We start from the raw sequence: 144,179 nt of genomic DNA on the forward strand, positions 1-144,179 counted from the left end.
TCCTTAGATATTGTTATTACTGGCTTAGTTAGAGAACAATAAACTTATATTCATAAACCCAGATTTATCTTGCCTAATGCATGTGAGTCATTAGAATGGTTTATATCTAGAAAGATTTTCATTGAGAATTTTAAAAGCCACATAAGTTATTTGCTGTTATAATTATAATTAAATCCTCTTTAAATTGGGAAATGTTATAAAATAAAAATAAAATCTTACAGTAGAATATGTGCTATTTGCATTTCAAGCCTTCAGGAAAGCCACGGAGGTATCACTTTGCTCATTTTGTGCAATTATATGACAGCTATATATGAAATCATATGTACAGATATATGGAATTCTACGGACAGGTAACAAAAGTCAAAGGTGGTCCCAAACCCAAAAGAAAAGCTGTATCTTTTGCCAAAAACCAATCTTGAGACCACTTAGGTGCACTTTTCAAGTACAGTAGAAAATTCTTCTTTGATGGCCTCTAAAAATGGTGTTGTCTCATGTATTGTTGGGTTAAACCTAAATGAGGGGTGAGGAAGGTGGATGGGTAGAGAAGAAGAAAGATTAAAGACACTTCCTTTTAATCCAAAAGAAGTGCATCATTTTGGCAGTTACCAGGTGGAGCTGAAATTCAGTACAGTTGATAAAAGTCACAATATAGTTCAGTTCAGTCACTCAGTTGTGTCCCACTCTTTGCCACACCATGGACTGTAGCATGCCAGGCTTCCCTATCCATCACCAACTACCGGGGCTTACTCAAACTCAAGTCCATTGAGGCAGTGATGACATCCAACCATCTCATCCTCTGTTGTCCCCTTCTCCTCCGGCCTTCAATCTTTCCTAGGCTCAGGGTCTTTTCTAGTGAGTCAGTTCTTCATATCAGGTGGCCAAAGTATTGGAGTTGCAGCTTCAGCATCAGTCCTTCCAACGAACATTCAGGACTGATTTCCTTTAGGAATAACTGATTGGATCTTCTTGCAGTTCTAAGAGACTCTCAAGAGTCTTTTCCAACGCCACAGTTCAAAAGCAACAATTCTTTGGCACTCAGCTTTCTTTATAGTCCAATTCTCACATCTACACATGACTACTGGAAAAACCATAGCTTTGACTAGGTGGACCTTTGTCGGCAAAGCAATGTCTCTGCTTTTTATTATGCTGTCTAGGTTGGTCATAGATTTTCTTCCAAGGACCAACTGTCTTTTAATTTCGTGGCTGCAGTCACCATCTGCAGTGATTTTGGAGCCCGCCAAAATAAAGTTTCTGTTTCCACTGCTTCCCCATCTATTTGCCAAGAAGTGATGGGACCAGATGCCATGATCTTAGTTTTCTGAATGTTGAGTTTTAAGCCAACTTTTTCACTCTCCTCTTTCAATTTCATAAAGAGGCTCTTTTCTTTGCTTTCTGCCACAAGGGTGTTGTCATCTGTATATCTGAGGTTATTGATATTTCTCCTGGCAATCTTGATTCCAGCTTGTGCTTCATCCAGCCCAGGGTTTCTCATGATGTACTCTGCTTATAAGTTAAATAAGCAGGGTGACAGTATACAGCCTTCACGTGATCCTTTTCCTATTTGGAAAAGTCTGTTGTTCCATGTCCAGTTCTAACTGTTGCTTCCTGACCTGCATACAGATTTCTCAGGAGATGGGTGAGGTGCTCTGGTATTCCCATCTCTTGAAGAATTTTCCACAGTTTGTTGTGATCCACACATACAAAGGCTTTGGCATAGTCAATGCAGAAATAGATGTTTTTCTGGAACTCTCTCATTCTTCAATGATCCAACAGATGTTGGCAATTTGATCTCTGGTTCCTCTGTCTTTTCTAAATCTAGCTTGAACATCTGGAAATTCATAGTTCACTTACTGCTGAAGCCTGGCTTGGAAAATTTTGAGCATTACTTTGCTAGTGCGTGAGATGAGTGCAATTGTGTGGTAGCTTGAACATTCTTTGGCATTTCCTTGGATTGGAATGAAAAATGACCTTTTCCAGTCCTGTGGCCAATGCTTCATTTTCCAAATTTGTTGGCACATCGAGTGCAGCACTTTCACAGCATCATCTTTTAGGATTTGAAATAGCTCAACTGGAACTCCATCAACTCCACTAGCTTTGTTTGTAGTGATGTTTCCTAAGTCCCACTTGACTTCCCATTCCAGGATGTCTGGCTCTAGGTGAATGATCACACCATCATGATTATCTGGGTCATGAAGATCTTTTTTATATAGTTCTTCTGTATATTCTTGCCACCTGTTCTTAATATCTTCTGTTTCTGTTAGGTTCATACCATTTATGTCCTTTATTGTGCCCATTTTTGCATGAAATATTCCCTTGGTATCTATAATTTTCTTAAAGAGATCTTTGCATTAATCACTGAGGAAGGCTTTCTTATCTCTCCTTGCTATTCTTTGGAACTCTGCATTCAGATGGATATATCTTTCCTTTTCCCCTTTTCGTTTAGCTTCTCCACTTTTCTCAGCTATTTGTAAGACTTCGTTAGACAGCCATTTTGCCTTTTTGTATTTCTTTTCTTGGGGATGGTCTTGATCACTGCTTCCCATACAATGTCAGAAACCTCCATCATATTTCTTCAGGCACTCTGTCTATGAGATCTAATCCTTTGAATCTATTTCTCACTTCCACTGTAAAATCATAAGGGAATTGATTTGGTGATAGCTGTATGGTCTAGTGGTTTTCCCTTCTTTCTTCAATTTAAGTCTGAATTTGGCAATAAGGAGTTCATGATCAGAGCCACAGTCAACTCCACGTCTTATTTTTACTGACTGTATAGAGCTTTTCTATCTTTGGCTGCAAAGAATATAATCAATCTTATTTCAGTATTGACCATCTGATGATGTCCATGTGTAGAGTCTTCTCTTTTTTTGTTGGGAGAGGGTGTTTGCTATGACCCATGTGTTGTCTTTGCCAACAGCAATAACCACATGGACAACAAATGGAATATAATCTTGAATAAAGTTTTATTAAAAATATAGACTAGAGAGTCCCATGTTCTGAAATGCACTTAATATTGAAATGGAGAAGGACCCTAGGGTCCTCAGTGTGCCTTTTATCTGTAGAAAAGCTTTAGCCAAGAAAAGCTTAATCATGTAAGTAAGAAAATCCAGAAACAAAGGAAAACAGTCAAACAAGATGAAAAATTAATAGTTAAGTCACTAAGCAAAATCAAGGACCTTTAGTGTCTGCTGAAGAGCTATACATAGTATTCTGATCTCTATCCCTTGAGTTGTCTTATAAAGACCGAAACTCCCACCAGGTGGAAGCAGTTAACTATGTGATGACCAGATTGTAGCCATGACATAAGCAGCCACAATTCTGAGAACTGACCTCAAAGAAATGGGAACAAATTGACTCTGGAACTGAAGATTAACGGTACTTGAAACAATCAAGACGACACTGATCAGGCTCCTGCAGGACTAATTTCAAGAAGACTGTCAGAGCTGACTCTGATAGGCAGTTATCAGTGTTGTTTCTGCATCTAGCCCCCTTCCTACATCTACAAAAGCTCTTGCCCGGTGGAGTCGGCCTTTGGACAGGATTTCACCCTCCAAGTTCCTCCCCTTTGCTAGCTCCCAAAATAAAGCAAACTTTCTTCTGCACCACCTTACCTTTATATTGGCTTTTACACAGTGGGCACCCAGACCCTCACTTCCAACAATATGGCCAATCTTATTTTTGAAATTGTGTTTATTTCAATAAGACTGAGTATGTTTTTCACAAACATCTGTATATTAGCTTAATTATTGAAACAAAGGAAATTTTGCCAGTACATCTTTTATCTTCTAACTGACCAGCTATTAACTTACTGTTTTTTTAAATAAATAATATGTAAAATACTTTGCCCATAAGCAATTATTTTAATTTAGGAAACTGTGTGCTTTTATATGTAGCTTAAGTTAAATAACATATTTGAATGATTTTGTGAGCTTCAGATGAGTTACTTAATTACAATGGTAACATTGTCCAAAAGCTTTAGCAGAGAAATATCAATTCCTATGATATATTTATTATTTATTGGAAAATTTTTCCAACTATTATGAATTTCATCAATAAAATCACATTCAACAAAATTTATAGAATGTGAACTGTTTGTCAAACATGAGCCTAAGAACCAGTGACATAAAGAAGTGTAATCAATAGTACAGCTTTCCAGGGGCTCAGTGGTAAAGAATTATCCTGCCAATGCAGGAGACAAAGAGATGCAGGCTTGATCCCTGGGTTCGGAATATCTCCTGAAGGAGGAATTGGCAATCCACTCCAGTATTCTTGCCTGAAGAATTCCATGGACAAAGGAGCCTGTGTGCTGCAGAGGGTCACAAAGAGCTGGACATGACTGAGTGGCCGAGCACACATGCACATAATCAACAGTTAAAAATTAACACCGATGACTAAGTAGCAATTATTTGACACTCTTAAGTCACTTGATAGTACATTTTATGATACTTTCTTTTCTCAACCAGCTTAGAACTACAGATTGAAAATAAAGTGCATCTGCAAGCAAGATTCCGGAGAAGGCAATGGCACCCCACTCCAGTACCCTCGCATGGAAAATCCCATGGACAGAGGAGCCTGGAAGGCTGCAGCACATGGGATCGTGAAGAGTCGGACACGACTGAGCAACTTCACTTTCACTTTTCACTTTCATGCATTGGAGAAGGAAAGGGCAATCCACTCCAGTGTTCTTGCCTGGAGAATCCCAGGGATGGGGCAGCCTGGTGGGCTGCTGTCTATGGGGTCACACAGAGTCGGACACGATTGAAGTGCCTTAGCAGCAGCAGCAGCAGCAAGCAAGATTCAGTTAACTACTTTTCAGTATAGTATTTAAATAAAATTAGTTTCTGTTCTTTTATGTTTAGTGCTGATTATTAATCATCATGGTTTGGCTATACAATATACACAAAACAAGATTTCTTCAAATGAAAATATATATACATGAACATGCATTTCATGTTCTAGTTATCAAAAGCCATAAAAATTATATAATCTCCATCAGTTTATTCATTTGTAGCACAGGTTTTGCATCTTTGTGATGAGAAAAGCAACCAAGTTGAGTCCTATTTTTTCAGAAAAATCTTTCCACCTGATAGGAAAGAAATAAAATATTCAGGTTTGAAAATAAAAAGGGATAAAATTTGTCAAGAATAGGAAATGGAAAAATTGTCATAATGAAAGAGAAAATTATGAACAAAAGGTCAGAGACAAACTAACAAGATAGCATGATAGATACTAGTGAGTGGTCAGGAGTCACTGGGCAGTGACAAAAATACCCTGTAGCTGTGTTTCCAATATAGTAGCCACTAGTTGGCATCTTGCTATTGAGAAACTGAAATTTGGCTAGGACCATTGAATAGCTAATTTTTCGTTCATTTTTATTATTTGCTTATCAATATGAAAGTGCTCTATTCAGTTATGAGGAAAGTTTTATGTATTCAAAATGTTCTCTTAGGGCTTCCCTGGTGGCTCAATGGTAAAAGAATTCTCTTGCCAATGCAGGAGACACAGGTTCGATCCCTGATCAGGGAGGATCTCCCCTGTGGCACAGCAACTGAGCCTGTATGCCACAACTATTGAGCCTGTGCTCTGGAGCCTGGGAGCCACAGCGACGAAAGCCCACGTGCCCCAGAGCCCGTGCTCCGCAACAGGAGAAGCCACCGCAAGGGAAGCCCGTGCACCGCAAGTGCAGAGGAGAGCCTACTCCCTGCCACTAGAGGAAAACCCGCATGGCCACAAAGGCCGACACAGCCAAAAATGAATACATAAAATAAATTTTTTAGAAAAGTGTTACCGTAGTCATTCAGTATTTCCTCCTCCCATCATTTTTGTTATATCTATTACATAGACATTACGGGGGGACAGGCTATCAAAGTGCCATAGCAGAACTATCTTATCACTTACAAATACATATATATACCATTAAACCTTGCACAACAATTTGAACTTCAAGGATCTACTTATAGTCAGAGTTTTTTGAATAATACATACTACAGTTGGCTGTCCCACTAATGAATAACTGCAGATAGAGAGGGACCATGTAAGGAAGGGCCAAGTATAAATTACACACAGATTTTCAACTGTGAGGACGATGGGCCCTCCCTTCCCCTGAATAATTTAAGGGGTCAACTGTATCACCCTACGTATATCTCCATTGGGTGTCGTCTAAGACATCTGTGTTTACATCTGTGCCTCAGGTATTGGCTCAATAATCAATGCTGTGTTGCCCCAAACTCCTTCCAAGCTGCCCTTGGAGGCTGTTTCCTTCCAGTGATTTCTGTGACATTGGTAGCAGCACAGCACACTTTCTGAAGTTTTAGGGCTACCCTGGGTTGTCGGAAATTCTGCAGAACTGCCTGTGGTCATTTGTTACTTAGACATATTACACAAATGTTTTTCTTTATTCCTGTAAATCTGGGTATCTCTGTCTGTCACACAACTGGATTCAAATCTTGGCTTCACACTTACTAGCTATGTGGCTTTGGTAGATGATCTAACCTTTCTGTATCTGAGTTTATGCATCTTTATAAGAGAATAACACCACTACCTATATCATAGACTGGTTTTGAGAGTTTAAAATTACTTATAAAACTTTTAGAGTTGTCTTATACACTGAAACTCTCAACAATTGTCAAATCTCACATCTTGTTCTCAGGATTCTAAGTTACATGGAGTAAAAAGTTATTTTTGACTGTTTGAGATTGTAGGTTACGTTTTGTTTGTTTGTATTCATTGCTTGTTTGTTTCATCCCACCATAGAAAGTATTGCTTTAAAGATTCATCTATGGAACATAGGATAAAAATTAATTCTGCCTATGATTACTTAATGTCAAAATGAATGTCATCACCTACTCTCTGTCATACACATCAGCAACCATCCTCCAAACAGACATAAAATTGAAGCTATATGGACAAGATTTAATGTCCTTCAGCTTCCAGTGGAGAAAATCTCTGCTGCTCTATTATCTGCTTTATCTCGTGTGGTAGTCACCATAGGTTACCTGACTCAATCTCTATTTCTAGCCCTTTCTCCCTTGTCTGACTTCATTATAGAGGATGTAAAAGCTAACAATCTAAATCACTAGCTTTCTTTTCAGCCAAAGAATAAGCCACGTGACATACCACAGGACAAAGAGATGTATAAGGAAGTCTCCTGGCTCAGTTTCTTTCCCTGTCTTCATTTTTCCCCTTTGGGAAGAAAACAACTGGAAGGATTCAGGATCAAGCAACCATTCTATGACCATAAAGAAAAAGCTTTTTGATTTCTCAGGCAATTTATTTATAATGAGAAGTGAGGAATAAATAGGAAGAAACTTTCAGAAGAAACAGCATATGCAATAGAAACGGGGCAGAAGAAGTCATATGCTAGAAATAAAAACTCTCTATCCTCCAAATTAAAAAAAAAAAAAAGATTGTTCTCAGGCCATTCTTCCAAGCTGTGAATTATTAACCACAATTGTGTATGTATATGTGTGTGGTAAATCACTTCAGTCACATCTGACTCTTTATGACCCTATGGACTGTAGCCAACCAGACTTCTCTGTCCCAGGATTCTTCAGGCAAGAATTCTGGAGTAGGTTGCCGTTCACTCTTCCAGGGGATCTTCTCAACCCAGAGATTGAACCTGTGCCTCTCTCCTATCCTGCATTGGCAGGTGGGTTTTTTACCACTAGCACCATCTGGGAAGCCCACTAACCACAAGAACTGACTTTAAATGCATCCTAATCCAGCTGTGGTCATGCCTTTGTTTCAGAAACAATGCCTCTGAACGCCAACCAATTAGTAACAGGGACACTATTCTGAAAGCCAATCAGCAACAGTCTCTTTCTAAAGCTTACTTCAGTCTCTTTCTAAAGCTGCTTCAGAAAGTCAGTCAGGGGCAGCCACATTTGGACAGCATATGTCCATGGGTGACAGCCAATCCCTAAACAATTATGCTTCTGAAAGGTCAACACTTCCAGAACTCCTTCTTTCCTAAAAATTTATAAAATTAGCATTTTCTTAAGAAGTACTGTGCTTTGAAATTGCAACTCCCCCTTGCTTGGCAAGGAATTAACTATGCTTTTTTTGAGGTGGTTGTTTCACATATTAAGTGGTTTCTTGTTTTGATAGTAAGTATAAGGTAAGAGAGAGTTCCCAGAGGAACAAATGGAAGATAAAACTTGAAGAATCATTAAGAGACAGACAATAGAGATACTTCTTGGTCAACTTTTATAACTTTTAGCATTGTACCAAGATTAATGAAGAGCTGTTGAAGGATTGCCAGTTGGTATGGAGGGGACTATTATTATAAAACTCACATTTATAAAGTATTATCTCAGCATGAGTAAATATGGAATTGAATACACTAAGCAGAGATACTTCCACAGATACATTAGTAACCATTTAGGAAAGAAAAATTGCAGCTTGAATTAGTCAGATATTAGAGATGATCAAAAAGTGTTATCAGATTTGAGAGTTAGTTACAAATTAAAATCAAAAGAACTTGCAAATAGATTAAAGAAAAGATATAGGGAGATGGAGGTGTTGTGGCTGAATCATTGTTTTAGGACTTTTTGCTACTAAATGGAGGTTGGGATTGATAGAAAAGATTCAGATTGGAAGTAGGAAAAGAATACCAATAAATATATTCTGGATATAATGAGCTTGAGAAATCTATGAGAAGATTTCAAGGAGCCATCACAGAATATGTGAGTCTGGAACTCAGAAAATAGATCTAAGCTGAGAAGACAAATGCAGAGTCATGTACTTATGGAACTCCATATATTTCTGGCTTCGAAGAAGATGCATTTATAAGGAGTGAGAAGAAAATACAGAAGGGACAGCCAGGAGGAGGAGGAGAGCCCAGAGAGTTTGGTGTCACACAAGTCAAAGAGTCTCTCAAGAAGAAGGGAACAGTCAACAACGTTGAATGCAGCTGAGAGATCACATAAATGAAATCTGAAAAAATGGTCCAAAGAATTAGTGATCTGAAGGTCACTGGTGACCTTAGCAAGAGCCATTTTGTTAGAATGATAGGAAAAGGAACAAGATTGGAATTAAAGTGAGAAGTTAGAGTTGAGGAAATGGAAATGAAGAACCACAAGGATAGCCAATCACTTTAATACATTTTTCAGGGGAAGAACAAGGATTAGGTAGGGAGACACCTGGAAAGGGAAAAAGAAGAGGTGTTTTTGGGGGAGGGAGAGGTTGGGATAAGTTTTGTTGTTTTTGTTTTTTTTTTTTATGAGAAACCCCCAGGATATAAGATCCATCCCACTTCATTTTCAGTAAACTATGCATTCTATTAAAGTTACATAGTAGTATATTCTCATAGGAATGATATCATTTACAAATATATATATAGATTCCAACTTAAACTGAGGCAGTTCACCTCCAATTAAAATTATTACCAAAAAAGAAGCTAATTTAACTTTTTGCATCTTGAAGTGAAGTGCAAGTGAAAGTCACTCAGTTGTGTCCGACTCTTTGCAGCCCCATGGACTTCTCCAGGCCAGAATACTGGAGAGGGTAGCCTTTCCTTTCTCCAGGGGATCTTCCCAACCCAGAGATCGAACCCAGGTCTCCCGCATTGCAGGCGGATTATTTACCAACTGAGTTATCAGAGCATCTTAGTGTATTTTAAAGTTTTCTTAGCCTAGGGTTGTTGACTTCTAGTTCATAGTGATGTTTCATACTTTAATAAAGTTTTGCTTTTACTTTCTGCTAACTCTTAGAGTTTCCATTAACAATTATATAGAAAAAAGGTATCTGGATCAGGGGGCAGCTACATTTAATCACATAGATTAGCATGGGGTGACCAAAAAGAAATTGTAAAGTGAACTTAAAACAGACAGACTTGCTATTTTGCTTTTTAAAAATTTCCTCTTGACAGCATTGTTCATTGGTCATATTGCTATTTTGTGGAAATGTAAGCTAAAGTAAATAATTGCTTTTGAGACAGAATACAACTCTACCACAGTTCAAAGACTGGCTTATAATAACACCAGAAATCTGCAAGCTAGTAGATACTGAAAATAGATTCAATAAATATATAAAATTAAAACCTTAAGAGAGAACAAAGATCGATGTTCACTTGCATAACTAATAGGGAAGAAAAGGCTACCAAAAGTTTAGGCACAAAATAGTGTTCATCATCACATTCTGGTGACCACAGAAATGCTTCCCCAAGGTAATGAATAGAGGATTCAAAAATTCAGCTGACTGAACAAGGTCAGTTCTCCTTAGTTAGTTCTCTCAATAGTTCAATGAGAGGTCATCACAATGTGTGCCTTTTGAATACTTTGCCAAGGAACATCTGAGGTTCTTCTTTGAGTAAACAAGTATTTCAACACGAGGAAAACTGCAAAAGCCCCTTATCCTACTGGCTTTGATGCAGAGAGGTAAACAAGATCAACAGAGTGCCAGAAATACAGGGGAAAAAAAGGACTTTAGAACATTCTCCATCCTTTCAGTCCCGTCAGAATTTAAAGAGGAGACTGTGTCACACCACTGAACCTTCCCAATTGTCTGCCTGCCACTCGTGCTGCATCTCAGGAGCCCATGAGCAGGACCCTTTAAACTGGGAAATAAGTGCAGAAAGCCAGCTGGCTATCTGCTCCAGTTTCAGACGCAGTGCAAGTGTGCCCGACTCCACACAGAAGCATGAATCCCTCAACTCTGCTACCAAAATGTACTGCTTTCTCATTTTCTAAGTTAATTAATGATGAAACCAATATCTAACATTTACTATGTGCTACCAATTGGGCTGCTTCCTTTGTAAATATTATCTCATTCATTCTTCTAAATAAATTACAAGGTTGATAATGATATATTTCCTATTAAGAGACTGAACCACAAAGTAATTAAGTACTTTTTAAAGTTCACAACAGACAGAAATATGAACGATCAGGAATCTAAACTCAATGAGTTTAAACTACAAATTTACAAGAATTTGTTAGATGTGTTTATAGATGAAATTAATATCATAACTTTTATCTTACAGCAATGTTTCCTTTCCATATCGGAATTATATTGAATACTTTTACCTTTAAGTTTGATACTTAAAATTTAATCCCATTAATGTTATTACATATTTATTCTAATCTTTCTAAATTTGGTTTTGATGACTTTATATTCTGTTTTTTTTTATTTTATGAATAAAAGTATATATTTAATCTGCATTTTATTTCACATTTTGTACTTCTGGCATGCTTTTTCACTTTAATTTTTATTTAAAATGTTTGTTATATTTTATACTTCCCTTTAATATTCAAAATAACTTCTATGATTGTGTTTCTTCCAATATAGCAGATTAAATGTCTTAAAAGACCTCTTTATAACAACAAGAATAAAATGGAGTAAACATCTTTTAAAAGCAGTGCTAAATTGATACAAAAATGAGGAAAATCCCTTGGGGATAAAAATTAAGAGGAAATGGAAACCAGAGTATGAAACTGAAATTCTAACCATGTGTTTCCCAGGGGTGCCTGCTGATTCCCAACAGCAATGGGATTGAACATTAAAAAGTCCAAGATCCAAAAGACAAAGCCTTGGGCCTATTTAAAGTCCGTAACCAGAATGTAGATTCCCACACAAAGTCAGGACCCTCAGATAAAGCAAAGGATAGAAAAACTACTTTTATTTTGTTTGTGAGGACTTCAGAATAAACTTGAAGTCATCACAATTCCTACAGGCCCTACATTTTCTTGTCACCCTTACCTCGCCCACCAGTGCTCCCTCATGTATGTTCACTGTCCAGACTGGCCTCTTCACTTGTGTTGATGCCATTTTAGTAAGTGTGTTGGCTAACATTTCTACTTGGAACTTTCTTCTCTTGGATATCCACACCCTTCACTTCTTCACATCTCAGCTGCTGCTGCTAAGTCGCTTCAGTCGTGTCCGACTCTGTGCGACCCCATAGACGGCAGCCCACCAGGCTTCTCCGTCCCTGGGATTCTCCAGGCAAGAACACTGGAGTGGGTTGCCATTTCCTTCTCCAATGCATGAAAGTGAAAAGCGAAAGTGAAGTCGCTCAGTCGTGTCCGACTCTAGCGACCCCATGGACTGCAGCCCACCAGACTCCGCCGTCCATGGGATTTTCCAGGCAAAAGTACTGGAGTGGGGTGCCATTGAATCTTGCTCAAATGTCACCTTCTTAATGATACTTTCCATGACAACTCTTTTTAAAACAATAACCAACTTTCAACTGCAGCACTACCAATATTCTACACCATACTTCATGTTTTACTGTACATTTTCCATAAAAAATACTTCTTGCCTCCAATGGACTTATTTTTAACTATTGTTTGTTGACTGCCTTGTCCAACTATGCTTCATATGGGCAAATATTCAACCCCGTGGACTGTAGCCAGCCAGACTGTATCCATGGGATTTCCCAGGCACAAATGCTGAAGTGGGTTGTCATTTCCTTCTCCAGGAGCTCTTCCTGACCCAGGGATAGAACCCAGGTCTCAAGAACTGCAGGCAGATTCTCTACCATCTGAGCTACCAGGGTACATGCACTAACATTTGTCCCACTGTGCTTCATGTGGACAAATATCCTGGGCTTTTTCTGTTTTTTGTTTTCTTTTATTATTATTATTGTTAAAATATCACTAGTGCCTAAAAGTACCTGGTATTGTAGACAGATTTGTTGAATGAATACTCTCAAGTAAAGATCAGACAAATTTGAAAAAGAACCAACTTGCCTTTTCAGGACCTGAAAATACAATGAGTAAAATTATAATCTTGGCAAGTGAAATAGCAGATTTTATAAACCCACATCTCTTTAAGTCTCCCACATTGGCAGGCAGATTCTTTATTGCTAGCACTGCCTGGAAAGCAGTAAACTAAAATGGTACTTAGAAGTAAACACATTGCCTTAAATGCTTATATTAGGGGGAGAAAAAAAGAAACATGAATAATGTATCCAACTTAAATTCAAAAAATGCAACCACATTGATCTACATGATCTACAAGATCTTCTTCTACAGTAGAAGAAGGAAAGACATGATAAAGACATAAGCAGAAATTACAGAAACAAATGGAGGAAAAAATTTAATATAAGGCAATAATAAAATGAAAACTTTTTCTTTACATAAATTAATAAGATACACAAAATTTTGCCAGTTTGAGTAAAATTAATAAATTAAATAAATAAATGAGATAATGGCCCTCCCCAAGCTGAAATATTATGAAAGACTAAGCAGTTATTTTAAAATAATTAAAATATTAATAGTTTTACATCAAAACATTTAAAAACAGAGAACGTAATGTCTTAGATAATAACGTTTAAAAATTCTCAACAGGTATGCAAAAGATGATCAACTACTACTGGAGAAAATCATGCTTCCTCCCCTTTCCCAGAAGTCTATTATAGGAAGGAAAAGATTTAAGTCACTGGAGGAGGGGCAATATTGTATCTTCTGTCAAAGTCTGTATCTGCATTTTGTGTAAACATAGGGAAATGTTCCCACTCTCAAGCACCAAGCAAAGATCCAACGCTCCTACAAAAGGGTAAAACTAAAACTGTGTCACCAGAGGAGGGGCAGGAAACCTCTTGGGCTTAGGATCCTGACATTATAAATATATCACCAAGCAGAGACCTGCTTGTGAAAGGGCAGAAATCTGTCTCACCCAAGATTCCCATATATCACAGACCATACATGGTGTGGTAACCCGGAGGAATAAAGGAAATACAGAAATTCCGAAAAAGCCTAGGTACACAGGCACTGCCTCAGATAGAGACTGGACAAGATAAACTGAGAAGGCCTCCTCCCCCAGCCAGGATTCTAGGAACCAGTGAGAAGGGAGATCCTTCAGCGACGTGGTCAGTCTTGGGGGACTAGAGAAAACAGAGGCTTGAGAGAAGGAACACTGAGAGAATCCTCTGGCACCTAAGGACCCTCGCTAAATATAAGGTAGCAGAAATCCACCGTTTAACTAAACAAGGAAGCCACTAGGCTAAGTTAACTCTAATGCCAAAACATCTTACCTGAGCAAACCAAATTCTAAATCCATAAATGCCTCAAAGTTATTAAACTAAAAACTTAAGGACAACTAATCCCAAATAGCCAACTTGGCTTTCATCTACAGTCAATCAATAATATCACTGCTTTGCTTCAGCCTTTTTCATATCAAAGTCTCTTTGGAGCTCCTGTAAGTGGTACGCTCACTACCTCTGACTTGGCACTACCTGATTTTAATAGATTTTTCCTCAAAGAAACTCTTAAATTTTTTAAATGGTTCAGTTCATCTTTTAACACTACCACTGAAGGAATTTGAAGCCTGTGGTGAACTCTGGGTAAAAACAGCAACAAACTCAAACAATCCCAACTACTGATTGAAATGAATTAAGTCACACAGAACCTAAAACAAGCTTATCCATATCAAATCACATTTAGTTACATCTCCACAGTAATTCTACATATAATGCAAACGTAAAATTTGTAAAGTCAAAAAATAATGACCCATTTTCTAGTGACAAAGCAATCACCAAAAGTAGACTCACCAATGACACAGATGTTCGAATTATTAGACAAGGACATTAAAATAACTATTACTACAAAATTGTATGTTATAAATATATGTTAACATAATAACTTTTCCAAAACTGAAAAAAGAAGCAATCAAAATAATAACAATAATTAAAATTGAAAATGCATTTTAGTAGGAAAGATAAACCGCATGCATGAATGTATGATAAGCTTCAGCACAGTTGAAAACTATAAAATAAAGTGGAAATGCTAGAAATTTTTAAACTTCATCTAAATTTATCTAACTCAGAGATAATGAATCCCTTTGGCAGATTTATGAGAAAAGTGATCACAGTTAAATGAATACACATTGCTGCATGAAGATGCAACAATGGAAATTAACCAAAATAAAAAACAGGTGAAAGAGAGAGAAATAGACCTGAAGAACTCTGAGACAAAAACAAATGATCTGACGTATAAGAAAGTAGAGTTCCAGGAGAATGCTATGCTATGCTAAGTCACTTCAGTCGTGTCCGACTCTGTGTGACCCCATAGACGGCAGCCCACCAGGCTTCTCCATATAGAGAGAAAAATAAGCCAGAATAAAAGTTTGAAAAAATAACAACTACGAATTTTCCAAAATTAATAGAATACATCAATGATATAAAAACCTCAGAGAACCCAAAATGTAGAATAAACACACACACACACACACACACACACACCCATAATCAAATCAAAGATCATGAGGAAATCTTAAAAGAAGCCAGAAAAGAAAAAATGTAACACAAATATGAATAAACATAAAATCTAAGAATCCTTGTCAGAAACCATGCAAGTCAGAAGATAATAGAGTGATATTTAAAAGTGTTTAAAGAAAACAAAAATAATGTTTATTTCCAATTAGGAAAAACATCTTTAAAAATTATGGTAAGATAAAATATTTTTGACAAGTAAAATCTGAGAGAATCCATTGCAAGTAGATTTGTAATACAAAAAATAAATGAAAGATTTCTAGGCAAAAGAATGATGATACCATTTGAAATAGTTGAATAAACACAAATGAATAACACTGTAAATGACTTAAAAGAATTAGTTTCTGATCTTTATCAGTTTAAAATACTTTGCTATGTGCAGATAAACTGCTAACCATTCATTATGGGGTTTATAATATATTTAGAAGGAAAATGCATGGCAAATTGATCCATTGATCAACTGATCAATGATTGAATGAAGGAAACACAACTATATTCATACCATATATAACATAGAATAACATAGACAAAGACAATACAATAAAAAACATAACATAGTGCAATTTAAAAAAAGAAAAGAATAGGCATAGAAATTTGAAAGGGAGAAATAGAACTATCTTTATTTAAAGATGATATACTACCTATAGAAAAAAAGAAAGGTGATAGGAAACAAGGCGAATACACAAAAAGCAAAAGCATATCTATATACCAGTTATGATCAGTTTGTAACTTAAATTTTAAAGTGCCATTTACAGTAATGTCAAATATCTGAAATAGTTAAGGATAACAAAATACATGCAAAATTTTTACACCAAAAACTGAAAAATCTTGATGAGAGAAATTAAAGAAGATTTAAGGAGATGAAGAGAGATACTATATTCATGGGTTGGAAGACATGTTTACATGTGAATTCTAAGTATATCTATGGATTCAAAGGGGTATGAATCAAAATCCTGTGTAACTGTTTTTGAAGAAATACTTAAAATAGGTAAAATAATTCTGAAAGGGGGCAAATTTTGAGCACACACACTAGTTGATCTCAAAACTAGGCACAAAGTTACAACACTCAAGAAAATGCTATAGATTATATACATTAATCAATAGGAAAAAAAGTTTCCAAGTAGACCAACATGTGTATAGTCAATTGATTTTGACAAAGATATCAAAATAATTCAATGGAGGAAGTGCAGTCTTTCCAAACAAGCTGTGCTGAGCAATTAGACCACCATGCAAAAAGAAAAAGAAAATAAACATCAATTTTATCTTTACCATGTAAAAAACTACTTGAAATGGATCATATACTTTACTCATGAATGATAAAAGAAATATTTTCATAAGTTGAACTTGATAAAATTTGAAACTTCTAATCCTTGAAAGACCACTGTTAAGAAAATGCAAGCATAGGACACTTAATAGGAAAAAAAGTTTCAAAACATGTATCTACCTATTAAATAACTTTGATCTAAAATATATAAACATTTACCACAATAAGAAGTAAACAAACAACACAATTTTTAAAACAGGTAAAATATCTCAGCAGATATTTCACTAAAGAAAACAATGTTAACAGTTGATAACATATGAAAAGATACTTAAAACGATTTTACTCATTAAGAAAATGCCCATTGAAACCACAATGATAGCACTACACAGCTTCTAAAATGGCTTAAAAAACAAACAAAAAACAGGTGATACAAAGAGTTTACAAAGATGCATTACAACTGGAACATGCATACATTTCTGGCAGGAATGCAAAATGTTGTAACACATTGAAGAAGAGTTTGGCAATGCCTTCTAAAGTTAAATATAGGCTCTTCTTTCCTAGCCCCACCCCCTCCCCCATCTGCCATGTTTTCAGGCCTGGTCAGCCTTGGTCTATCCCCGTAAGGAAATGGCCGGGGAGTTTCAGGAAACCCAGGCGCCTTTGCCTCAGCGGAGCTCGGGCTGACGAGGCAGGGCAGCGGGTTAAACCGGAGCAGTTCCGCACGGGGTGGGGAGGCCATGACGTCCGTCAGTAACTGGCTGGCTGGCGTGAATGTCATGCTGGTGATGGCCTACGGGAGCCTGGTGTTTGTACTGCTATTTATTTTTGTGAAGAGGCAAAACATGCGCTTTGCAATGAAATCCCAAAGGGGACCTCATGTCCCTGTGGGACACAATGCCCCCAACGACTTAAAAGAGGAGATTGATACCCAACTGTCCAAGGTTCAGGATATCATGTATGAACCTCAGCTTCTCGAAGATGATGATGCAAGACTGCTACAGCTGGAAACCCAGGGAAATCAAAATTGCTACAACTAACTATACAGGATGAAAGCTCTGGATGCTATCCGTGCCTCTGAGATCCCATTTCATGCCGAAGGCCAGCATCCCCATTCCTTAATGGGCAAGAATTTCCGCTCCTACCTGCTAGATCTTGGAAACATTAGTACTCCTTTCAAGGGTATGCACAAGGCCCTCACTGATACCCTGCTGGATGGCTATGAGACAGCCCGCTATGGGACAGGGGTCTTTGGCCTGATTGAGTACCTGCGCTATCAGGAGGCCCTGAGTGAGCTGGCCACAGTGGTTAAAGCATGAAGTGGGAGCTCTCAGCGACAACACCAGTCAGCAGCCAAAGACCTAACCCAGTCTCCTGAAGTCTCCCCAACAACCATCCAGGTGACATACCTCCCCTCCAGTCAGAAGAGTAAACATGCCAAGCACTTCCTCGAACTGAAGAGCTTTAAGGACAACTATAACACACTGGAGAGTACGCTGTGATAGAGCTGAAGGTCTCTCACTGTTGATGGAGCCAGACAGACTACAGTGTGCTTGCCGGGTGGCCCTCACTCAGGTCATCTGGTTCAGCCCAGCTCTGGATCAGCTGAAGCCCTGGTTGTATTCAGAGCTCTTAAGATTTCGTGCCTAGAGGATCATTCTCCCACACTCTCTTATGGCCAGTTTCAGAACATCAGTTAAGACTTTATTGTCCCTTGGTATCACTTTTCTCTGGAGTTGAATTAGATGTTTTTCTTAATATTTCAGTCAAAGCTTCCTTAAAAATCCTCACTTGGTTTTTTGATCATGGTTCATCTGTCCTTTTCCAGACTATAAATTATCCCAAGTGAAAAAAAATAATAATAATAAAGTTAAATATAAGATCTCTCAATCTAAGTCCTAGATATTTACCAAGAAAGCTAAAAACGCAGGTCCATGCAAAAACTTCTACACAAATGCTTATAGTAGATTTACTAATAATAGTCAAAATCTATAGAGAAGCCAAACATCCATCAACAGGTAAAAATACAGATAAATAGCCCATGGCACATCCATGCAGTAAGATTCTCAGCAATGAGATAAATGAACAATACACAAAACCAAACTACTGATTATGCAACAATATGGGTCAATCTTAAAAACAGTTTTGTGATAGATGCCAGATACAAAAATCTAATTACTATGCGATTCTACTTGTGTGACATTTTATAAAAGTCAAACCTACTACATAGGGGTTGAAATCAGATAAGTGGTTTCCATGAGAAAAACAATAGAATGGGAAAGACTAGAGATCTTTTCTCTAGTCTTTAGACTAGAAAATTAGAGATACCAAAGGAAAGACTAGAGATCTTTTCTCTAGTCTTGAGACTAGAAAATTAGAGATACCAAGGGAACATTTCACACAAAGATGGGCAGACTAAAGGACAGAAATGGTATGGACCTAACAGAAGCAGAAGATATTAAGAAGAGGTGGCAGGACTACACAGAAGAACTATATAAAAAAGATCTTTGTGACCCAGACAATCACAATGGTGTAATCACTCACCTAGCGCCAGACATCCTGGATTGTGAAGTCAAGTGGGCCTTGGGAAGCATCACTATGAACAAAGCTAGTGGAGGTGACAGAGTTCCAGTTGAATTATTTCAAATCCTAAAAGATTATGCTGTGAAAGTGCTGCACTCAATATCCCACGAAATTTGGAAAACTCAGCAGTGCCCACAGGACTGGAAAAGGTCAATTTTCATTCCAATCCCAAAGAAAGGCAATGCCAAAGAATGCTCAATCTACTGCACAATTGCACTCATCTCACACACTAGAAAAGTAATGCTCAAAATTTTCCAAGTAAGGCTTCAACAGTACGTGAACCATGAACTTCCAGGTGTTCAAGCTAGATTTAAAAAAGGCAGAGGAACCAGAGATCAAATTGCCAACATCCCTTGGATCATCAAAAAAGCAAGACAGTTCCAGAGAAACATCTTTTCTGCTTTATTGATTAACCCAAAGCCTTTGACTGAGTGGATCACAACATACTGTGGAAAATTCTTCAAGAGATGGGAATACCAGACCACCTGAATTGCCTCCTGAGAAATCTGTATGCAGGTCAAGACACAACAGTTAGAACTGGACATGGAACAACAGACTGGTTTCAAATCAGGAAAGGAGTACATCAAGGTTGTATATCATCACCCTACTTATTTAATTTATATACAGTGTACATCATGAGAAACGCTGGGCTGGATGAAGCACAAATTGGAATCAAGATTGCGGGAAAAATATCAATAACCTCAGATATGCAGATGACAACACCTTTATGGCAGAAAGCAAAGAAGAAATAAAGAGCCTCTTGATGAAAGTGAAAGTGGAGAGTGAAAAAGTTGGCTTAAAACTCAACATTCAGAAAACTAATATCATGGCATCTGGGCCCATCACTTCATGGCAAATGGATGGGGAAACAATGGAAACAGTGAGAGACTTTATTTTGGGGGGTCCAAAATCACTGCAGATGGTGACTGCAGCCATGAAATTAAAAGATGCTTCCTCCTTGGAAGAAAAGCTATGACCAACCTAGACAGCAAATTAAAAAGCAGAGACATTACTTTGCCAACAAAGGTCCATCTAGTGAAAGATATGGTTTTTTGAGTAGTCATGTATGGATGTGAAAGTTGGACTATAAAGAAAGCTGAGTGCAGAAGAATTGATGCTTTTGAACTGCGGTGTTGGAGAAGACTCTTGAGAGTCCCTTGGCTTGCAATGAGATACAACCTGTCCATCCTAAAGGAAATCAGTCCTGAATATTCATTGGAAGGACTGATGCTGAAGCTGAAACTCTAATACTTTGGCCACCTGATGTGAAAAACTGACTCACTAGAAAAGACCTTGATGGGGGGAAAGATTGAAGGTAGGAGGAGAAGGAGATGACAGAGCATGAGATGGTTGGATGGCATCACCGACTCCATGGGCATGGGTTTGAGTAGGCTCTGGGAGTTGGTGATGGACAGGGTAGCCTGGCATGCTGAAGTCCATGGGGTCGCAAAGAGCTGGACATGACTGAGGGACTGAACTGAACTGATATGCTGGAGCTGAAGGAGTCACTCAACTTTGCCTGTTTTTGAACTTTATATGAATGCAGTCATATAGCACATCTCTTTTTTGGTCTGGCTTCTTTTTGTCAGTATTACACTTGTGATCTTCATCTGTATTTTTGTATAGCGATATCATTTGCTCATTCTCATTTTTGTAGAATTCTATGCATAACTATGTCCTGATTTACTTTTCAAATTACTGCTAGTGTCACATTTGTATTTTAGAATCACAACACATTGCCTAGTTGGCTGTTTTTAATTAGATACTTAAAATTCTTATTTTAAAATTCTTATTTAAGTCTTAGTTAAGCCCTACAAAATCAAAATGGGATTTTCCTTACCAAGTCACCTCCTAAACAAACATTAAAACTAAGCATGCATCTATACTTTGTATTGACTTTTTAATTGAAAAATCCTTTTTCTCATGTGTTCAGTTTGGGTTTACACCCCAAATATTATCACCTCTGATTCACCACTACCTATCCACTCCCAAGTATCCCCCCACCAATGGAATTTCTTTTTTCTTAATGGAGTTTCTAATTTAGAGCTGAAGATACCAGCATCCTTTCGTTTATAAGTCAATAATTTCCAAACACCTGTCTCTTAGATATGATAGTCTTGGCCCTTTCCCCAGACATCATCAAGATACACCCTGAAAGAAAACGAAAAGGGAGTGTTAGCCCTCCTTTCACACACAATTTAGCTGGTAAGTGATTCTGCCTCAAACAATGACCCCAGTAAAGCAGAGTACCTGAGATATAAGGCAAAACCTGTGATTGCATTACCTTCAATTACTGAAGTAGATGGAGTCATAGGTATGTGAGTTAATTTTAAATGAAGAAGTTCTGGCAGGAGTGTTTCTAAGTCTCAGAAACCTGCACACATCAAGGTAATAAGGTTAGGTTTAAACTTGATTGAGTATTGAGTTTTGCATTTTATTGTTGCAGTGAAAATCATGCCATGAATACTCCATTTATGACTCCATATAAGGATGTTCCTAATTAATCTGTTATTCAAAAGCCACCAGTATTATATTAGTAACTGCATTATTTCATGACATTGACTAAAGCCCAGAAGCAGGTTCCTATGGCCTAATTAATTTTTTTAAAGCCTTTTACTCAGTGGGATGCTGCCTACCTGGATCTTTGAATGAAAGGATATTAATGAAGCTGCAATGCAGATGATTATATTGAAAGTGATGAAGAATTTATTAGGAAGACAGCCATCATGGGCTGTGTAGTATATGAGGCATAAAACTGCTAAAAGTAATGACAGAATGTGGTTTAGGCAAGTAATGGGCAGCAGAACTACAAAAGGAGAGCTTGGAGATATATTATTTAGCAATAAAGTTCCCATAAAAATTGAAATATGAGGTGGAAAGATTAACATGGTCATACAAGTCATCTTTAATGTTCATAGCCAGTTCTGGCTTTTAGAAAAGAGTAAACTAAATTTATGCCTGTGACAACATGTAAGTCAAAACCCTTATTTATACATTTCATGCAAATGACTGCAGACCTTTGGTTTGCCATTACCAAAGTAATGTTTAGTAGCATTTAAATTTATTACATTAATGTCGGATCAGGAGCTGTATTTCTACCTGTCAAAAGATGAATGTGTGTAAGTCATGTCATCAATAAATAGACTGCAAGTCACAGACCCCTGCACTGCTAGTTCCAAATCCATGAACGCAACTTTTATATTTTGTTTTTCCACTTTAAACTGAATATAGATGTGTTCTTGTTTATGTCATAATGATATTCTAGCATTATCAACACAAACCTTTGCTCCTCTGGCATGTTTGCTTCCACACAGGGGCACAGAGTACTCCAATTAAGAGCAAGGACTTTTGATGGAAATAGACCTAAATGAAAACCCTGATAGCCAATTACCAGATGGGTGACCTTAGTCAAATGATTTTATGACTCTGGTCTCATTTTTCTCATCTATAAGAGGGATATAATGATACCAATCTTGTGGAATTATTATAATAATTCAATAAAGTATGTAAAGTGTATCTAGCCTATGGTAACTGACTCAATTATTATCATCATAATTATCATTATCAATACATTCTGGGTGCTTCCATAATAGATAGTGGCATCAAAAGTCTTGGAGGAGAGGCAAAGCACACCGTATTCTTCAGATATTCTCATCTCAACTTTACTTCTTAAGTTAAAGGTCTGAAGGTTAATTTGTATCTAATGAAGTATGTAATTAAATTGACAGCCATTTGGATTTCACACAAATTTCTTATGAAAATTCTTGTCTTTTATGATTTCTTAGACGTAGGTATAAAATTGGGGCTCTAGAATAAAACCAAATGGAATTTTAAGGGGAAAAAATAATAAATATTTACAAAACATTTTATTCTGAATCTGAAGCCTTTTCTATTTAATGTCTATCACGTTAGAGAATGGCAATAAGATTTCCATTTGAAATACAGTAGTAATAGAGGCCTTAATAAGAAAACACCACCTGAATAAAGGCCTGATAAAAGTGAATATATAAGCCATATGAAATTCAGAGGAAAGATTTTAGGTAAAGGGAATAGCCAATTAAACTCCTATAAAATGGAAACAGGAGCAGAGTAAAGGAGGGCATGATCAGTGGGAGTAAGTAGTTCATTATCAGTCAGTTCAGTTCAGTCGCTCAGTCGTGTCCGACTCTTTGCGACCCCATGAATCGCAGCACGCCAGGCCTCCCTGTCCATCACCAACTCCCGGAGTTCACCCAGACTCACGTCCATGGAGTCAGTGATGCCATCCAGCCATCTCATCCTCTGTCGTCCCCTTCTCCTCCTGCCCCCAATCCCCAGCATCAGAGTCTTTTCCAATGAGTCAACTCTTTGCATGATAGTTGTAGGCAATAAAGTGTGCACCGTCAACAGAAAGTCTTAAACCAACAATGAAACTGATTATTTTTTTTTATCACCATGTGCTAACAAGTGTAAACAATATCAGTGACCAAAAAAACTGCTCCCTAAAAAAACAAAAAACAAAAGCATATTTATTGCTCTAATATCTAAATAACTGCCGTGGTTTCTATTGAACTCAATGGATTGCTGCCACTAGCCCATGTTTGAAAAGATACCAAGAAAGAACAGCACAAGTTAAGAATGTCTGGATCAGACTGAATGCGAACAGGAGCTGTAGATGGCTGGGTCTAGCATGGCTGGAATATGTCAGGCTTTGCAAGCTCTGTTTGGACTTGAGCTTTTCCTCTACGAGATGGAAAGCCACTGTATGAAAGCAGAGGATTTTCAAGATTTTATTCATGTTTTCAACATACTGACTGCAGATTAAAAAGAGACTTCAGGCAGATAACATTATAATTATGGAAGAGAAAACTAAACTAGATGGTTATTGTTCTTACTACCTACTATTTATCCCACTGGTGAAGGATGAATCCCATACTCTAAATAATACAAATGGTTGAAGATACGACATTCAACCCTGGACCGATGAGATTGACAGCAGTTTACTAGTCAAACATATAATCTGGTAGAGCAGACCCCACACACCATACATGGTTACATGAGACCTACCCTTGGGAATAGAGTGAATCAGCAGGGGCTGTAGGAGGCAGACTTTACAGTACCAAGAGTGACGTGTGCCCCCCACCATTCACATCTTGAGGATGTGATTGGTTTGTCTGAATAATTTTGCAAGCTAGCAGAGGAGCAAAATATATTAGGTTCAGATCCAGAAGGTGTACAGCTGGTCTGATTAATAGGGGAACTACCTGGGTGTGGTGTCTTCTCCACTGTCTTTGGGGCATACTAGCAAAAGCCTTTGGGGTCCCTGTGAGACTCAAAGATGTCAAGTAATACAGTGATAGCTTGGGACAGAAGTATAAGTGGTGAAATTAGTTAGAAAAAAATTGATGCTATATTTTGGAGGTAAAACCAGTAAAAATTGTGGAGGAATTGAATGTGGAGTGTGAAAGAGTCAAATATGACACAAAGGTGTTTGACTCTAGCAAATGAAAATATAGTTTCAATTACTGAGAAGAAAAACTATAGGAGTAGCAGCTTATGGTATTATATTTCCATACAATTGGATACTGTATAAATGTAAAAACATAAACTTTTTATATGTGTGTGTGCATGCTAAGTCGCTTCAGTCGTGTCTGACTCTTTGCAACCCCGTGAACTGTAGTCCACCAGGCTCCTCTGTCTATGGAATTATCTAGGCAAGAATACCAGAGTGGGTTGCCATGCCCTCTTTTAGGGGATCTTCCTGCCCAGGGATCAAACTTGAGTCTCCTACAGTTCCTGCATTGCAGGCAGATTCTTTACCACTAGGCCACCTGTGAATCCCAAACTTTTTATATACTTACAAGGAAATATCTCAAAATATAGCAAGTGAAAACGCAAAGTATATGGTACCTAATAAAGTATTTAGGATTTGTGTTTAAAAGGGGAGATAAAAATAGATACTTGCATTGGCATATATGCACATTTTAAAATTTTAAATAAAGTCTGCAGGAAGTAAAAAACAAGTAAAACAAGAGTTACCTGTTAGAGGGATAGAATAGAAGTTAATTGGGCAGTGACTGGGAGCAAAAGAGAAATATATTCACTATAGTTTAAAATGTCTGATGTGTGTACAATGTGAATGCAAAAAGAAATAGGCAGAAATTCTGTTTTAAAAATATGTATAGCTGACAGGTCCTGATACAGTTTCTCCATATGTATACTACTGTCTCTTGAAGACATAGTAATAAAATAAAAAGAAGAAAGTAAGAAGATGGAGGAGGAGAATAAGAAAAGCAATAATAATAATCATTATAGCAATAATTACAACAAAACAATAACATAGTAAAACAAGTTTAATCATAACCTCCAATAACCATTTATTGTCACAGATATTTATTTTTGAGTGATATCCTGTACTAGTCCTATGCCACATATATTATTTTCCTGTGTGATCACTAAAGTCACTGCTCAATTAACTTAATGGTCAGTAAATGATTAAAAAGATTTCTTTAAATATCCCAACTTTTGCCAAAGGTCTCTATGTGTATGGGATGTGCCTTTACCTCTTAGTCAGACACTTTCTAACTCCACCTTAGACTTCACTTGTGTTTTGGAAACACTTCCAGGTCAGTTAAAAGGAGAGCCTCTGGGGCCTTTCCCAGGCATGTACTCAGCCTTTGAGTGCACAGCCTGATGCATGATCTTCTAATATTCCAGAAATAAGCTGAGGTTTTTCAAGGCCTCTAGCTGTTAGGTGACTGTTGACCAAAACCACCCACTTTGGCCAGAGCCATTTGCCTGTGTTGTCGCACAACAGGAGGTCCCCATAAGGAACATGGTGCTACCACTGAAAACTAACTTGGACAATTCCGCAGGGGCCAAAAGAGAGAGGAGATAACCAACCTTGATTCCAGATTAATTCATGCTAGGATCCATGCTGGTTGGGATTCCTGTGCCACCAGGAATGACCTTGAGTTAGACTCCAGGCCAAGCATGATAATTAGCCAGAGACAACCAAAAACTAACCAACTACCATAAAAGCTGAGACTGAACCACAAGGCAGAGCACTCTCCTGGATTCTCTTACCCTGCTGCTGTCTACCCGGGTATCCCTTTCCAATAAAGTCCCTTATTTTGTCAGCATGTGTGCTTCCTTGGACAAGTTATTTCCATATATTAGGCAAGATCCCATTCAGGTTCTGGAAGGGATTCCTCCTTCCAGTAACATATTGACATCTTTTTCTCCAGTTTTTCTTATAAGTTTGTTGGTAAACTTATTAGTCCCAGCCCATAATGTTACTTCAGATAGATTAAAATTAAACAACCATCACTAATTTTCCTTGAAAATTGCCTTGTGGATTGACTGCACATTCAAGGTAAAGACTCTGTCAGATTAAATCAAGACAAGAGAACAGGTTTTCAGAGACCTGCCAGATAAATCAGATATAATAATCCATGTGTGGGGAGATTTTTGGATACTTCAAACTGATTCTGCCCCCTCCAGTTGCTGTTAGATTGGTGGCTTTCACAGCTATATTGTTGTGAGGCTGTTCTGCTAAGACTATGATAGAGTTAAGGGAAGGCAAATGGAGTTAAAACAAGTTAAAACCCTACAAGTCTTGCTGTTCGTATTAAGATTCAACCATTTTTCTTGAATAATAACTTCCTAGATTGTTGCAAAACATTGGTTAACTTTCAGAATTCTGAAAATACTAATTTTGATCATTTTTGCCAGTGTTCTCATTACTTCTGTAAGGAGTAGATATTTGGACGTCCTTATTCTGTCATTCCAGAAGTCAAGTGCTACCTGCTTTATTTTTTAAAAGCAGTTATCTGGGAGGTGGGTCATAGAGGATCCTGCTGTGATGTATGTCAGAGAGTGTTTTGCCTATGTTCTCCTCTACTTTTATCGTTTCTGGTCTTACGTTTAGATCTTTAATCCCCAGAATATTGGAAATAAAAGCAAAAATAAACAAATGGGACCTAATAAAACTTAAAAGCTTCTGCACAACAAAAGAAACTATAAGCAAGGTGAAAAGACAGCCTTCAGAATGGGAGAAAATAATAGCAAATGAAGCAACTGACAAACAACTAATCTCAAAAATATACAAGCAACTCTTACAGGTCAATTCCAGAAAAATAAATGACCCAACCAAAAAATGGGCCAAAGAACTAAATAGACAGTTCTCCAAAGAAGACATACAGATGGCTAACAAACACATGAAAAGATGCTCAACATCACTCATTATCAGAGAAATGCAAATCAAATAGAACTGCCTTATGACCCAGCAATCCCACTGCTGGGCATACACACTGAGGAAACCAGAAGGGAAAGAGACACATGCACCCCAATGTTCATCGCAGCACTGTTTATAATAGCCAGGACATGGAAGCAACCTAGATGTCCATCAGCAGATGAATGGATAAGAAAGCTGTGGTACATATACACAATGGAGTATTACTCAGCCACTAAAAAGAATACATTTGAATCAGTTCTAATGAGGTGGATGAAACTGGAGCCTGTTATACAGAGTGAAGTAAGCCAGAAAGAAAAACACCAATACAGTATACTAACGCATATATATGGAATTTAGAAAGATAGTAACAATAACCCGGTGTACGAGACAGCAAAGAGACACTGATGTATAGATCAGTCTTATGGACTCTGTGGGAGAGGGAGAGGGTGGGGAGATTTGGGAGACTGGCATTGAAACATGTATAATATTATGTATGAAACGAGTCGCCAGTCCAGGTTCGATGCACGATACTGGATGCAGGAGGGTTCAGGATGGGGAACACATGTATACCTGTGGCGGATTCATTTCGATACATTTCACGCCAGTCAGAATGGCTGCGATCCAATAGTCTACAAGCAATAAATGCTGGAGAGGGTGTGGAGAAAAGGGAACCCTCTTACACTGTTGGTGGGAATGCAAACTAGTACAGCCACTATGGAGAACAGTGTGGAGATTCCTTAAAAAACTAGAAATAGAACTGCCTTATGATCCAGCAATCCCACTGCTGGGCATACACACTGAGGAAACCAGAAGGGAAAGAGACATGTGTACCCCAATGTTCATCGCAGCACTGTTTATAATAGCCAGGACATGGAAGCAACCTAGATGCCCATCAGCAAATGAATGGATAAAGAAAGCTGTGGTACATATACACAATGGAGTATTACTCAGCCATTAAAAAGAATACATTTGAATCAGTTCTAATGAGGTGGATGAAACTGGAGCCTATTATACAGAGTGAAGTAAACCAGAAAGGAAAACACCAATACAGTATACTAATGCATATATATGGAATTTAGAAAGATGGTAACAATAACCCTGTATACGAGACAGCAAAAGAGACACTGATGTATAGAACAGTCTTTTGGACTCTGTGGGAGAGGGAGAGGGTGGGATGATTTGGGAGAATGGCATTGAAACATGTATAATATCATATATGAAACGAGTCACCAGTCCAGGTTCGATGCACGATACTGGATGCTTGGGGCTGGTGCGCTGGGACGACCCAGAGGGATGGTATGGGGAGGGAGGAGGGTTCAGGATGGGGAACACATGTATACCTGTGGTAGATTCATTTTAATATATGGCAAAACCAATACAATATTGTAAAGTTAAAAAAAATTTTTTTAAATCTTTCACAAAAAAAAAAAGAATGCATTGTGCAACATAGTAAATATAGCCTATATTTTTAAAAACTGTAAATGGGGTGTAACTTTACAAATTGAATAAAGAATTAAGAAGTAAAAAAAATAATAATAAATAAAAGCAGTTATCTGTTCAGTGGGCTTCCTGAATGGCTCAGTGGTAAAGAAAACTCGCTTGAAACGCAGGAGATGCAAGAGACATAAATCAGATCTCTGGGTTGGGAAGATGCCCTAGAGGAGGAAACGGCAACCCACTCCAAGATTCCTGCCTGGGAAATACCATGGACAGAGTAGTTTGGCTGGCTACGGTTCATAGGGTTGCAGAGTTGACAGAGCACATCAGGTGTTTTTTCAAGTGAAGTGAAATTACTGATTATTTGTTTTTGTCAATATCAAATTCCAGTTAGAATTTAAGCTATAGGAAAACGGGCACTGTCTTGTTTATTCTACTGTTGTTAATTGTGAAATATCTGAGATTTTGTCCTATCTGCTATTTAACAAGTTAACCTGCCACAGTTTTGTGGAGGGTTACAGAAGACACATATTCCTGGTTCAAAGACACTGGACTCTGTTACTCACTGCGTGGAAAGAAGCGTTAAGTTCATGTTCATATCAATTCCATTTGCCTCTCAAATTCCACAGGAACAATGCAGTGTGGGCTAAGTAGATGATGTATATATGGTAAATTTGCATCTCAGATGAGGAACTTCAAGACTAATTTAAGTCTTCTACAATAGGATGCCAGCAAATCTGCCCTTTGCCCCAGACAGAAACTTTACTTTGATTATACAACAAACCTTCCTTCTGTTCTGGAGGGAAGCACTATCTATCTTCCAAGGCTATTTGATAAATAAACATTCTTGAAGAGATAATCCAAAACAAAATCTCTCAGTGCCTCCAATGGTAAGACATGCAGAAACACAAGACTCATGGAGAATTATCTTCCAATATCATCCCAGGTCTAAATTAGTATCTAACATTACAGACATATAATAAAGTGCTGAATAAAACTTTCACAAATTTCTACTTTGATCAGTAGTATATTCTATTTCCACAGGTACATATATATAAATCCATATATATTAATCACTGAAATCTTGTATATAAGGCCAGTTTTGAATAAGAACTGCCTTAGTTTGGGCTACTATAACAAAGTTCCATAGATTGAGTGCTTCATAAAAAACAGAAATTTATTTCTTACAGCTCTGGAGGCTGGAAGCCCAACACAAGTACCAGCATAATAAGATTCCTGATGAGAACCCTTCTCCAGTTTGCAGACAGCCAACTTCCCTCTGTGCACTCACAAGGCAAAAAGATATTTAGCTAGCTCTCTGACCTTTTCTTAGTTCACTTCAGTTCAGTCACTAAGTCGTGTCCAACTCTTTGTGACCCCATGGACTGCAGCATGCCAGGCCTCCCTGTCCATCACCAACTCCCGAAGTTTACTCAAATTCATGTCCATGGAGTCAGTGATGCCATCCAGCCATCTCATCCTCTGTTGTCCCCTTCTCCTCCTGCCTTCAATCTTTCCCAGCATCAGGGTCTTTTCTAATGAGTCAGCTCTTCACATCAGGTGGCCAAAGTATTGAAGGTTCAGCTTCAGCATCAGTCCTTTCAATGAATATTCCGGACTGATTTCCTTTAGGATGGACTGGCTGGATCTCCTTGCAGTCCAAGGGACTCTCAAGAGTCTTCTCCAACACCACAGTTCAAAAGTATCAATTCTTCGGCTCTCAGCTTTCTTTATAGTCCAACTTTCACATCCATACATGACTACCGGAAAAACAGCTTTGACTAGATGGACCTTTGTTGGCAAAGTAATGTCTCTGCCTTTTAATTTGCTGTCTAGGTTGGTCATAGCTTTTCTTCCAAGGAGCAAGCGTCTTTTAATTTCATGGCTGCAGTCACCATCTGCAGTGATTTGGAGCCAAGAAAATAAAATCAGCCACTGTTTCCACTGTTTCCCCATTTGTTTGCCATGAAGTGATGGGACCAGATGCCATGATCTTAGTTTTCTGAATGTTGAGTTTCAAGCCAACTTTTTCACTCTCCTCTTTCACTTTCATCAAGAGACTCTTTATTTCTTCCTTGCTTTCTGCCACAAGGGTGTTGTCATCTGAATATCTGAGGTTATTTATATTTCTCCCACAATCTTGATTCCAGCTTGTGCTTCATCCAGCCCAGCGTTTCTTATGATGTACTCTGTATATAAATTAAGTAAGTAGGGTGACAACACACAGCCTTGACATACTCCTTTCCTGATTTGAAACCAGTCTGTTGTTTCACATCCCGTTCTAACTGTTGATTCTTGACCTGCATACAGAGTTCTCAGGAAGCAGATCAGGTGGTCTGATAATCCCATCTCTTGAAGAATTTTCAACAGTTTGTTGTGATCCACACAGTCAAAGGTTTTGGCTTAATCAATAAAGCAGTAATAGATGTTTTTCTGCAACTCTCTTGCTTTTTCAATGATACAACGGATGTTGGCAATTTGATCTCTGGTTCCTCTGCCTTTTCTAAATCTAGCTTGAACATCTGGAAGTTCCTGGTTCACGTACTGTTGAAGCCTGGCTTGGAAAATTTTGAGCATTACTTTGCTAGTGTGAGATTAGTGCAATTGTGCAGTAGTTTGAGCATTCTTTGACATTGCCTTTCTTTGGGATTGGATTGCAAACTGACCTTTTCCAGTCCTGTGGGCACTGCTGAGTTTTCCAAGTTTGTTGGCATATTGAATGCAGCACTTTCACAGCATCATCTTTTAGGATTTGAAATAGCTCAACTGGAATTCCATCACCTCTACTAGTTTTGTTCATAGTGATGCTTCCCTAAGGCCCACTTAGGAAGTCTGGCTCTAGGTGTGTGATCACACCATCGTGATTATCTGGGTCATGAAGACCCTTTCTGTATAGTTCTTCTGGGTATTCTTTCCACCTCTTCTTAATATTTCTGCTTCTGTTAGGTCCATACCATTTCTGTCCTTTATTGAGCCAATCTTTGCATGAAATGTTCCCTTGGTATCTCTAATTTTCTTGACAAGATCTCTAGTCTTTCCCATTCTATTGTTTTCCTCTATTTCTTTGCACTGATCACTGAAGAAGGCTTTCTCATCTCTTCTTGCTATTCTTTGAAACTCTGCATTCACATGGGTATATCTTTCCTTTTCTCCTTTTTCTTTAGCTTCTCTTCTTTTCACAGTTGGTTGTAAGTCCTCCTCAGACAACCATTTTGTCTTTTTGCATTTCTTTTTCTTGGGATGGTCTTGATCCTTGCCTCCTGTACAATGTCACAAACTTCCAACCATAGTTCTTCAGGCACTCTGTCTATCAGATGTAATCCCTTAAATCTATTTCTGACTTCCACTATATAATCATAAGGGTTTTGATTTAGGTCATACCTGAATGGCCTAGTGGTTTTCACTACTTTCTTAAATTTAAGTCTGAATTTGGCAATAAGGGGTTCATGATCTGAGACACAGTCAGCTCCCAGTCTTGTTTTGCTGACTGTATAGAGCTTCTCCATTTTTGGCTGCAAAGATTTTAGTATTGACCATCTGGTGATGCCCATGTTTCTTATAAGGGCACTAATTCCATTCATAAGGGCTCCATCCCTGTGATCTAATTACCCCTCCCAAAAACCCCACCTCCATATACATTGAGGATTAGATTTCAGCATATGAATTTGGTTGGGTGGGGACATAAGCATTCAGTGTATAACAAAGGTCTAAGAATAAATATTTGCAGTTTTTTATTATTTTGGCTATAACAGAAAAGCAAATGTAAATTTGCAGATTTCTGTTGGCTTCTTCATTTGTAAACAGAATTGAGAAATTTACCTGTTGACCTCTTGAAGGAGTTCAGTCTTCTCTCCTATTCCTTTCTAGCCTTATTCTGTAAAGGAAGAACTGCTATGTTTAATCACAAGAATATTTATTTAAATCATACAGCTAAGGTCTTTGTATGCCTGTCTTTTGAAGATCCCAACTCCTAGAAAAGTAATGAAGGAAGGAAGCCTGGAATACACATTTTTGTGGGCAAATAGGTAAATATAAAAAACAACTTACTTGCTGCCTCTTTCTCTCTTTCTCTCTCTCTCTGTTTCTCTTTGTCTTCATTGCATCTCTATCTCTCCCTGTCTCATTTCCCCTACCCACATATACACATATACATAAAAATGCACATACTACTCCTTCATTGTGCTTTTCTCATGTTTAGCCCACATATCAGTCCAGTCACATTTACTGGCATTCTTTCCTGGGACTTTGAGCCAAGCTCCTACATTAAGTGTAAAATCTCCCTTGGCCTTGCTTTGTCCTTTGAAAGGAATAGCTAATTAAGAACAGAATCTGATTTTTAGAAACTTCAGTTCTGTGCAATACCCAGCATTCAGTAGATTTTTAAAATATAACAACTACAGAAGAGATTGCATTTCATTCTGCAGCAGTGATTTTTTTCTTGTCCCTCATGATTTTTTAAACAAATAGAAAATGCTGTAAAATTTATCTGCATAATTTAATCACATACCAAGCATAGCAGTGTCCTTTTTCTGTCTACATAGTTTTATCTTTGAGAATATTGTACCATTTTCAGTTACAAATTACTTTGTATATCTGTATTATACTGCCTTTCCTGGGTATGTGTAAAATTCACACAATTTCAGTTGATGTCTATTTTGTTCTATCATTGAAATGGATTCATTTTGTGATATTCTGAGAAATATACTTAATTTGTGAATCATTTATATGTCTCTAGTACAGTTAGCTGTTCTGATGCTTAAATAGTTTGTCTCACTTAGTACTTTTTTATCATAAATGTTTAAATTACTTTAACTCTTATTGGGATTGCTTTTTTTTCTGTTCTGAATGGATTTCCCTGCTCAGTATTGCACTCCAGGCCAGTTCTAATCTCATTGCTATTATTTCTTCACAATTGCACAATTTCCATATTTAACATAAGCCATTTATCCATCACATATATTCATATGTTTATAGTTAATTTTAAATTAGCTACTTCTTGTCTTAAAAGAGATAATTACTTTCAGTACTCAAGTTGTCAAAATAATCATTGCATTATATGACAATATTTCTAATATTTCATAGTTGTATTCTTCCTGCCTTTGACCTTTTGTCCAACCATAAATACACTTCAAACTCCTTAACCAAATCTTAAATTATAAGAAACTGTTAATGATAAAATAAATAATTAAAAACAAAGGGGGAAAAAAAGAGATTTTGCACTGACTTTTCTCTTGTGGAATTTTTTTTTTCTGTTCTTCTAAAGAAAATTAGAATATTCTAACTACTCATGCTTGCCTTTACTTAGAAAATCATTTTTTGCACATAATAGAGGAATAGTATCTATTCTTTGCTTTTTGCTAAGATCAAGAATAGTATGGGGGCTTCCCAAGTAGCACAGTGGTAAAGATTCCACCTGCCAATGCAGAAGGCAAAAAGAGATGCAGATTCAATTCCTGGGTCAGGAAGATCCCCTGGAGTAGGCAATGGCAACCTTCTCCAGTATTCTTGTCTGAAAAATTCCAGGGTCAGAGGGGCCTGGTTATCATATAGAATTTATGGGATCGCTTCTTGGCCTATGTAGATCGCTACACTTGATCTAGTAGGCTACAGCCCATGGGATCACAAAGAGTTGGAAAGAATTGAGCAACTGAGCACATACACAGAGGAGTTGCTGTTGCTATTCAGTTACTCAGTCGTGTACAACTCTTTGCGACCCCATGGACTGCAGCACACCAGACTTCCCTATCTTTCATTACCTCCCAGAGTTTGCTCAAACTCATATCCATTGTCAGTGATGCCATTCAACCATCTCATCCTCTGTTCACACAGAGGAATAATATTCGGTAATTCTCAATATAATTTCTGATTTCATTAATAATAACCCAATACCACCACAGTCAAAATATTGATAGACCTCAAAAACTTTAACTGTAATATTAAATAATTATAAATAATACAGTAATAATTAATAACAGGCCTTGAAAGTATTAAAGAGAAAATTGCTTTATTAGCCAAACCAGGTGTTGTGCTGCATGTACTTTATAACATTTTCAGTAATTTCCCGTAAATTCTACACTTGATCTTAGCCAAAAGGCCAAGAAGCGATCCCATAAATTCTATATGGTAATTATTTCCATTTTTCAGGTGAAGAAATTGAGACTCAGACTATGACAGTTGTGGTAGCTAAACCAAAAATTAAACCCAAGTCTTTCAATTTCCAGAGCATATGCTCTTTCAATACACCATGCCACAAATTTCAGTCTCAATATGGGCCAAAGTCAAAAGAACACTTGAACAATTGTTTTTTGATGTCAAAGTGTGTTTTGATTGTGTGTGTGTGTGTGTGTTTAAAGTACATAGGCAGTTTTCCTTTTCTGTTCAACCGCAGTTGTCTTTTTCACTTTTAAAAGTTGGCAAAGATAGCAGAGGTGGGAAACACTGGGAAGTGGACATTGTTTTAAAGTTTCCTCAAATAAAAGCATTATTTGTAGCTTGTGGATAGTGTTTTTGGTGACAGACACTGTGCTTTTTTAATATGCATGGAGTGCTGCTTTTTCTTTGTCTTACCTTCTTTTGCATTTCATCCATGCTTAAAAGTAGGATAAAGTGGGCACGGCCCACTCCCATGACTCTTTCCACCTTTACCCAAACCAGTAGATGCTGCAATTTCTTTTCAAAATATGTTATCAGGTGAGAGATACAGTTTAACTTTCCAGATCAAAAGCATGCTAAAAAGAGGCAATCTTCGGGGTGTTTCTACTGAGCATCCAAATCCTTGGAGTTTTTTGCCACATGCTTTGTGTCTTTCTCCACATTTCCTTGCATTTCAAATTTTCTTCCTAGATCTTTTATAGTTTGTAATCTGTCCCAGGAGCAGATTTAAATGACAGGTCTCATGGAATATTTTTTTTTAAGATCTAAAGAGGAAAAGAAGGAATACTTTCCAAAGGAAAAAGCTATTTACTTGGAAAGAGAAATTCTCCAATGGACATGTCCACCATGAGTCAGTCCACTTTTTACTATACTTTCAGCTCCACTGGGTAGGCTTACCAGCCACCTTAAGTGGTGAAGGGAGATTTCGGGAAAAAGCAAAGGAGCAGAGGAGGATGATCTTAAGTTAGAGAAGAAAAAGAAAAAACTTCATGAAAGCAGTGTGGCCTTCCTGTTAAGTATGCAGAGACCCTAACCCAGTAGACATAATACAGATATTAACAATGGGGACCTTAGGTGGAGCAGCCCTCAGGCACCAAAGACTCTAGTAGGCAAAATACTCAAAAAGAAGAGAACCTTTTCTTTTGAGAAAAGAAATCTTCTTTTAAAAATGCACTCTCCCCAGAATAAAATATGATTGAAAATGTGATGATCTGATTAAGCCTCTAAGTGTGGTAGAAGTACGTGAAGTTTCCTAAAATGCCGAGTTTATTCTCATGCCCATCCAAGGTGAATCTAGCAGAGGAAAAGTGGTCCTGGTTATAGTCACTTCATTAGTTATATTCAGAATGTAAAAAGAACCCAAGTCCCTCCACAATCCTGAGACTATCTGTAGATAAAATAAATTGAAGCAAAATGCCAACAGTTTTTAGAAAGTCCAGGGAAATAAAGTTTGACATCAGATTTTCCAACTATAATTAAAAGTATAATTTTAGAGTAAGTAAAATGAGTCAAAACTATGGTCTCGAAATTTTAGAATGTTCCTAAATTCTTGAAATGATTTGTCTTAGAATGCCAAGAAAAGTCCTTTCTCAGAATACAAATGCTAAAATGGAAATGTGGAATTGTTGTTAAAAACACTCATATATTAATAAGGCACATGATAATATGAATTTTAAAGTGTTCAAATAAACCTTAAGATCTTTCATTATACATATGCATGCTGCTGCTACTGCTGCTAAGTCGCTTCAGTCGTGTCCAACTCTGTGTGACCCCATAGACAGCAGCCCACCAGGCTTCCCCGTCCCTGGGATTCTCCAGGTAAGAACACTGGAGTGGGTTGCCATTTCCTTCTCCAATGCATGAAAGTGAAAAGTGTCCGACTCTTAGCGACCCCATGGACTGCAGCCTACCAGGCTCCTCCGTCCATGGGATTTTCCAGGCAAGAGCACTGGAGTGGGGTGCCGTTGCCTTCTCCAATACATATGCATAGTCCCCTTTATAACAAGAGCATTTTGCAGATGATTTCCTATTGTTGTGAAAACAGTGTATTTCAGAGATATGCCTTGAAGTTGTTAGTTGTGACATTACTTCCAAGAGAGGAAGATCATAGTACTTCTCCCAGAAACTGTCTTCCATTCCTCCGGGTCTGTTTTATAAGGAAAAAAGCTTAAAGAAAATGTCTACTATCAGAACCATTGTTTGGCTGACTTTTTTCACATCTTCCTGATAAAATTCACAAAGTCATGAATATCACAAGCATCATTATGCTTCTGTTCAAGGTGTAATCTCTGACTTACAATCATTGTGTGTGCATGCTCGCTCAGTCACGTCCAATTCTGTGAAACCCCATGGACTATAGTTCTCCAGGCTTCTCTGTCCATGTGACTTTTCCAGGAAAGAATGCTGGAGTGGGTTGTTATTTCCTCCTCCAAGGTATCTTCCCAAATCAGGGGTAGAACCTACATCTCCTGCGTCTCCTACAATGGCAGGCAGATTCTTTACTACTGAGCCACTGGGGAAGCCATCACTGTTTAGGTTCTATATACTCCAATGTACATAAAAGTCTGCATTAGTCTGGTTGGGCTGTTATAGTGAAATACAATAGCCTGAACATTTATTTTCTCACAGTTCTGGGGGATGAAGTCCAAGGTCAAGCTATCGTCAGGATTGGTTTCTGGTGAGAATAGTCTTCCTGGCTTGCTGATGGCAGTCTTCTTGCCACATCTTCACATGGTCTTTCCTCTGTGAGCAGAGGGAGAAAGATCTCTGGAATTCATTCCTCTCTTTATAAGGATACCATCAGTGCCTGTTGGAGTATTACCCCACCCTTATGATTTCATCTAACTTCAATTACCTCCCTAAAAGACTTACCTTCTATCCCCTACAGTAAAATTAAGGGTTAGGGCTTCAACATACAATTTTGGAAGGTGGGGCACGAGTCAGTTTATAGCCACATCTTAAGACAGTTTTCTCTGATTTTCAGTCTCTCATTAATACTGTCCCCTTTGTCTAGGAATTATTCTAATTTCGTGGTTAAATTTTTTCATATTCTTGCATTATATTCTCCGTTTGCTCTCTTTACTTCTTACCTGGCATTTCTTGGAAGTGAAGTCACTTTTCCTTGAGTTGTATTGATTACTCTCCCTCCAATAACACAGCATCTTCTCCCATGACTCTCCTGAAATGGTTCCATTTTTATTGATGAAAGTTTAGTCATCAAATCAGATGGTTTCTTTTCAGTTCCCATAGGCTTTTCCTTTTTGGAAACAACTGACTCCATTAAATGGTGCTTCCTTTAAAACTACTTTCCTTGATATCTTAGAGCAAGTTTATGATTTCTATTGGCATACCACCTAGCTTCTTTTTGATCATTCTTTTTTTTTCCACTTGTTTCTCTACTCATTCCTTGACTCTAGATAGTACATAAAGGTAGTCTTTTCCTCATCTCCTAAATACTCTCTCTCACTCCAGCAGCTTCGTTTGCCATTTAACATGTTATCTGTTTTTTCAACTGCCAGGCACCTTCCTCACGTTCCCAGCATCTTTCGCTCTTTCTCTTGTCATTTCAGCCTTCACTGTGCTCTTTGAGCTCTCACAAGAAATCTATTTCACACAGGATTCTCAGGGGAAAATACTAGTAAGTTATTTCTCTGCTAAATAAGTGCTTAGAGATCACATAGTCCTGAACCATCTTGCAGCCACGTCATCTGGAGTATGTGGCCTTCAATGTCACCATAGCAGAGTACCAAACAAAAGGGACACTGACTCCCAAGGATCTAAGCTCAGAAGTGATACACTTTATTCTGCTAATTTGGCACTGGCCACAACTATTCAAAGAACAACAGTCTAACTACAAAGAAGGATGAAAAAATGTAGATAAGCACATAGAATAGTTGATAAACCCTATCTCGAGGTGACACCATCTTTCACCAAACTCTTATTTCACAGAGAAAACACTGACCATAAAGCAAAATACCCCTAACTTTTTCTCTTTATGTACAAGGATAATTCTTATGCATAGTTTATAAATACCTATTTTCACTTCCTCAGTGTCTTCCACTTATTTCCCCATCTCATCGGTATCATTAAGATTTTCCTCTTTAGCAACTTTATTTTGGCATAAGAATATCTGAAAGCTGCCACCCCTCCCCATTAAATAAGTGCTCTTTCTTGATGCCTAATAACCCTGTAGCTACCTTTTCTCTCTCCCTAATTTCACCATGCAATTTATCAAAAGTTGTCTTTATTCTCATGGTATATATTTTCTTAACTTTATGTACCTGGTGACTCGTGCAATTTGGCCATTTTCTTCTTACTTATCTCCATGGAGCTGCATTCACCAGTATTTGTTCGTGATTAAATTGAATGAATATTGTTTGGTCTTTATGTCAACTTTCTGCAATATTTGATTTTGTTAATCAAACCTGTCATCTCGAAAAAATCATTCACTTTAACCATAGCAGTGTCTTAATCTGCTTCTTTTTCCCTCCTGTCTCTGGACTACATTATCTCTCTACTGGGCACTCTCACTTTGGCCTTTACCAAGAGATATGTGTTTTTCAAAAGCTCTCCTCTGCCCTTAATAGATGGTCTAATCTGCTCTTGTGATTCCAGCCACCATCTATATCACAAATCTTGATCTAAACCTTACATATCTCTTTCCTGAGTCCCTAACACACCTGCATGCTTACTGAAAATCTCTGCCCAAATATACCATGAATACTTATGTGATATTACTGAAGATTAATTTTACCTTTGAAATTGACTTCTTCTATTCATCTCTGTATATCATTTATACCACTACTATTTGTACAGTTGTCCAAGTGGGAGACTGGGGAGACATTGAAGACTCTCAGCACTATATAATCATTGCTCGCTCTCACAGTCAATCAGTAACCAAGTACTGTCTAACCTAAACTCCTAGTATCTCTCAATATTGTCCAATTTGACAACCTTATTATGACTACTTGGTTATGTCTCTACATTTCCTCTTATTTATGGAACATAAACAGTTCTGTCTAGTCGAAGGTATGGTTTTCTCAGTAGTCATGTATGGATGTGAAAGCTGGACTATAAAGAAGGCTGAATTAATGAATTGATGCTTTTGAACTGTTGTGTTGGAGAAGGCAATGGCACCCTACTCCAGTACTCTTGCCTGGAAAATCCCATGGATGGAGGAACCTGGTGGGCTGCAGTCCATGGGGTCGCTAAGGGTCGGACACGACTGAGCGACTTCACTTTCACTTTTCACTTTCATGTATTGGAGAAGGAAATGGCAACTCACTCCAGTGTTCTTGCCTGGAGAATCCCAGGGACGGGAGAGCCTGGTGGGCTGCCGTCTATGGGGTCGCACAGAGTTGGACACGACTGAAGCGACTTAGCAGCAATAAAAGCAGTTGGAGATTCTTGAGAGTCCCTTGGACTGCAAGGAGATCAAACCAGTCAATTCTAAAGGAAATCAATCCTGAATATTCATTGAAGAACTAATGCTGAAGCTGAAGCTCTGATACTTTGGCTACCTCATGAGAAGAACTGACACCTTGGAAAAGACCCTGATGCTGGGAAAGATTGAAGGCAGGAGGAGAAGGGGACAACAGAGGATGAGATGGTTAGATGGCATCACCAACTCAGGGACATGAGTTTGAGCAAGCTCCAGGAGATGGTGAAGGACAGGGAAGCGTGGAGTGCTGCAGTCCATGGGGTCACAAAGAGTCGGACAAGACTGAACTACTGAACATACACATAAACAGTTTCTTAACTGAAAGTTATGCCCAATCTTTTAACAGAATAAATATTCATTGAATATTTACAACACTGGTCAGTGAGGACATTGTTCACATGGAATTTACTATGTAGTAGGAAAAATAAACTGTAAAATATCACTATACTTATCATAGGTAACTGGACATTCAGGCTTTATAAGGACTTATAGAAAGGGAATTTAATCTCTAATGGAATTCATAAAAACCAGAGGTTCAATTTTTATTTTGAACTTTAAATGATGCGAGTGCATTACCCAAGTATTGAATGGTTAAAGAATGGTACAATTGATGGTATAAACTGGAAAAAGTTTAGGCACAAGAGAAGACATTTAAAAAAATGAAACTATTGAGTAGCTGAAAATTTATAGAAAGAGATGCTAAGTAAGGATAGAGGCACCAGATAAGGATGGGATTAGTCAGGAGCACAGAGCTTGCTTTTTCCCAAAATTAAAGAGAAACTATCAAAGAGCTCTAAGCAGTGTAATGAAATTCAAGTTGCAGTGTGGAGAATAAATAAGAGGAGAAAGTGAACTGGGATGTTATATCTGAGTAAGAAATGTAAAGGGTAAGACAATGGACATAGAGAAGAATGGGCTATATATGTACAGCTTTCCTTCTCCTGTTCTTCGCAGGTATGATAGCGAACATGTCTTCCAATGCAGAAAACAGAAGAGATGTGAGTTGAATCCCTGGGTTGGGAAGATCTCCTGGAGGAGGGCATGACAAACCACTCCAGTATTCTCACCTGGAGAATCTCATGGACAGAGGAGACTGGCAACGGGCTATGGTCCATAGGGTCACAAAGAATCAGATGTGACTGAAGCGACTTAGCACATAAATATCGTATAAATATGATAAGTCTTGGAACTGTTCCAATCAGAGTTCAGGGAGGGGAGAAGAGTAAAGAATAACTCAGTTTCTTGCTTGGTCAGTTGAGGTTAAAACTGCAATAAAAAAGAATCAGCTTTGTGTTGTTGTTCAGTCTCCCAGTTGTGTCCAACTTTTTGTGACTCCATGGACTGCATCATGCCAGGCCTTCTGTCCCTCCACATCTCCAGAAGGTTTCCCAAGTTCATGTCCATTGCATCGGTGATGCCATCCAGCCTTCCCATCCTTTAATGCCCTCTTCTCCTTCTGCCCTCAATCTTTCCCAGCATCAGGGACTTTTCCAATGAGTCAGCCGTTTGCATCAGATGACCAAAATACTGGAGTTTCAGCTTCAGCATCAGTCCTTCCAATGAGTATTCAGGGTTGATATCGCATAAAATTGACTGGTTTGATCTCATTGCTGTCCAAGGGACTCTCAGAAGTCTTCTCCAGCACCATAGTTTGAAGGCATCAATTCTTTAGCACTCCATCTTCTTTACAGTCCAGTTCTCACAATTGTACTTGACTGCTGGGAAGACCATAGCCTTGACTATACAGACCTTTGTCGGCAGGATAATGTCTCTGCTTTTCAACACACTGTCTAGGTTTGTCATCACTTTCCTGCCAAGTAGCAATTGTCTTCTAATTTCATGGCTTCAGTCACCATCCACAGTGATTTTAGAGCCCAAGAAGAGGAAATCTGTCACTACTTCCACATTTTCCCCTTTCTATTTGCCATGAAGTAATGGCGCCAGATGCCATGATCTTAGTTTTTTTAATATTTAGTTTTAAGCCAGCTCTTTCACTCTCCTCTTCCACTCTCATCAAGAGGCTCTTTAGTTCCTCTTCACTTTCTGCTATTAGAGTAGCATCATTCTCATATCTGGGGTTGTTGTTTCTCCTCCCTATCTTGATTCCAGCTTGTAATTCATCCAGTCCTATTTCTCATGATGTGCTCAGCATATAGATTAAACAAATGGGGTGACAGAAGATAGCCCTGTCGTACTTCTTTCTCAGTCTTGAACTAATCAGTTTTCCATACAGAATTCTAACTGTTGCTTCTTGACCCACATACAGGTTTCTCAGGAGATAGGTAAGACAGTCTGGTTAGTCCCATCTCTTTAAGAGCTTTCCGTAGTTTATTATGATCCACACAGTCAAAGGCTTTGGCACAGTTGATGAAACAGAGGTAGATGTTTTTCTGGAATCCCCTAGCTTTATCTATGACCCAGCGACTGTTGGCAATTTGATCTCAGTTCTACTTCTTTTTCTAAACCAAGCTTGGACATCTGGAAGTTCTTGTTTCACATAATGCTGAAGCCTAGCATGCAAGATTTTAAGCATCGCCTTACTTGCATGGGAGATGAGTGCCATTGTCCAGTGGTTAGGATATTCTTTGGTACTACCCTTATTGGGAATTGGGATGAGGACCTTTTCCAGTCCTGTGGCCACTGCTGGGTCTTCCAGATTTGCTGACATATTGAATGCAATACCTTGATGGTATCATCCTGTAGGGTTTTTAAAAGTTCTACTGGAATTCTGTCCCGCCCACTAGGTTTATTAACAGCAGTACTTCCTAAGACCCACTTGACTTTCCTTTCCAGAATGTCTGGTTCTGGGTGGCTGACCACACCATCATAGTAATCTTGTTCATTGAAATCTTTTTTGTACAGTTCTTCTGTGTATTATTTCCCTCTCTTCTTGATCTCTTCAGTGTCTACTAGGTTTCTACTGTCTCTTAGCACACATACGTATTTATAGTATAATTATGATAAGTCTTGAGGACTGTTCCAATCAGAGTTCAGGGAAGGGAGAAGAGTAAAGAATGACTCACAGGTTCTTGCTTGGTTAACTGGGGTTAAAACTGTTCACAACAAAAAAGAATCAGCTTAAGTCATTTAATTATTTTAAGTATATTCTGCATCCTATAAAAATAAGTTTGAAAGATTAAGAAAATTGTGTCTCCTTAGGTTTTGCATATCTTTTGTTATATCATGTAAATTCCCTTCTTTTTTTGTATAAAAGCAGCATCAACATATATACACTATCTTGTGTAAAATGGATAGTTGGTGAGATGTGGCTGTATAACACGCGGAGCCCAGCCTGTTGTTCTGTGATGACCTAGAGAGCTGGAACGGGAGAAAAGGAGGGAGGCTCAAGATGGAGGTGATATATGTATAATTATGGCTGATTCATATCGTTGTATGGCAGAAAGCAAAACAACATTGTAAAAATTAAAAAACAAAAAAGTTTTTAAAGAAAGGTTATGAAAAAACAAGAAAGAAGTGAGAGAAAATAAGATCTTATGAAAAATTGTGAATAATCTTTATCTGTTTTTGTGCTTATTACAAATTCCCATTGTTTATCTTTTTATATGTTGATACATATTCTGAAATATCTTCTCATTCCAGCTGAGTCAACCTGTGAGGATTAAGTTTCACTAATAACTCAGACAAGCCTAAAATTGGTTCATCTACAGGAATGACCACCATATTAGAGCATTCATTTTTAGTCTCAAACTTAGAGAAAACGTCCTAGTTATGTCCATTATATCAAAATATCAGTGACGCTTTAAAATGCATCATATGGAGTTTGAATACTTGAAGTACCTGCTCATATTCTTTAAGGCACTTTAAATAGGAAAAATAAATAGAAGAAAAGTTAAGACAAAACTTCCCCAGGATAAAATGGATCACATATTTTTACCATATGCCTTTACTTAGGAAAAACACATGTTAAAGAATTTTAACAGTATCCAACTTTGGAAACAAAATGCAAAAATTTTTACCAGTAAATCCATGCTCAGTACAGCTCCCTTTTAGTATTTTTTTCAAGCCTTACACAACAATCTCTATTTTTAAAATATTTATAAATAACCCATTTTGTAAGAAAATACCTATCTTTTGTCATAAGAAATATGACACTTTATATTTTTATTCCTACCTTTCATATGTTATTTTCTACCATTTGATAATTTGTATCCTATGTTCCATGGCAACCAACTCCAGTATTCTTGCCTGAAGAATCCCACGCACAGAGGAACCTGGCGGGCCATGGTCCCTGGGGTCACAAAGTCAGACACACATCCTATGTTCTTGGGCTTCCCAAGTGGAGCTAGTGATAAACAGCCTGCCTGCCAATTCAGGAGACATAAATTACGCAGGTTCAACCCTTGGGTGAAGAAGATCCCTGGGAGAAGGAAATGGCAACTCACTCCAGTGTTCTTGCCTGGGAAATCCCATGGACTGAAGAGCCTGACTGGCATTCAGTCCATGGAATCACAAGAGTCAGACATAACTTAGCAACTTAATAACAAGCCCCATGCTCTAGTCAAAGAAAACTCATCCACAATCCTTTAAATATGCTGTGTTTGTTCATTTGTCCAGGATGTTCCTTCTGCCTGGTATGTCTCTGACCTTCTCTCTACCTGAATAATTCCTCCACACATTCAAAACCTAATTCCAAGACCTCCTCATTCCTGACATTCTTGTCAATATCTCCAAGCAGGGTTATTTACTCCAAGTTCTGTTTTACTTTTTTTATGATCTACTTATTTAATAGCCTTTTCCTGTTCAATTTTAATGAGTTGTTTATGAATCTGTCACATTCTTTTTTGAGTTCCTCTGGACTTTATTTTTTCTTTTATTTCTGGCCCATAAACACAGTGCCTGCTCCATTATAGGTGCTCAACAAGCGTTGGCTGAGTGAATAGATACCTTTTAGCTCCAATATTTTATGAAATTTCATTTAAAACAACATCAAATTACCCTTTGTTTCCTACTTAATTTCTAGCATTATACAGTACTGCTGCTGCTGCTAAGTCGCTTCAGTCGTGTCCGACTCTGCACGACCTCATAGATGGCAGCCCACCAGGCTCCCCCATCCCTGGGATTCTCCAGGCAAGAACACTGAAGTGGGTTGCCATTTCCTTCTCCAACTCATAAAAGTGAAAAGTGAAAGTGAAGTCGCTCAGTCGTGTCCGACTCCTCGCGACCCCATGGACTGCAGCCTACCAGGCTCCTCCGTCCATGGGATACAGTACTAGAAACTCCAAAACATTATCAGTGGCATACAGAATCCATGTTCTCACTAGACTTCATGCACGTAGTCGACTCCCTTATAACTTTATCTAGCATACAACTGCCAGACATGTTTAAAAAAAAAAAAAGGAAAGAAAAATAAGATGTATCAACTCCTCACCTATTGAAAAACTTCCAGGTTTCCATTCCTAATGTATCAGGTTTAATCTTTTCTACTTATTTTTCAAATACCCTCTTTTTTAATCTGTTCAGAATCACCTTTCCACCTTTGGCCTTTATTTTAATTGCATTCATAGTTATCTGCATTTACCCATAGAACCTAAGCATATTTCAGTTTCTTATGCTAGTTTTCCCCTCTTAGAAGTCAAAGAGGCAAGGAATATTGTGATAAAAATATTTTTAAAAATAGAAAGATGTTAGGACTTGTTTCTGTTGGTCTGGGGAAATTACTACCTGAATTGAAATAATTCTGGCAACTGAAGGGCTCAGACCAGTCAGCTTTGTTTACTTCAGACTCAAATCAATGTATTGTCTTTATCTGAGTACTAGTTACATTTAGAGAAAAATCCCATAAATACAGTGAATGAGCAAGGCCACTATCTGAGACGTGTCTGAGTCTTTAGTATAGCACCTAGGGGAATGGTGAGCATTGGTCAATATTTCCTGATTGATGACTCAATAGCTCTGGTTAAGCCTCATCATTAGAAGTCAAGACTTTTTAACAAGCTTCTCAGAGTTTTCATCTCAAAGAAGAAACTAAAGAAAACCAGATTGCAGGAATGTCAAACTGTAAAATGTTCTGGTTGTCAAATTTAAACTGGGAGATCCTGTGCAATGAGAGGCCGGCTGGTGCCAATTTCACATTTTGTTCTCTGGTTTCTGGGTGAAGCTGCTCTGCCAGGGAACTGACAGGTCGAGAGCACTCCAGCTTCCACAGACACACCAGAACATTCTATGTTCATACTGTTCCTGCCTTACCTAGGGGAAGGACTATATTCACAATGAAAAGAGTTATGATTAATCACCAGTAGAGATTCTTTTGCTTTCTGGATGCCCATGTTAGAACCTGGCTGAGTCATCCCCTAACATAGATCATGGAGCAAAATGAGAACACTGTCACCTAATATGACCAAAGATTAAGGGTGTTGGGCCCAACTGACCCCAGGAGACACCTCTAATTCAGTCTGTGATCAAGGAGCTTTACAGCACATAAGAGATTCAAAAAGCATATTAATCCACCTCCAGTAATACTGCCAATTTAAAAGAATGATTAACCTTCTCTCCCACTTGATTCAACCTGGCATATATATTACATCACTCCAAATGCTAGCAGACTCTATGCTTACAGCTCCCATTATGTAGCATAGCACTCAGTGTCCATGAAAACTTTCTTTAAGAATTACTTTTGAGACCTTAAACATTTCACATGGGAAAGGAAAAAAAGAAAGAAGGTACAAGTAAAGGGAACTAGGAAAAAATAAGAAAATACCCCCAAGTAGAAGCATGTTGATTCCAAAAGGAATTTAAAGGTGATTTAAATGATACTAGATGAGCATCTGCTCTGTTCCTGCTTTAAATAAAGCATCCTGTTCTATTCAGTAGGTGCTGTACTTATTTATTATCTAGTGTCTGTTAAAAAACCTCTTGAAGAGATATATTTATTATGAGCACCTCGCTGGATGCACAACACAAGCCGGTCGGAGTCATGGGTGTGACGGACGCTGCAAAGGTTCTTGAATTCATCTCTTACTTCTGGTCTCTGAGACTCAGTCAGGCTTCTCCTCCATGTAGTGTTCATAAAACTCAATGGACACAGAACACTAGGGACACAGAAGGTACTCAAGAGTGTAGGTGCTTATCAAGCGGGTATTTACTTTGTGTTGTTCAGTCGCTCAGTTGTGTCTGACTCTTTTGTGACCCCATTGACTGTAGCCAGCCAGGATCCTCTGTCCATGGGAGTTCCCAGGTAAGAATACTGGAGTGGGTTGCCATTTTCTTCTCCAGGGAATCTTTCCAACTCAGGAATGGAATTCACATCTCTTTATGTCTCCTGCATTGGCAAGTGGATTCTTTACCATTGTACTACCCTGGAAGCCCAGATATTTACTGCTAGTATGCAAGTATCTTCTGTTAGGAAAACAAATATATTTTATTTGCAATGACACTTGCTTGTAAATTCTGTACTTCTAAAGAAGAATATTTGGTGAACAAGTTATGTTTGCCTCCCTGTGTTACTTTTATTGACAATGCTAATGTAGGGGTTCTTCTATCTCAAGCAGTTCCCTCTGTGTGATTTGCATTTCAGACCTTCCTAAAAGTATGTTTTCATTCTCTTCCCTTCCACCCCCTCCCTATTCTACTTAAGATGCTGTGATCCTCTGTTAAAATGCAAAGAACCCTGGAAAAAGAAGAAGCAAGAAGTTTGTCATTGCCAGCTCTGGTATGAATGTATCAGAGGCTAAATTATAACTAATGAAGCCAGAACTGGAATCCATATCTGTCTGACTTCAGAAATCAGAAATGTAGTGGCTACAATCTGATGAATTAGAACTCAGATCAAAGCCTAGAGTGGAAAAGAATCTTCTGATGGAAAGGGGAAAGTAAACAAAAGGCAGCATTTAATTGTGTAATAATTAGTAAGTGAATGATGATGGTGTTTTTACAGAACAGAAGATAAGATAGTGTTCAAATAAAACAGTTTAAAAGTGAAAGTCGCTCAGTCATGTCTGACTCTTTGCGACCGCATGGACTATAGCCCACCAGGCTCCTCTGTCCATGGAATTCTCCAGACCAGCATACTGGAGTGGGTAGCTGTTCCCTTCTCCAGTGATTCTTCCCAACCCAGGGGTTGAGCCCAGGTGTCTCACTTTGCAGGTGGATTCTCTACTAAAACTCTGAGCCACCAGCTCAAAGTGACACGGAAACATAATTCAATCCACTTGAGCTACAACCCATCCTAAACCACACCATGACATACTGATTTGCATTACACGGACATTAGAAGATCTGGTTTGAATGGAGTTTTATTTCAAGGACTGAAGTTTCCCCAAAGAAGGGGTGAGCTCTTATCTCAAGAAATATCAACTGATCAAGAAGCCAGGGATAGTGGTGTTAATTGATCTAAGTACAGGGATTTGTTTGGCAAAAGAGAAGCACCAATCAGAAAGAGAAGTGACCAAAAATTATTTAATAAAGCAGCTTCAGAAGTAGATTTTTAAATCTGATTTTAGATTAATTAATTGCTAGAAAAATCTTATTGTTTATTCAGAGGAAATTTGTGCAAGGCTCTGAAACCAAGAGGTTTTTATCACAAATGATAAGGTCACTAGACACTTATTCAAGAGTTAGTACTTCCTCAAATGGCTACCATGTAGTCACTTCTGACTAATACACTACCAAGAAGTAACAATGTATCTTTAGGAAACTGGTATGAAGGAAAAACATCTTACAATGAAAATTTTTGCAGGTGATTCTTTGATCTCATAGTGTGTTAATTTCTCAAAGTTGGGACTGGATCCTACCTCTAAGAAATGCTCCTTGAAACATTACATTGAAAATCTCCTCTTTTATTGCTTACTGTAAACACTGTATATGTTATTAGAATGCCAATAAAAAGCATGGTCCATGAAATTATTTTTCTAGTCGTGAAATTGTGGAGAATAAAACTGGCATTTGTATTGTATTTCTGCAAAGAGAGGAAGTTCTTTTCCACAAAGACTTCCCTCAATGTTAACTCTGGAAAGAAGTATTTGTAGTTGTCTCCCCACTCCAGTACTCTTGCCTGGAAAATCCCATGGACAGAAGAGACTGGTAGGCTGCAGTCTATGGGGTCGCTGAGGGTCAGACACGACTGGGTGACTTAACTTTTACTTTTCACTTTCACGCACTGGAGAAGGAAATGGCAACCCACTCCAGTGTTCTTGCCTGGAGAATCCCAGGGACGGGGGAGCCTGGTGGGCCGCCGTCTATGGGGTCGCCCAGAGTCGGACACGACTGACGCGACTCAGCAGCAGCAGCAGCAACACTGTCCTTTAACAAGCTCAGCTAATGGGCTTCTAAACAGCAGCAATTTATAAATAACTTTACATTTCATACATTTCTTCCAGTCAGATGAAAAGCTAAGGTATGTGAACCTTAATTTTATGGTTTGGGCAGATATAGAGTTAGATTACTCCCTGTCAGAGCAGAAATCAACCTCTTATAGGGAATAAGTGCTAATTAAGAAAAACAAAGTATTACATTAAACAGATCTGGTTCTTTTCTGTGCACTTTGGGTGCATAAGCTCTAACCACCGTCTCCAGAGTGACCCTCAGTGTTCCCTAATGATGCCAATGTGGGGTTCTGTCCAATTAGTGTGCTACTGAGGAAGTCAGAATGGTGAAGCTTTCCACCAAGGAGATGGGCTAGGGAGGCAAATGCAATCAGAGAATATTATCTCTTTCGTGTGTCTATTACAAAACAGTATCCTCTCATGAGGCTTCTATCCCTTCTTGTTTTTTATGCATATTAAGTTTGTATGTGTAAGTTTTTCAGGGCTACTCTAATGGCTCAGAGGTAAAGAGTCCACCTGTAATGCAAGAGATGAGGGAGCAGATGAAGAACTGCCAGAGAAGGAAATGGCTACCCATTTCAGTATTCTTGCCTGGAAAATCCCATGGACAGAGAAAGTCAGACACAGGTTAGTGACTAAATAACAACAACAACAAATTTTACAAGTGTCTAATAAGAGAAAACTGAAAATGCCCCCAGAAAAAATAAAACTGCTTCAACAGAGAAAGGTCTCTGTTTTCCAGGTGAAGGGATACAGAGTTAATACCAGGGAATATCCATCTGCTGAAATACCTGAAACATAGATGCTTCCAAAATTTACTTGTGGTCCCACTGATCAGCAATAAGTAATTTTAATTATTATTTCTTAAGATTGTAGTAGATAAAAATGTCTCAGGAGTATGCTAAACAGCTTTAACACTTGATTACATTTGGTGTACCGTTTTCCTCCTCCCAGATGGTGCTATTGGTAAAGAGCCCTTTTGCCAGTGCAGGAGATGTAAGAGATACAGGTTCCATCCCCAGGTCAGGAAGATCCCCTGGAGGACGGCATAGCAACCCACTCCAGTATTCTTACCTGGAGAATCCCATGGACTGAGGAGCGTGGTGGGCTACAGTTCATGGTGTTGCAAAGACTGAAGTGACAGAAGTGACTTACCATGTGCTCACATTCTCCCAGGCTCCAACCAACAGTAGCAGTAACAGATATCCAGATCTTAAGAGGATAGAACTATAATGGCACACTGAATATGGAAAGGAAGAACCAGCAATGGTTACTATATATATATATATATTCATAAAGCAAATCAGCATCTAAGGAATAGGCTTCCCCCAAAATAAGTGGACAACAAATACTTGCTCCTCTTAGTGAACTCTAGAAACAGCTTTGAAGTTTTCAGTAACCACTACTTCTGAAGCAACCAATAATTTCATAATTATTAGTTTACTTAGATTAATTTATATTAGAATTTATTTAACGCAGTTGCTCACAAATTTTATGCAACTTTGTAGTGTTCTGTATCTATTTAAATGACATGCTTTCCTAAGTTCAATATCAGTGTTTTTATATTGTGCAAACTAAGAAATTACTGGGGGATATCTGGTAAGCTTGACAGGAAACCCGAGATGTCAGCAGTTTGCTGGTTAGGATTTCAAGTGGCTCACACCATTAACCTTCACCAGGAACAATATTGGTGGACAGAGCCCCAGGGAATGCCCATCCATCACATTCACCCAGGAAATGTGAGTGAGACTCAAAGGGCAGTGGGACAGGGACCTCCATGCTCAGATTCCACTACCAAGAAATGGCCTCAGTCAGGCCTTGTCACAGAAGAAAATAACCCTGCAGGAATCAGATGGAATTCTATTTTCAGTTTTAGAGGAGGGAGGATACTATTAATATTTAAACGTTGATGAAGTGTGATTCTTAACACCTCTTTGTCACTGGGTTTATATATAGGATTTCACTGGGTAAGCGATTCAACAGATTTTACAGAGGAAATGTTTTTCAATGGCATTTTTGTGGCACAGTAGATAGAAGTAAGGTCAACATTTCTTTTGAAAAAATAAACTAAAAATTTTCTAGAAAGCCATTATTCATTCTAAAAATATGCTGAGTCAAAGGAACATGAAAATTGAAGGGATAGAAAAAGAGGGCTAGGCTTCCCCAATGCTCAACTGGAAATTTCTTCTGGTGTCAGAACATGGCTGTGTAGCAACTTTAATCCCGGTGGATTTTGAAAAAATACAAGGATCTTCAGATTTTAGTAGCCCCTGATTACTGCCTTTGCTCCCATGCTAAATCCCCTCCTCCACACACTTTTTTTTTAACAATTTGCCCTCAGGAGTATTTTCCTTTGCATAATTATTGCAGCAGTTTGTTAGTCTATTGGCCGCCAATGCAAATGTTCCCATTTCCTCACCCTGTGTAGGTCCCTTCCACATTGACCTGGGCTTGGTCGTGTGACTTGCTTTAACCCAGTGGCATTTCAAGTGCTGAAACTTGAATAGTACTTGTGCATTAGGGTTTGTCCTCTCGGAACTCTGCCGTGTTAGGAAGCCTGTCTAGTCTAGTGAAGACACCTGGCCCAGCCCACAGCCAGCACAAAATGGCCAGACATATGAAAAAAAAACAGCCTCAGTCAAGTAGCCAGATGACAACAGCCTCAGTAGTCACCTCAGATCAGGTCCCAACCCAATCTGCTGAGTCCCAAGTTTTGTGGAGATAAAATACCTACTGTTTGAAACCACCAAGTTTAGGAGTGGTTCATCACACAGGAATGAGTGAAGTCACTCAGTCATATCTGACTCTTTGCGACCCCATGGACTGTAGCCTACCAGGCTCCTCCCTCCATGGGATTCTCCAGGCAAGAGTACTGGAATGGGTTGCCATTTCTTTAGATACAGCTATCTTCACTGTTAGATTATCTTCCCATTTTATATCATGTGCATGCGTGATCAGTTGCTCAATCGTGTCCAACTCTTTGCAACCCCATGGACTGTAGCCCGCCAGGCTCCTCTGTCCATGGGATTCTCCAGGTGAGAATACTGGAGTGGGTGGCCATTTCCTTCTACAGGGGATCTTCCTGACTCAGGGATTGGTAGGTGGATTCTTTACCATTGAGCCACCTGGGAGTCCCCATTTTTATACCATATTCCCCTTCCAATAAATGTTCCTTTATTCAAGATTCTAGAAAAGAAATAACAACTGAAAAGGCTGATATAGCCTTAACATTTAAGTCTTATAAACTTTTAAAATATATTAATAAAATCAATATTTATTTTTTTTGGTGTCAAAATTATTTTCTTCAGTCAGCTTAAAAATTAATGCAGAATTGTAGTAAATTTATAAATTTGGAAGCTCTAAAAATATGTTACTCCTTGGATTCAGTCCTGGTGTACTTTATGTGGCATTCACCTTTGCAAAATGATTCCAGGATATTTTTTCAATATTCATTTTAAAACTTTGGCCTAAAGACATTTTTACCTGAAAAAAATAATACATAATTCCACTTTAAGCTAATAAGCCACAGTTTCCTTATTTTCTAAATTCCCTATCTGTAATGAAGACTATGTCTAGAGTACAAGACTGTCATAACTAGGAGGAAGCTAGTACAGAAGGGCATTGCCCAATTTTATCAATACATTACAGTGGGGAGGCATGGACACCTTGAAGACTGGAAAGGAGACTGATGCAATGTAATGATTATTGTAAGGATGAGGATAATGGTTTCTATCATTTTATTTTAAATATGAATGGCAGAATATTCTGGGGAAATGATGCTGGCTACAGAAAAGATTTTTATCTCTGAATATCCCACCCCTCCCATAAATAGGCACAACCCCATCAAAGAAAAGAAAAATAAGCATCTATGATAGCAAGATCAAAAATCTACAGATAACATCTACAACAAGGTGTCCATGTGAACTGCCACATACAACCAGCGAGGAACAAATCAACAGAAAAAGACATACATGTATGTATCACAAAGTGTGGGAGAAAGTCGAGGGGAGAAAAGGTGACTTTATCTTTCAGGAGAGCCAGAGAGTCCTGTGATTCAAGAACTCAAAAATGTAAAGACACAGAACAGCAGCAGAAGCTTTGAAACTGGAAGTGAACACTGCAGGTGCCACTTTTCAAGAGAGAGCAAGCACTTCGAAATATCTGAGAGTGCCTGGCACTCTGGGATCAAAGAAACATTGACACCTATCAAACCAAAAAACCCCTTCCAGAACCAATCCCCATACTCAGCAAGGACAGGAAAGAGGAGGCCTGGATAAAAGGGAATAGGAGGGCAGAGGAAGAAGATTTTAGAAATTATTAGGGTTGCTTTTTAAACTATGTCATGAAAACAATAGAAGATACTGAACCCTGGAGTTTTAAAGCTAAAAATTACATTCTGGCAGCACAAACCGTTCAGAGAAGAATCTCTCTTTAGTTCTTTGTACGGAGGTGAAAAAAACAAAAAGATCCTTCAAAAATGGCAATGGTATCTGAATTCCTCAAGCAGGCCTGGTTTATTGAAAATGAAGAGCAGGAATACATTAAAACGGTGAAAGGATCCAAAGGTGGTCCTGGGTCAGCAGTGAGCCCCTATCCTACGTTCAATCCATCCTCGGATGTTGAGGCCTTGCACAAAGCAACCACAGTTAAAGGTGTGGATGAAGCAACCATCATTGAAATTCTGACTAAGAGAAACAATGCACAGCGTCAGCAGATCAAAGCGGCCTATCTGCAGGAGAAAGGAAAGCCCCTGGATGAAGTTCTGAAGAAAGCCCTCCTCGGTCACCTTGAGGAAGTTGTTTTGGCTCTATTGAAAACTCCAGCCCAGTTTGATGCCGAAGAGCTCCGTGCTGCCATGAAGGGCCTTGGGACTGATGAAGAAACTCTGAATGAAATTCTGGCATCAAGAGCTAACAGAGAAATCAGAGAAATTAACAGAGTCTATAGAGAAGAACTGAAGAGAGATCTGGCTAAAGACATTGCCTCAGACACATCTGGAGATTATGAGAAGGCTTTGCTTTCTCTTGCTAAGGGTGACCGATCTGAGGAGCTTGCTGTAAATGATGACTTGGCTGATTCAGATGCCAGGGCCTTATATGAAGCAGGAGAAAGAAGAAAAGGGACAGATGTGAATGTGTTCACTACCATTCTTACCACCAGGAGCTATCCCCATCTTCGCAGAGTGTTTCAGAAATATTCCAAGTATAGTAAGCATGACATGAACAAAGTTCTGGACCTGGAGTTGAAAGGTGACATCAAGAAATGCCTCACAGTTATTGTGAAGTGTGCTACAAACCAGCCAATGTTCTTTGCTGAGAAGTTCCATCAGGCCATGAAGGGTGTTGGAACTCGTCATAAGACACTGATCAGGATTATGGTTTCCCACTCTGAAATTGACATGAATGACATCAAAGCATGCTATCAGAAGTTGTATGGCATCTCTCTCTGTCAAGCCATCCTGGATGAAACCAAAGGAGATTATGAAAAAATCCTGGTGGCTCTCTGTGGAAGAGACTAAACATTCCTTTGATGATCTCAAGCTTTTTGATCAGAAGACTTTTTAATCATCTTTTCATTCCATATCATAGATTTAAATAGTAAAGTTTCTTCAATAGAAATATAGTCTAGTAACTTCTTCCTGAAAAATAGCCTATAAATCATTTTTTGTATTACAACTCTTTATAGATACAAAAATTTTTTTTAAATATAGTTATTCCAAACTATAAAACCCTACAAAGAGGTTGTTCTAGTAATAATGCCTAAGAAAAATATTTACCTTGCAGAAAATAAAATGATTTTACAGGAAAAAAAAAATTACATTCTGATCTATGTCTCCTTCCTAAGGTGGAAACATTTAATTGAGAAATAAGCAACCAAAGAGTATTCCATTCATTTCCCATAGAAAATTAGTAAGGAAAAAAAAGAAAAAATGAGAAGAAAGTTCCAGCAAATCCTGAAAGCATGGCAAAAATACGTGTCCACAGAACAAATAAAATCTTCTGCTTGATATTTCGGGAAAAAAAAGAAATTTTAAGAAGGATAGAGACTGTGTTTTTATTTAAAAAAAAACATAAAAGACAGTTAGAAAAACTAAGAAATGAAGTGGTTGGAAAATAGGAAGATTTGAAAAGGTGAAAGAATTCAGTGAGTAAATTCTTAAAAAAAAAAAAAAAAAAAAAAAGCCCTGACTTGAAAGAAGGTTAAACTAAAGAAGGAACACAAGTTTGAATAAACATAGTGAATAATGTCTCCTTGGAGAAATGCTGATTTCAAGTCCAGCAGGGGGAATGAACATGATGTTCCTGTTATATCTTGTCATACAAGAGAGCTGGGAAGATTATCAAAGACTACGTGGATGTGTCGGAAGGACTCAAGAGCCAACTTGAACAGGATCCATGAACCTAAGAGGGGACAATATGTGCATTGATATTTATAACAACCTCAGTGAGAACAACAAAGAAAAAAAATGCCTAATTGGTCCTCCTTGGAAGCTTCTCTGGACTCAATCTCTCTCTCTCTCTTTTTCCTTTTTTTCATAAAACTTCTTCATAAAATAAAAGAATTTATTCTGTCTTTCCTAATTAAACTGTAACTCAGGGAAACCAAATAGTTGATGAAATAATGTTCTATCTAGTAAATGAATACTAATAATCTAATTAGTAGAATATCACCAATGGGTACTGTAATAAGTTAATGCATCTATGCATTGGTCATTAATGGTTGCAACATCACAGTAAGACAAACACTTTTTAATTCCTTTTGGAATTAATCAATTTTTTTTTTTTTGGAATTAATCAATATTATCTACAAAGTAAAATTCCCAAAAAATCAAACCTGAATTTGGACAATGCTCTAAATCTACCTACCAACTGTGAGTAAATCGCATGGGCCAAAAGAGCATCATGAATACATAAGCATGAAGGGGATGCAACCGGCATAAGCCACACAGTTGGAAATCTTACTGGATTAATGCTTCGAATTCAATGACAAGTGCTTGAAAGAAATATGAGCAAACCGAGTTCTTTTAAAGCTATAGTTGGGCTTACTTGGTGACTCATTGGTAAAGAATCTGCCTGCTAATGCAGGAGAGCAGGAGACACCTGTTTGAGCCCTGGGTCAGAAAGATCCACTGGAGGAGGGAATGGCAACTCACTCCCATATTCTTGCCTGGAGAATTCCATGGTCAGAGGAGCCTGGCAAACTAAGAGTCAGACACAACCGAGGGACTAACACTTTCACTTTCGGGTTATTATAGATGTAATTATATATGTAGAGCACAAACTCCTTTAAGAGCAGTGACTAGTGTCATCAACATCAAATTGACCCCAATATCAGTGCGTTCAAAATGTGTGGTGCCTAGAATATGTTTGACAGTAAAAAGTTATACACAACTCTATTCTAACTAAATAATAATTTGAAAGTGTTAGTCGTTCAGTCGGGTCCAATTCTTTGCAACCCCCAGCCAGGCTTCTCTATCCATGGGATTCTCTAGGCAAGTGTACTGGAGTGGGTTGCCCTTCCCTCCTCCAGGGGTCTTCCTGACCCAGGGATTGAACCTGGGTCCACCAATTGCAGGCAAGTTTTTCACTGTCTGAGCCACCAGGGAAGCCCCCAGATAATAATAATATTACTACTAATAATAATAATATGAAATAGAGTATAAATGGGAGAATAAAGATGTCACTGGAAATCCCAGACTACAAAATAAATTATCTCAAAGCCACTGGCCAGTCAATTGACCGCATAGTTGCTTGTGAATTGTTCACCATTTAAATGCATAATTGAGAGAAGTGTTAAAATAAATTGTATCAAAACACACAATTTTTATACCCATAATTTTTGAGATAAACTACTTTTTGGGGCTCCAAAAACACTGCAGATGGTGATTGTAGCCATAAAATTAAAAGACACTTATCCTTGGAAGGAAAGTTATGACCAACCTAGATAGCATATTCAAAAGCAGAGACATTACTTTGCCAACAAAGGTCTGTCTAGTCAAGGCTATGGTTTTTCCAGTGGTCATGTATGGATGTGAGAGTTGGACTGTAAAGAAAGCTGAGCTCCAAAGAATTGATGCTTTTGAACTGTGGTGTTGGAGAAGACTCTTGAGAGTCCCTTGGACTGCAAGGAGATCCAACCAGTCCATCCTAAAGGAAATCAGTCCTGGGTGTTCTTTGGAAGGACTGATGGCTAAAGCTGAAACTCCAATACTTTGGCCACCTGATGCGAAGAGTTGACTCATTGGAAAAGACTCTGACGCTGGGAGGGATTGGGGGCAGGAGGAGAAGGGGATAACAGAGGATGAGATGGCTGGATGGCATCACCGAACGATGGACATGAGTTTGAGTGAACTCCCAGAGTTGGTGATGGCCACGGAGGTCTGGCGTGCTGCAATTCATGGGATTGCAAAAAGCTGGACACAACTGAGCAACTGAACTGAACTGAACCTGTCAAGTAGAAATAGATTTGATAGAAAGTATTCATTCAGGTTCCTAAATGATCCATTCCCTATATTTCCCTGTGAAACAATCAATTATAACTATAATAATCTGTCAAGTATTCACCAATGTCTCCTTCCTTTATTTTCCAAGGTTTGGTATCACTACAAAGTCAAATCCTTTTGCAGAATATAGCAATTTCAAAACCTCTCATCAATGTTAGTCACTAGGATAAAATAATACAATTAGAAAACCACTGGTTATGTGCTAAGACATGATCCTTCAGTGTCACTCAAGGTGGGCCAGAATTCAGACTATACCTGAGTTAGAATTTGAATTCCAGAGTGGACCATTAAACCACAGCTTATCTTCTCTTTTTAAAACTATTAGAAATAAACCTGTTGCCTGACCTTTAAGATTCTGCAAAGCGATCACATTTAGATTTTTCGTCTCTTTTAACTTCCCTAGCCCCTTTCTCTACTTTCAGTATAGTGATTCACAGATAAGTACAGTGAGGTCAACAGATGTGAGTCAATGGGTACAAACTTTCTAGTTAAAAGATGAATAAATCCTGGGAACCTAATGTACAGCATGATGACTATAGTTAACAGCATTCTATTGTGTACTTGAAAGTTTCTGAGAGAGTGGATCTTACATGTTCTCACCATGCACACACAAAAAAAGGTAATTAATTGTGTGAGGGGATGGATGTGTTAACTAACCTTATTGTAGTAATCATTATGCAATATATACTTGTATCAAATTATAATGTTGTATCCCCTGGAGAAGGAATGGTTACTCACTCCAGTATTCTTGCCTGGAGAATTCTATGGACAGAGGAGCCTGGTGGGCTACCGTCCATAAGATCCCGAAGAGTCAGATATGACAAAGAGTTGGACACAACTGAGCAACTAATACTACTGCTACTGCTACACCTTAAACTTACACTGTATTACATGTCAATTACATCTCAGTAAAGCTAAAAAGGGAAAAAAGGACTCAAATGGAGCAGGGTGAGGCTGGTGGAGAAAAGCCACTGCCGTGAGCAGCACTGAGGTGGGCTGAGAGTCACGGACCTCTGTTAGCATTGCTGTGGAGGAGCTGTTCCCACAGGAGAGGAGGGGGCGGGGACAGCGCAGCTGTGATGCCTGTTGCAAATCCTAGGTAGCCTCAGGAGACTTTTCAAAGTTAGGTGATGAAAACCAATAAATGAGATTATATGAACGAATTACATAAATGCCTTTATTCTACTTACAGCGCTTTGGCAACTTCTTCCATCTAAACCCTGTGGTTCTCAAATCAGGAACTTTAATATGCGTCAGAAGTTTCCAAATTTTTCATCATCAACCCCGACACCAAAAGAAAAGTTGAAATTTTATGACCCCTAGTAAATGAAGTATCTTTTGTATTTTTAGTATTTACCAAGAGAACATTTAACGATTACCTACCATGTGCCAGGAGAAAAGAAAAATAAGACACAGATTTTAAATACAGACTGTTCCACTGTTATTCTTTCTTTTGACTTCAGTATAAGAGCTATTGGGCTATTTGGTGTCCCTGTGAGGGGTTAAGCAAATGCTTACAGAGGGGATAAGCGATCCTACAATTGCTCAATAACTTTGTATTTTGATTTAAGGGAAAACTAAAAGACCTTCCTGTCCCAAAGTATCTCTGCTCTGTGGAGACTGGAGGTGCCCTGCAATTGACTCAAGATAATGTTTATTTGTTTAAACAGTTAAATGAGTAGTTTCTATTTAACAGGTGAGCACAGATCTTCACAACAGTACCTACTCCATGACAGAGCTAAGAGAAAAACTCTTAGGGAAAGAAAAACAATATGGGCAAAACATCAAGGTTCCACGGGATATTGACAGGATTGTAAAACTTACAGAGGTACCTAGAAACCCTGGGTATTTAGTAATAATATCAACAAAGGACGATGGCGAATAAGACAATACTCAGGTCAGAGGATGCATTGAGTAGATGAAGTGGTCCTTTATATTCTTTTCCCTTCTCATATACCTCTGCTTTTTCCTGTCCAGAATCTGTTCTGTATCCTCAGTACGCCTACACATACACATACACACACATGCACACAGAGACATGTGTGTGCACCACACATACACACATACATGAATTCATATACACATATATAAACTCTGCTCAGTTAAAGCTTAGCTTTTAATAATAAAGAAAATATATAATGCCATATATTTTATAGATTTTTAAAACACTTGCACTTTAATAGAAAACATTTAATGTCTAAATATAAGAAGTCATTTCTGACACTGGAGGTTGACAGTTTCACAGAGAAAACTTGGGGAGCACAGAGACAAACCTGACCTCTCCCCATCCACCATCTCCCACAACCTTGGGGAAAAGTCATCAACCCCTCTACTAAGTCAAAATCAAGTTTATCAATGTCCCAATTTCAAAGAGAATTCCCTACCTCATGTTAGGCATCCACATGTATTTTATTTGTTGAAGAGAGATGATATAAAGGAGAAAATCATCTGAAATTATAAGGTATAGCATTTAATCAACAGATATTTAAATTTAAGGTAAAATTAAATCATAATTTGATATTATATGTGGAGTTTTATTTTCAAAAGGATAATATGAAAAGCTCACTTCCTATTTTAACTTATATTTTCAGAGAATATACTTGGTGTAAAAGAAGAATGTCTTCCATTATTGTGCTTTTCTTACAAGCAAACAAGGATTTATATTCCTTTTCAAGAAATGACTGTTTGATAACAGAAGAATAAATACTTTATATTTTTAGAAACAGGCAGGCTACTGATATCCTTGATTAGCTTCAATAAATTTGAATGGTTTCTATAATCCACTCTTTTTTCCTAATCAAATATTTATTTTTTTATTTTTTTATTTTTTATTATTTTACAATATTGCATTGGTTTTGCCATACATCCGCATGCATCCATCCACTCTTTAATTTGTACCTGACCCACTTAGTTCCTGGAAATCAGTCGACTTCTAAATATGCAGTTCATAGAACACACCACCAGAGGGCAATAAAGAAGTTAAAAATCTTGAAGCCATACAGTGAAAACGCGAGGCATGCCGAAGTCCTTTCAGTCTATCCGACTCCACTGGACTGAAGCCCCACCAGGCTCTTCTGTCCATGGGGATTCTGCAGGCAAGAATACTGGAGTGGGTTTCTGTGGCCTCCTCCAGGGGATTTTCGCAACCCAGGGATCGAAGCCACGTCTCTAACATCTAAGCTGCTTTGGCAGGCTGGTTCTTTGCCATTCAGTTCAGTTCAGTTTAGTTCAGTCGCTCAGTCGTGTCCGATTCTTTGTGACCCCATGAATCGCAGCACGTCAGGCCTCCCTGTCCATCACCAACTCCCGGAGTTCACTCAGATTCACGTCCATCGAGTCAGTGATGCCATCCAGCCATCTCATCCTCTGTCGTCCTCTTCTCCTCCTGCCCCCAATCCTTCCCACCATCAGAGTCTTTTCCAATGAGTCAACTCTTTGCATGAGGTGGCCAAAGTACTGGAGTTTCAGCTTTAGCATCATTCCTTCCAAAGAAATCCCAGGGCTGATCTCCTTCAGAATGGACTGATTGGATCTCCTTGCAGTCCAAGCAACTCTCAAGAGTCTTCTCCAACACCACAGTTCAAAAGCATCAATTCTTCAGCGCTCAGCTTTCTTCACAGTCCAGCTCTCACATCCATTCATGACCACAGGAAAAACCATAGCCTTGACTAGACAGACCTTTGTTGGCAAAGTAATGTCTCTGCTTGCCACCAAATAGTGGGAATTTAAATAAAAGCAACATTTCACAATATGCTTTCCTGACCCATGTTATATATAATAACTTAAAGGACTATATGTACATGGGTTCTGAAAAGTAACAGCACACTTCACTGGTCAATTTCTATGACAAGGGGAACATAATTTGAGTGTAGAAAAACAGTATACTTACATCTTAAAATTTCACCCCCCATAGAATCTATACAACTTTGAAAAAATGGTAAGAATAATGGCTTTCTGTGACTCAATAACTAGCTAACATAATCAAGTGTAGAATTTATCTTCCTATGATGCTCAAATGCATAGGAAAAATGCATATCTAAGAGAATGGATAAACTCTAAGTGACATGTGAAAATGAGCAAATCTTCAAATGGGAAAAGTATAAGATCTATAAGGAACAATTTTCACTGTACTAGTATGGATGTATACATAAATAGTCTCTAAAAGACATAAAAACCACTTCCAGAAAGTAATTTGAGGTAGAAGGGAATTAACATGGATGAGGAAGAAAGGAGAGTTAGTTTTTAAAATAGTTTCATTTATTTGGGTTTTTTTTTTTAATTTGTTTTACTTATTTGGTCTTTGCAATATAAGGAAGCAGTGGTTTTCAGACCAGTGTCCCAAAGGAATAAAGGGAATGAGGACTATAATGGAGCCCAGCTAATGTTTGATTACTTTGTAATAATACTGTAATAATAATAATGTTTGATTATCTTACAGTAGATGCATGTGTGCATGCTCAGTTCCTCAGTCATGTTCAACTCTTTGAAACCCCATGGATTGTACACTCCAGGTTCCTCTGTCCATGAAACTTTCCAGGCAAGAATACTAGAGTGGGTTGCCTGTTTCTTCTCCATATAATAGATGAAATGCTAGCTAAATCATTTGAACAACAAGCATCCTCCCTGAAAATAATCTTGAGCCATCAACCTTAACTTACATATTAAAGAAAGCAGAGCTAGAATAATGTTTTCTTTGGAGAGAAAAATAAGATTTTGGATCAAATCAATAATGTCAGCAAACCTCAGTGGTATAAAATGCTTCTGATTCCTGTCATGCCTCTAGAAGAGGGAAAGCTGAGTGATAATTTCCCCAGATTTGATATTCAATGAAAACATTTTAGATAAAGGCCATCTCTAGTTAAAAACTGGCTTTCCCACATGGCAGTAGTGGTAAAGAATCTGCCTGCAATGCAAGAGATATGGGTTTGATCTCTGGGTTGGGAAGATCCCCTAGAGGAGGGCATGGCAACCCACTCCAGTATTCTTGCCTGGAGAATCCCCATGGACAGAGGAGCCTGTAGGACTACAGTCCATGGGGTCTCAAAGAGTTGGACACAACTGAGTGACTTTCACTTCACTAATAAAAAGTGTTATGGATTTTTCCTTGGGTAGTCTCCAATATGATAGCTGACAGGAGTTCCTCTTTCCTTCCCAAATACATATGGGGATAGGGAGGTGGGTACCAGTCAGAAGAACTATCTAAATAATGCATAGTAATCAATACTTTGGGTTTTTTTTTAAATAGAGATTTCTATATAAATTGTTTTCATTGGATAATATTTAATATTAGCTCTTGAAAATAGGAATGACAAATATTTTAAAATTTGTACAATTCATCTTGATTGGCTATAAATTATGTTCCTTTCTACAAAAATTGAATTGATATAATATTATATGAACACAATTTCAACTATGAATTGCAGTTCTGTGGGATCAATAACTGTGTATTATTTATCATTCTATTTCCTACAAAAATGCATATACTTAATAGGAATTCAGTAACACTTGATTGGATATATCATTGACTAAAAGAATATATACAAGAGATACAAGACAATTCTAAATTATACTAAATCAGAATAATTTTTACAAATAATAATCATTTGAATTTACCAATATATTTTTGAGGACTTATATATTACTAATTATAAATGTAAAAATCTTCAAAGAAATATCAGGTTTTCAAGTTACTTTTTATAGTAATTATAGGAAAAAATGTATTCTAATCATGGGTATTTCCTTTACAGATTCCTTAATTTATATTGCAGTTAAGTCATGATAATATTATGGCTTAAATTTCAACAACAATTTTTAACGAGGAAACCTTTTAGGATTTTCCTACCTCTTGCTGCTGTTTTCTTCCTTTACATGACCCTTAACAAAAATTCCTGGAAGAGGGAAATTTTATGAGAGCAGAGTAAGTAGAATGAGGCAAGGGTCAGGGAACTAAGAATCACAGTGACACGCAGTAGAGTACAAAGCCAAGGCCAGTTACAGGGTGACTATCTTGGTATAATATAAAGCCTGATGTTTTAGACTACAAAGGTTGATTTCCCCACTAAATGGGGATTAATTTACTCCAAGTCCAAAAAACATCTATTTCTGCTTTATTGACTATGCCAAAGCCTTTGACTGTGTGCATCACAATAAACTGTGGAAAATTCTGAAAGGGATGGGGATACCAGACCACCTGACCTGCCTCTTGAGAAACCTGTATGCAGGTCAGGAAGCAACAGTTAGAACTGAACATGGAACAACAGACTGGTTCCAAATAGGAAAAGGAGTATGTCAAGGCTGTATATTGTCAACCTGCTTAAACTTATATGCAGAGTACATCATGAGAAACACTGGGCTGGAAAAGCACAAGCTGGAATGAAGATTGCTGGGAGAGATATCAACAACCTCAGATATGCAGATGACACCACCCTTATGGCAGAAAGTGAAGAGGAATTAAAAGCCTCTTGATGAAAGTGAAAGAGGAGAGTGAAAAAGCTCAACATTCAGAAAACGAAGATCATGGCATCCGGTCCCATCACTTCATGGGAAATAGATGGGGAAACAGTGGAAACAGTGTCAGACTTTATTTTTCTGGGCTCCAAAATCACTACAGATGGTGACTGCAGCCATGAAATTAAAAGACACTTACTCCTTGGAAGGAAAGTTATGACCAACCTAGATAGCATATTCAAAAACAGAGACATTACTTTGCCAACAAAGGTCTGTCTAGTCAAGGCTGTGGTTTTTCCAGTGGTCATGTATGGATGTGAGAGTTGGACTGTGAAGAAGGCTGAGCTCTGAAGAATTGATGCTTTTGAACTGTGGTGTTGGAGAAGACTCTTGAGAGTCCCTTGGACTTCGAGGAGATCCAACCAGTCCATTCTGAAGGAGATCAGCCCTGGGATTTCTTTGGAAGGAATGATGCTAAAGCTGAAACTCCAGTACTTTGGCCACCTCATGCAAAGAGCTGACTCATTGGAAAAGACTCTGACGCTGGGAGGGATTGGGGGCAGGAGGAGAAGGGGACGACAGAGGATGAGATGGCTGGATGGCATCACTGACTCAATGGACGTGAGTCTGAGTGAACTCTGGGAGTTGGTGATGGACAGGGAGGCCTGGTGTGCTGCGATTCATGGGGTCACAAAGAGTCGGACACGACTGAGTGACTGAACTGAACTGAACTGACTGAAACATGATATAAAAGATGCTTACTCCTTGGAAGAAACATTATGACCAACCTAGATAGCATATTGAAAAACAGAGACATTACTTTGCCAACAAAGGTCCATCTAGTCAAGGCTATGCTTTTTCCAGTGGTCATGTATGCATGTGAGAGTTGGACTGTGAAGAAAGCTGAGTGCTGAAGAATTGATGCTTTTGAACTGTGGTGTTGGAGAAGACTCTTGAGAGTCCCTTGGACTGCAAGGAGATCCAACCAGTCCATTTTGAAGGAGATCAGCCCTGGGTGTTCTTTGGAAGTAATGATGCTAAAGCTGAAACTCCAGTACTTTGGCCACCTCATGCAAAGAGTTGACTCGTTGGAAAAGACTCTGATGCTGGGAGGGATTGGGGGCAGGAGGAGAAGGGGACAACAGAGGATGAGATGGCTGGATGGCATCACCGACTTGATGGACGTGAGTTTCAATGAACTCCGGAAGACGGTGATGGATAGGGAGGCCTGGCGTGCTGTGATTCATGGGGTCGCAAACAGTCGGACGCGACTGAGTGACTGAACTGAACTGAACTGAGACATGGTTAGATCTTATGGAAAGTAACAGTCTGTGTCAATAAACAAAGTGTTGCGCACGTTCATGATAGTGGAGCAAGGGCATTAGAAATTTTCCTTGCAGCCCAAGATTTGAGTAAATGGCTTTACTTCCTCCCTTGTTGGGGGATGAGTAGCAATTCAGCTAGCTGAGTCCTGCTCACGCATTCACGATACAGATCAGATAGATCCTTGCAGCCCTCTCCTTAATGGGCATCACATCACATAATGTATCTGGGGTTGGATCTTCCAATAAAAATATGACCCACCAATCCTTTTACACTATATTGCTAAAATCAATCATACACACACAGAGAAACACAATTTAAATGTATCACTTGTAAAGATTCATTCAACTATTTTTTAATTAGGTGGTCTAATTCTGCTTAGGTTGCCAACAGCAGAGGCAAAACGGGCAAATTCTAATTGTCAAATGGCAGTTGTTTGGTGGTCTTAGACTCCTACGGGCTGCTGGATCTAAGGACTCAAACAAATGCCACGATGCATTGCTATGAGTTGAATTGTATCCCCTAAAATCTAACCCATAGTACCCTAGAATGTGAACAGATTTGGAAATAAGGATCTGTGCAGATGTAATTAGTTCAGATAAAAAGGATGGACCTTCAACCCAATATGACTGGTATCCTCACAAGAAGAAACGCAGAGTCAGAGACACACAGAGACAACTCCATTTGACAACAGAGGAAGTGACTGGAGAGATACAGCTATATTGATTTGCTAACAATGCCAACATGTGCCTCTTAAAAGTGAAGTGAAAGTCCCTCAGTCCTGTCTGACTCTTTGTGACCCCATGGGCTGTAGTCCATGGAATTCTCCAGGCCAGAATACTGGAGTGAGTAGCCTTTCCCTTCTCCAGGGGATCTTCCCAACCCAGGGATCGAACCCATGTCTCCCTCATTGCAGGCAGATTCTTTACCAGCTGAGCCACAAGAGAAGCTCCATGGCCATCACTAATCAAAATTACAATGAGGTACCACCTCACATGGTCAGAACGGCCATCATCATCAAAAAATCTACAAATAAATGCTAAAGAATATGTGGAGAAGAGGGAACCCTCCTGCACTGTTAGTGGGAATGTAAATAGGTGCAATCACTGTGGAGAATAGCATGGAGGTTCCTTAAAAAGCTAAAAACAGAACAACTACACGACCCAGCAGTCCCACTCCTGGACATTTACCTGGAGAAAACCATCATTCCAAAAGATACATGGACCCCAATTTTCATTACAGCACTATTTACGATAGCCAGGACATGGAATCACCATCAATATCCATTGGTAAAGGAATGGATAAAGAAGATGTGGCACATATACACAATAGAATATTACTCAGCCCTATACAGTGGAAGTGAGAAATAGATTTAAAGGACTAGACCGGATAGACAGACTGCCTGATGAACTATGGACGGAGGTTCGTGACACCGTACAGGAAACAGGGAGCAAGACGATCCCCAAGAAAAAGAAATGCAAAACAGCAAACAGCTGGGGGGCCTTACAGATAGCTATGAAAGAAGAGAAGTGAAAAGCAAAGGAGAAAAGGGAAGATATACCCATTTGAATGCAAAGTTCCAAAAAATAGTAAGGAGACATAAGAAAGCCTTCCTCAGCGATCAATGCAAAGACATAGAGGAAAACAATAGAATGGAAAAGACCAGAGATCTCTTCAATAAAATCAGAGATACCAAGGGAACATTTCATGCAAAGATGGGCTCAATAAAGGACAGAAATGGTATGGACCTAACAGAAGCAGAAGATATTAAGAAGAGGTGGCAAGAATACACAGAAGAACTGTACAAAAAAGATCTTCACGCCCCAGATAATCAGGAAGCTGTGATCACTCACACTCACCTAGAGCTGGACATGCTGGAATGTGAAGTCAGGTGGGCCTTACGAAGCATCACTACGAACAAAGCTAGTGGAAGCGATGGAATTCCAGTTGAGCTATTTCAAATTCTAAAAGATGATGCTGTGAAAGTGGTGCATGCAGTATGTCAGCAGATTTGGAAAACTCAGCAGTGGCCACAGGACTGGAAAAGGTCAGTTTTCATTCCGATCCCAAAGAAAGGTAATGCCAAAGAATGCTCAAACTACCACACACTTGCACTCATCTCACACTCTAGTAAAGTAATGCTCAAAATTCTCCAAGACAAGCTTCAGCAATATGTGAATCGTGAACTTCCAGATGCTCAAGCTGCTTTTAGAAAAGGCAGAGGAACCAGAGATCAAATTGCCAACATCCGCTGGATCAATGAAAAAGCAAAAGAGTTCCAGAAAAACATCTATTTCTGCTTTATTGACTATGCCAAAGCCTTTGATTGTGTGCATCACAATAAAATGTGGAAAATTCTGAAAGAGATGGGCATACCAGACCACCTGACCTGCCTCTTGAGAAATTTGTATGCAAGTCAGGAAGCATCAGTTAGAACTGGACATGGAACAACAGACTGGTTCCAAATAGGAAAAGGAGTACTTCAAGGCTGTACATTGTCACCCTGCTTATTTAACTTATCTGCAGAGTACATCATGAGAAACGCTGGGCTGGAAGAAGCACAAGTTGGAATCAAGATTGCCGGGAGAGATATCAATAACCTCAGATATGCAGATGACACCACCCTTATGGCAGAAAGTGAAGAGGAATTAAAAGCCTCTTGATGAAAGTGAAAGTGGAGAGTCAAAAAGTTGGCTTAAAGCTCAACATTCAGAAAACGAAGATCATGGCATCTGGTCCCATCACTTCATGGGAAATAGATGGGGAAACAGTGGAAACAGTGTCAGACTTTATTTTTCTGGGCTCCAAAATCACTGCAGATGGTGACTGCAGCCATGAAATTAAAAGACGCTCACTCCTTGGAAAGAAAGTTATGACCAACCTAGATAGCATATTCAAAAGCAGAGACATTACTTTGCCAACAAAGGTCCGACTAGTCAAGGTTATGGTTTTTCCAGTAGTCATGTATGGATGTGAAAGTTGGACTATAAAGAAAGCTGAGCGCAGAATTGATGCTTTTGAACTGTGGTGTTGGAGAAGACTCTTGAGAGTCCCTTGGACTGCAAGGAGATCCAACCAGTCCATCCTAAAGGAGATTAGTCCTGGGTGTTCTTTGGAAGTAATGATGCTAAAGCTGAAACTCCAATACTTTGGCCACCTGATGTGAAGAACTGACTCATTTGAAAAGACCCTGATGCTGGGAAAGACTGAGGGCAGGTGGAGAAGGGGACGACAGAGGATGAAATGGTTGGATGGCATCACCAACACAATGGACATGGGTTTGGGTGGACTCCAGGAGTTGGTGATGGACAGGGAGGCCTGGCGTGCTGTGGTTCATGGGGTCGTAAAGAGTTGGACACGACTGAGCAACTGAACTGAACTGAAAAGGAATGAAATTTTGCCATTTGCAGAGACATGGATAGACCTAGAGACAGAGTGAAGTCAGGAAGAGAAAAGAAAATACCAGATGATATCACTTTACATGTGGAGTCTAGAAAAATGATAGAGACAAACTTATTTGCAAAGCAAAAATACAGACACAGATGTAGAGAATTTATGGGGAGAGGGATGATTTGGAAGATTGGTATTGACATATACACACTACTATGTATAAAATAGGTAACTAATGAAAACCTACTTACAGCACGAGGAACTCTATTTAATGCTCTGTTGTGACCTAAATGGGAAGGAAATCCAAAAAAGACAGGATATGTGTGTATGTATAGCTGATTTGCTTTGCTGTACAGCAGAAATGAACACAAAATTGTAACGCAACTATGCAACTACACTCCAATAAAAATTTAAGATAAATAAATACTCCCCCCAAAAGAGAAATGCCAACACCAATGATCGATGGCCACCACCACAAGTTTGTTAAGACAAAGAGGAATCTTCCCCTTGAGGCTTCTGAAAGAACAGGGCCCCTCTCAATGCTTTGAACTTCAGGCCTCTAGAGCTGTGATCAATTAAATTTCTGTTCTTTTAAGGTAACAAGTTTTTGGTATCTTGTTATGAAAGTCCTAGAGCTGGCAGTATTTGAGTCCTAAGATGGCAACTGTATTTTGACTATGTAATGACTATTCCAATATGATCAACAGATGCAAAGATAAAAGCGCAACTGAGACTAAACCCAGTTCTTTTTATTCCCAGACTAATAGATGATTTTAAAAATTATCAGTCATCAAATTAGTAGCTGTACTTTGTTTAAAGGGACATTTTTTAATAGAAAGGTTATAATTGTTAGAAACAATGAAAAAAAACAGCAATCTTTCTTTTTTTTTACCATACTCCTCTCAACCCCCAGTCTTTATGGCCACAAAGATAATTTTTAGGAAAATTAATTTCTTCTGTTATTTTAAATTACATGCTCACACTGCTAATCTTTATTTCATTTTTCATTTTAAACATTATCCATTGGTTTCTAATAAGATTTTTCTGTTGCTGTTTTACTAGTTCTCTCTCACTCTCTCCTCTTCCCAATATAGATACAACAAAAATCATTATTAAATCAATATTCAGTGTTTGTGTTATTTTAGTCATGCAATATTTTTTGCCATTGAATGACATGGCAAAATATAACTACATTTTTATACAAACTTTTGTTTAGCCTAGATTTGGTAATTTCCATATCTTTGTTGTTTTTTGGCTTGCTTAACTGTTTGTGTATTTATAATTAATTATTTTCAGACTTTCTAATAGAACTGTAAAATTTTCAATATGATCAAAGAGATCAAGAAGTAAAGCTTTGTGAAATATTTGAAACATTTCAAAATGTCTCAAGTCCACATTCACACGCAAGTGGTTGTTTGGCTAGATATTCAACTTTAGATTAGAAATTATTTTTTCTTCAGAAACGTGAAGAAATTGTTTACTTTCGGTTTCCAGTAGTGCTACTGAGGAATCCAGTATCATTCCCACAATTAATTCTTTTATATATAACACTGTCTTCCTCCCTCGTCTCCAACAGTTGAGAACCTTTTAAGATCTTCTATTTATCCTCAAAGTTCTCCATAATAATGTACAGTTATATGAAATTCTTAATTAATTTTACCTAGCTCTCATTGGATCCTTTATATCTAGAAATCCATGCACTTTTACTCCATGATATTGTCTTACATTATTTCTTTGGTAATTTCTCCCTAGCCTTTCCTCCTGCTTTCCTTCTCTGGAATTGATGTCAGCTGGATGCTGTACCTCTGAGACTGGTGTTCTAATTTACCATTTTTCCTTCTATTTCCATTTCTCTTTTGTAATAGTTGTTCTATTTTTCTGGGAGATTTCTTATGTTACTGAAGTATTTTAATTATGTTTTATTTAATCTATCACACCATGACTTTTTAAAAGATATCTTTCTTGTTGCTTTGAAACACACCCATATTAGACTCACAGATATGTTAAAATTAATGTAGTATTTTTCATTTGTGTCTGCACTATGTTTTACCCATTTTATTTTGTTTTCTCTTTCACTGTTTGTGGTTTGCTTTCGTTGGTCTGTTTATCTATTAAATTAAGTGATTTCTGCAAATGTCTTAATCATCTATTAATTTTAAAATTTATAGTTTTAAAAAGTATTGAAACACTAACTGGCAAATCTGTGAACATGAAGGCTTTTCTCTTGCTTATAAATAGCTGAACTATGGAGTTATGACCAGGCTGAACCTGAGGCATTTCACTGTGCTTATCCCAAATCAATGAGTCCTTTAAATACAGATATTGAATTTCCCCATAGATGAACTGTCGATTTACCAACATAAAGACCATAAACTTGGCAATCTACATTTAGGAGAATAAACAGTGGGTTCATTATGCCAATATTTATTCAAACTCTCTGTTTTTAATAAATTAAATCACTCCCACTTTCAGCCCTGCATCGGATCCCAGAATCCAGAATCTCTGATTGAACCTCTCCATAGAAACCTCCATACTTCTGCAAGAAGAGCAGAGGGGGCGGGGGTGGCACTTTGTTGCTTGTTTGGGATTGGAAAATTTGGTAGTGGGTATGTGAGACCAATAATGCTGTTCTATTAATAGCATTTACAAGAGTATGTGAGACGAATCAAGTATCAACATTTCATTTTAATTCATCTCAAAGTATTTCTAATTCCCTTTATGAGTTCTTACTTGATCCATGAATTATTTAGAAACATATTGTTTAATTTCCATTTGTGATTTTCACAAATTTCTTCCTGTTAATGATTTCTTATTCTGCTATCCACTGAGAGTATTCTTTTATTGTTTATATCCTTTAAAATGTACTGAAATCTGTTTCATGGTCTAGCATATAGTATACCCATGTGCATTTGAAAAGAGTATATATTCTGATGCTCTTAGGGGGATGTTTTAAGATGGCTGTTAGGTCTAGGTGATTGATAATGTTGTTCAAGTTTTGTTTTTTTTTTTCTTCTTGTTGATTTTATGTATGTTCTGTTATTGAAAAAGGGTATTCAACTATTAGCATAGAACTGTCTGTTTTGCTTTCGATTATGTTCAATATTGTTTCATTAGATTTTGAAGTTATGCTGTTAGGTACATATATTTATTATACATTCTTGATGAAATAACCATTTTATCAATATGAAATGTCTTTATTTGTCTCTAGTAAAATTTTGGTCATAAAATATATTTTTTCTGATGTTTACTTAGCCACTCCAGGTTTCTTGTTATTGCTATTGTTTTGTTTTGTTGTTACCATTATGATATATCTATTTCAACTCTTTTACACTCCACTTGTATATGTTCTTGAGTTTAAAATGGGTCATTTGTATGACCCATTTTGTATATTTGAATCATGTTTTTTATTTTTTATCCATTCTGAAATTCCTGTCTTTAGATGAAATGTTCAACCTTTTTATACTAAACATAATATTAATTTTATAATTTTTAGGTAGAATGTAATTCATGTAGGATTTATGTCCAATATTTGTGATTTACTTTCCAAATGTCACATTTTTAATCTAATCCCTCTTCCTCAATACTGGCCATTTTTTATTGTTGTTGCTGATGTTGTTAAAGAGATATTTCCTAGTGTGCAATTTCAATTCCCTTATCTTTTAATATATTTCTGAGTTGTATTCTTAATGCTTGCTCTAAAGATTACAAATAACATCTTAAGTTATAAGTATCTAGTTTTGATTAATAACAACTTAATTTCAATAGTTTAAAAAACTTTGTCTATTAGCTCCATTACATTGCTCTCCTTTGATCTGTTACTGATAGAAAAATTGCATCTTTATATATTATATGCCTATACACAGTTATAATTAATATTTTATGTAGCTGTCTTTTAAAACAGATAGGAGAAAAAATATTATAATAAAATACATTTATACTATTTTTTTATATTTACCTCTGCAGTTACTCTTATTGATGCTCTTCATTTCTTCAGATGGATTCAAATTATGGGCTTGTCCTTTTAATCTGAAGGGCTCACTTTAATAGTTCTTGTAGCACAAGTCTGCTAGAAAAAAATTCTCAAGTTTTTTACAAAAGTATTGAAAGCTTCATGAATTTTCATGTCATCCTTCTGTAACAGCCATGGTAATCTCTGTATCATTCCAATTTTAGTATGTGTGTGCTTAAGTGAGCATTTAGTTACTCTTATATGGTAAAAAAATATTAAATGTTACAGATTATGAAGTTATAGATATAGGAAATTTGTTTAGCAACCATTTCAGGAACATATTTGGGTACTGCTATTATTGACATTGGAAATTCAATGTTACCATGTAGCAAGATAAAACAGATAAACCTCAAGTTGTGATGTTTTTTCCTGGTAAATAATGTAAGGTTAATTATCAATTGTCACATTTCTTCCAGCATTTTCTAGTTAGCTTTTAACTTAGTGTAAGTGACATGAAAAGATGGTAAGATTTGCATTAATTCCTGACCCAAAACACAGAACTTTTGAAGATGAAAACCCATTAACAGAGCTCTGTATTTCTGGTGAAAAATAAATGTCTCATCCCTGAAAAAATTATAAATATTTTACAAATTATATGTTCATGAACCTATTCAGAATTTTTAATGGTTTCATTGCAAATGTAATTTTCTCTACCCACACTCCATTCTTCTCAATTAAATAGATTGGGTGGGTTTGTGTATTTTTTGGTCCCTTATTATATTTAGTTATATTTAAGCCTTCTCTTCTAAACTCATTTCCTGGTAACAAAGAAGTAAGACACAGACACTGATTCTGACTCCTGGGGAAGCTTAGGCCCCGGCATGCTGGTCTAGGAAGGGCCTAGCATCACCTTGTTCATGTGGACTCGTATGTGGAACCAGTGCGCTTCTAAACATCTCAGAGACATTTAACAGTATTGCCATCATCAAACAAATCATGGTTGCCAGGGGGAAAGGAGAGTTAGGGAATCTGAGAAGATTATGTACACACTGCTATATGTAAAATGGATAGCCAACAAAGTCCCACTCTATAGGCACAGAGAACTCTGCTCAGTGTTGTGTATCCGCAGGATGGTAGGAGGGTTTCGGGGAGAATGGATACATGTATGTGTATGGCTGAGTCCCTTCGCTGTTCACCTGAAACTACCACATTGTTAATCAGTTCTTGTTGTTGTTTAGTCACCAGTCTGACTCTTTGTGACCCCATGGACTGCAGCAGGCCAAGCCTCCTGTCCATCACCTCCCAAAGTTTGCCCAAGTTCATGTCCATTGCATCGGTGATGCCATGCAACCATCTCATTCTCTGACGCCCTCTTCTCCTGTCCTCAATCTTTCCCAGCATCAGAGACTTTTCTAATGAGTCAGCTGTTCGCATAAGATGACCAAAATACTGGAGTTTCAGCTTAAGCATCAGTCCTTTCAATGAGTATTCAGGGTTGATTTCTCTTAAGACTGACTGGCTTGATCTTGCTGTTCAAAGGACAGTTCCACAGCTGTAAAGAATCTGCTTGTAATGGAGGAGACGTAGGAGAATGCAGGTTAGATCCCTGGGTGAGGGCAATCCCTTAGAGGAGGACATGACAACCCACTACAGTATTCTTGCCTGGAGAATCCCATGGACAGAGAAGCTTGGTGACAGTCCATAGAGTCACAAAGAGTTGGACATGACTGAAGCAACTGAGCATGAATGCATAGAATAATTTAAGATGTGGGGGGAAATAAGTTTTTAGTATTTTAAATCCACTAAAAATCTCCAAATTTATAATATTTTGCTAGATATTAACTATCTACTTTTATTAGATAAACCAGAAAAAAGCAGCATTAGATAAACTGAGTTTTTTTTAATACATTTCAAAATAATTTCTATATCATCTGTTATGCAGAGATCCAGCCATACACACTGGCTCATTAAAGTGTAAAATAGTTATATAAAGTTCTATTCATTAAGCAGGGTTCACACAAAGAATTTTCCTATGATGTGAAACAGTGCAAAAGATTTATGTTTCTAGATACTGATTAAAGGAAAGCCATCAGGCTTTGTCTTACAGTAATTTCATATTTGTTTAAAGTTTAAGAGTGTCTTCCAAATTCTAGACATCTATACCTTTAAGTCAGTTGGGCAACAACCAGATATTTTAAAACCTTAGATTCCATTTGCCAATCCACTTCTTTTAAAAGCATGCTTTTCATTCCTTTTTTTGAAATAAAAGCAGCCGCATTGTCTGTACTGATTCAATCATCACCATTGAAAATGTTAAAAGAAGAGTACAAATGAGAAACACTGATACATCTTCTGACATTATTCATTTAGAAGCTAGTTCTCAAGTTGTCATTACATTTACCACATAAAAATTAGAAATGATTTGTTTGGAGAACTACAGCTATTTCTAGATTCAAGATGTTTGGACAGCTGTAGATAAAGTTTCACTATCAGACTGAACTAAATATGCTGTAATTATATATAAAGCAGGATGAGTTTTGTCGCATGAACTTTCGCTATTAATGCACTCAGGCTAAGCATCCAAGATATCATCATTCTTTAAGATTAAACAAGTGTATTTCTCAGTCACAAATGTAAAATTAAAGTCTGAAAATCAAGGTGAAGGATTGGTTGGACAAGGCTGATGTTTCTATCATCTGATTGTTTCCATCTTTATTCTGTTCTGTAGAATCCACACTAAGCTTGTATTTCCACAAAGTCTGTGTTTCCTCATTTGTTAGCACTCATCACACTTGAAGTTATTAGTTAAATATCTGTTTCCTCCAATAAACAGGTTCAGTAGACCAGGGACCGCTGCTGTCTTATTTTCTTCTGCCTGCTAAACTATCATGAGCTGTGCTGTGCTCAGTCGCTTCAGTCATGTTCGACTCTTTGCAACCCTATTGACTGTAGACCGCCAGGCTCCTCTCTCCATGGGATCCTCCAGGCAAGAATACTGTAGTGGGTCACCATGCTCTCCTCCAGGGGATCTTCCCGACCCAGGAATCGAACCCAATCTCTTGCCTCTCCTGCATTGCAGACAGGTTCTTTACCCACTGAGCCACCTGGGAAGGCCCTAAACTGTCATATGAGATACCAAAGAGGATTTGTTGTATGAATAAATTAATGATAAATGAATGAAGAAACCTAAATTATCAGGTTGATAATTAAATTAGAGAATAGAATATGGAACTTTTGAATTGAATTTTTATAATTCTTATATAATGATAATTTGTTTAAAATTTGGCATGCAAAATATAACAAACAATAGAGTGAACAGATAGTAAAGAAAAATGATGGCCAAGGAATTGGAAGATTTAGATTTCAAATTATCTGAATCCTAGGAAAAATGAGACCCAAAAGAAATTTATATGCTCTATTTAAGTATTTCAGAAATAGAAATTAAGAAGTCATCAGTATACTAAATTATTATGATTTCTAAACTAATCATAATTCATTCAAATGACATATGAGTTACAGGGCTCTCAGAATATTTACCATGTTAATCAAATGAATAATTACACTGAAACTTGAGTTTATTTCTCTGGTATATCAAAATGTTGTACTTATGTGGGTGAGATTGACATTTTGGAGAACTGTCTTAGTACAGAAAATTTTTGTTAATTCTGCATTTTGTGTTCTTCTTGAAGTGATTTTTCCAAAGTTTCCTTTTTATATTCTAAGATATCTTGTTTATAAAAAATATGTAATATTTCCCTGTTGGCATGACAAACATAACTAGAATGCTTCATTGCAGTGCTTTAGATATAATCTAAAAATTGTTCTTACATGCAACAGCAGAGACCAATGACTCATGAAATTGCTCAACATTGGGCATAGTTCCTCTTGCAGAACTACTAGTTTATATGAGACATTTTTCTTCAGACTTTGAGACCAAAATGTAAACTCTACTCAGTATGTCAGCATTTACATTAAAATGAATTTTTCACTCATGGGAAAAGCTTTAATTAAGTGCATTTAAAAGTTTGGAAATCAACAGGACATGTTTGTGAAAATTTTAAATGTTTCTTTCACTGCTTGGTTTGGAATAAAATAGGAAACAGGGGGAAAAGTATTCAACCCAGGAAAGAGGTCCTTCTTCTGCCTATCAAAAGAGCTATTAAATATGGGGACTTCCCAGGTAGCACTAAGGATAATGAACCCACCTGCCAATGCAGGAGACATAAATGATGCAGGTTGGATTCCTGGGTCAGAAAGATTCCCCTGGAAGAGAAAATGGCAAGCTACTCCAGTATTCTTGCCTGGAGAATCCCCACAGACAGAGGAGACTGCCAGGTTACAGTCCAGAGTGTTGCAGAGTTGGACACGACAGAAGCTGCTTAGCCTGCGTGCATATACCAGTACAGTCAGTTCCCCGCCTCTGAAACAGAAGAGATGTCCATTTCCTACCAAATGTTGTTGCTCTCTTTGTACTCAAGATTCCATCCCATTTCAACATTCAAGATTCCACTTTTAAAACCAGTTCTTTTTATCTTGCATCCTTAATTTCTCCCTTTATGCTTGGTTATTCTCCAAAATACATAAGTTTCTCCTAATAGCTCTCATTTTATTTATTTTCAAAGCATATATTAGAAACTTTCATTCTGCCAGGGAAGTTTCCTTCCTTTAAAATCTCTGTCCATAAAATCTGTCCATGTCTCTTCTAACAATCATATGTTAGAAGATATATGAAAGATGTACGGCAAGATATATGAAGGCCATTTCATATCTCCTTAGATGAGGTTTTTCCTTGAATACCTAAGGTAAGAACCTGCCATTGCTTTCTATTGTGTCTCATGGTGAATTTTCTTTATGTTACCAATCAAAATCTGAACATACCATAGTTATTTTTTAACTTGACATTAATAGTTTAAATTTTCTCTTTGAGAAAGTAGCATGTAGGCTCTTCGAGGCAGATCCTTTAATTCTCATTCATCCTTGTATTTTAAAAACCTAACAGAACTCAGAACAAAGTACGTACTTAACATGTGTTTATAGAATGAATGCAAGATCTATACCAGTTCCTATGGAAAAATTAACAGTCAACCCTAAGTAATGGTGCAAAGGACCAAAATGTCTTGTTGCCACTTGCGTTTTTCTATTCTTCCTTCATTCTTTCTTCTAAATGCCTTGTACCCTTTTGCTCTTTCACTGTAATATTCTAACCAGTATCTTTCCCATTAGACAGACTTTATTCTCCAAATTAATCACTTACTTCAATAATTACTCAATTCATCTAGTCCATGCATGTTTTAGAAAATATTGTTGAATTCATAATAAGGCAACAATTAACATTTGTATTTTCTTCCTTGACTCTTTACCAAGTACATCTTCAGTTTTTCAAAGGAACAATCATATTATAGTTGTGGAAGCCAGGAAATCAGGCTCTGATTCTCCAAACATCTTCATTAATTTCCAGAGATCTGTGTCACTGTTCCCAAAACAAATTTTTCCACTTCTTTCACTACCATGTCACATCAGTTTTGAGTACTGATGTTAAATTTTCTAAAACCTTTTCATCATCTTTACCTTTCAACTTCTTCTTCTTCTTCTTCTCCTGTTTTTCTCATCTTTTATTAATAGGGCCATCATCTATCTGTATCATAAAAGACCACCACCATCACATGACTTTATTTATCCACTTCTTGTACCTCTGCATATTTAGTCACCAAACGTCAATCCTACCTGCAAAATAACATGAATTCCATCCATATTTTAAAATTTATATTTCCACTTGTTTTATTTTGAGAACCTTCAACTTCCCTCTTCCATACAGTTCCTTCTCCAAACAGTTAATATGATCCTGCTAATACGCCAATTTTCAGGCTATTTCCACATATAACAAGAAAATAATCTTCTAAGGATCTAACTTTTGCCTTTCTTCTCAAAATAAACTCTTAACTTTGCCAAATAGAGACTATGACCATTATAATTAAAAAATAAGCTTTATTGAGCATTTACTCCATTCCATGTGGCATTCTCCCTGAATAAGCTTATTTATTTCCTGTTAAAACATACTAAGGAAAAAGTACCATCATTAAAATAAATTTAAAAGTGAAGACTAGAGATGTTAAGTAATTTTCCCACACTTTATGGTAAAGAGAGCCAAGATTCAAATACAGGCTAGACTGCCTCCAGAATTCATATTCTGGTTTAAAAGGTTTTTTTTAGTTGAAATATATTTGATGTATAACATTGTGTAATTTCAAAGTGTACAACTTGTTGATTGGATACGTGTATATACTGCAGTATGAGCGCCACTGTAGCTTTAGCTATCACCCCTATGATATCACCAACGGCTTCCTTGGTGGCACAGGGGTAAAGAATCTACCTGCCAATGCAGGAGACGCAGGAGATGTGTGTTTGATCCCTGGATTGGGAAGATCCCCTGGAGAAGAAAACAGCAACCCACTCCAGTATTCTTGCCTGGAAAAATCCCATGGACAGAGGGGCCTGGTGGCCTCTGGTGGCCCTGGTGACAGTCCATGGGATCACAAGAGTCACACAATTTAGCGACTAACAAGCACACTACCTATGACATCACATAATTATTATTTCTTAGCGACCAAACTCCACCGTGTCTTGCTATTTCCATGTTAAACAAACGAAAAAACTGTGTTGGTTCTTGTCTATATCATCATTGAGGTGCAAAAAATCTGAGGCGTAAAGAGGGTAGATGCTGCTAAGTTGCTTCAGTCGTGTCTGACTCTGTGCGACCCCATAGACAGCAGACCACCAGGCTCCCCCGTCCCTGGGATTCTCCAGGCAAGAACACTGGAGTGGGTTGCCATTTCCTCCTCCAATGCATGAAAGTGAAAAGTGAAAGTGAAGTCGCTCAGTCATGTCCGACTCCTAGCAACCCCATGGACTGTAGCCTACGAGGCTCCTCTGTCCAAGGGATTTTCCAGGCAAGAGTACTGGAGTGGGTTGCCATTGCCTTCTCCAATAGAGGGTAGATAAATCTCTCAAATTTGCAAGTCTAGTTAAATTATAAGGTGACCCTGAGCCCAGGCTACTCTGCACCCATCTTGTTGCCCCTCTTGTGCCCTTGGACTGTCTGGTTCCTAAGATGAGATGGACAGCCCCACAAACACTCCATCTTCCAGCATTTTCTTGATCACAGACTGCAATTAGAGGACTTGGTTAAATGCCTTGGGCTATACTTGACAATGTTCAAGAAAGGAATGATGCTGAAGAAGAATGCTGGCTACTTCCTTCTCTCTGAATGCCATCCCTACCAGCAGTTAAAGTCAATCTGGGAGAACATCAAATCTAGGCAATTTTCTTTTGAACTATGAAGAGAATACATTAATCTGTATGAACTAAAGTTGTGATTAAAGCATGAAATTCTTTCCAGTTGTGATTACGAAAACAGTTTGAAATGAATTAGTCTCCATACCACATTAATGTAGTCATCCCAAGGCCCGATAACTGGGAACACTTCAATGGCTCAAGTGCACCCATGACTGCATGTAGATTCAGAAACAGCTTCTATTTCGAGTGAAGATCAAGAGGTGCTGAAATTTGATAGGACATTGTCATTCTAAGTCAGATGGCAAATGCTTTAATACTTAACACAAACTCTAAAATTCATTTATTTTCTTCCTCAAAGGCATAGAGTGTCAGAAAATATTTTAGACATTCCTTACACTGAAAAAGAAGTAAACTCAGCTGAACATATCTTTGCGCTAAAAAATTAACACACACATTTTTTTGCTGTTGTTGATCACATACCGTATCATTTCAAATAAACAATCCTAAAACAGCGTGCAATAGTTCTAACTCAGGGTTACATGAATAATCAGCTAATTTCGAAAATACACTTCTTACAAGTAGCTATGAATCTTGAAAATCCTTTGGAACAATGGATAAAAATGCATACATTTATAGTACCCAAACATCCTCTATCTTGGTAGAAAAATGGTAGAAAAACAAGCTCTGGAGCTGAGTCCTGGCCAACTCTTTGCGACCCCATGGACTGTAGCCTGCCAGTCTCCCCTGTCCATGGGATTTCCCAGGCAAGAATACTAGGGCGAGTTGCCATTTCCTCCTCCAGGGGATCTCTCTGACCCAGGAATTGAACCTGGGTCTCCTGTATCTCCTGGATTGGCAGGAGGATTCTTTACCACTGAACTACCAGGGGAAGCCCAGAAAGACAAGCTTACCTATTATAATTGGCATAGACAGATATTCATTCTATAAATATTTAGACTCTGACAGTCAAAGTGTGTAACTGAGAACAGAAAAGCCCGGTCCAGATAATGAACTGAATAAACTAGGAAGACATAAACATAAGCAAGGCAGTTTCTTTATTGCATTATGTTTTATTTACTTTTAGATACCATTCATCAATAAAGCCACAGGTATCCCTCTCCCACTAGGCTGTCACTGGAGAGTTTATCTTTCTAGCTCTTCAATTTCTACAATAAAATTATTCAAATGATAAACTCACTTCACTTTTATTAACTAGAAAGTAATTTAATATGGCCAATTTGAATAATTCTTTCTGAAAATATATCTTTTATGACAGATATGTTGCTTGGAGTGTTAGGGTCTGATAAATGACAATCTAAACTGTTATTACTCATTTCAAAATGGTCAAAGGCAAGCTTTAGCTCTATCAAGCTGAAACTTTCCTTACTTTAATAATTCCCCCATTAAGACCCAAACATAATCATGCCAATTCCAGAGGCAGAACATATGAACAGACCAATCTGTTTAAAATAGTACTCCTGCTGGGAAAACACAAGAAGATTAGGGGAAAAAAAAATCTCTACTGGAAGGAAAAGGCAAATAGCAAAAATAATGAGCTTTAAAGTTAGAGACAGAGAAAAACTCTCTCCAAAGATAATATAGACAACTATGTATGTACAGCTTTGGTGGAAAAGAATTCAGAATAATCTCTCAAGAAAAATCATAATTACACAGTTGTTGTTAATGGTAATAAAAAAAAAACCTTTTAAAAATAAAATCTTGAAACATATATTTACTGATATGGATGGCATGTTGTATTTCAGTATTTTTTCTTTGTTATGAGTGCTATTAAAGTAATGTGATAAAAAAATTGTTATTTTTGCTCAGTCACTCAGTCACATAACCAACCAGTCTCTGACTCGTTGTGACCCCATGGACTGCAGCATGACAGGCTTTCCTGTTCTTCACCGTCTCCCAGAGTTTGCTCAAACTCCTGTCCATTGAATTGGTGATACCAAGCATCCAAATCTCTGTCAACCCCTTCTCCTCCAGCCCTCAATCTTTCCCAACATCAGGATCTTTACCAATGAGTTGACTTTTCACATGAGGTGGCCAAAGTATTGGAGCTTCAGCTTCAGCATCAGTCTTTCCAATGAATATTCAGGGTTGATTTTCTTTAGGACTGAATGATTTGATCTTCTTATTGTCCAAGGGACTCTCATGAGTCTTCTCCAGCTCCATAGTTTGAAAGCATCAATTCTTTGGTCTTCAGCCTTCTTTATGGTCAACCTCTCACATCCATACATGACTACTGGAAAGACCATAGATTTGAATATATGGACTTTGTCAGCAAAGTGATGTATTTGCTTTTTAACCCACAGTCTAGATTTGCCATAGTTGTCCATCCAAGAAGCAATCATCTTCTGATTTCATGGCTGCAGTCGCTGGGAGCCAGCATATTGCATATTGAGTGCATATTGCATATTGAGTGCAGCACTTTCCACAGCATCATCTTTCAGGATCTGGAATAGCTCAACTGGAATTCTGTCACTGCCCGGAGCCAGCGTGAGAAGCTCCACCCATGACAAAGGTCATGAGGAAGGAGGCTCGGCATACGCAAAGGCGGGATCGAGCCTCAGGAGTCTCCCTGGAAATTCTCAAGCATCTACCCCCCAAACCAGAGTCTGCCTACTTTCTGCTTTGTGCTTTCACCTACACCTCTGACTTTACAAGGGGCTGTCCCCCACTACCTCTCTCTGAAAAAGAGTTAGCTTACAGCTCCAGTTAATAATTCCTGGGTGTGACAGTGTTTCAACCTACAAACTCCTTTGGAAATCCTCTAGCCTGCCTGAATAGGTTTTTTCTGGCCACATGTGATTGTTCAGAGCCTCCCAACTGTGAGAGGCAGGAGATGTTCTAAACTGTCTAAACACAGATTCTTTTGAGTAGTTAAAAGATTGATTAGAAATTGTATTGGTGAAGGGTTTTTCACTTATTGGGCCAATGTTTGCTGCTAAGTCTCCATATCCCTTACCTGCTGTGTCCCTGGCAGTGTATTGATTAATATAATTGGTGTAAGTAGTGGTTTTAATGTTTGTAACCTTGGACCCTTGAGTTAATTCTTTTCTTGATTGAGCCCACCACACCTTTGCCCTATAGGAATGCAACTTTATCTAATGCTTTTGGAGGGTGGCTCCTGACTTTGGAATAATCACCTTTAGAGAAAAATAAGTTTCTTAAAATGTTAACAGGCCTCCTGGCCAGAAGATGATGTAAATCACCTGAACTTTTGCATATGATAAGTTTGAAAGTCTGGCTTTGATTAGGACCAGGAACTGCTGTCCTTGCATGACTCTACCCCTTCCCCCATTATCCTCTATGCATAACTTAAGGTATAAAAACTACTTTGGAAAATAAAGTGCGGGCCTTGTTCACCGAAACTTGGTCTCCCCATGTCGTTCTTTCTCTCACCTTCTGGCTGAATTATTCAGCCTCTTTTCTCCACTGAATTTCCTCACTGAACTATCCTTATTTCAGCCTCTTTTCTCCACTGAATTTCCTCACTGAGCTATCCTTATTCTATTACTCTTTATATCCTTAATTAACATTTAATTAAGCAGTTGTTTCCTGATCCTCGCCGATGCCGTCTCTCCTTCGAATACCCTGGATCAGCCGGGGCTGGACCCCGGCATGCAGTCACCATCTGCAGAAATTTTAGAGCCCAAGAGGATATCTGTCACTGCTTCCACCATTTTGCCTTCTATTTGCCATGAAGTGATGGGACAGGATGCCTTGATCTTAGTTTTTTTAATGTTGAATTTTAAGCTGACTTTTTCACTCTCCCCCTTCACCTTGAAGAAGCTCTCTCTTTAGTTCCTCTTCACTTGCTGCCATTAGAGTGGGATTATCTGCATATCTGAGGTGGTTGTTCACATTTCTCCTGGTCATCTTCATTCCAGCTTTTAGCTCATCCAGCCTGGCATTTCGCATAATGTTCTCTGAATATAAGTTAAATAAACAGGGTGACAATAAACAACTTTGTCATTCCTCTTTCTCCTTAATAAACTTTTATTCCAATTTTCTGCTCAAATAAAAATCTCTATAATAACAGTGACAGCACGGTTACTGCTACAAAATGTTTTAATATCATGATATTAACATGATATCATGTTTTTGTGTTATTAAGTTCAGTTCAGTTCAGTCACTCAGTCGTGTCCAACTCTTTGTGACCCCATGGACTGCAGCATGCTGGGCCTCCCTGTCCATCACCAACTCCCTGAGTTTACTCAAACTCATGTCCATTGAGTCAGTGATGCCATCCAACCATCTCATCCTCTGACGTCCCCTTCTTCTCCCGCCTTCAATCTTGCCTAGCATCAGGGTCTTTTCTAGTGAGTCAGTTCTTCACATCAGGTGGCCAAAGTATTGGAGTTTTAGCTTCAGCATCAGTCCTTCCAATGAATGTTCAGGACTGATTTCCTTTAGGATGGACTGGTTGGATCTCCTTGCTGTCCAAGGGATTCTCTAGAGTCTTCTCCAACACCACAGTTCATAAGCGTCAATTCTTCAGCACTCAGCTTTCTTTTTTATTTATTTTTTATTTTATTTAATTTTTTTAACTTTACAATATCGTATTGGTTTTACCATATATCAAAATGAATCCACCACAGGTATACATGTGTTCCCCATCCTGAACCCTTCTCCTTCCTCCCTCCCCATACCATCCCTCTGGGTCGTCCCAGTGCACCAGCCCCAAACATTCAGTATCATGCATTGAACCTGGACTGGCGACTCATTTCATATATGATATTATACATGTTTCAATGCTATTCTCCCGAATCATCCCACCCTCTCCCTCTCCCACAGAGTCCAAAAGACTGTTCTATACATCAGTGTCTCTTTTGCTGTCTCATATACAGGGTTATTGTTACCATCTTTCTAAATTCCATATGTATGTGTTAGTATACTGTATTGGTGTTTTTATTTCTGGCTTACTTCACTCTGTATAATAGGCTCCAGTTTCATCCACCTCATTAGAACTGGTTCAAATGTATTCTTTTTAATGGCTGAGTAATACTCCATTGTGTATATGCACCACAGCTTTCTTATCCATTCATCTGCTGATGGACATCTAGGTTGCTTCCATGTCCTGGCTATTATAAACAGTGCTGCGATGAACATTGGGGTACACGTGTCTCTTTCCCTTCTGGTTTCCTCGGTGTGTATGCCCGAGGGGATTGCTGTGATCCCAGCAGTGGGATTGCTGGATCATAAGGCAATTCTATTTCCAGTTTTTTAAGGAATCTCCACACTGTTCTCCATAGTGGCTGTATTAGTTTGCATTCCCACCAACGGTGTAAGAGGGTTCCCTTTTCTCCACACCCTCTCCAGCATTTATTGCTTGTAGACTTTTGGATCGCAGCCATTCTGACTGGTGTGAAATGGTACCTCATAGTGGTTTTGATTTGCATTTCTCTGATAATGAGTGATGTTGAGCATCTTTTCATGTGTTTGTTAGTCATCTGTATGTCTTCTTTGGAGAAATGTCTATTTAGTTCTTTGGCCCATTTTTTGATTGGGTCATTTATTTTTCTGGAATTGAAGCACTCAGCTTTCTTTATAGTCCAACTCTCACATCCATACATGACCACTGGAAAAACCATAGCTTTGACTAGACAGACCTTTGTTGGCAAAGTAATGTCTCTGCTTTTTAATAAACTATCTGGGTTTGTCATAGATTTTCTTCCAAGGAGTGTCTTTTAATTTCACAGCTCCAGTCACCATCTGCAGTGATTTTGGAGCCCGGAAAAATAAAGTCTGACACTGTTTCCACTGTTTCCCCATCTATTTCCCATGAAGTGATGGGACCAGATGCCATGATCTTCATTTTCTGAATGTTGAGTTTTAAGCCAATTGTTTCACTCTCCTCTTTCACTTTCATCAAGAGGCTATTTAGTTCTTTGCTTTCTGCCATAAGGGTGGTGTCATCTGCAGATTTTGTGTTATTATCTTAACACAAAAGATATTTTGTGTTATTATCATGCAAGTGTTATCTCTTGGAGGAGGTAATGGCAATCCACCTGCCTGGATAATCCCATGGACAGAGGTGCCTGGTGGGCTACAGTCCATGGGGTCACAAAGTGTTGTACTTGACTGAGTACATACACACACACCTGCATACAGTAGAACTTTTAATACCAATATTGGAGATGTAGATATAATTATTTTTCTTTTACAAACAGAGAAATGAGGCATATATATTTCAAGATACATGTGAATGGCCCACAGCTAGCAGGTGGTAAAATGAAAATTCTAACTGATGTTGGAAAAGTTCAAATATCAATTCAAATGAAGTTTTGTAAATGAAGACTGGTAAAGCTGTGCTTTACAAAGATTTTAGGAACCAAGATTCTGCTTTAACATACCTGGGCAGTGTCTTTTATCCTCAGATTCTAAGACAATACCTCTATTCCAGGGAGCAAGATAGAGGAAAAATCAAAATGACACATTTTTATATCTCATTGATGAGAAAGTACTCAGTATTACAGGTTGAATTGGGTTCCTCAAAATTCATACGTTGTCCTAATTCTTGGTACCTCAGAATATGACTTCATTTAAAAATAGAGCTATTCATCATTGCTTATCAGCCTTTTGTCTAAGATCAAGTGTAGTATGGCTTTTGTCTAAGATCAAGTGTAGTATGGCTTCCCTCAGTTGGTAAAGAATCTGCTTGCAATGTAGGTGATCCCGATTGGATTCTTGGGCCAGTAAGATCCACCAGAGAAGGGATAGGCTACCCACTCCAGTATTCTTGGGCTTCCCTTGTGGCTCAGCTGGTAAAGAATCTGCCTGCAATATGGGAGACCTGGGTTCAATCCCTCGGTTGGGACAAACCCCTGGAGAAGGGAAAGGCTATCCACTCCAGTATTCTGGCCTGGAGAATTCCATGGACTAGACAGTCCAGGGGTTGCAAAGAGTCGGACACGACTGAGCGAGTTGCACTTCACTATTCATCACCTACTCAGTGGACATGAATTTGAGCAGACTCCAGGAAACCTGGCATGCTGCAGTCCATGGAGTCGCAAAAGAGTTGGACATGATTTAGTGAATTAACAACAAATGCTAATTTTAGAGTTTTGTAACAAGGATGAAACATAACGTATAAGTATTAAATTGCAGTACAAATTCTGTTAGTTATAGATTTGATTTCTATCTGAGCAGCTGTCTGTGTGCATTAATGGCACTTTGGGATTTTTGGTTTTAGATGATAAAATAAAGCACACATCTGTGTTTATGGGTAAAAAATAAAATGAGCTATTGAAGATATAATTAGTAAAGAGGAGGTCACATTGGAGTAGGGTGGACCCTTGATCCAATACGATTGGTGTCTCTCTTTTTTCTTTTTTAAATGTATTTATTTGTCAGCATTCGGTCTTGTGGCATGTGAGATCTTTGTTTTTGTGCATGGGGCTTAATTGCCCCATGGCATGTGGGATCTCAGTTTCGCAGCCAGGGATCAAACCCACACCCCCTGCATTCCAAGGTGAATTCTTAACCACTAGACCACCAGAGAAGTCTCATGACTAGTGTCTTTATAAAAACAATGCAATGTACAGAGCCAGGCTTGAACACAGAGAGAACACTGCATGAAGACTGGAGCTAAGCTGCATGAACCAAGGAACTCTCAGATGCTAGGAGGGATGCCTGGGACAGATCTTTCCTAGCAACTTCAGTAGGGGCATGGCCCCTGCTGACACCTTCCTCTTTGACCGCTAGCCTTTAGAACTCTGAGAAAATACATTTCTGTTGCTTAAGCCACTAACTTTGTAGTATTTTGTTAAGGTAGCCCTAGCAAATCAAACAGTAACACTTAAGGTAGTCTAGTTAAGTTTAGGATTTTTGGCTTTTTGTGTAGCTAAAATTTTGAAAAAGAAAAAAATGATTACTGTAGAACAGGTAGTCTCTGACAAACTATGGCATACTTTGAGAAGCAGTCTCAATACTCAGCATTTCGTTGAATCTGTCACTATTAATTGTGAAAGGTATGTTGTTACATTATATATTGAAATACCTAGAAATAAATAATGCTAGCAATTTAATTATGATAGGTCATCCTTACTTCAGAGATAGTAAATATGAAAAAAAAGAAATGGGCATCTTAGAATCAATGAAATACAGTAAATATTCTATAGACAATTTAGTTATAACAGTAAACACAGAAAAGAAATTGTTTGCATGAGCTATAATTCAATAATTTATACCATAGCATATAAACATGACTTGTCTTATTACAAGATTTTAAAAGTATATATAAGATAATCAGATAACAAAGGATATAAAACTGTCAATATGGATATTGATATAGATATAAATGTATACAAATAATACTGTTCTTTACTTCACTTTGTTCAAAATGCTTTCACTAGATTAGTGAAATGCAGTATCAGCGGTATCATATATTCCCTTTAAATAAAAGTAATATTTGGTATCAGTTATGCTTATTCTTGGAGAAGGCGATGGCACCCCACTCCAGTACTCTTGTCTGGAAAATCCCATGGATGGAGGAGCCTGGTAGACTGCAGTCCATGGGGTTGCGAAGAGTTGGACACGACTGAGCGACTTCACTTTCACTTTTCACTTTCATGCATTGGAGGAGGAAATGGCAACCCACTCCAGTGTTCTTGCCTGGAGAATCCCAGGGACGGGGGAGCCTGGTGGGCTGCCGTCTATGGGGTGGCACAGAGTCGGACATGACTGAAGCGACTTAGCAGCAGCAGCAGCAGCATGCTTATTCTTATAGAAGGCAGGAGAAGGGGATGACAGAGGACGAGATGGTTGGATGGCATCGTTGACTCAATGGACGTGAGTTTGAGCAAGTTCCGGGAGATGGTGAAGGACAGGAAAGCCTGGTGTGCTGCAGTCTACAGGGTCGCACAGAGTCAGAACAACTAAGCTACTGAACCACAACAACAAACGCTTATTCTGCAAAAGAAAGATAATTTGGAGTGGTGGTTTCATTAAAGAAATTTAATGCCCCTTTCTCTAGCAAATAAAAAATAATGGCACTGCTTAAATTGGGAAAAATACGAGGACCTAATAAGTGAGGTGAAAACTGTAAAATTACCAAATGTAGTAATAATTTACTTCTTTTAAAGTTTGCTTTTATTTTCCTTTTCTCTATGAAACTCAGTCCCATTTACTTGAATTATTCTTCTCATTATGTATTGGCTAAACTTCTTCAGAAGCAACTGGGATTTTTCATTTTAGTCCCAAAGGAAAGTTTTAATTGCATGTTGCCATGACAAGTTGAATTAGTAAGACATATATTACTAGATAATTCCACAACTCTCTAATTTTAGAGGGTCTTATCAAGAAAGCCACTTTCTTTAGATGTAACAGATCTAAAAAATGCAAAGCATCTGTTTCACAATTAGCAAGGAACAATGTAAGGATGAGTTCACCAGGGGTAGAGAGAGGAAACCAGAGTCTCCCACTGTGCAATCTTTGATGATTTTACATTTATGAACCCATAACTGAGCTTGATTCAGCAACTGACCTATGAAACAGCACTGATTATTAGTATTAATTACTATTACAGTATTTAGAATATCCCCATAGTATTACAGAACACAATAAAAACAATTTGAGGTTCAATTACATCAATGAACAGCTAAAACATTAGTAAAGATATTAGCTAGCACAAAGAAAAATGCTTAGAGTCTAAAGAAGGCATTTGCAAGCCAAGGAGCTGGGCTTCTCACAAGTCTTGCTGGGGCAAACACGTTGAGGGGTGGGTTGTGTCAAGTTGTGACAATCATTTCAATAAAGGGAGGGGGGGAACAGCTAAATGTGTTTAGCAAAATGAGGTGTTAATTCATTTTAATAATTTAAATGAATTTAACTATTTATAAATCAGAAAGACGATATATAAAAACAGGGACACTGGAAGTGTAGAACTTAACAGCTCTAGACAACATGAGATTCATCAGCAGCAGAATTTCATTTCACGCAAGAGACTGAAATCATAAAATTATTATCAAAGTTTTTGTCCTTATGCCTTTAAGGAGTCAAGAAAAGTAGGAAAGAAATTATCTTCTCCAGTTTTTTGATAAGCAATTTCAGTTTTTAAAATACCAACGAAGAACAAACGCAGCAAAACTTCTTTTGGCACCTGGCCTATCAGTGAACCTCTTCCTACTTTCTGAGTAGCTAGTCTTAGCTCCCATCTTCTTTAAAGATAATCTAAAATGCTAACTGTCTTGTGTGTTCTTTGCTGATATACATGAGCAAATACACTCTACCTAAATTAGTGGCTCCCAAGCTCTTTGGCACTAGGGACTGGTTTTGTGGAAGACAATTTTTCCACACGCTGGGTGGGAGGGGTCATTTGGGGGTGATTCAAGCACATTACACTTACTGGGCACTTTGTTTCTGTTATTATTACATCAGCTCCATCTCAGATCATCAGGCATCAAATCCTGGCAGCTGAAGACCCTGCTAAATGGTACTTTTCTAATTGTACTTCGTCTCAGAGATCACTTAAATGCTTGACTTACCTATATTCTGGGCTTCTCCGGTGACTCAGTGAAGAATCAGCCAGCAAAGCAGGAGACTCATGTTCAATCCCTGGTTTGGGAAGATTCCCTGGAGAAGGGAATGGCATCCCACTCCTGTGTTCTTGCCTCGAGAATTCCATGGAGAGAAGAGCCTGGCGGGATACAATCCATGGGGTCCCAAGGAGGCAGACATGACTGAGCAACTAACACATTAAGGAGTTAGCATATTTTTCTATGAAAGGCAAATGTTTTAGGCTTCACTGGCCATTTAGTCTCTTTCACAGATGCTCAACTCTGCCATTTTACTGTAAAAGCAACCATAGACAAAACACAAATGAAGGAACCTGGATGTGTTCCAATAAAACTTTAATTACGGACATTGAAATCTGAATTTCATATAATTTCACATGTCACGCAGTATTATTCTTTTGATTTTATTCTCAACCATTTAAAAATGTAAAAATGTTTCTTCACTCACTATCCATGCAAAAACAAGTGGCAGGCCAGATTTGGTCCACAAACTGTGTTTGTTTGGACATTGTGCTCTGGACTACGGGTTCTGTAAGATGAGGCATCTCCTAACCTTGTCTATATTATCCCTGCAGTTCTTAATAAGTGCTTCTGTGAGTATTTGTCAAAATGAACACTGGCATCATAGAGACAAGAAGCAGTGAATACAAACAAAACGTAGAGTTCACCCTTCTGCCTTCCTCCTGTCTTCCTCATCGGAATATCTTTAAGGGAATCCTCTATTATTCTCTTTCATACTTTTCTGTTCTTTTCACCTAAGTAGTTACCAACATAGTTAATTATGAATTTACTTGTGAGTTTCCGTGTTTATTGCTGTATTGATTTCTATCAATGACATGATAAAGTATCATAAATGTAATGACTTTGAAAGCAATACATATTTTCATCTGTTTCCACAGGTCATTAGTCAGATGGGCTTGGTTGGGTCTCTGCTTAGAGAATGTCACAAGGCTAAAATCAAGGTGTCTACAGGTATGTGTTCCTTTATAAAAACTTGAGAGAGTCTATATGACAGAATCTGCTTAGAAGCAGACTTTTTTTCTATGAAGGGCAAATGTTTTAGGCTTCACGGGTCATTCAGTATCACGTTGGCTGAGTTGAGTTCCATGCAGCTATAGGACTGAAGTCCCCATTTCTTTGATGACTGTTGGCTTATTCTCAGCACCTGAATTCTACTGCATTCCTTGACTCATATTCCCTATGCCTTTCAAGCCAGTAACTGTGGATCAAAGTCCTTTTCATGCTTCATCTCTCCTTCCTTTTCTTCAGCTCCTCATCTCCCTCCAACTTCAACCAAGAAAGGGTCTCTGGCTTTTATTTATTTATTTTTTCCTTGATGACTGATCTGTTTTATTTATAACAATGTTAGATGCAGCTTGCTTATACCTTGAATATTACGCATTAAAGTGCAACAGGCTGTCGAGTCTTGCATTTCTTGTGAAGTGGGAGATAGTTTCCACCCTCACATAGGCAGCAACACCACAATGTCCACCCTTGTGCTCCAGTGTGTGTAACAGGGTGACAAGAATACTACAGACAGATGCTCCAAGAGGATGGCCCAGGGCTATGGCTCCTCCTTCAGTGTTGACCTGCTCTGGGTTTAAACCAAGTTCTTTAGCTATTGCAACAGACAGGGCTGCAAAGGCTTCATTGATTTCAAATACATCAACATCCTCCAGTGACCACCCTGCTTTTGCAACAGCTTGCTTTATTGCTGGAATTGGTCCTATTCCCATAATGGAAGGCTCCACATCTGCTTGTGCCCAGGAAACTATCTGTGCTAACGGTGTGAGCCTACAGTTGCCAGCTTCAGACTTCTTCATAAGAACCACTGCTGCAGCACCATCACTCATTCCTGAAGCATTAGCTGGTGTGACTGTTCCTGTTCCATCCATAAGGAAGCAAGGCTTTAGCTTAGACATGGCTTCCATGTTGCTCCCATGGTGAGGAAACTCATCTGTTTTAACTTCCGTAAGACCTTTTTTCGCTGGTGGCTCGGCAAAGCGTCTGCCTGCAATGCGGGAGACCCGGATTCGATCCCTGGGTCGGGAAGATTCCCTGGAGAAGGAAATGGCAACCCACTCCAGTATTCTTGCCTGGAAAATCCCATGGATGGAGCCTGGTAGGCTACAGTCCATGGGGTCGCAAAGAGTCGGACACGACTGAGCAACTTCACCTCAAGACCGTTTTTTAGAAGATACAAAAACTGGAACAATCTCTTTGTCAAAATGGCCGGCCTTCTGTGCATTCTCCGTCCTGTTCTGGGACAGCACGGCAACCTTGGCCTGTCTTCTCTACCCACTTGCCACTGTTTGGCCACATTTTCAGCTGTAATGCCCATATGATAGTCGTGGAATACGTCAGTGAGCCCGTCACAGAGTATACTGTCTGTCAGTGGTTTTTCCCCAGTCTTGACTCCCATCCTCAAGTGAACCAAATGAGGAGCCTTGCTTATATTTTTCCATGCCTCCTGCAACAATGCTGGAGTCTCTTATCCTTATCGATTGGGCTGCGAGACCCACGGCTTTCAGACCTGACCTGCAGATCATTTGGCAGCTCCACGCTGGAACAAAGTAGGGGATTCCCGCACCCACACTGGCCTGTCCAACAGGGTTCTGCCCACAGCCTACTGCCAAAAAGTGTCTAAATATGACCTCTGAGACCTCTTTGGGAGCCACAGCACCCTTTTCAGGACCTCTCTAACAGTTGAGCCCAGGTCATGGACAGGAACAGTGGATAAGGCACCATTAAAAGAGCCTATGATGGTGCGCGCTGCTGAGACAAGGACCACTGGGTCCAAGTCTGCACTCATCCTGCCACACTACCGCCTCCCGAGCAGCTACTGTGGGCCCCAGGACAGCCAGCTTAGTGCTGGCTTTTAAAGTTTCATGTGATTAAATGTTCTTACCCATATAGTCTAGGGTACTATCTCCATGTCAAGATTAGTAACTTTAACTACATCTGCAAAGTTCCTTGGCCATGTAATATAACACTGTTATAGGTTTCAGGGGTGAGTGCACAGACACCTTTGGAAGGAGGCATTATTCAGTATACCACAATTACCAACCATCCCTGTAAGTTTCATGAACAAAGGTCCTATGTTTTTTTTTTTTATCATTGTTGCATATCCAATGTGTGACATGCTTGCCAGACACATAATAATTGCTCAATAAATATATCTTGAATCAAAGAAAGAATAAGTGAGCAAATGAATGAGTGAATATGTGGATCTAGAGTTTAGTAGAATGTTCTAACCTTGAATCAAACATTTAGGAACGTTGAGTGTATCTATGGGTCAGTGGTTAACAAAAGCACAGATTTTCACTTCAGGAAAACATGGATGCAAGTTGGTAGTTTTATTGTCACTTATTAACTGAGTACCAAGGATCTCTGTGCCACAGTTTCTTCATATGAAAAATGGGAAATCAAAACTTCTATCTAAATGTTTTGCTGAGGATCAGATATATACGGCTGTATATCTCGTTCCTGAATATTACAGTGCCTAGCTCATAGTGAGCACTTATTATATTATAGCCATTATAAATGTTGCAGGTATTTTGAGGTCTAGGTAGTTGATGGAATTAACTTATTTGGGAAGAAATGGAATAGAGGAGAGGGGGAGGGAGGGGAGAAGGGTAGGGTTGGGTCCAGGAGATGGAAGGGAAGAGAGAGGTCTCAGCAGAACACTGTCACTTAGTGATATTTAAGAAGCAAGTAACTAGAGAGAAGTAAGAATCAATAGTTAAAGATGCAAGAAAGATAGAGAAGAGCACAGTCTTTGGAAACAAAAGGGGAGGAGGAACTTGAAGGACAGAGTCACTAACAGTTTCAAATACGAGGACAATATCATGGAATGTAAAAATTGAAATGAGTCCATTATGTTATTGGATAAAGATGTCAGTGGTGACCCAGGAAGGAAGGTTTGGTGAAATATTAAGGAAGACATTCAGATGTAGCAATTTGAAGGAGAAATGGAAAAAGAAGGAATGAGAAAGCAGAAATGGAATGAGAAAGCATGGTCTTTCCAGAAGTTTGATGTTGAAGGAAAAAAGAAAGATGAGCCATAATTTGGAGAAAAGGCTTGATGTAAATGGGGATTTGGGGTGCACATGTATTTATTTTACTGTCCTTCACACCTCTCTTACCACAGCTTTTCAATCCCTTTCCTCTCTATCTTTTCCACCTTCCCTCAATGATAAAATTAATCAATTAATCAGTAAAAAGGTTAATCAATAGTAAATCTAAGAGAGAAATGGAAAAATTTATTTGAGCCAACTTGGGAGAGAGTTTTTCAGAAAACTCTGAGGCCTGTTCTGCAGAGGTAAAGGGGGATTCCCTCGTGACTCAGATAGTAAACAATCTTCCTGCCAATATGGGAGACGCAGGTTCAATCCCTGGATCAGGAGGATCCCCTGGAGAAGGAAGTGGTAACCAGTATTCTTGTCTGGAGAATTACATGGACAGAGGAGCCTGGTGGACTACAGTCCATGGGATTGCAAAGAGTCAGTCATGACTGTCACACACAAAGTGGGAAGCCAGCATATAATGTGATTTTAGAAAGAGGGTCCATGCAATCAAGCACACGTATTGGTAGAAGGCTATTGCTATTTGCAAGGAACAGATATGGTATGGTTTTATTGTTTTTCTAAGTGTAGGGAGGTGCAAGAAACCAGATTCACGAAATTTTCTCCTGAAAATATCTAACTATCTGAAAGCCAATTCTGCCAGTTTTCCGAGTACAAAGTGCCTTATCCTGATCTTCACCCTGAGTTCCTTTGTACTATAGATCAGTGACAGCAGTGGGTAATGATTTCATTCTTGTAGAACTGAATGATGGGCAACATTCTTTATTTTACAATCCCTTCCCTTTTGGCTTTAATGTCAACCAAGGTTTGAGAGATATTCTGTGACCAAGTTGTCCCACAGTACTAGAAATACTCATTCCCAGTTTGGGTGAGGATTTCATTGGTAAGTCACTTCATGGAGTATTACTGAAGTAGGCTTAGTAAATAGCAGCCAAAAGCCCCTGTCCCACCTGTCTTACTAGTCTGTTATAATCCAGGAAATGATTTCCTCTCGTTGCTTCTTCCCAAATCTAGACTTCCAGGGTTATAATCATTGATCTCATTGAACTGTATTGAACTAAATGAACTGTGGTCAATGGTCTCAGTTCATTTAGTTCTTTTTGGTAGAGGCTTAGAAACACATTTGGTAATGCAAGAAATAATAATCTTGTAAGATAGGCCGAATGCCAGTAATATACCTAGTAACATTAATAAGATCATAAGAAAGTATTCAAGTTAAAACTTGCATTAGATGCAGCTCAGTATCTCCCCAGGTTGTCTGACCCAGGCTGCTCTGCACCAGCCATCTTAAAGGGAAATGACAAGTTGGAATCATATATAAAGTTCACCATAGACACTTGCATGTACCAGATGAGGGGTGGCTTATCGTGTTCTCTTACAGGGTCAAGAAAGGAATGTTCTCTTCTAAGGAGTTGCATGGCTGATGTCTGAAGAAGAAAAATCAATCTTTATGGTTGAGCAGGTATTTCTGCCCTTGGGGAGGTCTGGTTAATGCTCAGTGTAGATGCATAATGCATGCTAGAGGCGAGGGAGGAGGCCTACATGGGCAGAGAAAAGCTTTATGTTTAAATTTTTCTTATCTCACTTTAAAATACCAGTTTTATTTCATCACTCCATCATGCTCAACAAAGAACCTCAACTACTTCATGCAGCATATAGGAACTATCAGGTAGGACCTTTCTCAACTTGTTAAAATAACCTGCTTCCCACATCTCAACTCCCCAAAGGTCTTACCTTCTGCCTTGCTATCAAGTTGAAGTGATAAACTGTCACATATCAGAATAATTCTGTCACTTACGCACTGAATCCCTGCCCTGCTTGCTTTTCTACCATCTAGTGTGTGTTAGTTGCTCAGCTGGCTCCAACTCTTTGTGACCCCATGGACTGTAGCCCACCAGGCTCCTCTGTCCTTGGAATTCTCCAGGCAAGAATACTGGAGTGGGTTGCCTTTCCCTTCTCCAGGGATCCGCCCAACCCAATGATAGAACCCAGGTTTCCTGCCTTGCAGACAGATTCTTTACTGACTGAGCCACCAGGGAAGCCCACCTTCTTACCATGATCTTCAATGATTATTAACTCCTCTGTATCCCAGTTCTTTCCATTATAAAGTAGAAGCAAAAACTCACTATGTTAATGTAGATTAAATAAGGGAAGCATGAATAAAATGTTAATATAATGGCTAGTATTTAGTAGGCACTCAATATCTTTTCTCCTTTCCTTAAAAAAAAAAAAAAAAATTTCCTGTATACGAGACAGCAAAAGAGACACTGATGTATAGAACAGTCTTTTGGACTCTGTGGGAGAGGGAGAGGGTGGGATGATTTGGGAGAATGCCATTGAAATATGTATAATATCATATATGAAATGAGTCGCCAGTCCAGGTTCGATACATGGTACTGGATGCTTGGGGCTGGTGCACTGGGATGACCCAGAGGGATGGTATGGGGAGGGAGGAGGGAAGAGGGTTCAGGATGGGGAACACACGTATATCTGTGGCAGATTCATTTTGATATATGGCAAAAACAAAAAAAAAAAAAAAATTTTTGGGCACATTGCCCAGCATGCAGGATCTTAGTTCCCTGGCCAGGGATCAAACCCACGCCCCCTGCAGTGGAAGTCTAGAATCAACCACTGGACCACCAGGCAAGTCCCTCCCTTGCTTCTAATACTAAATGTATAACCTTTTTGGTACCTTATTCCGTTATGGTTTTTCCCCTAAACCCTGTCTTCCTCTGGCATAGTCAATTATTAGGCTTTTTCATTAGACACTGTCTGTTCTACCAGCATCTCAGATTTCCCATTTCTTTTCCATTTTTTGCCTATTACATGCCAATTGTTCTTCACTCTTTTATAAGCTACCTCTGCAGTCCTACCTTCTGGTCTTGCTCCACATCTTTTCAATCATTGTCTCTATTCATACTCTTATTACAACACCAGCTCTGCATCATTTCACTTGTGAACCCTACTCTTTAAGCCTTCCTCCTTCACATGGTCCCTTCCCTCACCACCTCTTTACTCTTTGACTTGATATCTAAAGGCAATAAATGGAATGTCATTTATTAGATATACATCCCATGAGGAAAAGAACATCTGTTTCATCCATTGCTGTATCCTTAAGACCTTGAACTTTGATTGTTTCTTAACATTGAGTTAATGAATTAACATGTCCCTGCCTCGAATTTCCTTTCCTTGAAGTCACCAAACTGCTTTGCCTAACTATCAAATGTATATCTTCAACCAAAACTTTCCTTTTGTATTTCAGGCTACCTGCTTGATAGTTCCCCTTAAATGTCTCATCTTGAATTAGACATGCTCCAAACTAAATTCAAGAACCTTACTTCCACCCATCAGTTGTTTCTCCTCCACAGCCCTCTAGCTCAGTGAATCCACCTGTTGTTCCAACGAGACATTTGGAGTTATCATTTATGAGCTCATCCTAATCATTCCCCCTAACCAATCCTCCATTAAATCCACAGACTTTGTTATGGCATATCTCTTGGCTCTGTATACTTCTTTCCATCTCCATTGCTAACATCTAGTCAAGCACTCACTCTATGTAGGGTGGACTACTGCAGTAGTCTATTATATGTCTCCTTGTATTCATGCCTAAGCCCCGTGCAATCCATTTTCCATACAGTAGTAAGAACAGTATGTTTAAATGCATTGGTTTGAGCCAAAAAGTTCCTTCAGATTTTTCTGTAACATCTTATGAAAAAACCCAAGCAAATTTTTGGCCACCACAAGAGAATTAATCATGTCACTCCTTTATTCAAAACATTGGAAAGAAATAATAAGCATGGCCTATGAGGATATACATAATTGAACTCCTGCCTATATTAGCAGCTAAATTTTTTCCACTCTGCTTGTTATTTGTATTCTCATCACTTTCTCTAGAGTTCAGCTTTTTCTTACTTTGGAATCTTCAAAGAGGTAGTTCTCTCATTTATGTTTCTGCAGTCAGCTACACATTGACTAGTTGGCTCTGCTTCAGCAGTTATTTGGTTGTCAGCTGGGTATCTCAGCTTTCCTTCATGTAGCCACTTGATCTCTTGTAGGCTGTCCTTGTGCTGTGGGCTTACTCTGTGGCAGAGGCAGAGTTGAAAACAAGTCATAAGATGAGCCCAAACTCAAAGAGTGGAGAAATAGACCTCTGCTAGATGGGAGAAACTGTCAAAGCACCTTGCAAACAAAGAACACGGATATAGGTAAGCCATTATCTGAGGCTATCAATACAATGAATCTACACAAGAGCCAAGTCTCAGAAAGAGAGCCTAATTATTTTCTTGCCTTTAAAGTATAGGATATTGGTATATGTAAATATGTGTGTGTGCTTAGTCGTTCAGTCATGTCTGACTCTTTGAGACCCCATCAACTGTAGCCGGCCAGGCTCCGCCATCCATGGGGATTATCCAGGCAAGATTACCAAGTGGGTTGCCATGCCTTCCTCCAGGGTTCTTCCCAACCTAGGGATCAAACCCAGGTCTCCTGCATTGCAGGTGGATTCTTTATCATCTGAGCCACCAGGGAAGCACATGAATACTGGAGTGAGTAGCCTATCCCTTCTCCAAGGCATCTTCCCAACCCAGGAATCAAACCAGGGTCTCCTGCATTGCAATAGATTCTTAACCAGCTTAGCTACCAGGGAAGCCCAGACGCAAATATAAATACATACAAATATCAATATGTACTTAATTGAGTACTGGAAGATATTTATATTTCAAAACTCCTCCAAAGGTAGTAGAAAATTTTCCCTGGTGATAAGGACAGAGGCTATAATGAAGTTTGGAATTAGGATTTGGGAAGTGGAAACAGGCATTTATTTTATCGTAAGATTATAAAGTGATGGTATTTACCTGGGCCTTGAAGAAAGTGCTATAAAAATCAAGAAAGTTTGAGAAGCAGTGCAGGAAGAATAAAACAATGAATAAAAGGGTAGATTTTAGAACAAGAGAAATTCTTCAAGGCTTCCATACTTAGGTAATTTCTTCTGTGTCACTTTAGGCTCCAAAAGTCACAGATCCCTATATTAAACAGTAACACTGTGTACATTTCTTTACAGTATTCATTAATGTTGAAATTTTACATTATTTTGTGTAAGCTTCTACACAGAAGTCAGACATTGCCTGCGATTTTTCCAAATTCATTGAGCATAAATATTTTATACATGTAAACCAGTCAGAATGTCCATGATCAACAGTTCTACAAATAACAAATGATGGAGAGGGTGTGGAGAAAAGGGAACTCTCTTGCACTGTTGATAGGAATGTAAGTTGGTTCAGCCACTGTAGAAAACATTATGGAGGTTCCTTAGAAAACTAAAAGTAGAATTACCATATGATCCAGCAATCACATTCCTGGGCATATACCTGGAGAAAACCATAATTCCAAAAGATATCCCAATGTTTATTCATTGTAGCACTATATACAATAGCCAGAACATGAAAGAAACTGAATGTCCATCAACAGAGGAATGGATAAAGATGTAGTACATATAAGAAAGTGAAGTCGCTCAGTCGTGATCGCTCTTTGCGATCCCATGGACTGTAGTTTGCCAGGCTTCTCTGTCCATGGGATTTTCCAGGCAAGAGTACTGGAGTGGGTTGCCATTTCCTTCTCCAGGGGATCTTCCTGATATATACAATGAAATATTGCTCAACCATAAAAAAGGAATGAAACTGTGTCATTTGCAGAGATGAAAGGCACATCTGTCACACTCTGTCAAAGAGAGTGTGGCATCACTGACTCAATGGACATGAGTCTGAGAAAACTCAGGGAGATGGTAAACAACAGGGAAGTCTGGCATGCTGTAGTTCATGGGATTGCAAAGAGTCGGACATGACTGAGCGACTGAACAACAATGAAGCTGTCCTAGCAGAGTTTCCCAGGTGGCTCAGCAGTAAAGAATCCACCTGCAATGCAGGAGACCTGGGTTTGATCCCTAGGTTAGGAAGATCCCCTGGAGAAGGAAATGGCAACCCACTCCAGTATTCTGGCCTGGGAAATCCCATGGGCAGAGGAGCCTGGAGGGCCATAATCCATGGGGTTGCAAAGACGATTTAACAACTAAACAACAACAAAAGCTCTCCTAGCAATCTATTTATTTGCAAACATTTTTTATCTTCTTTTGGAAACATTCTTACTTGAGGTACATAATTCCTTGTTGATCTTGTGATGGTCAATTTTATGTGTCAACTTCACTGGACTAAGTGATGCTTAGATAACTGGTAAACATGATTTCTGAGTGTGTCTGTGAGGGTTTTTTCAGAAGAGATTAGCATTTGAATCAGTAGATTGAGCAAAAATCACCCTCATGAATGTGAGCAGGCATAATACAATCCCGGCGGTGGTGGTTTAGTCTCTAAGTTGTGTCTGATTCTTGTGACCTCATGGACTGTAGACCTCCAGGCTCCTTTGTCCATGGGATCTCCCAGGCAAGAATACTGGAGTGGGTTGCCATTTCCTTCTCCAGGGGATATTCCCCATCCAGGAATTGAACCCTGGTCTTCTACATTGCAGGCAGATCCTTTACCAACTGAACTATCAGAGAAGCCTAGTCCAATCCTTTCAGGACTTAAATAGAACAAAAAGGTGAAGGAAGTGTGGATTTGCTCTTTGCTTGATCTGGACATCCATTGTCTCCTACCCTTAGAACTAGGTACTTCTGATTCCTGTATTTTCAGACTAAGTTGGGGTCTTATATCCTAGAACTCCCAATTCTCAGGTCTTTCTGCACCTAAATTGCACCACTGGTTTCTTTGTTCCAGCTTGTAGACAGCAAGCAGATCATGGGACTTCTAAACCTCCATTACTCTGGGAGTCAATTCCTATGATATATCCTTTTATATACATCTTTAAACATCTTATTGATTCTGTTTCTCTAGAGAATCCTGACAAAAACACTTCTCCATGACATATAATTCCTATTGGTTTTTAATTTTCAATTTCAACTTAATTGTTACTCCTTTATAAATGACACTTATTTGTGGCACCTGTTAGAGAGTCCCTGTCCTTGCTGTTCTGTGCTTTCACTGTGACTAACAATGGACTTCTACGTATTTAACCTGTTTAGCTCATGTGATGGCTTTTGACTTATCATTTGTGTCTTTCATGAATTCTCAAAAAATGTTATCATTGTTTCTTCCCCATTTTCTCTAATCTCCTTTGAGAATTCCAATTACGCATGTGTTCATCCTTATTTTCTTTTTGTATGCCACTTAAGTTATTTTTCAAGGTTTCTATATCCTAGCATCTCTGTAAGCTGCATTTATCTATTTCATTATTAATTTATACATAATAATTTACTATCATTAATCTATAATCTCTCTTTTAGCTTATGACTTATCTTTCTGCCATTATATTTAACCCATCAATTGAAGTTTTGACTTAAATTATTAAGTTTAATCTCTCAGCTTCTTCTGGTTTCTCCTGACCAGTAGTATAAAACAGGTAGTATTCAATATAAAGTAGAACTCGAAGGACTTCCATGGTAGTCCAGTGGCTAAGACTCCGTGCTCCCAGTGCAGGGACCTTGGGTTTGATCCCTGGTCAGGGAACTAGATCCCACATGCTGCGGCTAAGCATTCTAACTCCCCAGCAAAGATCGAAGATCCTGCTTGCTGTAATTATGACCCAACACAGCCAAAGTAAATGCATAAGTAAAATAAATATTTTAAGAAATGGACTCTCCTTTAAAAAAAATAAAAAATAAAGTAGAACTCTAAACTAGACACACATTCTAGAGAGTCACTTTATCCCCCGTCTGCAGCTGTGGTCAAAACATACAGATTTTCACATCCTTCTACACTTCTGGTCAATGTTTTTTTCATCCTGTTCTTTAAGGATAGATTCCTTTGGAGAAACAAATATTATGAAAATTCTTCTGATTTTCTCTACTTCCATAGGCCAGACGTAATATCCTTGTTCCAATGTAGCTATTCCCTAAAATTCCAGGTCACTGTATCATCATATTTTCCCTTCCTATGTCCCAAGAAATGCCTCAGATTTCAAATATTGTCTTGTGATTTTGATTTCAGCTTTTAAATCCTTCTGTGTTAATGGAGAAAGAGGAAATACTTAAAGATTTCCTTTAGTTTCTTGAGAATTCAGCCATGAATTTTAAAATATATTTATTTTAGCTTAGTTCATGCCTACATGTTATTCAGAGGAAGAGCTTGAAAGAAAACTACATATATTTTTACATACAGCTATATTCTCACCACTTTGTGCTATGTGAACACAAAAATATTTATTTAATAGTGTTACAGAATTGTTTGGATTGAAGGAAAAGAAAAATTAAAAATAAGACACTTTACATATTTTTTCGTTTCTGAATGGTTTAAACATATAGAAAAATAAAGAGAATGATATTAAACAGCCAAGATTTGACTGTTTAACCCAGATATTATGAATGTTGATGTTCTTCTATACATGCTTCAATTTTTTTAGAGTAATACAATGTTGCCAAAACAAATAACTTCCAATTAGAGCTAACTGAAGAGTAGAGAATTTATTTATGCATTCTTTCGGTTAACATGCATTGACTCAAAAGTTAAATATCATATGCAATGCTTAGCAGTGGAGATTTAAATCACTCATGTTCAGGTCAATAATGGAACTATGCCTTTCCAAATAAAATTTTACTGTGACTGTGTTATTGATAACACAATCTTGTTTCATAAACATTTATTGAACACAGAGGAAAAATCTAGCAGTGAAAATAAAGAGGAGGAAGAAAATGCTCTAATTATGAGAAGCCTTCTTTATTCCCTACTGGCACTGTATATCTAAAAAAAAAATTGACTCATTTATGTATGTTATTCCTTGCCTTTCACCTCTATTTGGATTATTTATTAATCCTTGACCCAAAAAATCAATATATTGTGAATTCATTTATATACACTCAATATTAGTGAGATAAAATACAATAATGAAAGTACTATTACATAAAGAAGTACCAGATAGAACTATTATAGATACTTAGAGATGAGCTATGCCTCTTTCATTTCCTGTACTTCACTGTACAAGTAGATATAGTACTATTTCTTCCATTATGAATTGAAATATTCTTAAATTTGTTGAAGAATTTCAATAAAGCCAATGAAAAGAATTATTAATCCCCCTGAATAGTAGTGGGAAATGCACTGTAATTGGTAGGCTTCATATCAGAATTCTTGGAATTTCTCCAACTGCATTAGCAATTGGTCATCTTAATTACATGGTCCATTAGCTGAAATCTGCATTACAAAACTCCCATGCACAATTCTTGCCAACTCTGATCCATTCATTGTAAGGTCAAAGTTGCCTTGCTCATTGCAAAATGAAACTAGATATATTAAGTTAAAGTATTTTGAGCTCATTAAATATACAACCTCAAGTTAGTCACCATATCACATACAGAAAATAACTACAGTCCTAGAGACAATGCTCCCAATACTTTCAGCTTTTTATGATGTAAGGTAGTTCTGCAAAAGATACGGGCATATTCAAAAAAATTTAAAAGACAATATCCATCTTTGAGCTTCTACTTCCTGTGACTTATAGTTACTTACAATGTTGACACAAATGTCTCAGTCTAACTGATAATAACCATTAGCATATTTGTTAAAAAAAAAAAAAAGTAGACTCACTTATCACTGCCAGCAAGGATTGCTTCAGTCTAGAGGTATCCATGGAACCTTAACCAAAGCCACCTTACAATGTTTGTTTTAGCACAGTCCCAATTCAAAAGTACTCAGACAACCAACTAAAATTGAATGAATCTATTCAATACTCATTCCCTCACTTGCTAAGATATTAACTTCTATTTTTATCTGCAATGTGCTCCATGCTGGAGTATTGTTATTAATAAAAGACACTCATTGTCTTCAAGACACTTATGACCTGGCCCATTTTATGCAAATGTTTCAGAAAGAGTATAGATCTATGAAAACATGTTGTTTTCTATCACAGATCTTATTTCTCCATTTTTTTTCCAAAGGATGTAATGAAAAACTCATTCAGATTCCTCACTAACATCCAAAAACTATGTCTATACGTTTCTTGGATCCCAACTATCTAATTTATCAAAATATTGAGGCTAACCTAGAATATAGCATATAATGAACTTAGGCTAGTATTGTTCTAACCTTAAATATTCTTGCAAGTCATGCGTATGATAAGCCATTCTAGAATTTTTCCCAGTACTGAAGGCAGACTTACTGATTTACATTTCAGTCCCCAGTTTTGCTTCAATATAAGTGGAAACAAGAGGTGCCTGTCTCTTGCCTTCTTGCATTATTTAGTTGTTTTTAGTTTCCCTGAATCTTTAGAAATTACATAAAATTTCAAGTGCACATACAAGTTCTTATAGTAGCTGAGCTCCAATTGTTCCAAGTTAGAAGAGCTGCTAAATTGTCTCTTACAGTCTTTTTCACTCAACCATGATTTCACACCATTGCTTATCCTAAACTTTCTCATTTAAAACCTATTCCTTTTGGCATGAAAAAGAAATGGAGGTCGTTAACCACTTCTATTTTCCTATACATTACACCTGTAGATTTACTGTACAGTCACGCCTTAATCCTTTTCATGTCTTGAACAACAGCAACAACAAAAAAAAAAAACAGAAAAATGCTTTTCTATTGTCTATGTATATTCTTATTGCAGATCTCAGCATTAATCTTACATCATATATTGCTCTGTTTCACTCTAATATACATCCTTATCTAAATATCATCCAGTCCATCTTTTCTACCAACTTATTTAAAATTGTGTTTTATTAAATTACTATCTATGCAGCCAAACCTTATCTCTAACCTTATCTTATCTTCCTCTTCCTCATTTTCTTTTGCATTTGGATCAGTTGCAATTGTGGAGTCTGATATTCCTTTTTGGAGGCTCCCAGCCTTCTTAACTCATCTTCCCTTTTAGAGGGTCAAGAAGTGGGATCAAATCTGTTATGGTGGAAGCTTAGAGACGATATGACTTAAGTCCAATCATCTTATACAAACCCGGCTGTCTGGAAATGGAAATAAAACAGTTTCCTGGAAGGAACTGTAGATAGGACGAGCTCTATGGAGTTCAATCCAGCTTCTAATCCTATTAGTCCCAGGGGAGATAGATAAAAGGACCATTAAAGTGGTACAGATGTGTTCGTGATTGTGATTGCACCCCAGTCTCTGACAGTGCCTACCTCCTTGTAGCCAATGAAGAAGCTGCTCGTGTCAGGAGTTTCAGCTAAGGAACGCTTTGGTGGTAGCAGTGATGAAGGGAACAAAACTGCACTTTGTGTTATTTCTTAAACTAACTGAGCGTTACACAGTGTTATTGAAATAGGTTGGAGGGAACAGGAACAACCTTCTTCCACCCTGGAAGCTAAAAGATAAGTCAGAAGTGGCAGAGGTAGTGATTTTAAAGATACTGCCAGAGAGGAGTGGGAGGACGATCATCATTAAATACCAGGACCATATCATCATGTACCAATACCTCTTGCTTTGTATTCATGACCCTAAACCAAAGTTAATCTGCTATACAGGGAGTTAATACACTCATTAATGGTGACTAAACAGAGCCTAAATTATTCAGGAAAAGTTTTAGATTCAAACAACAGGGAGAATTATGTAGTGGCCACAGAGCATCCTCCTGCTTGTGAGGAATAATACTGCCATCATATATTTCTGAGAGCTTCTTCTCTGCTGTCTGAAGTGAGATTCAAGTACTCAGAGAGAAGAGAATCTCAATTAATATGGAACAGATCTTCAATGCATTCATTTAGCTAGCGAGCATTTATTAAGCATTGATTTAGAGTCTAGACCCTCACCATACATTTTTCCATTCATATAGTTGTTCAGAATGTATGACTTGTGAGTATTTTGGGGAGAGTCATTTACACCCAGTCTTATGTTGTCTAGGAATTGCTACTGCTGCTACTGCTAAGTCGATTCAGTTATGTCCAACTCTGTGCGACCCCATAGACGGCAGCCCACCAGGCTTTCCCATCCCTGGGATTCTCCAGGCAAGAACACTGAAGTGGGTTGCCATTTCCTTTTCCAATGCATGAAAGTAAAAAGTGAAAGTGAAGTCGCTCAATCGTGTCCGACTCTTCGAGACCCCATGGACCGCAGCCTACCAGGCTCCTTGATCCATGGGTTTTCCAGGCAAGAGTACTGGAGTGGGGTGCCATTCTCATTAAAGGATTTCAAATCATCTTTTACAGCACATGTCTTATTACGACCTGCATTTCCACTTACTAATGATTGCAAACTTTAAAGTGACACAGCCCTTCTGAAAAGGCCCCTGTGACTCTCATATTAAAAACCACTTTTCTTTTGTTTTAAAAGTTAATTTGACAGTGCGTTCCATCATTCTACCTTCTCGGTGTGTAAACATGAATAGAAATTTCAGAAGCTACCTGAAAATTTGAAGTTTCAGGAAAAGAAATGAACATTATTTGAGTATTTGCTATGTTCTAAGTACCTGTGTTTTGCATTTTCATGTTAACATATTTAATCTTTCAGGATTTCCTGGTGGCTCAGATGGAACTTCCCCAGTGGCTCAGATGGTAAAGCGTCGGCCTGCAAGGCGGAAGACCTGGGTTCAATCCCTGGGTCAGGAAGATCCCCTGGAGAAGGAAATGGCAACCCACTCCAGTACTCTTGCCTGGAAAATCCCATGGACAGAGGAGCCTGGTAGGCTACAGTCCATGGGGTCACAAAGAGTCGGACACGACTGAGCAACTTCACTTTCACTTTCAGATGGTAAAGAATCTGCCTGCAATGCAGCAGACTCGGGTTCGATCCCTGAGTCAGGAAGATTCACTGGAGAAGGGCTTGGCAACCCACTCCAGTATTCTTGCCTGGAGAATCCCATGCATAGAGGAGCCTGGTGGGCTACAGTCCACAGGGTTGCAAAGAGTCAAACATGACTCAAGCAACTGAGCATGCTCACACATCTCAAATTTTACATGAGCATACTGATTCGCATTGAGTTTAAAAGGCAGGACCAGAGCTCTGTGGCTGTCTCCACACACTGCTGGCCTTGACCCTGCTCTGGCCTGCCTAGGTGATGGTTTGAGATTGGCATCTGCCCATACTCCTCTTCTTGTCTGGCTATACTGCTGTTTCACCACCGTGACAAAACACCCATTTTCTTCCCTTTTATTTTCATCCACAGTGGACTCTTTGTTTAAAAACAGAGAAGGATTGTACAGGGTTACTTGGCTTTCTTCCCTACAGATCTGGTTCTATCTATCTACCTCCCCCCTGCCTTTCTAACTAACATAGCTACACACTATGGGAAGTTTCTGTTCTTGCCTTCGTGACCAAGACTTAGTTCTTATCATTCACCACCATCTTGGCATTTTCATTTTTTTTTTATTCACCACCATCTTAACAATATCTATTATATTCTTCTCAGAAATATGTATTTTATTAAAAATTGTTGAAGGAATTAGTTGAAAGGTTTTCAATCAGGGCATAAACCTTAACTTTCAAGTACCTGTTTTCAAGTTAGGTCCACAGCATTCAACCCCTCTTTCTTTTAAAATCTCTCTTTGAGTCTTATCTCCTCTCACCTCCCAACATGCTTCACTTCCACCTTGGCCCCTTATTTTTTTTTAAATGTGGGTAATTTATCTCCGCCAATCTCTAGCATCCCATCATCATTTATACTGTCTTCTAAGTTGACAAAAGGACAGCAAATAAAAAAGCCTCCCATTTGTTATCTTGATCCATCCTCCTTACAAAGTGATGGTAAAATCATTGCATCACGTTTTTTCTATTACATATTTAACGCTTTTCAAATGCCTTTTATTTGTGAGACTTCACATAAAGTATTAGGAAGATATTTTAGAAAGAACTAATAGACAATCACTAAAAAATTACTCTCCATCTATAAAAGAATTTACAGATAAATGTAGAATCAGGTGAATAGGGTGTAGAAGGACATAAATTACTGGTGATACAAATAGGTAACACGGATTTAAAAGATTGGACATGAAAATTCAAATAAGACACCAAGCACTCCGAATAAAATCTGGTCAGTAAACTTGCCCCCATTCTAGGTAGGTATAATTTTTGAGGTCTTAAGCTCAAAGAGGATGCCTAGTAGAAGGAGGGGCTTCCCAGGTGGCTCAGTGGTAAAGAATCCATATGCCAAGGAGGAGAGCAGTGGACGTGGGTTTGATCCTTGGGCTAGGAAGATCCCCTGGAGAAGGAAATGACACCCCACTGCAGCATTCTTGCCTGAGAAATCCATGGACAGAGGAGCCTGGAGGACCCCAGTCTATGAGTCAGACAAGACACAGCGGCTGAACAACAGTAAGGAAGGAGACAGCCCTGAGTGTCACCTTATCAGTCTCACCTGTGAGGTGTTCCTCGTGTTCCACCACAGTGCCCAGCACAGTCTTATGTGACTTCACAATCACGCTTTGCTCCCAACTGTGTCCAGCCCCACTATTCAAGGCCCCTTTCAGAAGTATCCCATCCTTACTACTGCCTCCATTTTTTATCCTCTTATCAGGTAATTCCCTATGTTTTCTATCAAAATACTTTTTACAGATTTCCCCCATCCAGACATTGAATTTCCATTTTGAAAAGGTCTGGATAAAAATCTCTTGATAAATATGTAAGATGCAGATCATTCTCGGGGGGGTGGGGGGCAGGAAGGAAACATCTTGCAATATCGTAAGCCATGATCTACGGGGGGAAAATTTATGTTTCAATAAAATATATACAGCCAGTCATCTATTCCCATGTCCTCCTTTCTCTTCCTAAACCCCATGCTTTATGAGAAAGAATAAAGAAAAAAATGCCTCTTCTATTTCCAATTCCTTTCCTTAATTCTAGAAGTAGCAGATATAGCATAGACTTTAATCTCTAGTATCTTCTGAGCCTTTACTCTTCCCTACCACTTCTATATGTCATTGTACTCATTCAATAAGTATTTAAACAAGTTTTGATAGCTTCTGCAGATAACAGAATATAAAAGATCATCTCGGTGACCCTGAGTCAACTGGGAAAGGCCTTGAAGTATGATGACTAACATGGATAATGCTGTCCATGGGGTGTTATAAAAACCCAGAGAACAGGCATCTATTTCTCAACTCTGTGGTGGAAGATGTGAGTGGAAGAAGCAGATACAGAAAAAGCCTCCAAGAGTGCATAAGACTTGAGGTACCACTATTGCAATCAGTAGGGCTATCACCCATCAAAATGTTTAAACTGGAAGCCAAGGACTCAGCCACTCCAACTTACTCCTCAACTTCTCCCTCAATGATTTCTGTTGATGCTGCCTCTTGCCCCCTTAAGATCATTCAAATTTTTCCAATTGTTTCCCTACCTTTCTCCAGAATCTTAAGATAGCCTGCTAATTGCAGAATCATTTCCCTCCAATCTTTTACTCACTCTTTATTATTGGTTTTACTTTCCTAAAATTCAAGACCTAAAACTCCTCAGTGGTTGCCAAATGCTCTGTAGATAAAATAGAAATCCCTCAATATGTCTTAATTTGTTCCTTTGAAGGCACACAGTACAATGATTAAGAACACGGAGCCTAGAGCTTCAGTTCAAATTCTGTCATCTAACAGCTGGGGGGTCTCAAGCAAGCACGCAATCTCTTTAAGCCTCCAAATTCTCATTTCTAAAATGGGAATATCTCTTCTTATGATTACGGAGAAGACTAAATAAGATAAATCCTCTAATGTTCTTAGAATACTGTCTGGCACATAGTAATAGAAAACAACGCACGTGTGCTCACTCGTGTCCAACTCTTTGCAGCTCCACGGACTGCAGCCCACGGGCTCTTCTGTCTATGGAATTTTCAGGCAAGAATACTGGAGTGGGTTGCCATTCCTTTCTCCAATAGAAAACAGTGCTAGCTGTAATTATTATCTCTCCAATTCCAACTTCCCTGTTAATTCCCTTTATATGCTTGTATGTGACAAATCTCCTTCCTGTTACTCTTAGTCACCGTATTTCCTCATCTTTGTATTTTTCACATGCTTCTTTCTCTACCTGGACCTCCTTTCCAAGCGTTCTCAAAACTAATACCTTCTGGGTGGGAAGTGGGGTATAACTCTTGGAAACGAGGATTAGAGATCCTTACAGGATGATGGAAAAGTTCTGTGTCTTCAATGGGGTTGTGATTACATGGGAATATATTTGTTGAAATTCCTCATTATATATTTAAAATCTGTATCTCAAATTTTTAAGTGTTATTAAAATGTAAATCATCAAAAAAAAAAAAAAACTAATACCAGCTTCCCCAGTGTGGAGTTAAAGTTCTTTTCCTATTGGTTTCCACCACTCTCTCACACACTTTATCCTAATACTAACTACTCTGTTCTCTTTTGTTGTTTTATGAATTCCTTAAGGGCTTATTCCTCTAATACCTAACACTTTCAGTGGCTTATTTAGGTATAGTAGTTTGGGGAGCAATCAATCTAATTTTCAATTGCATATATAAATTGATCTGACCAGGAACTACATTATTATTATAATTTCTAGAATAGTCAAGCTTTATAAACTGTGCTTTTTAAAACATTTCTTTATGTCAGGGTCTGTGTCTCATTCACTTTTACTTCCACTGCTCATTGTTAGCAACTAAAAGAGTATCTTCTATAGAATAAATATTCAGATATGTTAATTAAGTGTAAAGGAAGCAAAATAACTTTAAATTACACAACTCTAAGAGTCTATCTGTGTAAATGAAACATGGAAAAATAAGTTTGGGATCCACTTTACTTTTCTACAAATGAATGCCACTGGGTCTTATGTCTTTAATCTTGAAGGTTTATATATTTTAAAATGAACAACAGAAAAAAAAGTAATGGATACAGCATTATTCAAAGAGAAATTTTGAAAGGAAGAAAATCTGAGGATTAATGTCCTTAATATTCATTTCTGACAGCCTATGTTCAAGCTTAGGTTGTCTGGTCAACATTTGGGTCTGACTCGTAGTTTCCAAATCATGGTGTGTCATGTTCTAAGTCAATTCCCTAGAAGAGATTTAGGGATAACTTTTCCACAGGTTTTCTCAATTAAAGATGCATCTAGCTCTTTGCCCACATCACCCACATCTGCTCATAAAAAGTGAATAATGGAACACACATGTGCTGACTTGCGATTCATTTCAGTCTTTTGCAGGTGCAAATGCAAGTTTTAAGGTGCAAAGTGGAGCCACAAACGCTGTGGGTTTGTCCAGCTGAAACTCTAGGCTTTAATCACATCTAAATAACTCCTCAGGTGATGCAATCACAGGATTTTGCCCACAAAAGGGGTGTAATAAATATTGTAGATTGAACTGGTGTGTATTAACAGATGAGGCTACATTATTTACAGAAAATGAAACCCAGCTAATTTTCACCAATCTGGTTTTTGCTAAAGCATTCTTTTCATATATTAACCCCAAATTCACCTTGAGTGGGTTTCAAAGCAACTTCAACCAGATATAATAGAAAATAAAATACTTTGGTTTGTATACATAACCTTTTCAGGGATGTACATTGACAGATAACTCCAATCTACTGTAATTACTACATATCCTTGCAGCCGCAGTAGTTCTAGCAGACAAACTAAGTCAACACTCTGTTACAAAAAGTAATAGAGAAGCTCACTGGCGCAGATAATCCTGAACAGCAGACAATCCCCAAATCACTTCTTTTCAGCTTGGATATGCCTTTAAGAATTTGTTTTTCAGCAGCCATCCATTCCTAATTTCATTTTCCTCAGGTTAAAGTTCTGTGATAATACACCTTACTGCTGATTAAGTCGTCACCTACCTTTCATTAGTCAATACATTCAAGAGAGTGCCCCTTGCCAGGCAAGATGATGGAGGTAACAGAACCATTTGAAGATGGAGAGTAGAGTTTTCTTTTCCGAGGGAAATATCTCCATAGCCACCCGTTGTGGCCAGATATCCATGACGTTTATTAAACATAGTATGCTCGGCAGTTTCTGATGCCCAGCTGTACTTTAATTGCTATTTTGTTTGAGTAAGGAGGATACCATTTACTCTACAACTTCGTTTCTTTATTAACTACAGAAACGCAGGTTATAAAGAACACACACGCACACTTTCGTTTCAATATTGTAAATGTAAGATTGTACCATAACTATGGGAATGTGTGCATGGTCAGTTGATCAGCCCAATCCTTTGAGACCCCATGGATTTAGCCCACCAGGCTCCTCTGTCCATGGACTTTTCCAGGCAAGAATACTAGAATGGGTTGCCATTTGCTTCTCCAGGGATCTTCCCAACTCAGAGATCGAACCTGCCTTTCCTGCATTAGCGAGCAGATTCTTTACCACTGAGTCACCTGAGAAGCCCTAACAATAGGAATACATTATTTTTAAAACAGCAGATATGAACATAATCATTATCCAAGGGAATATAAGAAAGGAAAATTTTCCAAGGAGTTTAGTTTTGAAAAATATAGTGATACTGGGAAAGAGTTCAAAAGTCAGGGAAAGAGAGAAAGGAGATTTCCCTGCTGGTTTCATGCTTAAATATATTTATCTCCTCTCATAAACCCTGAGGCAGAGAAAAATGAAAATTAAGCTCTGCCTTTACACTTTACTTCTGTTACAACACTTTTTGACCCAACCCTTCTTGCTCTGTTTGTCCAAATCCTGCCCATTTTTCAAAGTACAGCTCAAATCCTGCTTCTCTTGTAAAGCATTCCCTGACCGTTTCATCTGGAAGCAATCTTTCCTTCTTCTAAACTTCCACGCGACTTATTTTCCATACCACTCATTTAGTACCTATTATTTACTGACTAGTAGAGATGTAATGTTTTCAGAGTTGTTGCAGCCATTGTAGAGACTTTTTTATCCTTTTGTACAGAATGTAAATTTGTATTTTTAAAAGCAAGATAAGCCTATGTGTCTTTATTGTTCTTCATGCATCTGAAATTTAGTTTATTAAATTATAGACTACATCATGATAACTATACATATACACATATGTATATATGATTAGATGTATATATATGTGTTTATGTATATACGTGTGTGTGTGTATATATATATATATATGTACATGGTGGTTTAGTCACTAAGTGGTGTCCAACTCTTGTGACCCCCACGGACTATATAGCCTGCCAGGCTCCTCTGTCCTTGGGACTTTCCAGGCAAGAACATTGGAGTGGGTTTCCATTTACTTCTCCAAGGGTTCTTCCTGACCCAGGGATTGAAACTGGGTCTCCTGCATTGCAGGCAGATCCTTTACCAACCAAGCCATCAGGGAAGCCCATATATATGTACATAAAAACTTGTTTTTCTCATACGAATATCCTGTTGTAAAACTGAAATAATACTTATTCAGGAGCTTATTAAAATACATCAATAACTTTTAACAATTACAAATTTATTGAATTTATGCTATTTTCCCACTTCGATGATAGATGAAGACTGATAAGAAGCACAGTATATCTTTGCATTTTCCACCTTTGATGAAAATTTTCAAGGGGGAGAAATACATATACTTAGGATAATACAAAATTAGATTTTTTTTTCTGAAATTAAGATCCTCTTCTTTTTATTCAGTAGATAAAAGACATCAGTTTTACTTTTCTGAAGAAAAAAATATGTGTATACAAACAAAAAATACTGGGCAACTAGCTAACAGTCTTAGATTCTAGTCTAGCATCACCATCAACTACCTGTAAGAATTAACCTTTCTGTCCCTTTGTTTCCTCAGTTGATGAGACAGACATCAATTCAATTAATAGTATTATTCTCATTTCAAATTTCAAAATCCATGTATGATTTCGTTCATATAAAAATTCAATTCCAGTGAATTTTAAAAAACATAAATATCATTAGTTTCTATAGTTATGTAATTTACTGTAATCCAGGCAAAATTTTCCATTTCCAGAAGCTGATCAAGTTGAAGTGATTAAAATAAAATTATAGGAATATTATCTATACCTACATTACCTTTTTATAAGTGTAACTATTTCCTGAATTGGCATCATGCTAAAGATGATGGAAATCATTTAAAGCAGACAAGCAAAAAAAGGTCTTTTAAAGTCCCTGTCTCTGTGCTGGGTGTATCCTTAGAAAAATTCCACCTTTATTCTGGACTAATAAATGTGTGCATGCGTGCTAAGTTGCTTCAGTCATGTTCGACTCTGCGACACTATGGACTATACCCGGCCAGTCTCCTCAGTCCATGGGATTTTCCAGGCAAGAATACTGGAGAGGGTTGCCATGCCCTTCCCTAGGTGACTAATGAATACTCTACTGTTTTTAAGGTGCCCTTTTAACATCCAACACTGAGCGCACTGCTTTCTATGAGTTCAGTCCAGCACAGTCATGCTTGTACCACTGTTATTCTATGCTTCTGGACTGTATCTCCAACATCTCTAGGAAGGGCTTTGAATTCCGAAGATATTTGTGAAAACATGTTATGAAATAAATAGACTTCCCCGGTAGCTGAGCTGGTAAAGAATCTACCTGCAGTGCAGGAGACCCCGAGTCGATTCCTGGCTCCAGAAGATCCCATGGAGAAGAGATAGGCTACCCACACCAGTAGTCATGGGCTTCCTTGGTGGCTTAAACAGTAAAAGAATCCTCCTGCAATGAGGAAACCTGAGTTCCATCCCCGGGTTGGGAAGATCACCTGAAGGATGGCATGGCAATCCACTTCAGAATTCTTGCCTGGAGAATCCCCATGAACAGAGGAGCCTGGTGGGCTACAGTCCATGGGGTAGCAAAGACTCTGACATGACTGAGCAACTGAGCACAGCACACCACATGAAACAGACAGATGGCAAGAACATACGTCCACGCCTGTATCAAAAGGTCAGCTCACAGCAAAGAAGTCTTCACACTCATTTTTTTTTACATTTCTTGTCAAAATAACAGTGACTTATGAAAAGGGAATTGATTGTTAAATTAGGAATATTGTTTTGTGTTTTATTGCCTACTAATCATCTGAAACTATAAATTATTTCCAGTGAAACAAAAAACCTAGAGTGAGGGTCTAATCTAGATGAACACTTCAAGAATACACATATATTAAATATAATTCATATGTAAATATATACATGTATGCATATAGATATATAATATATGTATATTCTTGCAGTAATATATAATAGAATTTATGACATTATATATTCTGTTCTTAGAATTTTAAGCATATATATGTACTTAAATATATATACACTTAAGTATATATAAAGTACATATATATATATGTATATATATATATATGTATATATATATATATTATACAGTCCAGGAATTCTCCAGGCCAGAATACTGGAATGGGTAGCCACTCCCTTCTCCAGTGGATCTTCTTGACCCAGGAATCGAACCAGTGTCTCCTGCATTGCAGACAGATTCTTTATCAGCTGAGCTACCAGGGAAGCCCATATATTATATATAATTCATACATAAATACATACATATGTATGCACACAGATATATGATACATGTATATTCTTAGAGTAAAATATAATAAAATTTATTACATTATATATCCCATTTTTAGAATTTTAAGTATATATATACATATATATATGCATGCTAAGTAGCTTGCTTTAGTCATGTCTGACTCTTTGTGACCCTCTAGACTGTAGCCCACCAGGCTTCTCTGTGCATGGGATTCTTCAGGCAAGAATACTGGAATGTGTTGCCATTTCCTCCTCCAGGGGATCTTCCCTACCCAGGGATCAAAACCTCATCTCCTGTATTGGCAGGTGGATTCTTTACCACTGAACCACCAGGGGAGCCTATGTATATATACACACACACACACACACACACACACACACACACACACAGTCCCAGGCTTAGGATGATTCAACCGACAATTTTTCAACTACTATGGTACAAAAGCAACACACACTCATTAGAAACCATAATTCAAATTATGATATTTTCTCAGCTGGTATGCCATATGACACTCTCTTCTAATGCTGCAGCAGAGGGAACCTCAGTTCCCATCGAGCCAGGAGCTCACAAGGGTAAACAAGTAATACATTTAAAAATATACCCACACAACTGTACTGTTTTTCACTTTCAGTACACCCTTCAATAAATTATATGAGATATTCAACACTTTATTATAAAATAGGTGTTATGTTACATGATTTTGCCCAACCATAGGCTAGTGTAAGTGTTCTGAGCACATTTAAGGTAGGTTTGGCTAAGCTATTAATTGTGATATGAGGTAGGTTGAAAGAAAGTGAAAGTGAAAGTCACTCATTTGTGTCCAATTCTTTGCAACCCCATGGACTATACAGTCTGTGGAATTCTCCAGATCAGAATACTGGAGTGGGTAGTCTTTCCCTTCTCCAGGGGATCATCCCCAACCCAGGGATCGATCCCAGGTCTCCTGCATTGCTGGTGGATTCTTTACCAGCTGAGCCACAAGGGAAGCCCAAGAACACTGGAGTGGGTAGCCTATCCCTTCTCCAGGAGATCTTCCCGACCCAGGAATCAAACCAGGGTCTCCTGCATTTTAGGCAGATTCTTTACCAACTGAGCTATCAGGGAAACCCTGATAATTATGTTGTTCAGTAGGTCAGACGTATTAAATGTATTTTCAACTTAGAATATTTTCAACTTAACAATCAGTCTATTAGGACATAACCCCATCCTAAGTCAAGGAAAATCTCTTTGTGTGCTTATGTGTGTGTGTGTAGAGAGAAAGAGAGAGAGCAGGCAACCAGATATACATATACTTGGGCAAACTGATCGCAAAGAGTTGGTCACGACTTAAATTGATTTTAAAGAGAATGCCAATAAGCCTCATGGGTATGGTAATTTAGAGACTAAGACCTAACTCACAAACCCTCCAAAATGAAGGTGTTCAGGCTATTGAGAAACCAAGCTCCTCTCTTAGCTACCCAGGCACTGCACTGAGCAGAGAAGGAATGTAAAAGGAAAATCTAGTTCAGAGCCAGACTTGATCCAGAAAGTGACTTGATCCGAGTTAAAGCTTCTCGGATTGTCCCCCAGCACAAACTCAAGAATCTCGGGAAATTCAGTAAGTGAGAGAATTTGAAAATTTACAAATGCAAGGTTTGATAAGAAACCAGAAGCAAATAATTATTCTGTTTTTCACAAATTTCAGTAATGAATGTTGTATTTACTGCGAGGACTGTACGAGTAAAACAAAGAAGTTCAATACTTAGTACATGGAAACAGAGGGTACTGTCTGAACAAGCTGTCCCAGATGGCTTTGGGGCCAGAAAAGTAGCTCACTTTTTACTAATGTTGGTTGTGAGCAGACAAGAGAGATGCTATAGATAGGAGGTGGCAAAAAACACTGTGAGAGGGCCCCCAGTCCCACAGAAACTAGAAAGAAGATTGGGTGCTCTGTTATAATCTATTGTTGTGATGCTTTGTACTAACCCAAGAGATTACGAAAACTGAGGAAATAGAGTTACCATGTAAAAGTCTTTATATTCCATACCGCGACAGAGCCAATTGCAGGTTATAAAGGTTGTGTAACAAAACGTAATTTGCTCATCTTAAAATGTGCTTTTGTTTTACATTTTGGGGGGGAAACTCATTATATGGCATTTTAAGTTTTTGCTTAACCAAAAGCCAGTTTGTACTATTCTTATATCCTGATATTTAAGACCTTCATATTGTTGCCTACCGTTAATATTAGTTATTTTTAGATATACTGATATTTTCACTGGAGCTGGATAACAAGTATCTTTGAAGGGAAAAGGAACACATCTTGCACTTATTTTATTCCCTCTTGGTGTGTAACAGAACCTGGAGCACAGGTTTGATATATGGAGGTGCACACACAGCAGGGCACTCACTTGAACACACGCATTAACTATGTCTCATCTACCAATGAGAAATATAAGACAACAGCTGAGATTGCTGCCATTAATCTTAAGTAAGATTTATTATGGTGTCAAATTAGATTCTAAATTTCGATTCTCTAAGAAATTGGAAAAATGAGTGAGAAATCACCTCAAAGGGTATTTTTGTTCTATTTTATGATATATATTTCCTTCACAGTAGTCTTCTTGTTGACCTTTGCTAAGCCTGTATCGTCCAAAGTTAACAGACACTCATTTATTGTTATAGTAAGATCTAGAAAATTTGTTTTTTCATCAGCACCTTTTCCTGGCTGTAACTGACATGAACTGGAAGAAGGGAAAGGGGGCAAAATAATTTAAGAAAAAGGAGAGAAAATGTCTTACACAGAGAAAAGTAGGAGGGTGGCTGTAAACATCTATACCAAAGGGGGCATACCCAAAACTGGCACCAACTCCCGAACCCTCCTCATAGGCAAGGGTTAGCATATTTGGTTGTTGTTTGTCAGTATTCATTTTTTAAATTGCAATTCAGTAAGTAAATGGGAATTCAAAAAAGCAATTTTCTACCCTTTGGTGCCATCATGTGGCCAGAATGACTAAGTACCAAGAAAACTAGATCTCCAGGGTAACCCAAGGTTTTGATATTTTCTTTTCATTCAAAATGTAATTACCCAGAGACTGAAAGTTTATTTCAGAAAGAAATACAATTACCTTTACTATAATTGAAATCGTCCAACCAACAAATCATAGCTCACATGTCTACCTGGGTAGTTCATTGAGTGGAATAAAAATGTACCTTAAATTTTTAAGCAACTGTGAAATTATAGCTGGGAATTTGGAATTAATATAATATTCATGTTTTGAAGTTACATATCCATGACCTAAAGTTTTTAGAGTGTTTTAAACCAATCATAGCAATACCTTATATTTATTTATTTATTTGAACTCTATGGTATCATAGGTAGTGTGCGGGGTAGCATGATAAAGTACCTCAGAGGTCTCCAACAATATATTATGATATTACAAGAAAAGAATATGCTATTTTAAGAATAAGACAAATGAAGGAATATGGCAAAGCAATGCTTTTGAAAGTATATCTAATGAATATCTGAGAACTTCATACCCAGATGAATCACTCACAGGTGATTCAGTATTTGAAATCATTACCACAAAGTACATCTAAAATATTACAAAAGATGTTTTATTAAAAGATGAATCACTCACAGGTGATTCAGTATTTGAAATCATCACCACAAAGTACATCTAAAATATTACAAAAGATGTTTTATTAAAAGTCTCATCCAATTATATCTTGTTCTACTATTTGTATATCTGTGCTATTTGTTATATCCATGTTATTATCCCTGTTTCATATGATATCATTTCTTAGCTTTATTTTAGGCTTCCCAGGTGATGTTAATGGTAAAGAACTTGCCTGCCAATGCAGGAGACACAGGAGACGTGGGTTCCATCTCTGGGTCAGGAAGATCCCCTGGAGAAGGAAACAGCAACCCACTCCAGTATTCTTGCCTGGAGAATCTCGTGGATAGAGGAGCCTGGTAGGCTATAGTCCACAGGGTCACAAAGAGTCAGACACGACTGAAGCGACTTGGCATGCACGCAGCCTTATTTTACAAATACATCATTGGGGGTACAAAATGTTAATTATTCACCTATTTTCTCAATCCAAATAATTTTGTGCGTGAATTGTTAAAGTTTTCTCATATAATAAAAATACAGTCCCTAAATGATGCCTGATGATGCCTAAATCTGATTTCTTCCTATTGGTCCTCAAAATTTCATCCTCTTCACTCTCATTTTGCATTCATGGCATTTAAAAACTGAAAAATCCCACAAATTTCAAGCATAAGGTATGGATTCTCTGTCTAAGGGATGGAAATTTTCACTATACATATGTGTTGCTTAGCTCAGCTTTTCTTATTTACTAGAAAAGCCAGACAGAGAAAAAATAAAACTGCTGAACTGGCTTTTACCTGCTGTTGTTCTTAGAGTGTCCTCTTCCCATCTTGTTCATACCTAGCACTTTATACAGTATTTCCATATTTTCAGAATTACCATCATATTTTCAGAAACACCACCATCAACTTCAGTTATAATAAAAAAGCAGCCTGAATTGCTTGCTTTTCTCTCTCTTGTCTCAGAGACAGATCTTATGTGTGGAAATGTAATAATTTGTTCTCATTCAGAGTCAGTGGTGATCTCCTTTTGTGACCCAGCCTCCAGCATTCTTTCAGTAAAATCACAGTGCTAATCCCATCTTGGCTTTGGGCATATGTTGCCCTCATCTGGCCCTTGTAACGTTGTTCAGGATGGATCATTATCTTTAACATTATCCCAAGGATGAAGAGAAGTTAAATCTCCCTCCACTGTAATAGCATCAAAGGCCCCTTTCATTGGCAAGAGTTACCAAAAAAGACATGGTCTCTGCCCTGATAAAACTCTCCAAGGCCCCCAGTCTGAGGGAGGAAGCTTGGGAGCTGTTGTCACTGTATATGAAAAGGAGTGCTCTCATCACCTATGGCCTCCTTGGGGCAGGACAAGACTATTCCTATGTCAAACGCTATACAATGTTCAAATATTTAAATGCCATCTCATCATTATTCTATTCCTCTCTCATGCTGAGATGGTTTCTTTCCGTTCCAATGACATTATCTCTTGCTTTTCCTTTCTTATGTACTTTTGGGTAAGGGAAAGAAATTTAGGAGAGAACTGACAATCTGATTTAGTTGGGGTCTAAGAAAAGAGTAATTAGAAAGTATTTAATGCATAAAATTAATTATGCAGGTTTATAGAGGGAACAGTGAAGGAATTCAAGAGATTGTCAATAGCAAGAAGCCACTACTAATGTAAATGAAGAGACAAATGGGTGAGACAGCGCAGGAGAAACCCAAGGGATGCTGTCACCCGGCAGAAAGTGGAGCCGTGTCACTCCTTTCCACAAGCAGCTGGCGCCATTTATGCTCCAGACATGTATGTACACCGGAGACTTTTTATCACTTTCTTCTCCCTTTCTGCTGCCTTCTGATTTCTGGCTAAAGTGAAAACTTACCATAACCCTTCTCAACAAGGGAGCTTGAGATCCACACCTCATGTGAGTCAGCCTTCCTGACACAGGGAGCAGAACAGAACTGGGAAGGATGGATCTGGGTCAAACCCTAGGCAAGTAGGATAAATCCTGTCATTGGGTATTTGTTAGAAGGCAAAGGAAAAATCTGAAAAGCTGTGATCCTAGCACATACCTCCCCTTGTTCACAATGCTCCCATTTTGTGTTAGCCATTATTTGTTTTAGAACAATCCATGGCTGGTGTTTCTAATCAAAAGACTCTTTTATTACAAAAAATAAAACATTTTTTTATTTCTTTGACGTGTTGCAATTAAGAATAATATATAATTTATAAATATTAATTTCCCTTTTTTAAAAGATAAATTGTTCTTTCTCTCTGCATAAAATGGAGTTACTGTGAAAATAATTTTCAACTAAATTAGCTTTCCATTTTATTACCTACTACTTGTAATGAAAACACATCTTCCAGCAGTGATTAAAGCATAATTTCCAATGGTTCACAGCAAAGAAAGTTTTCATTTTTTGATAAATTGGGGACAGTCAAAAGCAAAATCATAAATCTGAGGTAATTTTATTTCAACTGAATGTATTTTTAGATGGCATTATTCAACAATTTTTGTCCCACTAATAATCACACTTTAATTTTATTATTTTTAATTAATAAATTTAGTAAATGTTTAGTCTAAGAAAACAAATCCATATTTGTAGTGCACTGTTTCTATAATCTATTATCTAATTGTATAAAATATTCTGTTTTATTTCTATCATCAAAATAATCACCAGTTTTTACTACTATCTTTTGATGGATTGATACCTCACATAAAGCATTATAAAACACATATCTAACTTAAAAACATGCATTCTAAATAGAACCAGTTCCAATTTCCTATTGCAACTTTGGGGGGATTTTTTGCATATCTATGAAGTTTAAACTTAATATAAAGATTCAATTATTTTGCTAGTAATCTCTCTAATTTTCCCTCCAGACTATAAATTCATTAAATAGAAACAATGATCAAACTGTTTGCTTCTACTTTCAGAGATTAAATGAACCATTTTTTCCTTTTAGCATGAAAAATCTGTAATATGAGTTCTCTGTTATATTCATTCTCCAATATATTACTCTGTATGTCATACTCCCCTATTCTAAACCTAAATTGTTTTTAACCCAATTTGAGGATAGTTAAGGAAGTGTATTATGCTCTATTCTGACAATATCATGGCAGTTAACATTGTAAGTTATAATAGGCAAACTGTATTCTCTGACCTCAGTATGGATCACAATAAACTGTAGAAAATTCTGAAAGACATGGGAATACCAGACTACCTGACCTGCCTCTTGAGAAACCTGTATGCAGGTCAGGAAGCAACAGTTAGAACTGGACATGGAACAACAGACTGGTTCCAAATAGGAAAAGGAATACGTCAAGGCTGTACATTGTCACCCTGCTTATTTAACTTATATGCAGAGTACATCATGAGAAATGCGGGGCTGGAAGAAGCACAAGCTGGAATCAAGATTGCTGGGAGAGATATCAATAACCTCAGATATGCATATGATACCACACTTATGGCAGAAAGTGAAGAAGAACTAAAGAGTCTCTTGATGAAAGTTAAAGAGGAGAGTAAAAAAGTTGGCTTAAAGCTCAACATTCAGAAAACTAAGATCATGGCATCTGGCCCCATCACTTCATGGCAAATAGATGAGGAAACAGTGGAAACAGTGGCTGACTTTTTTTTCTGGGCTCCAAAATCACTGCAGATGGTGACTGGAGCTGTGAAATTAAAAGACACTCCTTGGAAGAAATCTATAACAAACCCAGATAGTTTATTAAAAAGCAGAGACATTACTTTGCCAATATAGGTCTGTCTAGTCAAGGCTATAGTTTTTGCAGTGGTCGTGTATGGATGTGAGAGTTGGACTATAAAGAAAGCTGAGCGCCAAAGAATTGATGCTTTTGAACTGTGGTGTTGGAAAAGACTCTTGCGAGTCCCTTGGACTGCAAGGAGATCCAACCAGTCCATCGTAAAGGAGATCAGTCCTGGGTGTTCAACATCAGGACTGATGTTGAAGCTGAAACTCCAATACTTTGGCCACCTGATGCGAAGAGCTGACTCATTTGAAAAGACCCTGACGCTGGGAAAGATTGAGGCAGGAGGAGAAGGGGACGACAGAGGATGAGATGGCTGGATGGCATCACTGACTCAATGGACATGGGTTTGGGTGAACTCTGGGAGTTGGTGATGGACAGGGAGGCCTGGCGTGCTGCAGTTCATGGGATCGCAAAGAGTCAAACACGACTGAGCGACTGAACTAAATTGAACTGACCTTAATATATAGTAGTTGGGAAGCTGTCTCCCTCCTTTCTTTACGTCATCATCATTTTCTTATCCCAAATAGTGCCTGTGCTTTTTTACAGAGTTTGTTCATTGTTACCTAACATTCCAGACTCCTTTTTTTTTTTTTTTTTATTGTTACAACCTTGGTAGTAACATAAACTTCAGTAATTGATAAGCTTCTCATGGACTTTAAAAGAAATGAAATTTAATCTTATTAAAATAACATACAAAGGTCTTCATGATTTGGCTCCTATCTGCCTCATCTCCACTGTTTTCCTTTCACATTTTTACTAAAAGCTTATCAATTTGTATACTGCCTTCAAATACGTCACATTAACTGTATTGATCCTGTGTTCCTTTTACTTGGAATGACTGTGTCTCTACTAATTCTTGTGGGTAACTTCTCATTCTTCAACGCATGTAAATTACCATTTCCTCTGGGAAGTCTTCTCTTTACAGTTAATTCATCCCTCCTTGGACTGCCAGACAGCATATGAAGATGACTCATTCATTTATAAAGTTTTCCAGTGAGCCGCTTAAAGGTACAGACCATGTGTTTATCATTGTGCCTGCTCTTAATAGATGCTCAACAAACACTCTTACAAATTGAGAATGAAATTTGCTTTGTAAGCTCCTAAAACATAGTTCACTTTAACTTTAAAAAATATACCACAAGTTAGATTTATTTTTTAATGGTTTTTAATAGGTCTGATCTTCAAATTTTATTAAATAAGAGGTTACTGTTTCAGTAGTCTAGAAAAAATAAGTGGAATTACAAAGTTTCAGCAATTTAACATTAATGCCTAAGCCAGATATAACTTGACAGCCTTGATCCTAGGGAATTTTATGCTGTTTTCCTCAGTTCAGTTCAGTCACTCAGTTGTGTCTGACTCTTTGCAACTCCATGGACTGCAGCACACTAGGCTTCCCTGTCCATCAGCAATTCCCGGAGCTTATTCAAACTCATGTCCATCAAGTCGGTGATGCCATCCAACCATCTCACCCTCTGTTGTGCCCTTCTCCTCCTGCCTTCAATCTTTTCCAGCATCAGGGTCTTTTCCAATGAGTCAGCTCTTCGCATCAGGTGGCCAAAGTTTTGGAGTTTCAGCTTCAGTATCAGTCCTTCCAATGAATATTCAGGATTGATGTCCTTTAGGATTGACTGGTTGAATTTCCTTCCAGTCCAGGAGATTCTCAAGAGTCTTCTCCAGCACCACAGTTCAAAGGTATCAATTCTTTGACATTCAGCTTTCTTTACAGTCCAATTCTCACATCCATACATGATTACTAGAAAAATCATAGCTTTGTCTAGAGGGACATTTGTTGGCAAAGTAATGTCTCTGCTTTTTAATATGATGTCTAGGTTGGTCATAGCTTTTCTTCCAAGGAGCAAGTGCCTTAATTTCATGGCTGCAATCACCATCTGCAGTCATTTTGGAGCCCAAAAATAAAGTCTGTCACTGTTTCCACTGTTTCCCCATCTATTTGCCATGAAGTGATGGGACCGGATGACATGATCTTAGTTTTCTGAATGTTTAAGTCAACTTTTTCACTCACCTCTTTCACTTTCAAGAGGCTCTTTCTTAATTTTCCGCCATATGTGTGGTATCATCTGCATATCTGAGGTTATTGATATTTCTCCCAGCAATCGTGATTCCAGCTTGTGCTTCTTCCAGCCCCGCATTTCTCATGATGTACTCTGCATATAAGTTGAATAAGCAGGATGACAATACACAGCCTTGACGTACTCCTTTCCCTATTTGGAACCAGTCTGTTGTTCCGTGTCCAGTTCTAACTGTTGCTTCCTGACCTGCATACAGATTTCTCAAGAAGCAGGTCAGGTGGTCTGGTATTCCTATCTCTTTAAGAATTTTCCAAGGTTGTTGTGATCCACACAGTCAAAGGCTTTGCCATAGTCATTAGAACAGAAGTAGATGTTTTTCTGGAGGGGGGACACACTGCTGACTTACAGGATCTTAGTTCCCAGACTAGGGATGAACCCAATGCCCTCTGCAGGAGAAGCACCGAGTCCTAACTTCTGGACGCCAGGGATTTCCCAGCACCATTTTAAAAAGATCTGTAAATAGCCAGTGAAAGCGAAAGTTGCTCAGTCATGTCCAACTCTTTGCAGCCCTATGGACTGCAGCCTCCCATGTAAGCTACATATAGGCTCCTCTGTCCATGGAATTCTCCAGGCCAGAATACTAGAGTGGGTAGCTGTTCCTACTCCAGGGGATCTTCCTAACCCGGGGATCTTCCTAACCCAGGGATCAAACCCAGGTCTCCCACACTGCAGGCAGATTCTTTACTGTCTGAGTCACCAGGGATTAAATAGGCAAGGAAACCCTAACCAACTGTCATCTGACATACTGGAATTGTTGAGTTGATGAGAATCTGAGAGACACATAATTCCCTACAAATCATGGAATTTTCGTTACTGTGATCACCATCGGCCCTCACTAAATATTCACTATAGCAGCCATCTCATTCTTCTGTTGGTCATTTTCAGTGTTAAAGACATTTCTTCCTTATACATAACCTAATTCTACCTGCTATGAAATCCCAGGTGTTTACCCTCAGTACAAGTACAGTACAACTACACAGAGATCAATAATTTTCACCTGATTCTTCACATCTTTGAAGTCAGCTGCCTGCATGCTTGTTTCCAGAAGAATCCTTGGTTTCCAGGATCATTTAGGGACCATCTGTCCCCTTCCTAGACAGATGTAGTTTACAGGTCATCACTATTTTTTGTAAATAATTAGGTCATAACTTTTAAACATTTAGTAATCAGAGCCTTGGCATCACTGGCCCCCACACCCCAAATCCCACTTAAATTAGCCACAGAGTATACAATAAGCAAATTATCATCATAATCACATGATGATAGAATACTGTCAACATGCTAGACAACTGGAGGAAATTCTTTTAGATAAAATGTCTACGAGACACAAAATGAACATCAGTTCTTGATTCTTTTTGCTTTCTACTTTTTTTAAGGATTTGCAGTACAAATCCACTCTCTTAACTTCATGTAAATCTCAAAGAGTCACTCACAGGATCTCACTCTCCAGTGAGAAAGTTACAGACATGGCCTAAGGCTGTGAGACTGACTTCCCCAAGAATGTGTACTGTAGGTAGCTATGCAGTTTTAAATGGAGGTGACTGATAACCTCCATCCTTCTAATGGCAGCCCTTTATAAAGAAGACCATGGTAGCAACTTAAATGCCTTTCAAAAAATGAATGAATAAATAAAATGTGGTATATCCATAAAATAAAATATTATTCAGTCATGAAACGGAACAAAATAGTGATACATGTTAAAACACAGATGAAACTTGAAAATATTATGTTAACTTAAAGTAGCCAAACACAGAAAACTACATATTGTATGATTCCATTTATACAAAATGAGCAGAATATGCTGATCCATGAGGTAGAAAGCAGATTAGTGGTTGGCAGGAGTTGGTAGGGAGAAGACATAAGGGGAGTACCTGCTTGATGGGTAGGGGTTCCCTTTGGGATGATGTTCTGACACTAGGTGTCACTGATGGCTGTTAAACACCATGAATGCCGCTGAGTTGTATACTTTAAAACAGCAAAGTTTACGTTACATAGGTAAATAAATAAATAAATTACCACCATAAAAGAATTATCAAGAAAAAACAACCATTTGCTCCTGGTTCTGACGTTCCAAACCTCAGACTTGGTTTCTATCTTTCTATCTTTCTTCAGACTTGGTTGTGGTTATTTGATTTTTCCTTCTATTTCACGATTTAGTCAGTAATCTCTTTTTGTCTATGTTTCATATCATTAACTTTTGTTACTTTCAAACAAAAAAACCAACTAATCCTCACATCTGTTACTAAGAGTGTGAGTAGCACAACTTTTGAAGATCAGATTGGCAATATTGTGAAATCCGTAGTATCCAGTATACATGGGTACACAGTTGCTCAGTCATGTCCTACTCTTTGCAATCCTTTGGGTTGTAGCCTCCAGACTCCTCTGTCTGTGGGATGCTCCAAGCAAGCTACAGTTAAATGTCTACCAGCAAGAGTGTGAGCAAATAAGTGGTGACAAAGTCCCACAAGAGGATGTTATATTTAAGTTAAATGAAGAGCTACATACATCAATCTGTATCAATCTTAAAAACAACATTGGTGGGAAAACCCACCAATAATTGTATATATAGCATTCACATGACATTTTAAAGCACACAAAACTCCACTGTAGTTTTATTTCTTCATTTATATATAGAAAAAATTTTAAGAACACATGGGAATATTAAATATCAAATTCAAAGAAGTGATACCATGGTAGAGTGTATATTCCAGTAGTGACCCCAATAATATCTCCCAGTCCACTTGTTCACCTCACGTGGGACCTTGTCATTTTACTCACTGAATTGTGGGTCTGTGTCCCCTCACCACCATTACAGGTGAACCTTAACCAACGGAGTACTTAGTGACTCTATAGGACTTGTGAAATAAAATCTTAGAAGTGTCACATGTTTTTGCCTTGTGCTTTGAGTATACCTGCTCTTGCCACCCAACCACCAGCTTGTAAAGAGGCTCATACTATTGCTTGGAGGGACCTCAGGTCATATAGAGACCCAGCTAAGATCTCAGCTGACAGCCAGCATCAACCACCAAACATACGAGTGAAGAAATCTTCAAATGATTTCAGCCTCTCATAGTCACCCTCAGGCTCCAAATCTTCCCAGCTGAGCTCCAAACATGAGGGAACAGAGTTAAGACATCCCCACTGAGCCTTTTCCCAGTTTCTGATACACAGAATCCATAAATACAAAAGAATTGTTAGGTTGGTTTGTTATTCTACAGTAGTAGCTGGAATAGGTCACCACCATTGAAGAAAATGAGGAATAAGACCTGGAGGAGTCCTGTACATTAAGATTTGACAAAAGTGAGCACTAAACACTCATTCTTTGCACTATTCTTTACAGTTTACTTTCTGGTCTTTAAGTATTTTATTAAAAAAAAAAATAATAGAAAATAGTATGGATATCCAAGAAACTGCTGTTAACATACTGCTGTTTTAGTCACTAAGTCATGTCCAACTCTTTTGTGACCCCATGATCTGCAGCCTACTAACCCTTCTGTCCATGGGATTTCCTAGGTAAGAATACTAGAGTGGATTGAACTTCCTCCTCCAGGGGATCTTCCTGGCCCAGGGACCAAAACTGCATCTCCTGCATTGGCAGGCAAATTCTTTACCACTGAGCTACCTGGGATGCCCCTGTTAACATATACAAATATTTAAATTTTGATAAAGTAGGTACTAGTATTTCATGAATAATAAAATAATCATATGCAAAATGGCTGGAAAAAGAAAAGTTTATTTACATGGGAGAAAATCATGTAATCCACTTTATTCCATCTGCTAAAACAAACTGGAGCTGAACTATAGAGTGAAATGTAAAATCCTAATGAACATTTTTATAATTAATGGGAAAGTAGATAAAAATCATGTCTCAGGATAGAGGACTTTCTAATAATAAAATCAATAAAAATTACATGAAAGTGAAAGTGAAAATGAAAGTCACTCAGTCGTGTCTGACTCTTTGCCACCCCATGAACTATACTGTCCATGGCATTCTCCAGGCCAGAATACTGGAGTAAGCAGCCTTTCCCTTCTCCAGGGGATCTTCCTAACCCAGGAATAGAACCCAGGTCTCCCACATTGCAGGCATAGTCTTTACCAGCTGAGGCACAAGGGAAGCCCCATAATAGGAATGCATAAATAATTATTTTTTATTCAGGGTGGAAAATATCAAACAAGAAGTAAACAAGTTATAGTTTTGCTTCAGGTTTTACTGAGAAAACTATCAACTGTATTAACTTTAAATATTCCTTTTACCTTTTTGCATGTTCCCCTCCACATGTCTATATCCATTCCACATTTTTGCATATTGTAGAAGAAGTGAGACTTGTGTTATATATTAGCATGGACAATATGAATATGCTTAAGACAAAAACAAACATGCATAGTAAGATTCAGGAGTATTTCCAGGTTTGAGCCAAATTTAGCTTTAGCAAAAGAAACACATCTATTATATTATGGTTATATGTAATCCATCATATGAGTGTCATTAATCTGAATTACCCATAAAACTTTGTTTTATTAATTTTTAAAATTTTATAGAAATGTATAAGTGTACTATCTTATATTTACTCATATTTAGGAAATGTGGTAATAAAAATAGTTTGCCAACACCAAAGTAATCACAAAGTAAATTTTTTTACTCCCTTTAAGCATTTCATAAATCACCTAATGTTAGAAAGTGAAAGTTGCTCAGTCCTGTCCTATTCTTTATGACCCCATGGACATACAGTCCATGGAATTCTCCAGGCCACAGTACTGGAGTGAGTAGCCTTTTCTTTCTCCAGGACATCTTCCCAACCCAGGAATTGAACCTAGTTCTCCTGCATTGTGGGCAGATTCTTTACCAGCTGAGCCACAAAGTTGAACTAAATTTCCCCAAAGCTGCTTTTCTGCTGTAAAGTGCTTGGCATTCTTCTCTCTCTGTGCACTAGAGGGTGGTAGGACTGTGATTTTTCATCTCCCTTGTTCTTGAAATTTTAGGTTTGAAAGAAGCCTGTCTTTTTTATTTTTTTTCCATATTAAGTCTTCCAAATCTAGTGTATATTTTACACTGACTATTCAAAGATTTCTTAGATCTTACACAACAAATGCGTTCCAATGTTTCTACCTTCTCTGTACCTTCTGTCCAATTCTATAATAATTTTCCAAGAAAATTCTAGCATCTCTATTAATAGAAGTCATTAAACCCAATGTTCATCTCAGCAAACAATTAAAACAACTCCATATATTCTTGTTGTTGTTTATTCACTAAGTCGTGTCTGACTCTTTGTGACCCCACTGTAGCATGCCAGACTCCTCCATCCTTGGGGTTTTTCACCCAAGAATACTGGAGTGCTTTGCCACTTCTTTCTCCAGGAGATCTTCCTGATCCAGGGATTGAAACTGCAACTCCTGCATTGGCAGATGGATTCTCTACCACTGAGCCACCTGGGAAGCCCAGATATTCTTACCAAAATATTTAACCTTGAGTTAATGATGAGTAGCCCCATATCAATGAATTCTCCCTATCCAGTCTTATGTTGCACTTTCCCATCAATATCATGAGACTTTCAATATCCATTCTTCTGTTCCTCGTTCTCTGCTCACAGATCTTCCAATTTCATTTACTTTTCTTCACGGGTTAATGTTGACTCTATGGCCCATTATCTCTTTTGTATGTCAAACCCCTTCATGTGACTGCTGGGTAAAACAGATCGCAAGCCCTATACTATGCTATTCCACCTGAGTGAAGAGAGGAGCAAAAATGTATGTTCTGGAATTTTTAAGAGTATATCCAAATAGGTTTCTTCATTTGTGTATTTTATTTTAGAAAGATTTGAGAATTTTATAAAAAGAATTAGGAAGGTATTTGGGGGTAAATCATGAATATGAATCTCTCCTTGCTTGAAAGAGAGAATTCTAACTCTCTGCATCCACTTGAAAATTTTTTTTATTTTCAATAGGAGGATAATTGCTTTACAGTGTTGTGTTGGTCTCTGCCATACAACACGAATCACCGTAAGTACACATATGTCCACTCCGTCCTGAACCTCCATCTCACTGCCTACCTCATTCCAACCCTCTAAGTCATCTCAGAGCATCAGGTTTGAGCTCCCTATGTTATACAGCAACTTCCCACTTAAATATTTTTCTTTGGGGTCGGAAGGAAAATGACTGCCTCTTTCACTGTTTCACCTTTCATTGTTAAGTTTTCAACACTTCCTTCAAAATGCCTGCAGGAACTTGTGGAAAGGGAGGTCCAAGTTTTGCGTATTTTTGCTGGGGGTGTGAGAAGCTGAAGAGCCAAGATGGCGGCTCTGCCCCCTCATCACCTATGCCATGTCTGTCATTAATTCTTTTTTCAGAGGAGCTCTTATCCACCCCTTCTTTTGCTGTCACAGCCACATGCCAAATGGAAATCCTGATCACCCTCATTTCTCTACTCCTATTTCCAGCTCTTCTCTCACACTTTCCTGTTGAAAACTATTTTTGAAGAATTTCTATGTGCTACACTGGAAAAAAAAATCTAGATTCTTTAGCTAAGTTTCAAAAACTTGTCATTAGTTGTCCTCATGTTACCTTTTACCATCCATTTTGTAAATCCTCCGCTCTAGTCAATAAGCCAGTGACTCTTCACTGTGTTCTCAAAAAGACAGGTTATTAATACACTCAGAGCATGGACTTGCTGAAGTATTTTAGTTATAAAACTAGACTTTTAAAAGATATAAGAATAAAAGGTAAAATCTAAAGATGCCACATGACTGAAAGAACAATTCAGTGCGTGAAAAGCTGGAGTAGAGTCATCAGTCAACTCTGAGTCCTGCTGGAACCATCTAAGCAGACACAAACATTCAGTAATTGTTTGTAAACCTAGGGGAGAACAGTCATCATCTTGAATCTGTTCATTCCTAGTGGGAAAAAAAAAATGTTTTTCCTTTAAAAGTGACAAATAAAATACCAACTTGGGCCATCTGGTATCTGGACAGAATCAATTTCAGATACTAATCAAGTTCAATTCAGCCTGGACCATTAATACAGATGGGCTTATTGCCCAAGAGCTATAGTCTCAGGAATCAAATGAAAATGGGACTCATTCAGTATTACAAGTGGACCAAGTTTTGAAAATATGCTACTAAGAGTTATTCAAATAAAATGCTTTAATAGTAAGCATATGGTTTTATTTACTATTACTCTTTCATCCCTAAATAATTATATTCAATATTCATTTTGAAATTGGTATGAAGCCATGACAAAGAGGCCTAAGTATTTGGCAGCACAAAGCTGCACAATTTATCAATATTTGGTAAAGCAGGAACAGCATTTATAAAGACCAGATGGTCTTTGCTTATGAAATTTTAAGTAATGGATATCATTTACACATGAGCCATGGGGTAAAAAAGAGGGGTATAAAGTATTCTTTACAAGTATAACAGGAGAGTACGTTTCCAGTCACTCCTCAGTGTCTTATTTACCAGGTCATAAATAATCTTCAGTTGCTTTTACGTGAGACTCAAACAAGACTAGATCATGAAAACTACTATGAAAGTATAGATGATAAAACTGCAGCAGATATTAGAGATTATCTGATCTTCTGGTTTTGCAGTTTATAAAATTGAGGTTCAGAACATTTACATGATTGAATTACTCAATCCAGCAGATAGGTGGAGCCAAACCAGGCTACGTCATACTTCCTCTTTAAATAGACAATTCAGATCAGATCATTCCCTCAGTCGTGTCCGACTCTTTGGGACCCCATGAATTGCAGCACACCAGGCCTCGCTGTCCATCACCAACTCCCGGAGTTCACTCAGACTCACGTCCATCGAGTCAGTGATGCCATCCAGCCATCTCATCCTCTGTCGTCCCCTTCTCCTCCTGCCCCCAATCCCTCCCAGCATCAGAGTCTTTTCCAATGAGTCAACTCTTCACATGAGGTGACCAAAGTACTGGAGTTTCACCTTTAGCATCATTCCCTCCAAAGAAATCCCAGGGCTGATCTCCTTCAGAATGGACTGGTTGGATCTCCTTGCATTCCAAAGGACTCTCAAGAGTCTTCTCCAACACCACAGTTCAAAAGCATCAATTCTTTGGCGCTCAGCTTTCTTTATAGTCCAACTCTCACATCCATACATGACCACAGGAAAAACCATAGCCTTGACTAGACAAACCTTTGTTGGCAAAGTAATGTCTCTGCTTTTGAATATGCTATCTAGGTTAGTCATAACTTTCCTTCCAAGGAGTAAGCGTCTTTTAATTTCATGGCTGCAGTCACCATCTGTAGTGATTTTGGAGCCCAGAAAAATAAAGTCTGACACTGCTTCCACTGTTTCCCCATCTATTTCCCTGGTTAGCATATTAGTATTCACTGAGTAGTAAGTGATTAGGCATGAGGCCAAAGACATATGCACAGAAAAACATATACACAATAGACTTAGGACAAAGAGGAAACAAGAAGAAAAAAAAAAAAAAGATAAAAAAGGGATCACTGGGACTTCCCTGGTGGCTCAGCGGTGAGGAATCTGCCTGCCAGTGCAGGGGATATGTGTTTGATCCCTGGTCCAGGAAGCTTCCACATGCTGTAGAACAACTAAGCCTGTGAGCCACAAGTACTGAGCCCACATGCCCTACAGCCCACGCTCCACAAGAAGAGAAGCCACCACAATGAGAAGCCCGTGTAGTGTAACTAGAGAGTAGCCCCTGCTGACGGCAACTAGAGAAAGGCCACGTGCAGCAACAAAGACCCAGTGAAGCCAAAAATAAAGAAATAAATGTCTTTTTAAATTCATTTTTAAAAAAGAAAAGGGATCACCATTTTAGCAGGAGAGTAGCTGGAGGAGCCTGATGGGCTGCTGTCTACGGGGTCGCACAGAGTCGGACACGACTGAAGTGACTTAGCAGCAGCAACTGAAATGATAATAAGGGAATGTTGCTCTCGGTTGCTTAAATTGTCTACTTTTCCAGCCAAATGCTCAGAAAGTCAGGCAAAGCTATCAAAAGTAACTCTAATTGTCTGTTTATTACATTTAGGACTAAATTTAATATTGGCAATGAGTTAAAATGTTCATGCACAAATGTGAATAGTTATGTGTGTTTTATTTGTTAGAATACTGAAAATTATATAAACATTTATCTGAAATTATAATAAAATTCTGTTTAGGATTTGGAACATCAGAGCCAACTTGCACAACTCTCTAAAGAATAAATTTGAGAATAATTCATCCAAATATTATTCTCAATCTGATTCTTCATGCAATGAAAAATTCCAAGCTACTACAAATAAATTAATTTTGCTTTGAATTCCTAGAGGAAAAATTTAAACTTGACTGAACATGTTTAACGCCATGTTTTAATAAAAACAAAAGCTCTCATTTAAGTCACTAATACAAATATGACATACAGATGTTTATTCACTTCCAAATCAAGATATAATAAGAATAAACCAAATTTAATTCTGAGGCTGAAGTATTATATTAGATATCCGGTACATATATGCAATGTATCTACTACAATGAATGGAAAATTATAGGTTAGTAATGTAGAGCAAATAATAAATCTAAATACAAAGCTAATATACTCCTCCCCTGCTTTAAATAGATACATAAAAATATATCATTTCTCTGTTTTAATTAATAAAGTGATTATTGAAATATTGTTGATTTCCACACAAAGATGCCTGAGGAAAGACATCTTTATTCTTTTAATTTTATGCCAACTAAAAGCAATTAAAGAGGATAATAACAAGATACTTCTTTTTAAAATCAAACTAAAAGACAGTCCTAACCGTACAGCATAATCTATGAATAATATCTGCTAAATATAACACAATAATTCCAGAATGAGAGAGGATGCCAAGAACATATGCAAATCTCAGCTGAATTCACTTATCTTTCAGACAAGATAGACTTGTCTGAAATTGGAAGACACGGACCTGGACCTTTAATTACTGTAACCACTATTTGAGCAGGAGAGTGTACATTAGAGATGGGAAACACATGCTATTTCAACTCAATCAGTGTTTAAGCCTGCTATACCTAGTTGAAAACTACTGGAGAGTACATGGAATTATAACTTGGATTGATGTGGAATAGTGAGCTTCTAGTGATAGGAGCAGGCCATGGAAGAATTTCTGAAACATCTTTTCCATGACAGAGTTTCTTGAAAAGAAAGGGACTTGCAGGTTTAAAGGGAAGAAACTAGAAGACATGTCAGCATTGCAAGCAGAAAAAAGAATAGAAATCCAGAAGGAAGAATGTTTCAGGAACTCAGATTGGTAATTTTTTTTTTTTCTAATTTTATTTTATTTTTAAATTTTACATAATTGTATTAGTTTTGCCAAATATCAAAATGAATCCGCCACAGGTATACATGTGTTCCCCATCCTGAACCCTCCTCCCTCCTCCCTCCCCATACCATCCCTCTGGGTTGTCCCAGTGCACTAGCCCCAAGCATCCAGTATCGTGCATCGAACCTGGACTGGCAACTCGTTTCTTACATGATATTTTACGTAAGACCAGAAACTATAAAACTTCTAGAGGAGAACATAGGTAATTATTAATTAATGTCTATTTAATGAAAATAAATTCCAAATCAGCCCATAAAAATTATAAAGGGGACCTCTGGTTCATCTCAACTCAAGAGTGAAAGTGGGGAAGAGGTTCAAGATGGTGACATAGGAAGAACTTGAACTCATCCTTTCCCACAGACACTACAAATACACAACTATTTATGGAATAATGTCTTCTGAAGAAACCTGAAAACTGAATGAACAGAGACAGCCTCCACAGCAAAGGACAGAAAGGAGAAGCTGAGATACAGTCTCACCAGAAACCCCTTCCCCCCAAGCAAAAAACAAACATTTCAACCCCAGAAACTTACAATCAAGAGAGATGTCAAAATACAGAAATTTTCTCTGAGGAGCAAGAGGTTTGTGCTCCATATTAGGGTTCCCAATGCTTGGATGCTTCGGAGGAGAGATGAGAACCCTAAATGCTCATCTCTGAAAACCAGTGGGGACTGTGTTCAAGAAAATCATGAAATTCTAGGGACCAGAGAACCCAGGCTTAAAGGCTCATACATAGGCACACTTGCCCTGGGACCCAGCACAGAACCATCAGTTTGAAAAGCACTTATCCCATAGGTGAAGGAGACCAACTTATTATCCTTGAAGTACCTACCTGTGAGGCAGGAAACTGTTGGTACCCTCTCCAGGGATAGAGATACAGGCAGATACAATTTTTGCAATCAGTCTATGCAGCCAAGACTGGTGCTGTCACTGTGATAAATCACTCAGTCATGTCTCACTCTTTGCAGCCCCGTGGACTGTAGCCCCCCAGGTTCTTCTGTCCATGGTATTTTCCAGGCAAGATTACCGGAGCAGGCTACATTTCTTACTCCAGCAGATCTTCCTGACCCTGGAATCAAACCCAAATCTCTTGTGTCCCCTGCTTTGGTAGGTGGATTCTTTAACATAAGCACCACCTGGGAAGCCCAAAGACCGATGCTAACAGGTGTCATTTCTGAATTTTATCTCTAACCTGAGAGAACCAATGGGTACATCTCACTAGCCCACTCCTATGCCTCAGGTATACACCCTAGCCAGGCCAGACAAAGGCCTACTCACCATCATGACCACAGATATGCATGCTCAGTTTGGTTGGACAAAGATTCTGTCTACCCCTCCCCTGTGGCCCATATCCCACCATAGCAAATAAGTGTATGCATCCCATCACGGAATACCCCTTGAGTGCCTAGCTCTGGTGGCCAGGGGGAATTGCACTTCTGAACCCACAGGACATCTATACAAGGCCACTCCTCCAAGACTAGGAAGGGATTTGATTTGCCTAATACATAGAAACAGAGAGTAAGGCAAAATGGCGAGACTGAGGAGTATGTTCCAAATGAAAGCACTAGACAAAACCCCAGAAAAAGACCTTAATGAAATGGAGACAGGAAACTTACCTGATATAGTTAAATTAATGGTCATAACGATGGTCACCAGACTTGGAACAAGAATGGATGGTCATAGTAAGGCCTTCAACAAAGAAAGAGAAAATTTAAGAAAGTACCAAACAGAAGTTATAGAACAGATGAATACAATTACTGAACTGAAAAATATACCATAGGGTTCAACAGCAGAGAAGATGAAGCAGAAGAATTGGATCTACAAGCTAGAAGATAAAGCAACAGAACTCAATCAAATAAACCAACAGAGAGAAAAAATGAAATTTAAAAACGTGAAGATACTTAAGGGAACTTTGGAATAGTATCAAGCAGAATAACGTTCACATTGTAAGAGTCTCAGGAGGAGAAGAAGAAAAGAGAGAAAGCACCAAAAAATTATTTCAAGAAACAATGGCTGAAAACTTCCCTAATCTGGAGAGGAAAACGGACATCTAGGTTCAGGAAAGCAAGAGAGTTTTAAATGAAACGAACCCAGAGAGATCCACACTAATATATAGTTTATTTAAATTCATAAAAGTTAAAGATAAAAGAATCTTAAAGACAGTAAAGGAAAAAAAAAAAACCTCATTAGGTTCAAGGGAAACTTCATAGGGATTTTGGTAGATATTTCATCAGAAACTTTACAGGCCAGGAGACAGTGGCATGACGTATTCACAGTGATAAAAGGAAAAAGCTATGAAAAGAATCCTCTACCCAGCCAAGTTATCATTCAGAATTGAAGGAGAAATTGAGTTTTCAGATAAGCAAAAGCTAAAGGACTTCATCACCACTAAACAAGCCTTAGAAAAATGTCAAAAAAATTCTATGATTTAAATCACTGCAATATTTATTGGACCTGTCTCCTTAACCAAAGAAAATAAAAGCAAAAATAAACAAATGGGGCCTAATTAAACTTAAAAGATTTTATACAGCTAAGGAAAACCATCAACAACAACAACAACAAAAGACAACCTACTGAATGGGAGTAAAGATTTTCAAATGATATGACTGATAAGAGATTAATCTCTAAAATTTGTAAACAGCTCATACAACTAAACATCAAAGAAACAAAGAAATCAATTAAAAAGTGGCAGAAGACCTTAGTAGACATTTTCCAAAGAGAAAATGCAGATTGCCAACAGACACATGAAAAGGCACTCAACTTTATTAATCATCAGCAAAAAGCAAATCAAAACCACAATGAGGTATCACCCAACCTGTCAGAATGGCTTTCATCAAAACAGACACACACACACACACACAAATCACAAATGCTGCTGTTGATGTGTAAGGGAGCCCTGGTACACTGTTGGTAGAAATGTAAATTGGTGCAGCCACTAGGGAAAACAGTATGGTGATTTCTCAAAAGACTAAAATTAGAACAACCATATGACCCAGCAATTTCCCTTCAGGGTATATATCTGAAAACAATGAAAACAGTAAGACAGTGAGTCAAAAATATACATGCACCTCAATAAATGGAGTACAAACTTTGAAGTTGTGAATCACTATATTGTACACATGTAACTTACATAATACTGTACATCAGCTATACTTCATTTTTTTAAAGAAAGAAATATTAAAAGAATTTATTTAAACAAAAAGAAATTGTACAAATTAATAACAAGAAAACAAAAGCAAAATTTCAGTGCAAAAATGTAAATACATAGTAAAGATAGTGGAACTATCACTTATAAAGCAAGTATGAAGGTTAAAAGGCAAAAGTAGTAAAATTAACTAAAGTTACAATAATTAGTTAGGGAGTACATAATATAAAAATTTTCTTCCATTCTGTAATCATCTCTTCACATTCTTAACCGTATCTTTTCAAAGAACAAAATGTGATTTTTATAAAGTCCGATTTACATTTTCTTCTTTTATGGATTATGTTTTTGATGTCTTATCTAAGAAATCTTTGCCTAACCTAATTTCACTTTCCCCAGTGCTTAGTTTAGAAGTTTAACAAGTTTTGGTTTTACACTTAGGCCCATGATCAATTTGAAGTAAATTATTTTTGGCATACAGTCTAAGATATTAATCAAAGTTCACTGCATGTGGATTATATTTGCTAAAGCAACAATTTTTGGAAAAGACTATCCTTTCTCCATGGAATTGTCTTTGCAACTTTGTCACACATCATTTGGCCATAAATATGCAAGTCTATTTTTGAACTCTATTCTGTTTGACTAATGTAGTAGTCTAACTTAATGTTATCCTGTTTGTTGAAACTTAACTAAGTCTTAAAGTCAGGTGATACAAGCTCTCCAACTTTTACTACAAAGTTCATTTTGTGCATCTAGATATTTTGCCTTTTTATATGCATTTTTTATCTACTTGTCAGTTTCTAGGGGGGAAAATTCTTGCTGGAAGTTTGATTGGAATTACAATGAATCTGTAGATCAAATAGTATAGAACTGACATATTAGCTATATTGTGTTATCTATCCATTAACATGGTACATCTCTTATTTAGGACATCTTTCATTTATCTAGCAATATTTTTCAGTTCTCAGTATAAAATTATTACGTATCTTCTGTCACATGTACCCTTAAGAATTTCCTATGTATCATGTTATTTCAATGATGCTGCATTTTTTGAATATTTTTATATCCAATTATTCATTGTCCATGTAAATATTAATCTTTTATCCCAGAACTGTGTTAAAATCACCTTTCAAATTTCAATACAGGTTATAGGTTGTCATGTTTTCATTTTCATTTGTTTCTATGCATATTTTGATTTCTTTTTTTATTTCTTCTGTGATTTGTGGTTATTCAGAAGCATGTTGTTTAGCCTCCATATGTTTGCATTTTTAATAGTTTTTTTTTCCCTGTAGTTGACATCTAATCTTACCGCAATGTGATCAGAAAAGATGCTTGAAATGATTTCAATTTTTTTGAATTTACCAAGGCTAGATTTATGGCCCAAGATGTGATCTATCCTGGAGAAGGTTCCATGTGCACTTGAGAAAAGGTGAAATTCATTGTTTTGGGGTGAAATGTCCTATAGATACCAATTAGGTTTAAATGGTCCATTGTATCATTTAAAGTTTGTGTTTCCTTGCTAATTTTCTGCTTAGTTATCCATAGGTATGATTGGGGTATTAAAGTCTCCCACTATTACTGTGTTACTGTTAATTTCCCCTTTCATACTTGTTAGCATTTGCCTTACATATTGTGGTGCTCCTATGTCGGGTGCATATATAATTGTTATATCTTCTTCTTGGATTGATCCTTTGATCATTATGTAGTGTACTTCTTTGTCTCTTTTCATGGCCTTTACTTCAAAGCCTATTTTATCTGATATGAGTATTGCTACTCCTGCTTTCTTTTGGTCTCCATTTGCATGAAATACCTTTGTCCAGTCTTTCACTTTCAGTCTGTATGTGTTCCTTGTTTTGAGGTGGGTCTCTTGCAGACAGCATATACAGGTGTCTTGTTTTTGTATCCATTCAGCAAGTCTTTGTCTTTTGGTTGGGGCATTCAACCCATTTACATTTAAGGTAATTATTGATAAGTATGATTCCATTGCCATTTAATTTGTTGTTTTGGGTTTGAGTTTATAAACCTTTTCTGTGTTTCCTGTCTAGAGAAGATCCTTTAGCATTTGTTGAAGAGCTGTTTTGGTGGTGCTGAATTCTTTCAGCTTTTGCTTGCCTGTAAAGCTTTTGATTTATCCTTCATACTTGAATGAGATCCTTGCTGGGTATAGTAATCTGGCTTGTAGGTTTTTCTCATTCATCACTTTAAGAATATGCTGCCATTCCCTTCTGGCCTGAAGAGTTTCTATTGAAAGATCAGCTGTTATCTTTATGGGAATCTCCTTGTGTGTTATTTGTTGCTTTTCCCTTGCTGCTTTTAATATTTGCTTTTGTGTTTGATCTTCATTAATTTGATTAATATGTGTCTTGGGGTGTTTTGTCTTGGTTTTATCCTGTTTGGGACTCTCTGGGTTTCTTGGACTTAGGTAGCTATTTCCTTCCCCATTTTAGGGAAGTTTTCAACTATTATATCCTCCAGTATTTTCCCATACCATTTCTTTGTTTTTTTCTTCTGGGATTCCTATGATTTGAATGTTGGGGCATTTAACATTGTCCCAGAGGTCTCTGAGGTTGTCCTCATTTCTTTTAAATCTTTTTTTTTCTTTTTTCCTCTCTGCTCCATTCATTTCCACCATTCTATCTTCCACCTCACTTATCCTATCTTCTGCCTCAGTTATTCTACTGTTGGTTCCATCCAGAGTGCTTTTGATCTCCATTATTGCATTATTCATTATTGATTGACTCTTTTTTATTTCCCAAAACCTATGGGATTCAGTAAAAGCACTGTTAAGGGGAAGGTTCATAGCAATACAAGCTTACCTCAAGAAACAAGAGAAAAATCAAATAAATTACCTAAATTTACACCTAAAGCAACTAGAAAAGGAAATGAAGAACCCCAGGGTTAGTAGAAGGAAATAAATCATAAAAATTAGATAAATGAAAAAGAAACAAAGGAGACTATAGAAAAATTCAATAAAACTAAAAGCTGGTTCTTTGAGAAGATAAATAAAACATACAAACCATTAGCCAGGCTCATCAGGGGAAAAAAAGGGAGAAGAACTAAATCAACAAAATTAGAAATTAAAATGGAGAAATCACAACAGACAACACAGAAATACAAAAGATCGTAAAAGACTATTATCAGCAAATATATGACAATAAAATGGACAACTGGGAAGAAATGGACAACTCCCTAGAAAAGTATAACCTTCCTAAACTGAAACAGGAAGAAATAGAAAATCTTAACAGACCCATCACAAGCACAGAAATCAAAACTGTAATCACAAATCTTCCAACAAACAACAGCCCAGAACCAGATAGCTTCACAAGTGAATTCTACCAAAAATTTAGAGAAGAGCTAACATCTATCCTACTCAAACTCTTCCAGAAAATTGCATAGAAAGGTAAACTGCCAAATTCATTCAATGAAGCCACCATCACCCTAATACCAAAACCAGACAAAGATGCCACATAAGAAAGAAAACTACAGGCCAATATCACTGATGAACATAGATGCAAAAATCCTCAAAAAAATTCTAGCAAACAGAATCCAACAACATATTAAAAAAGATCATACATCATGACCAAGTGGGCTTTATCCCAGGGATGTAAGAATTCTTCAATATTTGCAAATCAATCAATGTGATATACCGCATTAACAAATTGAATGATAAAAACCATATGATTATCTCAATAGATGCAAAGAAAGCCTTTGACAAAATGATCCATTTTGTCATAAATGATCCGTTTATGATCAAAACCCTCCAGAAAGCAGGAATAGAAGGAACATACCTCGACATAATAAAAGCCATATATGATAAACCCACAGCAAACATTATCCTCAATGATGAAAAACAGAAAGCATTTCCCCTAAAGTCAGGAACAAGACAAGGGTGCCCATTTTCACCACTACTATTCAACATAGTTTTGGAAGTTTTAGCCACAGCAATCAGAGAAGAAAAAGAAATAAAAGGAAACCAGATTGGAAAAGAAGAAGTAAAACTCTCACTGTTTGCAGATGACATGATCCTCTACATAGAAAACCCTAAAGCCTCCACCAGAACATTACTAGAGCTAATCAATGAATATAGTAAACTTGCAGGATATAAAATTAACAGAGAAATCCCTTGCATTCCTATATACTAACAATGAGAAAACAGAAAGAGAAATTAAGGAAACAATTCCATTCACCATTGCAACAAAAAGAATAAAATACTTAGGAATAAATCTACCTAAAGAAACAAAAGACCTCTGTACAGAAAACTATAAAACACTGATGAAAGAAATCAAAGAGGACACTAATAGATGGAGAAATATACCATGTTCATGAATCAGAAGACTCAATATAGTGAAAATGAGTATTCTACCCAAAGCAATCTGTAAATTCAATGCAATCCCTATCAAGCTATCAATGGTATTTTTCAGAGAACTAGAACAAATAATTTCACAATTTGTATGGAAATACAAAAAACCTTGAATAGCCAAAGCAATCTTGAGAAAGAAGAATGGAACTGGAGGAATCAACCTGCCTGATTTCAGACTATACTACAAAGCTACAGTCATCAAGACAGTGTGGTTCTGGCACAAAGACAGAAATATAGATCAATGGAACAAAATAGAAAGCCCAGAGATGAATCCATGCACCTATGGACACCTTATCTTTGACAAAGGATGCAAGAATATACAATGGAGAAAAGACAATCTCTTTAACAAGTGGTGCTTGGAAAACTGGTCAACCACTTGCAAAAGAATGAAACTAGAACACTTTCTAACACCATACACAAAAATAAACTCAAAATGGCTTACAGATCT

At 38.0% G+C, this 144,179-nt stretch overlaps 1 protein-coding gene, 1 non-coding gene and 2 pseudogenes across 2 annotated transcripts; 2 read left to right on the forward strand and 2 right to left on the reverse strand.

Moving 5' to 3' along the window:
* The first annotated feature begins 17,055 nt into the window (after positions 1-17,055).
* LOC133260221 (protein C1orf43 homolog) lies at positions 17,056-18,303 on the forward strand (annotated as a pseudogene).
* A 35,650-nt stretch (positions 18,304-53,953) lies between these two features.
* On the forward strand, positions 53,954-55,386 carry LOC133260555 (annexin A1-like). Its single transcript, XM_061439048.1, has one exon. It carries the CDS (start codon positions 54,050-54,052, stop codon positions 55,088-55,090), a length of 1,041 nt encoding a protein of 346 aa, XP_061295032.1. The 5' UTR covers positions 53,954-54,049; the 3' UTR covers positions 55,091-55,386.
* Positions 55,387-73,328: 17,942 nt separating this feature from the next.
* Positions 73,329-73,431, reverse strand: LOC133260864 (U6 spliceosomal RNA). The gene has a single exon (XR_009741004.1). It is a non-coding gene; the product is annotated as a U6 spliceosomal RNA (small nuclear RNA).
* An 18,428-nt stretch (positions 73,432-91,859) lies between these two features.
* Positions 91,860-93,826, reverse strand: LOC133260222 (acetyl-CoA acetyltransferase, cytosolic-like; annotated as a pseudogene).
* Between the last annotated feature and the right edge of the window lie 50,353 nt (positions 93,827-144,179).

Source organism: Bos javanicus, chromosome 14 (assembly GCF_032452875.1).
Source record: "Bos javanicus breed banteng chromosome 14, ARS-OSU_banteng_1.0, whole genome shotgun sequence".
Classification (NCBI taxonomy): domain Eukaryota; kingdom Metazoa; phylum Chordata; class Mammalia; order Artiodactyla; family Bovidae; genus Bos; species Bos javanicus.

Excerpts from the sequence above, each read along its gene's own strand:
- LOC133260555 (XM_061439048.1), top strand. The coding sequence starts at position 54,050 with ATGGCAATGGTATCTGAATTCCTCAAGCAGGCCTGGTTTATTGAAAAT.